Genomic DNA, 114,541 nt, shown 5'->3' on the forward strand with positions numbered 1-114,541 from the left:
TTTGATAAACCCCACTTGGTTGTGATGTATTATGTTTTTTATATACACTAATGGATTTTATTTTCTAATATTTTGTTAAAGATTTTGTATCTGTAGTCATGAAATGTTGGCCCGTATGTTCTTTTTTTCCTTTTTCTTTTAATGTTAGGGGTATTATGGGTGAGCCTCATACCATGATTTGAGAAGTATTCCCTTCTATGCTTTCTCAATAAGTCTATTTAAGATTGATAATTTTTTCTTAAATGTTTTATAATGTGTCACTGATCTCCGGGACAGAACTTTTATTTATTTGTAGGAATATTTTAAATATAAATTGCTTTTTTAATATATAAGGCAGATCAGGCTTCCTATTTTTTTTTTTTTTAAGATTTATTCACTTACAGGGGGCACCTGGGTGGCTCAGTCATTAGGCGTCTGCCTTCGGCTCAGGTCATGATCCCGGGATCCTGGGATCGAGCCCTGCATCGGGCTCCCTGCTCCATGGGATGCCTGCTTCTCCCTCTCCCACTCACCCTGCTTGTGTTCCCTCTCTCGCTGTGTCTCTGTCAAATAAATAAAATCTTTAAAAAAAAAAAATTTATTCACTTACAGAGAGAGTGCATCACGAGTTGGGGGTTGCGGAGAGGGCAAGAATATGAAGCAGATTCCCTGCTAAGTGCAGAGCCCCAGGTGGGCTTGATACCACGACCCACGAGATCATGACCGGAGTCAAAACCAAGAGCCAGTTGCTCAACTGCCTGAGCCACCCAGGCGCCCAAAGTTTCTTGAGTCAGTCTTGGTAAATTCTGTTTTTCAAGGAATTTGTTCATTTCACCTAAGTTGTAAAACTTAATTGTTTAACTCAGTCATAATATCTTTTCAAATGTCTGTAGAGTTGGGGCACCTGGGTGGCTCAGTCAGCTGAGCATCTGACTCTTGATTTCAGCTCAGGTCATGATCTCAGATCTAGCCCCTAGACGGGCTCTGCACTCAGTGGGGAGGGTGCTTGAGATTTTTTTTCCCTCTCCCTCTGCCCCTCCCCACCACCCCCTGCTCATGCTCTCCCTCTCTAAAATAAAATCTTTTTTAAAAAAGATTTTATTATTTGAGAGAGCACGAGAGCGAGCACACAAGCAGGGGGAGTAGCAGGCAGAGGGAGAGGGAGAATTAGGCTCCCCACTGAGCAGGGAGACCTACGGGGGTCTCGATCCCAGAACCCTGGGATCATGACCTGAGCCAAGGCAGACATTTAACTGACTGAGCCACCCAGGCACCCCTAAATAAAATCTTTAAAAAAAATGTCTATAGTTTATATTGATATTCCATCTTTCATTCCAGACCCTGGTAATTTGTGACTTTTCTTTCTTGATTGGTCCTAAGTGTTTATCAATTAAGTTTTCAAAGAACCAAATTTTGGCTTTGGTAAAATTTCTGGGTTTTTTTAAGATTTTATTTATTTGAGCGAGAGAATGATAGAGCCTAAGCAGGGTGGAGGGGCAGAGGGAGAGGGGAGAAGCAGATTCCCTGCTGAGCAGGGAGCCAATGCAGGGGGACCCCCAGGACCCCAAGATAATGACCTGAGCTGAAGGCAGATGCTTAACCGACTGAGCCACCCAGGTGTCCCCAGCTTACTTGGGTTTAATTGCTCATTTTTCCCCCTAGTTTTTCAGGTAGAAATTTAGATTTTAAGCCTTCTTCCTAAGCATTTAAAGCTAATTTTCCTCTAAGCACTGTTTTACCTACATCCCATGTTTTTAATTTGAACTTTGTCATTCAACTCAAACTATTTTCTAATTTCCTATGTGACTGAGTCGTAGGTTAAAAGTATGGTTGATTTTTCGGGGCACCTGGGTGGCTCAGTTGGTTAAGCAACTGCCTTTGGCTCAGGTCACAATCCCAGGGTCCTGGGATTGAGCCCCGTGTCGGGCTCCCCGCTCCTCGGGGAGCCTGCTTCTCCCTCTCCCTCTGCCTTTAGCTCCCCCTGCTTGAGCTGTCAAATAAATAAATAAATAAATCTTAAAAAAAAAAGTATAGTTGATTTTTAAATGTTATTTTCTACATATTGTACTATATTGACTTATATCTGATGTAATTCCTTGTGGTCAAGGCTCCAGTCATCTGTGAGACTTGTTTTATGACCCACCTTGTAGTCTGTCTTGGTGAAAGCTTCATGTACATCTGAAGAACTGTTGAGTAGTGTCCCATAAATTTCAGTTAAGTCAAGGTAGTAGTTGATCATTCAGATCACTTTTCCTACTGATTTAAAAAAATATATCCTATCAATTCCTGAAGGGTGTTAAAATATCAAACTGGTTGTGACCTTGTCTATTTCTACCTTTTAGTTTTTGCTGTATTTTTAAAGTTCTGCTAGGTATATAGACACAATTATTATTCCTTACTGATGTATTTCCCCCTTCCCCTAATCATCATGAAATGCTTAAGCTTAATATTCATCTTTTGTCTTAATCACTTCATGTTTAGTGTCTATCTTTTCCCATCTTCTTTCAAACTATTTGTATTTAGCAGGTCTCTTTTTCAGTTTGATGATCTGTCTTATAATTGGAGTATTTGGTATACTTACATATAATTATTGGTATTCTTAGATTTAGTGGATGTTGTTCCTGTCTTTTTTGGGTTTTTTTTGCACTTTTACTTAAATCTATTTGCTCTTGCTATTTGTTTCCTATTTTTCTTTTTTTTGTTACTCTTTTCCCAACTTTGGTTAACCAAATATTTCAGTGTTCCATATTTATTCTTGTAAGCATCTCTACCTATATGTCTTTGCATTGTTTTTTACTGGATATTGTAGGGATTATAACATCCATCTCTAATATAATCTAAGTATTAAACTACTTTTAAGATTTATGAACCTCCCAACAGTATAGTTTCATTTAGCCACATCCTCTGTAATACAACTCTAGATAACAAACAGGCCCTTTTAGGTAACTGAAAACTAGGTAGTATACTGATATGGTTTTCTATTTTTGCTCCTTAAGCCAGTACATAGCCTTTGGAGTATTCAAATTGCACAGAAACCAAGGAAATAGAAGTTTTACCAAAACACTTATTATTCAAATTTTTTGTTCAGAGATTCTAGGGGTGCCTGGCTGGCTCAGATGGAAGAGCATGCAACCCTCGAGGTCATGAGTTCGAGCCCCATGTTGGGTGTAGAGATTACTAAAAAATAAACTTGTCATTAATCTATGCATCCAATATCAGGAGACCATTAACTGACAGTGAATTGTGCAAACCTCTTCTGGTCCTTCCTTCTAATGTAAGAAGAAACTGGAGGGACATGTTTGAAACATTTTAATCATCACTGAAGTTTGTTCCATTTTCTCGCTGCTTTAGTCACTACCAAGATATTAACAATTCTGGAAATAATTTTAGAGACTTGCAGTTAAAGGGACCCAAACCCAATGACCTCAGCAATATAAAAGCCATTATCCCAGGTGTCTGAAATAGTCACAGTACTCTACTCTGTTGTTTAGAACATTTTAATTTCCTGACAGAGTGCAAACAGACTGGTGAAAGCTACCATTTACTTGGACCTACGTGCTACTGCTTCACATGCATGGTTTCACTGAGTCTTCACAACCCTGAAGCAAGCAAGAGCCCCATCTTCTAGCCGAGTAAGCAGGATAATTGTCTGGGAAATTGCTCGAACATACATCAGCACTTGTTTTCCAAAGGTATGTGTGTGGTTTAGGTCTTTCTAGAGCCACAGTCTGCACTCTTAAACATGGTCATACACTGTTTATGGCCGGAATGGGAACTCACAGGAACATCCTTCAATCTAGTTTTGTAATTAAAAGCAATGAGGAGAGGTTAAGGAAACCACTTGTATTCCATTCAGGAAACCTAAAAGTCTGATAAGAAGAAAACTGAAAAACTAAAAAGCAACTGTAAAAAAATAAAAAAGTTTTGTGTCATACTCAGAGGGGCAAAAAGACTAAGGCAACTAACTTAAAATACACATCAAGGGCATAACTATACAAGCAGAAAACCACCATCATTAATGAACCTGAGTTTCTGAGAGCTGACATTACATTCAGAGGAGTATTAAAAACATGGAGAAGTACATAATGTTTAATAAAAATTGGTTTTTATGTGTATGTTGAAGGGAAATCCACATAACACCTTGTTTCCCCTTAGTCAGCTATATCAAGTTCATGAGATTTCTTCCTCCAAAACAGTTCAATAGATTTATGTTAAAGACAACATGTGTATTGAAAGTAGCAATTTTATTTGAGTTAAAATTATTTACAAAAACCCAAAGACATACTTCATGAAACTGGTACAAACTATTTTTTTCCTGCCGTTGGCTTTTGCTCCAAAGATCACAGCTGAGAAATACTGTATAAAATAAAAATAGGATTGGATTCAGAAAAGTACTCTACTGTTCTAATTTCCAATTGGTAGTATTTACAGAAATATTTACAATGGAAAAAAAGGTTACTTTAAAACTTTAATTTGCAAGTCAGCCTCAAGTACCCTAAAATGCAGAGTTCTCCGAGGGTTAAAAACACACAAATGCACTGCAGCTGGTGAGGTGATTTCTCCCCCACCACCCCCCACCAAAGTCTGCATTTCTATCAGTGCTTGACAATTAGTTATTATTTAAAAAACAAAACAAAACAAAAAACTGTTAAACACTGAGGTAAATCAATTCTCAAATGATTACCAGTGTAACAGAAAAATGTAGTTCGCCCTGATTGTTCTCATCCAAACATTTTGTAATATTCTTTACCATCTGCCACAAGTCAGTTTTACCAAAAATCTGTTCCTTTTCCTAAATCCAATGATTAATAAATATCAATGCACTTTAAAATTATTAAACAAAATATACCTACTTCAGTTTTATGAATATCATTTATTGATATACTTTTAAAACAGTTTGCTAAGCTAGCTTTTATACTCAGGGCAAATAAAACCTCAATCTTTCCCAAGTTACACTGGCATAACTATGCTGTTAAAAGGTGATGGGTGGGGGTTGGGTGGGTAGGAGGAAGAAAACAATTTGCCTGGAATCAGTTACTTCCTTATAGATATCCCAACAATCTGCATTATCAAAAATAGGAAGACAATAGAAGGCAGCCACTGCATTTAAAAAACATTACAGCTGGCACTAATACAAGAGCCCCGATTTGTCACTTTATACAAGGAAATAACAAAGTCTAAATGAGTAACAATTAGACTTTCAGCTATTTTCCTCAATACACACCAAACTAATATTTTTATGGCTTCAAGTTTTACAAATCCAATGAAGAAACATGATATAACTACCTGAAAGGTATTTAAAAGTATTAATGAAAGAGATCTCTGGAAAGCCTGGATTCAGGCCCAATCACCAAAAAAAAGTTTAACCAGTGGTCTGAACAATAATTAACACAAGAAAGATTTGCAATGTTGTGAAATTAAATATATAAAATGTGTTTTGTGTGTTCCATGACTGTTTTCCAAACACACTGGTCTATGAACTAAGAATCTGAATGAAAAAAAGGATCTTCTCTGAACCAGCAATTTAAGGCTTTGCGTTTATGCATTTGATCCTGTCACTCTATAGAAGAATATACACATTATCTGGAAACATGAATTCCACATTGGTGTTTTAGCTTCCTTATATTTACTGTACTGAACATTAGAAAATATATCTAGAGAGTCCCCCCTCAAAACTTAATGTTTCAAGAGCCGCCTCTAGCATTAAGCTGAAACTACCCTGGGTTTGTCTATTTTGCTTCATCCTTTAACAGGGCACATCATCTTACATAATATTCCCTCAAACTGTTGTTGGTTTTCTTGTGTCTACAGCTATGATTCATCATGGTATGATAATATGGTCATGGTCTCAAAAGTGAAAAATAGTTCAACAACCCAAACCAAATCAAAAATAAAAAAATATACTATCAATCCCTTGTGTCTTTGGATTCCATCTAATTTTAAATATAGACAGTAGTTCAGGGAACAACAACGAAAAAAAATTCACAAAATTATTAAAAGCTTTATTTACGATTGGAATCATTCAACAAAAAAGCAAAAGCAAATGAGCCTGAAAAAGGAACTAAGCTGTTGTCTAGAATGTCCTCAAAACATTCGATACCTCAGTAGCTAAGCTGCCTCTGCACCTGGCTGGCATGACAACAGTGGCTCAACACACACAGCAGTTGCACTAACAGCAGCACAGATTCTCCCCTCACAACTTGCCCGGAATAAAGCAAGAGAACAGGGGAGACTATAAACTCTGCCAAAGTAAGTGTATTGAAATACTGCACGGAATTGTTAACAGCCTGAACCTTTTCCCTCATTTTTGATAGTTGCAGATTGATGTAGTAACTGTCATTTAGCAAATGCAGAATGCATGACGAAGAAATCAGGTGGCCTTAAAAATCCAAACATGAATGATACTGATGAATGTTCTTGGTATATCTTCAAGGACTTCTTTCATGACTTTTCTCTGTCTAAGAATAGCTCCAGCATTACCGAGCACCTGAAGCAAAGGTAAAGCAGCTAGCAATGTTCCAAGTACTCAATCACTCTGGAGATAGATTTCTGGCCTGTGGTTCCAACAGCACACTGAAGGGAGGCGGAGAGAGGAAGTAACAGTTAATACTGTTTTAACAAGCATCAAATCAAAGCTTAAATTTTTTAGCTTCACTAAACTGAACACTATGAATCAAAACACACTAATATTAAATTGTAGCTTTGATAACAGAATATCAATATATTTGGCCATAATAATTATCTTAAAAAGAACACAAGAGAATCCCTTTTTGCTTCTAGTCACGAGGGCCACATAGTATTTTCATTTCTACGGTCATTAATGCATCATATTTATGACCACAGAAGTTGCAACAGAAGCTACTTACAGTAAGATTCATGAAGCTCAGGAATTTTTTGAGCATCTCTGTCATTATTGAAAAGTCCCCTTCTGGCAGATATTCTCGCACAGTGGTCACATTGATCTGAGAAAAGAGATCAAAGAAATACTGGTCAGGTGGCAGAAAACCGGAGTTTGCACCCTGCACTGTGTTGCTGGTTTTGGCACATATCTTCTTCCAAACTTCTACGAGGTCTTTGAACTCCTTGTTTAACATGCCATTTCCTTTTCCACCCTCCTAAACTCTGTGTGTCTGTCCATTCCCTATCCCATCCCATCCTCAGAAAGGTAAAACTGGCAAAAGCTACACTTGTATCCATATTTACTTTTGTAAATATACAGAAAAATGCCTGAAAGAACAAAATGCACTGTTGAATGTGTGTGCGTTGGGGTGGGAAGCAGTGTCAAGAAAAGGAGGGGGAAACTGAGAATGTACCCAAGGTGCTTATGGAGTAACAAAAATCCTCATGTTCCTATGTAGGCCGGGAATTAACTAGATCTTTCCAAAGATAATCTAGTTTCATGAGAGAATGTCAGCAATGCCAGGAGAGAGCATTACTATGTATATATATAACCAATCTGCCACATGGAAAATATATAACTTGCTTAAAACCCTTTTCTATTTCAATGTATTTTTTCAATGTTTTAAAGATAATAATAAAAGGAAAGGCTCTTTTAAGTATGTTCACCTACATCAAAAAAGCACAAAAGAAAATCTGTCCTGAGTTTTAGGCCACAAGGCGGGAGGAGTTTCTGATTTTTGTTGCTAGGGGCAGGGAAAAAGACTACATATTATGCTTTTAAGAAATTTGCCACTGGTCCCCTCTTTCCCTTTTTATTTATTTTTTTGAGGTGGGGGAGAGAGAGAGAGAGAAAATCTTAATCAGGCTCCATGCCCAGCGTGGAGCCTGACCGGGGGTGGGGGTGAGTGGAGGGGGTGGGGGGTGGGGGCTTTGATCTGGATCAAGATCATGACCTGAGCCAAAATCAAGAGTAGAAGGCTCAACTGACTAAGCCACCCAAGCACCCCTCCCTCTCCCTTTTTTTAAAATTCTTGTCAGCGTACTTTTGCAATTACAAAGAAACAAAATAGTATGAATACAGTTTCAGAAAAGATCTAATAAACGTTACTAAAGTAATTATGCAATATCAATCACCCATATTCTAAGTGAGCCACGTTCCCACCAAAAGCCACTACCCATCCCCAGCTGTGAGGTGGAGTGCAAATTTACTCCTATTGAGTTAACACTGCAGCTAAAACACAGAGATTTTACAAAATGCTTAAAAAATATACTGAAGTGGTGAATGTTATAAGGGCAATCCTGATGGAAACTACAGAGCTAAAGGAAAGCTGGATTTAAGAATGTCTTTAGGGGCGCCTGGGTGGCTCAGTCGTTGAGCGTCTGCCTTCGGCTCAGGTCATGATCCCAGGGTCCTGGGATCGAGCCCCGCATCGGGCTCCCAGCTCAGCAGGGGAGCCTGCTTCTCCCTCTCCCACTCCCCCTGCTTGTGTTCCCTCTCACTGTCTCTCTGTCAAATAAATAAAATCTTAAAAAAAAAAAAAAAAAAGTCTTTAAAAAACAATTTCCAGGAAGGCAGCATGACAGCACGATGGTAGGAATATGGTGGCTATGAAGGCTGCTCGGTAGAAAAGTGCATTGCTATGATACAAAATCAACGATTAGACCCTCGGTTTTCAGTGAAACCCTCAATAATCAAACCCTTTTCTATCAATACTCTACAGAATGCAACATATAGTGCCTGGGGCATGGGAAGGACAGTCATAGCACGTGTTTTTAAACAGAGAACAGCAGGTACAAAAAGAAAAAATGAGAGGAGCTCTTTCGGAAAAGCATGCAACTCAATCTCAGATTTGTGAGTTCGAGCCCCACACTGGGTATAGAGATTACTTAAAAAAAAGAGAGAAAATGAGAAATGGCATGGCTTATTTGGGCAATTTAGAAAATACCCAACGGGTATGACAGATTTAGAAAAAGTAGAAGCAGTTTTAACAAGTTTTACTTGTAGCAGTAAACAAAGTGGTGATTCCCTAAATGATGGAAAGCCAAGAAGACTGGTAAGAGTAGTGATCAGATGTGCTCTTTGCGAAGTTAGCTGTGGTGGTCGTGTCCAAGATCTCAGGAATGGATTCAAGAGAGCAGGAAAGACAAAGACCAGTGAGGAGACTGACCACCGCAATGCACCAGATGCATGGTGTGCAATGGAAGAAGACCCAATCCCCTGGGCTTCCTAAGCATGCAGCCCTTTACCATAAAGCAGCATTTGGTACAACCACCTGCTTTCTCGTCTCTCTTCCACTTACACTATTCAGCAAACCAATTTCCTTTACAATTTATGTATCAACCAGTTTTTTGGGGTTAATAATGACCCCCCACCCCAAGGCAATAAAGACATCTAGAGTTCTACAAATTCACAACACTGCCCAGAACTTAAGGACCTTATGATCTCTTTAGAGAAGAGAGACAGGGGCACCTGGGTGGCTCAGTTGGTTAAGTGACTGCCTTCGGCTCAGGTCATGATCCCAGGGTCCTGGGATCGAGCCCCGCGTCGGGGTCCCTGCTCAGCCGAAAGCCTGCTTCTTCCTCTCCCACTCCCCCTGCTTGTGTTCCCTCTCATGCTGTCTCTCTCTCTCTGTCAATTAAATAAATAAAATCTTTAGAGAAGAGAGACATATGAATAGGAATTTATTTACATGAGAAAAATGGCCAAAGATAAATCACATGTGCTAGTATCATATGTTAATGTCTAGACCCATTATTTAAGAACATACCGAAACTAGGGTGTGTGCAAAATAGAATACCTAAAAATCATTAAATTTAAATAGTATGCCCATTCTTTCCCCTTTGCCCTTAAAATCTCTGAATTTAAGGAAATAAGGAAAAGGACTGAACTGAAAAGATTCCAGGAAAGGGTATAAAGATCCTGCAGGGCCTGCACAGCCATGATGAGAACTCTGGTCTTGTTCCTGAAAGCCGCGGTGCCAGTAAGGGCCCCAGTGGAGCAGACTACTGTAGTGAAGCTAACCCTTTCACTATAGAATAGACTTCCATTCTTGCCTCCTGAATGCCCTTGGTTCCTAAGGAAAAGAACTTTAAAGTTTTCATTTTAAAATCTGGCTCTTCCACTAAACCTTTCCCTAAGAAAGTCCTCCCAATGACCGTCCCAATAGCCAGAACTGTCCACTTCCGTGCTGACTCAGCCCCACCAACTGGACACTAATACTTCTACTTACATCATCATAATCTAAATCTTCACATAGTAATCCCATTTTCCTTGCCAGCAAGTGGTTCAAACAAAAGCCATGTGAGCCAATGCTGGCCAAGATAAGGGGAAGTCTACTTGGCGCAGTGAGTGTGGAGGGATCCTAGGGGGAAAGAGCACTGCTCTTAAAAAGAAACAGACAAGAAGCCACCTTCTTCTGTTGGACACTATTTAACTAGATGAGACATGCAGCCACAGACAGCATGGGGCCAGGAGGAGACCTAGTACAAGACAACATGCAGAGGACAGTAGGGTCTAAAGATAAATTTTCTGAGTCCTTGACAGTATCACTGAGACTACGCTTTTCCATCTTAAGCCAGCTGAGCACAGGTTTTGTATTATGCTTTTACTTCAACCAAAGCCATGTAAATCAATTCATCCATCAATCAAAAACTTTCTCATTAAACCCAATTACTCCTAATTTTAGAATGTACCTTTAAAAGTTTACCGAATAAAAAAAAATAAATTATAAAAAAGTTTACCAAATATTTGAAAGTTTGAACATGAGGGGGAAAATAAAGTAATACACAAGTTAATTAGGTAATGGTACAAAGTTGTCACAATGCAATCTTTTTAAGACACATAAAACAATACCGAACTCTTACTTACTGGACTCTCCTGGCAGAGACACCCAAGAAGTAGCGCTGTGTATGAGGCCACAATGCAATCCTCCATGTGTTTGCCAGCATGCTGAAGGGCTGAGAATATTTAAACACAAAACTGTTACAGTGTATTACCAAAACCAAAATAACAACAAAAAAACAACCCCACCCAGAACACCAACAATTCTGTTAGTTATCTTTTCTTCAGAACTCCTTAAACATTGATAGATGGTGCTAGGAAAATGGGATATCCACACAAATGAACAAAAAATTATGCAAATGAACGAGGGACCTTAATATAAGCACAAAAACCATAAAACTACTCTTAAACAAAAATAAAGGACTAAATCTTTATGACCTCGGGTTATGAAATGGCTTCTTAGATACCACACCAAAACCAAAAGTGACAAAATAGATAAACCGAACATCAAACAAACTTTTGTGTTTCAAAAGACACCATCAAGAAAGTGAAGAGGCAACGGAGATATGTAAATGAGCAATAAGCACGAAGCACGTGAAAACATGCTTGACACCATTTATTCAACGGGGAACCGCCAATCAAGTGACATATACCTTCACACCCACTAGGATGGCTAAAATAAAAAAGACAAATAACTATTTGTAAGGATTTGGAGAAACCAGAACCCTTAAACATGGCCAGTAGGAATGTAAAATGAAGCAGTCATTTTGGAAAAGAGTATGGTAGTTCCTTAAAATGTTAAACACTGAGTTAAATAATCCATCACTTTCACCCAAGAGAAGTGAAAATATATGTTCACATAAAAACTTGTACATGAATGCTATGTCACAGCAGCATCATTCATAAGAGCCACAGGTGGACACAACCCAAACATCCATCAACTGATAACTAGATAAACAAAGTGTGGTACATACCTACAATGGAATATTTGGCTATAAAAAGGAATTAAGTACTAGTAACATGTTACAACAGGAATGAACCTGGAAAACATTAGGCTAAGTGAAAGAAGCCAGTCACAAAGGGCTACATATTATTCCATTTACATGAAATGTCCAGAATAAGACAAATCCAGAGGCAGAATTAGTGGCTGCCACTGGCTAGGGAGGGGAGAACAGGGGGTAATGGCTGCTAAATGGGTATGGGGTTTCTTTTGGGGGTGATGAAAATGTTCTGAAATTACACAGTGGTGATGGTTGCACAAGCTTGTGAATGTACTGAAAACTACTCAATTGTTCACTTTTAAAGGGTGAATTTTACCTTGTTATGGACTGAACTATGGCCCCACCCCCTGCATATGCTGAACTCCTAACCCCCAGTACCTCAGGGTATGTCTACACTTAGACTGGATGTTTAATTAAAGAGGTAGTTTAAATGAGGTCACTGGGGTGGGGTCCTAATCTGTCTGCCATCCTCATAACAGGAGATCAGAACAAAGATATACATAGAGGGAAGACTATCTAAAAAGATAGGCAAAAGATGGCCACCTACAATCCAAGCTTGGAGAGACAAGCCTGAGACCAACCCTGACACGCTGATCCTCCAGAACTGTTGTTTAAGCCACTCACTGCTAGGAAGCCAGCAAAGAACCCCTATCTATGAGCACTGAAATACTAAAGCTTGGGGGCGCCTGGGTAGCTCAGTTGTTAAGCGTCTGCCTTCGGCTCAGGTCATGATCCCGGGATCCTGGGATCGAGCCCTGCATCAGGATCCTTGCTTAGCAGGAAACCTGCTTCTCCCTCCCACTCTCTCTGCTTGCGTTCCCTCTTTCTCGCGGTGTCTCCGTCAAATAAATAAAATCTTAAAAAAAAAAAAAATACTAAAGCTTGTCTGCACTGAACTCAAGAGGCCATAAAAGAATAGCAAGGGGCGCCTGAGTGGCTCAGTCGGTTAAGCGACTGCCTTTGGCTCGGGTCACGATCTCAGGGTCCTGGGATCGAGCCCTGCATCGGGCTCCCTGCTCAGTGGGAAGCCTGCTTCTCCCTTTCCCTCTGCTGCTCCCCCTTGCTTGTGTGCTTACTCTCGCTCTCTGTCAAATAAATAAGTAAAATCATTAAAAAAAAAAGAATAGCAAGATTATGACAACACATGAATTAAAGTTTCAGAGGGAGAAAACATTTTCAATTTGAATACATGACTTAAAATAAATGTACCTTTATTGAGGTCAAGTTCTTCATCGTCCTCCTCCTTCTTATGTTTCTCTTCTGTACCATCGGTCTTTTCAGTTGATACCCACTGTATTTCTCCACTTGTCTCTTGCCACTCTCCACTCTTATCATGCTGAGTGGTGGGAGCATCTTTGATCAATTCATCTGTTTTACTTTCTGCCAATTGGGCTGCTCGTTCTCGCTCAAGGAAAAGCTGATAAAAATTATTTTTGAAGATTATTAAAAGAACACCAAGCAACATGTATGTACCTAAATATAAGGTATGTTTGCTTTTAAAATCACTAACCCTAAGAAGCATGCTATCTGGTTAAAAGGGGTAAGTTAACAAGAAAAGCGTTTGCTCTACAACCAACTGAAGGCAAAAAGGAAAGTATAAATGCTGCTGGGATTCAATCAAGTAAACTAAGTGTATCTACTAATGATACAGGCATTCTGTTTGTAAGAATGCAAATCTTAACACTTGCCCTTAAATTGGATAATGACAGGATATTTCAAGCAAAAATTACAAACTTGATGTAAAAAAAATTTTTAAAGCCTGAGCAAACTAAATAAATTAAGAAAGAAAAGACACAAAATAAAACTACATAAATTGGGGAAAAGCAACATGGCCTCTTTAAAAAGAAATTTAAAGAGATAAACAAGGGATGCCTGAGTGGCTCAGTCGGTTAAGGGGCTGCCTTCGGCTTGGGTCATGATCCCAAGGTCCTGGGATTGACTCCCACATCAGGCTCCTTGCTCATCAGGGAGCCTGCTTCTCCCTCTGCCTGCCACTCCCCCTGCTTGTGCTCTCTCTCTGACAAGTAAGTAAATAAAATCTTAAAAAAAAAAAAAAATTCTCTCTCTCCCTCTGCCCCTCCCCGCCACCCACCCTGTCGGCTTGCTCTCTCTCTCATAGATAGGTAGATATTAAAAAAATAAAGAGATAAACAAGCACCAGTAAAAATAAAAAGCAAAAGGTCTCAAGAGGACTCACAACTGGACCTCAACTAATATTATTAACAATGGAAGAACACAGTGAAAACTAAGTCAAAAGGGAACCACTGGATTCCTTGCTTTCATGTACTTAATTTTCCTTGTGCTGGTACAGAGCTGAATGTATGGAAAGCATTTATTGATAGGATTTGGGAAAAACTCCAAGTTACTAAAAACAACTACCTGAAAATCAAATGCCAAGCAGACCTCAAAAGTTTGCTGAGCATAGCGAAGAGTGGTATATAAACTTTAATATCCTTAAGAAAATAAAATTTGAGCTTTATATAAAAGTGGTATTAAAATTTCTTAAAATTTCGGGATTCCCAAAACCCCTTTGTAGAATCTGTGAGGTCAAAATCATATTCATAATAATATTGACTTCTTTCATTCTCTCTTGAGTGTATACTGTTTTCCAGGATCTACATACTATGGGATTATGTTACTGCTCTGATGGCTAATGGAAGGAGTGTCTTTGTTTTATAATTTTCTCAGTTTTGATTTCAAATTCAGTAAATATCAATAGATTGAACACACATAAACAAAAATTCTCTGGAGTCCCTAATAATTTTTAATAGTGTAAAAGAACTCCTGAGTTCAAAGTATTTGAGAAGAGAATGATGGGGTCCTAGTTATGACTCAAGAAAAGATCAAGCTGTTGTGGGTTACTTCTTTCAAGGATTACTAGTTTCAAAAAGGCCAAAAGGATTAACAGGGTAGCAAAGGTTTCAGAAACAATAAAATGGACAGTTCATTACCAATTCTGAACATATGCAAATTGTCATTTAAGGAAAGAAATAACAAAGGTAGTTAGGAACCTATTAGATTGGAAAAAAAAGTTAAAAAACTGCAATGCCCACCATTGTCAAGAAACAAAAACTCACATGCAGTTTTTTGGGAGAAGTGTAAACTGAGGAGAGAGACTATGTTTACTGGCTGGGATCAGGTGACATCAATTTTTATTTTCATTTTTTAAAAGATTATTTAATCTCTACACTCAATGTGGGGTTTGAGCTCGTAACTCTGAGATCAAGAGCACATGCTCCTCCAACTGAGCCAGCCAGGTACCCCATAGAGATATCAATTTTATCTTTAGTTTTTTTAAAGATTTCTATTTTATTTATTTGTCAGAGAGAGAACGCACAAGCAGGGGGAGCAGCAGGGGGAACAGCAGGCAGAGGGAGAACCAGGCTCCCCACTGAGCAAGGAGCCCGATGCGGACTTGATCCCAGGACCCTGGGATCATGACCTGAGCTGAAGGCAGACACTCAACCAACTGAGCCACCTAGGTGTCCCTCAATTTTTATTTTTTAAATTATTATTTTTTTTTTAGTGTCCAATAATTTATCAGTTTCTTATAACATCCGACACATCAAATTTTAAATATACATACTCTGATACAATTCTTTTGTTTTTTTTTTAAGATTTTATTCATGTATTTGAGAGAGAGCACGAAGTGGGGGGAGCAGAGGGAGAAGGAGAAGCAGACTCTCCACTGGGCAGGGAGCCTGATGCTGGGGTCGATCCCAAGGCTCCGGGATCATGACCTGAGCCAAAGGCAGATGCTTTACTGACTGAGCCATGCAGGCACCCCGACACAATTCTTAAGCCAGGAAATTACTCCACAAACATACTATGAAAAGTATTCCCTCACCCCCAAAAAGGGGAAAAGTATGGCCCAATACTTAGGAACACAAAGTACTAGACACAGATCAGACCAGGAAGTAAATGCTTAAAGGACCTGAACTGCACGGGATTGGGGATGGGACTTGATTCCCAATTTGTTACCAATAATCTTTTGATTTATCAACAAATATGCCTGTTTCTCCTTTTCACTATCAATGCCTAACGAGTGATTATTACAGTTGAACTGTCAATGGAGTAAAGTACAGAAAGGTATAAATTCTAACCCAATGTACCTCTCAGTGAACTGATAAGGGTGAGAGACAGACAGACAGACACATACACACACACACACAAAGGGAGGAGGGAGGGAGAGAGGAGGAAGGTGCAACTGATGAAGAAGTTGGACAATGCAAAAAACTGAAGGTGTTAGCTTGTTTTGAAGTTGTTCCTTACCTGCACTAAAGCCTGAACGGCATGAATTTGTCCAGCTATCCTTAAACTATCATCTCCTTCTCCACTACAGAGGGAAGAATCAAAAGAACATGATGTTTCCATGTTGACAAGACAGTGCCGATTCCGAGCACTATACTCCACTAGATTTATCAGTAGACCTAAGCCCTACAAAAATTAAAACATGCTTATTACCACAGGTGGGAATTAAAAGCACATCAACACAATATACATAACTTCTGTTGGCAGCTAGAAACCTAATCAGTGTTCTACCACCCACTAAATGGTTAAAAACCAGTATGTAAGATAATGGTCTTCCCAATGATTTCACCACTTTTTAAAAATCACTACTTTTAGTTCTTACACTTTTAATTTTTACACAGAACCCTTCATAGCTCTCTTTTGTACAATAAGGTATGTTCACAAGGAATCCAGTGAAATCCACAATATATCAAATAGTTGGTTCTTAAACCCAAAACTAAGATGAAATTTTTTTCATCTCAATAGATCAAATACTCCTTCATGAAACAGTCACTCCAACTCACCAGCACTCGAATATCAAATCTCTGCTCCTGAGGTAGGTACTTTGGAACCTGAAGCACACAGTTCATTGCTGTGCCAATCAAGCCATCCTGTTCTCCCGTTTTGGTACTGCCCCACTCTGAAATAAGGAATGTTAACAATGTGAAAATTGTTATTGATTCTTCTATGTAACACTAATAACCAATATTCATTAACATTGATATTAAAAGTTAGAAATGTATAGCTATTTCTTTATTGAAATATATTTTTGACTGTACTATTTCCAAACCAAGCTACCAGGCTGGTCCTAAAAATACTACCCCTAAAAGTAGTTTACATCTATATGTGAGTAAGTGAATTACATGATGGCAATGAAAAAATCACTACATTAGAAAAGAAACAAGGGGAATTAACTTGTTTTTGCATGTAATATACAGGCTTTCAGTGAGAATACATGTAGAAAATATGACTTACCATTATCATTAGTTAAATTGAGCAATACCCCAATGATGGCCCTCATGCAGTCTTCTACTGCTTTGCCCACGTGGTTGGTTACATTCTGGTGAGGCAGAGGCTTACTGTCAGGTAAGCATATGCTGTTCTCAGCACGATTATACTGCTGAATCAATCCTTCACAATGCTGTAATGCTCTTAAGAGAAAACAAAATGTAGACTATTATGCTAAACAAAATTAATTATACTAAGAATTTCTACTTCCTTGGACCTTAATATTTTAAATGTCATAAATGCTGCCTAATTAATTTCTCTTTCTACTCCAGAAGTTATAATGTATTAACTATTTAATCATATACCAAGTGTGTCTAATACCACACTAAGTGCTAAATTTTATTTTGAGAAAACTTAGTTAATTTTGATTTTTCTAAGGAAAGTTAAAATTATAAACTCAATGCAGGAGTTTACATCTATACTACTTAAAGTTGTCTCCATTTTACCAATCTCTCCAATACAACAGACCTACCACCATCCCTCCCCAAACAAGGTAAAACCTTTAAGAGCTAACACTGGACATTTCTGAATTTCATTCAGATGTTCTTCATTTAGGTTGCAAGCTCTCAGCAGCTACAGAATATTATTTATGTTAGCAATGCATAATAAATAACCTTTTATAGATGGTATTAAATACTTCATAAACATTAGAGCAAACCATATTTTTTAACATGAGGTCATTTAAGTGACATGTATCCTGGCAGCCATATAAGGGTATCAGCTGCATCCCAAAGATTCTCAAGATGCTATCCAAAATAACAAGGAAATGTAATCCTTAAGTGAGTCTAGTATTTCTGAAGCCTCTCTTTAAATCACCAGGTCCATTAATTTAAAAAAAGTCTATGAGAGACAAAGTAAGCTGTCAGTTGATTCCTCATGTACTATATACACCATACAAAACCCTTGAAGAAAACTGCACTATATCTAATCCCTCTCTAGCCTCTCCTTAAAACATACCATATGGTTAGGAAGGTGTTCCTCATGTCTAATCTAAAATAATTTGTTGTTTAGATGTTTGAAGATGTTAGCCAGAACAACCATGCTGTTATTGTTAACTGCCTTCAGTAGTGCTGAGCTAAATCATGGTTTGGGTTGGTAAACGAGGGAAGAACAGCAGGGGTGTATCATTTTAATCTTTCAATATACTCTCTCTGCTTTTATCAGACATGATAACTGAAAAGTTCAAAAAGCCAGAGGAGTGATATTTCACAAACATCCAATTCTGACCTCTACTGCCACTTCTAAAACGTCTGATGGAAAATTCCTATTCACGATGAAAGAAATGAAAACTGTCATATTAAATACCTCCTTTTGGAAGACACTTGTCAGGGGTCATGAAGTATATAAGAGACATATTTATTTTATTATTTATTTTTTAAGATTTTATTTATTTGACAGAGAGAGACACAGCAAGAGAGGGAACACAAGCAGAGGGAGTAGGAGGGAGAAGCAGCCTTCCCGCCAAGTAGGGAGCCTGATGCGGGGCTCAATCCCAGGACCCTGGGATCATGACCTGAGCCGAAGGCAGATGCTTAATGACTGAGCCACCCAGGCGCCCCAAAGACATATTTATTTTAAAGAAATAAGTAGATTTAACTTGCAAGAATACTCTTTGGTAAGGGAGGATAAAACTTTGGTAACAACTAGAATACATGCCCTAAGGGCACTAAGTGTGATAGAAAATTTACAAATATAAGGCAAAAAAAGAGAGAGGAAACCTACGGATCTATTGGAAACTAAAGACGACCAGAAATTTGAGACTATTGGAAATCTGAATACTGACTGGACATATAATATTAAGCAATTAATAATTTATAGGGTATGAAAATAGTACTGTGGTTACATCTTTTTAAGAGCCCATTTTAAGAGATTATATATACTCAAGTATTTAATGGATTAAATTATATGAAATCTGTAATTTGCTTCAAAATAATATAGAAGGGTTATGAACAGGGTTACAGATGGAAACGAGACTGGCCATGGGTGATGATTATTCAAGCTGAATAGCATGTACATCAGGATTTATCATACTATTTTGTCTATTTTTGTCTATGTTTGAAATGTACCAAAATAAGAGATTAAAAAAACAGATGAACTTGAGTCAGGCTACAGTGTGCTTCTGATATTATTCCAAGGACTTTGGACATACATTCAAAGACAATAAGGAATCAAGAGATTTGGCATTTGGGATTATTTTTAAAAAGTTAAGCCCCTGTGGTATTGTGTTGAACAGGCTGGAGGCCAGAGAACTAGGGCAGAAATATCAAGAACTAGGATGGAGATACCAGAAAGAACCTATTGTACTAAGCTTGAACCAAGACTGGAGACAGAACTGGAAATTTTACATGAACTAAGGTGAAAGCATTAGCCTGATGTCATCCAAGTTGGGCAGAGAGTGTGAAATAGGGGGAGCTGCGTGGAGATCTGGAAAAATAGGTATGAAGGACAGAAGAGGATTAGAAAAAGATCATTTACAATAAAAATAAGGACTAATACTTAGTTTTTACCATATGCTAAGAATTGTTTAGGCCTTTATATATATGAACACCTTAATAGGTACTGTACATAATACATATGAGACATTTAAACATCATTTAAAATATTTTAAAATACAGGGGCGCCTGGGTGGCTCAGCTGTTAAGCGTCTGCCTTTGGCTCAGGTCGTGACCCCAGTGTCCTGGGATCGAGCCCCACATCGGGCTCCCTGCTCAGCGGGAAGCCTGCTTCTCTCTCTCCCTCTCCCACTCCCCCTGCTTGTGTTCCCTCTCTTGCTGTGTCTCTGTCAAAAAAATAAATAAAATCTTTAAAAAAAAGTCATTAAAAAAATATTTTAAAATACGTATTTTACATATACAAGTAATATTTAACAAACATATTTTTGAAAATGTATATAATTTAACACATATTAGCATATATATAAACTCTTTGTGTGACAACAACCTCAGGTAGGTAAATGCAATTACTACTCCCCTTCTGAAGAACTTGTAGCAAGTAAATGATTTGCCCAAGGTGACAGGGCTGAACAAGAGGCTGGGATCCACATTTAGTCATTCTGGCTCCAAAATGTGTACTCCTAACTTTTGTACTATACTGTACTGCTTCTGGTTCACAGAACTTGACAGAAGTATTTTATGAAGGAAGGTGATACAATCATATTTCATTTATGGTCAACTCAAATGCTTTAAATAAATAGCATGATAAATAAATAAATCTTTAAAAAATATATATTTTAGAAAGACAGCGAGAGAGCAAGCACACAGCAGGAGGGGCAGAGAGAGAGGGAGAGAGAAAATCTCAAGCAGACTTCCTACTGCGTGTGGAGCCCAACAATGGTGCTCTATCTCATGACCTTGAGCCGAAACCAAGAGTTGGATGCTTAACCACCTGCGCCTCCCATGCACCCCAATAAATAGCATGATATTTAAGAAGAACTTACTTAGCTGAAGAAACAATGAGTTGTGAATCTTTATATGCTATCAAATAGCTTTGATTCTCTGGATTATGCACTGTTACCTAAAAAGGGAAAAATTCGAAATAACTGTGGCAATCCATAGCTTTCATTCATTCACATACAACATATATCCCTTGTACTATTAAAGACAAAGATATGGAAGAATCAGCCCTTGTCATCTAAGGGAATAACCAACACGTTCCAGATTTAAAATACTAGAGCTATTCCTTTATTACAAAATTAAAACACTGTTATAATTGCTTGCTCATAAGTAACATATTCCGCACTACATATTCACTGTTACGAATTACCAATCACTCTGAATGTCAGAAAAGAGCGGTCTCTAACTTATAAACTAATAAAGTCCTAAGTGGATTCATTTAGAATAAAAAAATGCTATCTGTTTAATCTAGTGCACCTGAAGCACTCTAAAAGCTAGAAAGAACAATTTCGCCTGTTTCAGGAACTTCTCATTCACATTTCCCCAAAGAGGTTTCAAAAAGTACCTCACTAATCCAATCTGGTCAACACACAATCTACTCATTCTGAAATACACTGGCAACATAAATTGTAACCTACACTGAACTAGGTTAAAGAACAAATATACTCAGGGCATACACAGTTCAAGAGTATCCTTCTTCAAAGCCAATTACTACTATAAGCTGTGATTACAAACCATGTGACCCAAATAGCTAAATCAAGGAAATCCTTATTAATTAAAAAACAAAAACATGACAGCTCTTAACTATCATTTTCCACAAACAAGTTAATACATTTAAGAATTCCACGTTAAGGAAAGAACAATAACATTTTGAAATAAAAACAAACTTGACATGCAAGGTTTCCCAAAGAGTGACAATATACATATTCTTAAACTGGTTATTTAACTTGTTCATTAACACTGGCTGCTCAAAGAATGCATAACAATTTCAATTTGGATTAACAAAAGTAAAACTTTGGGGATATTTAATATAAAATATCTGACAGTCTCTCACACACAGTCATAATTAAATAACTTTCCCAACAAAGTTGTCCATACTTACACTTTCTAAAACTCGTAAACATCTCTCTGCTCCCCATAATGAGGCTACCAGTTTCTCTTCATCTTCATCTCTACTTAAATGATCCACACATTCTTTCACTAGGAGAAACGAAATGAATATAAAATTAGTAGGTCTCATCACCTCAATATTTATCCCCTTAACTAACAGTAAAAGCCATGTGTACACACATGAGTATGCTGAACCTCTCTGAATATTATTTATTCTAAGTTTTATAAAACTCTGCGGTGTTGAAATATATGAGCCTCTTACTGTGATTATTTCCATAATTCCCCAATATCAAAGTGCTAATGGCCTTTCCTTTAAAAGTTCAAGATTTCCAAGATGCTACTAAAATAGATCTTTTTAAATTGATGCAATAATTTTTTAAAGTATGTACACAGAATATTTTCTTCAGGTTAAAAATAACACATAAAATACTGCCCGTGTTTATGTCATACCTTTATCTACAATATGATCCAGACCACCCAAAAGCCGGAGTTCTTCTTTAAACCAGTCTCCTGCTCGTTTAGAAGTAAGGGACAGCAAGGTCTCCATAGCTAAATGCCCAGTCTAAAAATGAGAGGCACCATTAATAAATATTGACTCTTAGCAATAATTCTGAGGCAACACTTCTAGAGACTGTTTTCTAGAAAAGTTCACTGCATGCTACCAGCCCATAGTATTCTTTATAATACAGTAGGTGCTTTTATAAACAAAACTGAACTTTTAGTCTAAGTTGAAGAAACATTTTTTACCACCAGCTTGTTTTCACAGAGAAAATCCTTTATTAAAAGTAGTCTATCATTTGTCAAGTCAATAAAATAAATGGTGGTATGGCGGTACTGTTATTTCTTTGATACAGAGGCACAAAGAAAGGACTGTTGAATCAAAGTGCATATATATGAACTAGAAATCACTATACTGGATTAACTGACCACAAAGGCTGAAACACTTAACTCCAGGAGCAAAGTATGGGTATGTCAGTGGCCCCGAATTCTTAAAAGCACTAGTTATCACTTTACATTTTTGCCAAAGGGTAAAAAAAAGATACCTTATTCCTTTGGTTTGAATTTTTCTAACTATAGTAAACTTGTACATTTTTGCACATATTTATAAGCTAACTGTATTTCTCTAAAAGCGAGTTCCCTGTCAATTATTCTTTATTTTCCTTGCAAAGTTCCTTGTTTTTTTCTTATTATTCTGTATATTTTCTTATCTATTCTGAATAAAAACCCTGTTACTTTTAGGGTTTCAGATTCACCAGTATTGAACTTTATATGCAAGGCTGGCAACTTGGGGTCCACAGCATGGGACTATCATGACAAAATTATATGTAAATAATGACTGAGGACTACCACCACTAGAGAAAGCACAGAGCAGTGAAGGTCATAGGTACAACTGGACTAGAGTTTTTCTTTCTCTTGATTTGCCTTTATTATTTTTCTTTCTTACTGTGTTTCCTTTTAAAAGCACACGGACACCCTCCAGCAAAGAACAATCTGGTTCCTGTTGCAATAAGGAACATCAGCATAACAAAATTAGCAAAGCTGGTAAGACCTGGTTTTCTTTCCAAAGCTTTTTTCCTTTCAAAGATAAAAGTTTACATTAAGTCCTCCTGGCCTATTTAGAACTGAAGATGGATTAGATACTGAGAAGTGGAAAAAACAGAGTTTACTAGCAAAAATCTTATAGTATTACAGATTTAGAAGAGATCTAGACTATTTTTGTCTATTCCTTAAAAAAAAAAAAAAAAAGTTGATGTCCAAGCTGGACAAATAAAGAACTAGAAATCATCACTACAGAAAGATTCCATTTTGCCCAATTCTTATTCTAAGTCCCTGAAAAAGTAATTTAATGAGATCAATTCAGGTATATTAGCTCAAGACTCACAGTAGTAATAAAGCTGAAGCCTAATGAAGCTTTCCTTGTTAAAGAAGAAAGGGGATAGTAATTTGATGTTAATATAGCAAAAAATCCTAAGTTTGTATGCTAAAAAGGGACTTTAATTTGTCTCTTATTGGCATAAAAAGGACTGTCTGATGTTTTAGGCTATATTCATAAAACCTACTCACATAAGCTAGCAATTAATCATTAGTCAGAATACTAATGAGCAATTGTTAGCTCTCAGTTACATGAATTATATATGAAAACACTATAATATTTTAAATTATCTTCCCATAGCACATCAGGAATAGCAATGTATTTCAAGGAAGAAGTTAAGTAATTAATAAAAACCCAAAACTAATGTGTAGAGGGACAATCACTTTACAAAACAATGTGTAAGATTTAAAACAAATATAATATTCAAGACTAGGTGAACTTGGGAGGAAAAAGAGGCATCCCAAAATTAGCAACTGTGTTCTGGTTTTATTCATGTAAGTAAATTACTTAACATGACTTAAGAAAGTTACTATACTGTTATTTACCATCCTAATAAATTTAACAAACCATGGAGAAAATTCAATGAACAAGTGTATCATGTTATTTAATAGCAAATGCCTGGAAAGAATCTATAAATGTTGAACAACATGGGAAACCCCTGCAAAAAAGATATATTTATTCAATGATGCAGCAAATAAAAATTATCTCAAATTTATTCTTTCATATCATTAAAAAATCTGTATATGCTGCAAAAGTGTTAAAAGAAAATAAAAATTACAAATATATTTTAAACATAGTATACAAATAGTCTGGTGAGGTACAGGGATCTTTACCTACCACCTGAGCATACCAGCTATTTTTCCAACTTTAATAAGTACTGAATATATTCAATTCTGTATCTTGCCTTTTAATGTTAACCTGCTTTCCCCTGAAGCCCCACTTTACACAAATATCCTATTCTACCTTAATTAAACAGAGCAATACCCCTAAGTCATAGTTGGCCAGCACAAAGCATTCTGTAATTTTTGAGGCAAATGCTGCAGTCTTCAGTTTAGTAGGCAGTAGAAACAACGTTTATACTGTTTTGATGTTGAAAATATCTGAAAGTCAGATTATATATAAACAATCGTATTTTTTCAAAATGACAAGGCCAATTAATTATCTTCTACTGGCCTAGTAACCCGGTGGGGATATTACTGATTCTTTAAGTAAAAAAGCCAAAGGAAAGGAAAACTGGAATCAACCAGAAGCAACACAGTCACCTAAAACTTCAGGAGTTGTGCTGAACCTCAGAGTTACTACTGGCCATGACCCCAATATTACGACGGCCATTGCTCCAAGGAAGGCAGGTGCCTAGGAAACTTGAGTCTTGGGCCCTTGAAGAGTTAATCAGACACCTTGAGATACTCTAGAGTAAGTGAATACTCATTTAAATGGCCCTCGCAAATCCTCTAAATCTTTATTCCTGAAACCCACAGAGAATAACAATTCAAATTCCTAATAGCCTAAATATAGTTATTACACACACACACCCCCCACAAGAAAAAAGGACATACAAAATGCAATAGAAAATTTACTAGCAAACAAATTATCCAAACAAAATGTTTAATAGATGGACTAGTCTAGGAATTTCAGGCAGGGAACAGAATTATGCTCAGTGCTGAACCTTAGAAGAACCTGCCCAATTGCTGACCAAGAGGTTAAATGATTTCTCCAAAGTCACACACCTGCTGTGACTAATGTAAAACTTTCTGAAATCAATTTTCATTTTACACTGGAAGGAAGGAAGGAACCCACCGTTATATTTTCTAGATCAAGATGCTTGTTGTGTACAGTTTCACAGAGCCTTCGAATTTTTTCTTTGATTTTGTTCATGTCTTTTTCATTCAGTAGCTTAGCTGAAGAAGCATCTTGTTCCAGTTCTAAAAGTCGAATCATTAGATCTAGGCTAGCTCTATCAAGATCCATGTTCAAACGATCTCTACTCAGTATGTACATAAGGGCAGCTGTACAAAGGGACAGATTCTTCAAAAGACAAAAATAAAAGTTAATGTGAGCAATTGGTGACAATTCCAGTTAATAAGACTGTTTTGACATTTGTTCACATGTTGGAAGCCTTGATAATGTTTTATTCAGTGAAAACTGCCCCCCTTCGAATACTCTAGGAAAATATGCATTAAATAAAGCTCTGTTACTTAAAATTTTTCTTTTCTAGAGATGTTCCCCATATCAATGCTCCCAACCTAGATGAATGTGAGCAGAATTACGTATTTCTTTAGTTATTCTGTGCTAAGAGTTTAAAGAACATTTTTTCCAGCTATGCATATACACACACACATATATATAAAATCATATTTTACACTAAACTTCACTTTATTCTTGGGTGCCTGGGTGGCTCAGTCGTTAAGCGTCTGCCTTCGGCTCAGGTCATGATCCCAGGGTCCTGGGATCGAGCCCCACATCGGGCTCCCTGCTCGGCGGGAGGTCTGCTTCTCCCTCTCCCACTCCCCCTGCTTGTGTTCCCTCTCTCGCTGTGTCTCTCTGTCAAATAAATACATAAAATCTTTAAAAAAAAATTTTTTTTTAAATCTTCACTTTATTCTTTATGATAGTTGATAAAAGTTGAATTTCAATTTTAAATCAATAATGTAAATGTGTCTTAAAATCTGCATCAAACACAGCTATTTTTTTCTATAAAATAAACACGGCTGAGTTTGTGTCAAAAATATAAAGCTGGGATGCTCAAATAAACGTATTTAGATTCATTTCCTTAATCAATCAAGTCTGATTGAACCAATTTTTAAAAAACCATTAATACAGTGTGCTCTTAAAATCATTTAGATGGGGCGCCTGAGTGGCTCCGTTGGTTAAGCGTCTGATCCCACATTCCTAGGATGGAGTCCCACATCGGGCTCCCTGCTCAATGGGAAGTCTTGCTTCTCCCTCTACCCTTCCCTGCCCCTGCTCATATCTCTCTCGCTCAAATAAATAAACCTTAAAAAAAAAAAAAAAACCACTAAGATAAGATAGTTAGCATACTCCGCTTACAGTACTAAAATCCAGAGTACTGAGGTGATATATTTTAGGTAAGCATTATATAACAAAATGGTCTATGTTGGGATAATCCAACATTTGGAATATTTTGTACTTAACACACTTCAATGCACAGAAATATAAATAACATCTAAAGATCTTTTTTTTTTTACAAGATTTATTTATTTGAGAGAGAAAGAGAGAGAGAACTAGCGGGAGGAGAAGAAGGAGAAAGAATCTCAAGTGGACTCCGCGCTGAGTGCAGAGCAAAAACCAAGAGTTGGATGGTTAACTGACTGTACCACCCAGGTGCCCTTAAAGATTTAAACTCTGAATCCCCCAACGTAGAAAAATTTTAGACTACATGCCTAATTAAATGCTTACAAAGCAAATTATTTTTGGAAATTAGGATGTGACAGTACAGACCTTGGGAGATCCACTGCCCCCAAGAGCACACACTAATGCCTTGGTCCTCTGATAACTGTGTAACAAAGCAAATTAATTCTTAAGTCTCTTCTCTTCCCCCTCCTTGTTCTGTATCTGATACGACTTGGCAATGGAATTATCCTCACTCAGGGTTAAGTACACTGCTTTCAGTTTCGTAAGATTCACTATTAGGGGTGCCTGGGTATCTCAGTTGGTTAAGCATCTGCCTTCAGCTTGGGTCATGATCCCGGAGTCCTGGGATCGAGCCCCACATCGGGCTGCCTGCTCGGTGGGGAGTCTGTTTCTCCCTCTGCCCCTCACCCCACTCATGCTCTCTCTCAAATAAGTTAAAAAAAAAAATCTTAAAAAAAAAAAAAGATTCAGTATTAGACTGTGTCACCTAATCTGCATTTGGAACATAATTTCCTTGAACAAAAATATAATAACGTCACCTGAAAATACCACTATTGATAATGGTTAGTAATGACTTTTTTTCTAACTTCAAAAATGTTAAACCTTTTATTATAGATACAAGATTTTTAAAAGATTAGCGTCAGTCATAATGAAAATGAGAATTTCTTTCTTTTCACAATGGCTAGAACTAGATTCATTATCCAAACAAAATGTTTAAAAAAAAAAATCTTAATTTCAAACTGTTTTTCTCATGCTATTAATATCAAAGAGTAAAAAACGTTTTGTTTTGTTTTTTTAAAAGTAGGCTCCATGCCCAGCATGGAGCTCAACTTGGGGCTTGAACTCACAACCCTGAAATCAAGACCTGAGCTGAGATCAAGAGTCAGTTACTTAACCAACTGAGCACCCAGATGCCCCTAAAAGATTTTTTTCAGCACTTTATGATTAGAGGAAATCAATGCTCACATAATTAAACATCCAGTATGGTATGGTATGTTAGGTGTGGAGCTGATGTTTTATTTATTTTTTCTTTCCTGTAAAAGATTTTATTGATGGTATATGCATAAAAAATTGGGGGGGAAGAATACAGAAGAAATTATTGCCTTTTATTAAATGTACACTGAGGTGTTCATTATATACCTTTCTATACTATTTTGTTTTCAAACTGTTTTAAACTGTTTTTATTTTGTTTTGTTTTTTTTAATTTTATTTTGTTAGTTACCATACATTACATCATTAGTTTTTTGATATAGCGTTCCATGATTCATTGTTTGCGTATAACACCCAGTGCTACATGCAATATGTGCCCTCCTTAATACCCATCACCGGGCTAACCCATCCCCCCACCCCCCACCCCTCTAAAACCCTCAGTTTTCTCAGAGTCCATAGTCTCTCATGGTTCATCTCCCCCTCCGATTTCCCCCCCTTCATTTTTCCTGGAGCTGATGTTTTAATACTATAAACTGACAATAATATTAAGAGAAAAAAGTGTCATGAGAAAATAACCTTAAATAATATATTAAGCAAAAACTTCTGATATTAACCTCTCTATATATAGCAAATAAAATTCAACCCATAATTGGGAAATATTCATATATAAATATCCAATGTAGATAAATCTTTTTTTTTTTAAAGATTTTATTTATTTATTTGACAGAGAGAGACACAGCGAGAGAGGGAACAGAAGCAGGGGGAGTGGGAGAGGGAGAAGCAAAGCAGGCTTCCCGCTGAGCAGGGAGCCCGATGCGGGGCTCGATCCCAGGATCCTGGGATCATGACCTGAGCCGAAGACAGATGCTCAACGACTGAGCCACCCAGGCACCCCTAGATAAATCTTTTTAAAAAGATTTATTTATTTGAGAGAGAGCACAAGCATGTGAAGGGGGGGGGTGGGGAAGAACCTCAAGCAAACTCTCTGCTGAGTGCAAGCCCCACGTGGGGCTGGATCCCACGACCCTAAGATCATGATCTGAGCCGAAATCAAGAGTCAGGCACTTAACCGACTGAGTCACCCAGGTGCCCCCAAATAGACTGTTAATTTTTAAATAATGTTCCTAATCCCAGAAATTTAAGAATACCTGATGGTGCTGAGAATCATCCAAGGTTTTAAAGACCATTGCTACCATTCCGTGTGCTCTCAGGTGCATTCGAAAACTGGGCATGGCACATTTAGTAGCCAAGCTAATAACACTAGGAGAAAATAGACTAGGTTAGGGGGGACTGAAAATAGCTTGTGCATTAGTTTTTTGTTTGCACAATACCAAAACAAGGAAATGGGGAGGGGTGGGAGGGTGTCAACCCACTGCCCATATGGATCACAATATAAAACACATGGGCAAACCGAATTACTAAAAATACGTTGATGCATATTGATTAGTATAAATATAAATAACACACGATCGTCTTTGGTGTGTTCCTTACACTACTACTACGATTAAAAGCAAAAAGTCTCAGCTACCTTTCATAATGCTTCTGATACATGAAGACTACAGATAATATTTGATTGGATATATTCCAAATGACTGGATAATTCAATCAAATTAAGATAATTCAATCCACTATAGTATGCAAAAGATGATCCAAATCAAAACATGCTTAAATCAAACATTTATCACTTGTCTGAAATTTGGGGCTGAAAAAGAACTTAAAAGATTTGTTAGTATAATACTTCTTTTAAGCATCTGTAAAGTGAACCCTATACTATTCTAACAAGCTACAATCATCCAACTTTCCTTTGTTAATGTAGAATCAAATCCCTTATAATAAATCAACCATATTTTAACTTATTTACACTGGCTATAAACTATATTCATGATAACAAAATCAAGGTAAGAAAATGGTTGGCTCTATTTGGCTGGAAAATTTTAGTAAGATAGAGCATGCATACATTTATCAAATATAAAAATAAGATCTCACCTAAGGCAACGTGTGTTTAGAGGCTGAGTGCTCTTTAAGCCACTTAACAGGTATTCAATGTCATCAGTGAACTCTTGATTTTCACCAAATTCCACCACATCATTGAAGTGCTTCACATGCTGAACAACAGTATACAACTGCCAAGAAAAAATAAGTCCACTTCTTTTGTAACCATGAACTAGCATATTTAAATCTACGGGCTTGCTGTACTTCATTTAGAAGTGTATAAAAGAGTTCATTATATGGCAACTAGAAGAAAAGTTTTAAAAACACTGGTAATACTAGGAAAGGTAAGTTCGTGGATATCTGTTTAAGACATTAAAAGGCTAAATGTTACATACAAAAATCTATCCACGTGCAGTAAAACTGTATATGGCTGCTTACTTCTTTGTCTTCTTTTCTGCATTTCAGTGCAGTAACTATATCTTGGTAGGGCTGAGTAGGTATTGTCACAGTTTTTATCACTTTGGGTGGTGGTGCAGGAGCCTTAAAAACTCCATCATCTTTTTGATTTGGTTCCTTTGAAGACAGCCTCACCTATTAATAAAGGATTAAATTATTGTTCTAAATAAATATATAAAAATAGTAACAGCTCATCTACCTAGCAAATTTGGCTTAAAAAAAAAAAAAAGGTGGGAGGAGGCCTCTGAAAGGGCTACTTTAAAACTCTATGCACTACTAGGTAAGACTCACAAAAGAACCACTCAGGAATTCCTTCTGGTCTTTTTTAACCTCACATTTCACACACAACTTGTTATTTGTCTCCAAGACCATTAGAAGGAATAAAGAACCACAATTACACACATAAATAGCACTTATCAATAAAAAGCTAGAACGGGACAAGAAAACCACACAGATACACAAGAGAACTTTTAAAGTAAAGAATCTGTAATTTAGGGAATAAATAGCCATAATAAAAGTCTGGTATATAATTACTAATACACACAATGATGATCTTATACTAGTAAATGGAGTTTAATATATTCAACTTAATTAAGAACACAGGGAACTGTACATTATTAAAATATTTTAGAAAGATCTCTATCCCTAATTTTTTTGTTGTTATAAAGCATTCATTCCTTGACAGCGCCAGATGACTGAGGTGTTACCATTAACTTAGAAGGATTAATCTATGGTCCTCCCAGTTATTCTGAAGAAAATAATTTGATAATCTTTTTCAAATGTGTTTTGAATTGAAAGCTATTACTGGAATGCAGGAAAAAGTTCTCTGAATTAATTACTCAAATTAATTTCAAATTAACCACTCAAAGCTACTCTAAGATCTATGTAGGATATAATTTATAATATAGCTCTTAATAGCTAATACAAACTTCAAATATAAAATAATTTACCCTTAAAACACTAAGTACAATAATTCCATTAAGATGTGGGTCAGGAGTAAAAAGTGATCCAATATTTTTTAAGGCTTTTATCTATAAACTAGTAGAGCACCAGAATTTCGATAATCCTGTCCACAATCCTCACTTTTCCAATGAATTAAACTAAAGCCTCTCATTTTAGTGAGGAAGACCAAAATAAACTGTTAAAGATTTTCAAATTCTGAATAAAGATAGCAATGGCTTAAACAAAAATGAAATTAAAAAGTACAGTTCACTTACTGTGGCACTCTGAGGTTTTACTACTGGTGGCCCAGGTAGCTCTTCTGAGTCTGGATGGTTCCAATGTCTGGCATTATATACAGCTTTTGTAGGAGACTAAAGAAATGAGAAAAAGATCAATTGTTTCCTTCTTATTTTCCATCCTTATAAAATTGTCTCATTTAATAAAATAAAAATCACAAAGAATAACTTAAATACATAAACATGTGTCCTAGACAGAGCAGGAGAGAGAATACCTGGCTAGTATTCCCACTGTGCTCCCATGCCTGTGGAGTCACCGTGGTGTTCTGCCACAGAATCAAAAATTAGTGCTCTGGGCAACTATTACCAATCTGTACTAACTTAGTAATCAATACAGTTAATTCAACATATACTTTATTCCTCATACTACTGATTCAAGCTGCATATTCTTCCAACAATGGAAATAAGGCAGCTTATGAAAAGCAATAAAGGGCCATATATATTCAATTTTAAGTGAAACTGTTGGGGCCAGATGACTACCATTACTAAGAAATTTTCAAAGTTTTTAAAAAAGTAGTTATGGAATATATACCATATATTACACAACACAGGGGAATCTAAAGCAGTACTATGTAATAACATATATGATTCCTGCAGCAAAATGTATTCATATTCACATGAACTGGGATAAAGATGTAAAGTGCTCCACCTCAGTCAGGTCAGTCTGCTGACAAATCAACTTAATATAAATGTAATGAAAATAATTTTCAGTTTTGGGTGCCTCGGTGGCTCAGTCGGTTAAGCGTCTGCCTTCAGCTCAGGTCATGATCCCAGATCCTGAGATGGAGTCCCACGTTGGGCTCCCTGATCTCCCTCTCCCTCAGCTTTTCCCTCTCCTCCCCGCTTGTTCTAATAAATAAATAAAAATATTTTTAAAAAGATAAAAAGATGTATGGAGAGATGACTTAAAAAAATAATTTTCAGTTTTAACACTCTGAATTTCAGAATTGAGAATAAAGACCCATAAGCCCCTATAATCAAATCCAAAAAATTGAATCTGTATAAAAAGGGGGCACCTGGGTGGCTCAGTCATTAAGTGTCTGCCTTCGGCTCAGGTCACAATCCCATGGTCCTGGGATCGAGCCCCACATCGGGCTCCCTGCTCCGCGGGAAGCCTGCTTCTCCCTCTCTCACTCCCCCTGCTTGTGTTCCCTCTCTGGCTGTGTCTCTTGTCAAATAAATAAAATCTTTTTAAAAAAATCTGTATAAAAAGCACAAAAACCCTCACTTTCTTTTTTTAGAAGATTTTCTTTTTCTTTTTAATTTGACAGAGAGAGAGAGAGAGAGAGCACACAAGCAGGGGGACTGGAAGGCAGAGGCAGAGGGAGAAGTAGGCAGAGGCAGAGGGACTTGATCCCAGGACCCCGGGATCATGACCTGAGCTGAAGGCAGTTGCTTAACCAACTGAGCCACCCAGGCACCCCCGAAAACCTTCACTTTTTTTTTTAAAAAAGATTTTATTTACTTATTTGACAGAGAGAGAGAGAGAGCACAAGTAAGCAGAGTGGCAGGCAGAGGGAGAGGGAGAAGCAGGCTCTCTGCCAAGCAGGGAGCCGGACGTGGGGCTCGATCCCAGGACCTCAGGATCATGACCTGAGGCGAAGGCAGCCGCTTAACCGACTGAGCCACCCAGGCGCCCCCAAACCCTCACTTTCAAAAGGAGATTGAGACTGAGAACATTTTCCATCCTTTACAAAAGTCATGTTAAATTTTGTCCTTTAAGCTTCATATAAATGGTTTGATCTCCTTAGAGATTTTCTGCTTATAAGACTATAATAAACTTCACACTTTCAGTACTACATGCAAAAAGTAAGATTAAGAGTACAAGTGGGGAAACATACTTCAAGATAGGCCAAAAGTCTACACCAAAAAAGTAACCATCTTCCCTTACTAGCTGCAGTGAACTAACGTAACTGCAATTAAACATCAAAGTTATCTTTTTTCAAGTACTATCTTTAAAATAACCATGTTGTGACATCAAGAACACAGTCTAAGCTCCAAAAGAACTGGTTTAAGAAAAGATAAAGTTTAAATGGATTTGCATAGTAAATGTGTTAGAAAAATCTTAATACTAAAAGGAATCCTACTGTGAAAGTAGGAGCATAAGGTCTCTCACCTGTATTACGTATATAAATCCATTATTCTTATATACCAGGTTTGCATAAAGTGAGGATACATTGGTAATCTAAAGCAATTTATACACCCAGGAAATGACTTGATCAGGCCTCTTAAGGCACAACCACATAAAGCAGAATCAACATAAATTTTAAAACCTAGCTCCCTATTCCCTTCTGCTTTTCTCTCTCTAACATCAGCTATATAATCCATATGCCTGCTAGCTGTTAGATACCTCATTTAAGCAACTTCTAATACCCAAAGCACACTCATGAGCCCAGGAAGATCAAGGACATTTGGAAAGGTGCCTCAAAGCTCAAGTGCTTTATTTATTTTTAAAAAGCATTGATACAGGGTGCCTGGGTGGCTCAGTCAGTTAAGCATCTGCCTTCAGCTCAGGTCATGATCCCAGGGTCCTGGGAATGAGTCCCAGGTAAGGCTCCCTGCTCAGTGGGGAGTCTGCTTCTCCCTCTCTCTCTCTCCCTCTTCCCCACTCGTTCTCTCTCTCAAATAAAAATCTTTTAAAAAAATGAATAAAAAAATAAAAAAGCACTGATTGGGGGGAACACACACACACACACACACACACACAAAGCTGATGTCCAGTAATAATCTTCTGGATAATAATAAGGTTATCTGATTCCACGGGTAACAAAATAGCAGAGCAAGTCAAGGGTCTAAATTAAATAGACCCCCTTCCAGTTAACTGTGAGTGGCAATATAACTAACAATTAACAAAGCAGACTTACAAACCAGATGGTCTGTATTAAAATGCAGATAAACAGTGAGCTCTACTACTTGCTACTCAACATTTTATTCATCTGTAAAATGGGGTTAATAATAGTACCTACTACAAAGGGTTGTTGTGAGGATTAAATAAATATATGTAAAACACAGAAGAGTGCCTGAAAGAGTATGTGCTCTACAAGTATTAATTATTATGGGTAATACTACTAATAATAGTTATGTGTTGATGTGTAATTCTGAGTCTAGCATCTTCATAAGAAAACTAGAGTATGTGGTCTACCTATCTAACAGAGGACTGCAATAAACAAATGAAATAACTGACATGAAAACACACTATTAGCAAGTATTATTATTATAAAAATCAGACTAGGATACACTGTTCTAACTCATCTCAAAAGTCTTTGAACAAAATAATATCATTGATGACTACAGATGGAAAAATCCTCAATACTAGAAAACTGAATTCAATAGCACACTGAAAGGATATACACCATGACCAAGTGGGATTTATCACTGGGATGCAAGGATAATTCAATATGAAAACCAACCAATGTGATACATCACATTAACAGAATGGATAAAATTCTGTCCATCAAGACAACTGGTGCAGAAAAAGCATTTGACAAAATTCAACACCCTTTCATAATAAAAATACTCAACAAACTAGGAATACAAGGAGATTACCTAAACATAATAAAGGTCACATATTAAAAGCCCAGAACTAATATCATCCTCAACAGTGAAAAACTGAAAGCTTTTCCTTTAAGATCAGTAATAAGGCAATGATGGCCGCTCTCACAACTTCTATTTAACATAGTACTAGACATACCAACAAAAGCAATTAATCAAGAATAAGAAATAAAAGGTATCCAAAATGGAAAAGAAGTTAAAATTTTATCAGTTCACAGATGACATGATCGTGTATACAGAAAACTCAGAAGATTCCACCAAAAAAACCCCATTGGAATAAATATATTCACTGAAGTTGTATGATACAAAAATCAACATACAAAAGTCAATTGCATTTCTATACAACTAACAAAGAACAATCCAAAAAGAAAATGAAGAAAATCCCATTTACAGTAGCATCAAAAAAAAAAACAAAAAAGAAACCTTAAGAATAAACTTAACTAAGGAAGCAAAAGACTGTACACTGACAGGTACAAAACACTGCTAAAAAAAATTAGATACAAATAAATGGAAAGACATCTTGTGTTCATGGATTTTAAGGCTTAATACTGTTAAAATGGCCATATTACCCAACAGGATTTACAGGTTCAATGCAATTCCTATCAAAATCCCAATCGTATTCTTTTTTTTTTTAAAGATTTTATTTATTTATTTGACAGAGAGAGACACAATGAGAGAGGGAACACAAGCAGGGGAGTGGGAGAGGGAGAAGTAGGCCTCCCTTGGAGCACAGAGCCCGATCCCAGGATCCTGGGATCATGACCTGAGCCGAAGGCAGACTCTTAACGACTGAGCCACCCAGGCGCCCGCTGAATCGTATTCTTTACAGAAAAAGAAAAAATGAACCTAAAATTCATATGGAATCACAAAAGACATTGAATTGCCAAAACAATCTTCACAAAAAAACAAAAAAACTAGAGGCCTCACACTTCCTGGTTTCAAAACACATTATAGAGCAACAGTAATCAAAACAGTAGGGAACTGGGGCATAAAAGATATAGAGACCAATGGAACAAAACAGAGAGCCCAGAAATAAATCCACACATATATGGTCAAATGATCATCACCAAGAGTGCCAAAACTACAAAATGGGGATAGTCTCTTCAACACATGGTGCTGGGAAAACCAGGTATCACATGCAAAAGAATGAAATTGGACCATTATCTTACACCATACACAAAAATCAACTCAAAATGGATTAAAGATTTAAACATAAGACCTGAAAATGTAAAATTCCTTGAAGAAACCATGAGAGAAAAGTTATGTTAACGGTAGTCTTAGAAATGACTTCTTGCATATGACACCAAAAGCACAAGCAATAAATGCATACATAGACAAGTAGGACATCAAACTAAAAAGTTTCCTTCTGCACAGTAGAGGAAACAAGAGTAAAAAGGCAAACTACAAATGGGAGAAATATTTGCAAGCCATATACTTAATAAGGGGTCACTACCCAAAGTATATAAGGAACACCTACAATTCAATAGCAAAACAAAACAAAAAATGATTAATAGGCAAAGGACTTGAATAGAAATTTCTCCAAAGAAGACATACAAAGAGTCACAGGTATATGAAAAGATGCCTGACATCAGTAATTGTAAGTGAAATATAAGTCAAGGAGCCCCTGGGTGGGTCAGCAGGTTAAGCGTCTTTCAGTGCAGGTCATGATCCCAGGGTCCTAGGATCAGCTCCGCGTCTGGCGCCCTGTTCAGCAGAAAGTCTGCTTCTCCCTCTTCCTCTGACTCTCGCCCCTGCTTGTGCTCTCTCTCTCTCAAATGAATAAATAAAAAATCTTAAAAAAACAAGCAAGGGCGTCTGGGTGGCTCAGTTGGTTAAGCGACTGCCTTCGGCTCGGGTCATGATGCTGGAGTCCCAGGATCGAGTCCTGCATTGGGCTCCCTGCTCAGCGGGGAGTCTGCTTCTCCCTCTGACCCTCCCCCCCTCATGCTCTCTATCTCATTCTCTCTCTCAAATAAATAAATAAAATCTTTAAAAAAACAAGCAAAAAAAAGTGATGGGGTGCATGGATGGCTCAGTAGGTTAAGCCTCTGCCTTCGGCTCAGGTCACAATCCCAGGGTCCTGGGATCGAGCCCCACGTCGGGCTCTCTGTTCAACAGGGAGCCTGCTTCTCCCTCTGCCTACTGCTCCCCCTGCTTGTGCTCTGTCAAATAAATAAAATCTTACAAAAAAAAAAAAAGGGAAACTAAGTCAAAATCATAATGAAATATTACTTCACACCCATTAGAATGACCACTATCAAAAAGAACAGAAAATAACAAGTGTTGGCAAGGATACAGAAAAAGTGGAACTCATGTTACACTGCTGGTGGGAATTCAAATGGTGCAGCCACTATGGAAAACAGTATAGAGGTTCCTCAAAAAAGAACTATCCTATGACCCAGCAATTCTACTTCCGGGTATTCATCAAAAAAAAAAAAAAGAAAGAAATCAGGATCCTGAAGAAATTTGCACTCTCATGGTCACTGCAGTATTATTCACAACAGCCAAAAGATGGAAACAAACCTAACTATCAAAAGATGAATGGACAGGGGCACTTGGCTGGCTCTGTCAGTAAAGCATGTGACTCTTGATCTCAGGACTCTAAGTTCAAGCCCCCCACTGGGTGCAGAGATTACTTAAAAACAAAACAAAACAAAACAAAAACGGGCACCTGGCTCAGTGGGTTAAACGTCTGACTTTGGCTCAGGTCATGATCTCGGGGTCCTGGGATCAAGGCCCCCATCCGGCTCCCTGCTCAAGAAGGAGTCTGCTTCCATGTATCATATGACCTCACTGATATGAGGAATTCTTAATCTCAGGAAACAAACTGAGGGTTGCTGGAGTGGAGGGGGGGGGTGGGAGGGATGGGGTGACTGGGTGATAGACACTGGAGAGAGTATGTGCTCTGGTAAGCGCTGTGAATTGTGCAAGACTGTTGAATCTCAGATCTGTACCTCTGAAACAAATAATGCAATATATGTTAAGAAAAAAAAGAAGAAGAAGATAGCAGGAGGGGAAGAATGAAGGGGGGGAAATCGGAGGGGTAGACGAACCATGAAAGACGATGGACTCTGAAAAACAAACTGAGGGCTCTAGAGGGGAGGGGGGTGGGAGGATGGGTTAGCCTGGTGATGGGTATTAAAGAGGGCACGTTCTGCATGGAGCACTGGGTGTTATGCACAAACAATGAATCATGGAACACTACATCTAAAACTAATGATGTAAAGTATGGGGATTAACAGAACAATAAAAAAATTAAAAAAAAAAAAAAGGAGTCTGCTTCTCCCTCTGCCCCCCAACCCAGCTTGTGCTCACGCTATTTCTCAAATAAATAAATAAAATCTGTTTTAAAAATCATTCAGAAAGGGGCGCCTGGGTGGCTCAGTCATTAAGCATCTGCCTTCGGCTCAGGTCATGGTCTCAGGGTCCTGGGATTGAGCCCCGCATCAGGCTCCCTGCTCAGCGGGAGGCCCACTTCTCCCTCTCCCACCAGGCTCCCTGCTCAGCGGGAGGCCCACTTCTCCCTCTCCCACTCCCCGTTTGTGTTCCTGCTCTCACTGTGTCTCTGTCAAATAAATAAAATCTTTAAAAAAAAAAATCATTAAGAAAGATGAATGGATAAATCCATAAAAGAACGTATGATATATCCATACAATAAACTATTATTCTGCCATAAAATATAAGGAAATCCTATCATATGCTACAACATGTATAAACCTTTAGAATGTTATGCTAAATGAAGTAAACTAATCACAGGACTAATATAGCATGATTCCACTTATAGGAGAAACTCAAAAAGAGAAAGCAGGGTAGTTGTCAGGGGCTTGGGGGAGGGGGTAATAGGGGGCTGCTGCTATTCAATGCATACAAAAAATCATACAACAGGAAAAAGTTCTAGAGATGCGTTGTACAACATTGTGCTTACAGTTAACAATACTGTACTGTACACTTAGAAATTTCCTAAGAGGGGAGATTCCATGTTTTGTTTTTTACCACATTAAATTTTTTCAAAAAGCCCGTAAAGCCTAACAGTATACAGAATAACCGAATAACTTATGTTAAAAGGACATATTCAATGAACTCTGTTTACTCAGTTGAACAAAGCAATTTAGTAATACTGTTATTTTAAAAGGTTTTGATGTTTTACTATTTTAATGCTTATCTAAAAAAGTGGATCCAATTAGAACTTTTCCTTGATTATTACTTCAAATTCTACATGGTTAATATATGGTTTATTATAAGGAGGGGAGGAGATGAACATACATCCTACTATCTAAAAATTAAAATGAGGGGGACGCCTGGGTGGCTCAGTAGGTTAAGCGTCTGCCTTCGGCTCAGGTCATGATCCCAGAGTCCTGAGATCGAGTCCCACATCGGGCTCCTTGCTTGGCAGAGAGCCTGCTTCTCCCTCAACCTGCTCTGCCTGCCGCTCCCCCTGCTTGTGCTCTCTCTCTTAAAAAAAAATAAATAAAATCTTTAAAAAAAAAAAAAAAAATTAAAATGAGGGGCACCTGGGTGGCTCAGGTGTTAAGCGTCTGCCTTCGGCTCAGGTCATGATCCCAGGGTCCTGAAATCAAGCCCCACATCAGGCTCCCTGCTCTGCGGGAAGCCTGCTTCTCCCTCTCCCACTCCCCCTGCTTGTGTTCCCTCTCTCGCTGTGTCTCTCTCTGTCAAATAAATAAATAAAATCTTTAAAAGTAAATAAATAATAAAAATGAAAATGAAAAGTAACATCTGGATGTGGTGTGCACGCAGATACACAAGGGGCGGGGCTGGGTAAGAAGAATGACAATGACTGACTCTTGAGCTCTTTATAAACATCATTCCAAATTCCACATGCTTCTAAGTGAATTGTGTATGAAGACTATATAAAAAATACTGTGTCACATGCTAAGGTCACTTAGTGAAAGTGACTGTGTACAGTATCTGCAAATACACCATCTAGTAATCAACTTTCCATGGAAGATGAAAATCATCCTTATCATTCAGCAACCTAGCTAAGTTTTAACCAGGTCATTCTGATTGCACCATTACACTAGGCTTACCTTTAATCTTGTTAATTTTATTCTGGTTTAAAAAGGAGACATATCACATTAACCAAATCCCTTAATTTTTCTCAGTGCTAAAATATTTGTGTATTCTGTTTGCTCTAATGTAATCTAATGAGAAGAGTATTTAGAATAAAATAAGTAAGAAAGCCCCTTATAACAACATTCTAAAGATTTGGAATTATTTTAGCATATTTCAGTCCTAGTAATCTTAAACCAATTATTCTCTTCTATTCAATTCTCCAGGGGCATGACAAACAAGAAAAACCCCAAGTACAACACTCTATTACATGCCAGTAACAGACGTATGGAGCATTTATCCATGAGAGAGAACCCAGTTTCTATGAGAACAATGAATAAAAATTGGGTTTTTACAATTTTAATGCCAAGGCCATGCTTAACAGATTGGCTTATTGAATCACAATTATAAAACAGAGGAAAGAAGAATTCCTTCACCAAAAGCTAAGAAGAAATGACAATATTATGCTATCTTTCATTGAGCTGGCTCCTAAAAGGGAAAAAAAATTGGAATAACTGCTTTCAAGCCATACGAATTTTTTTAACAGTACCAAATTTATTTCTGAGTTTTAAAGAAGACTATGTACTAAATGAGGATAAATATAGTAAGCTGATTAGAATTCATCTAGCCTTACCCACACAAGGATATCATGAGAGCAGAATAGCACTCTTACCAGTAATTCAATCAGCATGTTCTACAACTAAATGAGTTCTTAAAGAAATTGTTAATGTGGCTACACTGAGACACAGGTTATTGCAGTGATGACAATGAGACCTGTAACATTTTCTGTTTGGCTCATGGAGTAGAGTGGAAGTAACAAGACTTTTCAGTATTAGAAACAATTAAGGATAATACTTTTAGATCACTTGCCAAATAGCAATCAGTGTACAATTTGATTTCTAGGGCGCTAAAGAAATTGGTTCCCAAAGAGTACAGGTGGAGAGTTTTTGAAGTATGTCCATATTCAAGTAGAGATCAAAGAAGCCCAACCAAAAGAACTCTGGACTGACAGTGACAACTGGATTGAACTAAAGTTCTTTTTAAAAGGGCTATTTTGAAGATTATGATTCTAACTTTGAAGGAACTATGGTGATAAGCAGTGGAAGGAATCACATGTAAAATTCCTTAAAAATTTATTGACTTAAAAAAAAGTTACGAAGAGGGGTGCCTGAGTGGCTCAGTCGTTAAGCATCTGCCTTCGGCTCAGGTCATGATCCCGGGGTCCTGGGATCAAGCCCTGCATCGGGCTCCCTGCTCTGCGGGAGGCCTGCCTTTCCCTCTCCCACTCCCCCTGCTCGTGTTCCCTTTCTCGCTGTGTCTCTGACAAATAAATAAATAAAATCTTTAAAAAAAAAAAAAAAAAAGGTTACAAAGTTTTTTTAAAAAGATGGGTAGTAGAAGTAGAGGGAGTTTGAGGGAAAAAGTTTTACCAAGATGAGGGTAACTTTTGGCTCTTTAGAACTTTCTTTTAATTATCTATATAATCTCAAATTGTCCCATCCTGTGACAAAAAAACCCTTAAATAAATTTTCATAATTTGTTAAATATTCAAATTATTAAATTATTTAAGGGAAAAATGCAGACATCCCTAAACTAAAATCAAGAATTTACTGCTAAGAACAAGACATTTAGAATAGGTTAATACAGAATAGGTTAATACAGAGCACTACACAGAGAATGTAATCCACAGGTACAAGAGAGAAAGAGCTGAAAATCTTTTCTGCCTGCTTTAATTAAACTCCACAAAAAACCTTTTAAAGAAATGGGCTGCTATTTTTATGAAAAAATTGTTAACTCCTTCCTACATGAAGAACAATGCATACTACCATTCAGCTGTTTGTGAGTATAACTTCAAAAGTATAATTGGTAGCAACAATTTTATAGAAGGCCATTGCCACATCAGAATTTGAAATAACAGGGCGCCTGGGTGGCTCAGTTGGTTAAGCAGCTGCCTTCGGCTCAGGTCATGATCCCAGGGTCCTGGGATCAAGCCCCGCATCGGGCTCCCTGCTCAGCAGAGAGCCTGCTTCTCCCTTTCCCTCTGCCTGACACTCTGCCTACTTGTGCTATTTCTCTGTCAAATAAATAAATAAATCTTTAAAAAAAAAAAAAGAATTTGAAATAACATAATTTGAGTATAAACTGTAAAATATCCAGATGATAAAGTATAAATTCAACACTTGGCACTTTATGAAAACTAATACAACTTTGCCTACAATTCAACTATTAAAAATACTAGAATATAGGGGCGCCTGGGTGGCTCAGTCGTTAAGCATCTGCCTTCGGCTCAGGTCATGATCCCAGGGTCCTGGGATCGAGCCGTGCATTGGGCTCCCTGCTCCGCGGGAAGCCTGCCTCTCCCTCTCCCACTCCCCCTGCTTGTGTTCCCTCTCTTGCTGTGTCTCTCTCTGTCAAATAAAATAAATAAAATCTTTAAAAAAAAAAAGAAAGAAAGAAAAGCTGTAAATATCTTGATACCCGTGGCTAGAGAATATTCATTTTCCCCTTCTTCTTCTATTAAGAATACGTAGCTGGACTAAGTCCTAGTCAATGATGTGTGAAGAGAAGCACAATATACCTCGTGGGTCCTGGCCTTCTAGGGATGGGTCGCTACCTCATCTTCCCGTTCATTCTATACTCTTTAATAGTGCAGACATGAGAGAACACTACCACAGAGGAAGCTGGACTCTGACAATACAGCAACTTGAAATCAGTCCAGAGATAAACAGACAAGGACTGGTAAGCCCGAGAAAAAGAAGCTACCTATTTAGAAACTTACTTGGAATTTCTTTTATATTAGCTAAGCCAAATCCTAAAACAAAAACATGTGAATAATCTGCAACTGAAATTAGGACCCAATAATTACAGAGATGTGAATATACAAAATTTTCCCAACACTGTATTTGTATATTTATATAACCTACACATACGTAACTACAATTTAAGGGACGTACAAAACATGTAAGAGAATGGAGGAAGAAAGAAACTAAGGAAAAAATACAATCTAAACTCAACTTAAAAAAAAATTACATTATGAGGATAAACCCACAGAGTGATTTCCAAGGATTATTACCAAATGAAAAAAAGCAAAGTACAAAAAAGCATACAGATGCTACCTTTTATATAAGAAGGAACAAAAGTAAGAAAATTTGTGCTTATTTTTAAAAAGGAAATATCGGTGCCTGGCTGGCTCAGTCAATAGAGCATGCAACTCTTGATCTCAGGGTTGTGAGTTCAAGCCCCACAATGGGTATGGAGCCTACTTTTAAAAAATACATATATACAGGGATGCCTGAGTGGCTCAAGTCGGTTAAGTGTCTGCCTTCGGCTCAGGTCATGTTCCCAGGGCCCTGGGATCGAGTCCCACATCAGGCTCCTTGCAGGGAGCCTGCTTCTCCCTTTGTCTGCCACTCCACCTGCTTGTGCTCACACTCTCTGACAAGTGAATAAATAAAATCTTTAAAAAAACCCCACACATACATACATACATAAAATAAAAAGGAAAAACAAGCAGGATAAAGCAGAAAAGAGTGAAGTTGGTTCCCCACAAAGGGTGGGTGATAGGCTGGAACATATCTCAATGAAGTGACTCTTCACTGAACTTTATGTATATTTGTGACTTTTGGAAGCATATTAATGTTGTAAATATGCAAAAAACAAATCAGTAAGAATGAAGGGGAAAAAAACCTAAAACTGAAAGCAAGTCAGAACAAATAAACCCATTCATAATTCAAATGAACAGCAAACACTGAAGACAAGACAGACAGACAGACAGACTAAGAGGCAGGCAGACAGAACCAATCTAAGCAACTTACGAACACAGTATTGCACCTGATACCCTCAGTGGGTAGCAGCATAGGGTGGAGCAAGTGCAGGATTGCAAAAACAAAAAAAATTAAACAAAATCCTGAACACATTAATTATAATAGAATGGACAAAGCAATTTTCTATTTTAGGTGTATTATAGGTTTGAGTAAATGTGTTGATGTTGCTAAAGTCAAGGTTAAGAGATAAGGCAAGAAAGAACCCTGCAGAGATAGTTTAGCATTAGAGATAGTGTGAACTCATGATTTCTAGAACAGGTATGTGCATATGCAGAAACCTATACGTGCATGTGATTCATATGCATATACATGCATGTTTCCTACTGCTATCTGCTAAAAGGGTCAAGAAGCAATTAGCACATCTAGTACCCAGATCCTGGTCTCTAAATACCATACCCCACAGAGAATGGGGACTCATCAGAGAACGGGCCCGATTCCAGGGCTAGAGCAGAGGTACAAGATGAACCTGGAACACTGTGTTCTGCCAGAAATACGGAAGTGCTCACAGAAAGCGGCATGTCATAGGTACAAGAGAGCCAGCATTAAGAGGCCAAATCAGGACAAATTAGCTCCAAAATAAGTAATGAATTATGAACCACTAAAAAAGAGTGAGAGGGACACCTAAGTGGTTTAGTCAGTTAAGCATCTGACTCTTGATTTTGGCTCAGGTCATGATCTCGGGGTTGTGGGATAGAGCCCTGCATTGGGCTCCGCGCTCAGCGCAGAGTCTGCTTGAGATTCTCTCCTCCCTCTGCCCCTCTCCCCACTTGTGCATGCTCTCTCTCCAATAAAAAAATAAAATCTTTAAAAGAGAGAGAGGGGGCACCTGGGTAGCTCAGTCATTAAGCGTCTGCCTTCGGCTCAGGTTGCAATCCCAGGGTCCTGGGATCGAGCCCCGCGTTGGGCTCACTGCTCAGCGGGAAGTCTGGTTCTCCCTCTCCCACTCCCCCCGCTTGTGTTCCCTCTCTCGCTGTCTCTCTCTGTCAAATAAATAAAATCTTAAAAAAAAGAGATTCATCAGTCCATACTGATAAAAGGAAAATTAAAAATGGGGAAAAGGGTGGGCTCATGCCTATAGCAGTGTTGAGAACTAACTGGTGAATGTGGAGGGAGTAGGAGAGATGGAAAATGATTATTTTGCAACCAGCACAGTAAACACTGGATCATGAAAGAATCATCCTGTATACTAAATCTAAGAGTATAATGTAATGAAAAATAGGGTATTTGAATAGTTTTAAAGTATCTCTTCAAAGACTGCTTTTTAGTTGCAAGGAAAAAAACAGTTATTACACTGTAGAGGAATAGACAAGCCCTTGACTGGATGATCATAATGAACATCCTCCAGATGTGATACACTGAGAAGACTACATCATCACTTACGCAGTATCCGCCCTAGAACGAGTAACTTGAATACAATCAAGAGAAACCTGAGACTAAACCAAAATGAGGTGCTTTTTTTTTAAAGGTAAGGGGATGTCAATGTTATAAAAGACAAGGATTATGGAAATATTCCAGGTAGAGGAGACTAAAGAGATACAATAGCTAAATAAAATACCTCACCCTAGACTGGATCCTGTACCAGAAGAGGAGAAAATGCTACAAAGGACATTACTGGGTCAAGTGACAAAACTGAAACAAGAGATTACGTAAAAATATTGGAACCATGTAAAATTTACTGCAGTTTGATTACCACAGATGGGAACCTGTAATTGACTAGGAAATACACACTGTATTTAAGGGTAAAAGGCTATGATATACATAACTTACCTTTAAATAGTCAGGAAAAAAAAAATCAAGAATGCATGTATATGGGTATACACGCACAAGAAGAGAATAAATGAAAAAAGATAATCAGGATAAGGAGTGTTCTTTGTATTATTTTATTTTTGCAACCCTTCTGTAATTTTGAAAATATTTCCAAATAAAAACTATCTTTAAAAATTTAAGTTCTTGGAGAGCCTGGCTGGCTCAGTCAGTTGGGTGTCTGCCTTTGGCTCAGGTCATGATCCCTGAGTCCTGGGATCGAGCCCTGAGTCCGGCTCTGCTCAGCTGGGAGTCTGCTCCTCCCTCTGACCCTACCCGTCTCGTCCTTTCTCTCACTCTCTCTCAAATAAATAAAATATTTAAAAAATAATTAAATAAAGATGAAAATTTAAGTTGTTTTAGAAAACTTATAAAACAGGGCGCCTGGGTGGCTCAGTTGGTTGGGCGACTGCCTTCGGCTCAGGTCATGATCCTGGAGTCCCGGGATTGAGTCCCACATCAGGCTCCCTGCTCAGCAGGGAGTCTGCTTCTCCCTCTGACCCTCCCCCCCCTCATGCTCTCTGTCTCTCATTCTCTCTCTCAAATAATCTTAAAAAAAAAAAAAAAAAAATTTAAAAGAAAACTTATAAAACAGAAAAGGTAGAAATCTTTTATCATTCTATCAGTTAATATTTTAATTTCCACGAAGCAACTATATCAAATGCAGACAAGATTAAAGAAAGTAAGAAACCAGGGTGCCTGGGTGGCTCAGTTGGTTAAGAAACTGCCTTTGGCTCAGGTCATGACCCCAGGGTCCCGGGATTGAGCTCCGCGTCAGGCTCCTGGCTCTATTCCTTACTGTTTCTTAACATAGTTTCCTGATTTATTTTCATCCTGGGTCTACCAAATTTCTATCTGTACACTTTCTCAAATGTTTTTTATATGGGCAACATAGAAATCCTAACTAAGCATAAATAGATACAATTGTATTTCAATTTAATAGGAAATTCCAGATCAAGTCAAGTTAAAAGTAAGGCAAGAAAACAAGAGACAGAAACAAGAATGGATCATTAGTTTCAGAGGCAATCCTTATATTAAGGAAAAAAAAGGGTATAGAACATAATGATTATCATAACACATATATGAATCTAGGGTTTCCGTTTCTGGATATGATGTTGTAACAGGGACCAATTTCACTTTTCCATCTGAAAATAACAAATTGTGGACAAAATCTATGAAACAGTTTTCAGAAAATGGACATCAGACAGCACAGCACAATGATCCCTGAGAACGCAAAAATATGAAGTCCTGCAATTGCCTGAGTTTCCAGGCAATGACACAGGAAGGAAGAATTCACAGTTCAACCAGTAGCAGTCTCTCTCACTGAGATGGAACCAGGAAGATGAAGGTGGCCAGTTTGTAGAGCACAGTACAGAGGAGAAAGCTGCTCAAAGTACTTTGGATATACAGAGAGTCCCCATCAAATATGTAGTGAGTAATGATGAGCGAATGTGTGAAAAAGTACCTGAGGCAAGGGAATGAACTTCCTCCAGAAGAGCAAGGAAACAATCCCTAGACCGTTCTTTCCCAGAGCTGCAAAAAGTTTATGTTCCCATTAGCCACAGTGGAAAACCTTGTAATTCAGGGGAATCAGGTGACCCTAAAGGCTCTCACCCACCTAAAATTTAAAAGCCTTGTAAGGATCAAATATAACTTCAATGCATCTCAGAATAAGTCAAATCTTTTAGGGAGGGCGCCTGGGTGGCTCAGTTGGTTGGGCAACTGCCTTCAGCTCAGGTCATGATCCTGGCGACCCGGGATCAAGTCACACCTCGGGCTCCCTGCCCTGAGGGAAGTCTGCTTCTCGCTCTGATCCTCCCCCCTCTCATGCTCTCAAATAAAGAAAATCGTTAAAACAAAAACAAATCTTATAGGGAAATATCCAAAACCCAACAAAGTATAAGTCTAGGATTCAATAAAAAATAGGCATACAAAGAAGCAGGAAAATATGACCCATAATAAGAAACAGACCCAGAAACAATACAGATGATAGAATTATCAGACAAGAACATTAAAATAACTGTAACTATATTCCACATATTTAAGGTAAAGGAAACACTGAATATGTTAAGCAGACAATAAAGATATAAAACAGACCTAAACTTTCAGAGATGAAAATTTTAATGGTTGGGATTAATAGCTGACTACACATTGTCAAACAACTTCAAAATGTAATAACAGAAACAATCCAATATGAAACAGAAAAAAACAAAACAAACAGACAAGACTATGGAGAACTTATGGCTACCAGAGGAGAGGTGGTGGGGGAATGCATGAAATAGGCAAGGGGGATTAAGAGTATACTCATCTCAATAAGCACTGAGTAATGTATAGAATTGTTGAATCACTGTACTGTACACCTGACATTAATATAACACTCTATGTTAGCTATAAGGGAATTAAAACTAAAAAAAAAAGAAAAAACACAGATTTTTGATTCATAAAAAAAATAAACAAACATGAAACTATCCCATTCTTGCTTGGAGGATCTAAGTTATTTTGAAGAGATACACAAGCTTCAAATAGAGTTTCTTGACACAACATCCCATAATTACTTTAACTTCATAGTTTCAAGCAAATTGGACCCCTGGGTCCACTTTGCAGCCCAAACCTTGATACTGATCCCTTTACACGTAACACCGCTTTGCTCTGAGCCTCTCAAAGACTGTTCCACTTAAATTTCACCCAAACTCCCTTATCCCCCCAAAATCCTACAAAAACTTTTCTTTGGTAAGATGCCCCATCACTCCTCTGGTGTGCAGTATGCTTTATTGCACTTAAGTCAATAAGCCTGTTTCTGTAAGACTATAGGTTTTACCGGTTCACTTTTGGCTGACTGAGGTAGGACAAGTGTAACTGGAATACCAAAAGGGAGACAGACAGAAGTATCTGAAGAATATTGGCTGAAATTTTTCCAAATTTGATAGGTTTACCAATCATTAAATATTAAATATATACTCAGTACTCAATAAAGATTCCTTGCTAAAAGATACTTCCAAGAATCCCAAAAATAAACATTTATGAACGCCTTCTATATCTCAGACACTGAGAATGTGAAGGTAAAAAAAAAAAAAAAAAAAAGGTCACCATCCTCAAAAAAATTATACATTTTATGTTAATTTGTGGTCATCTTTAGCATGAAGTCATCAGAGTATCAAGAAAACAAAGTCTGGGGCACTTAGGGGGCTCAGTTGGTTAGGCATCTGACTCTTGACTTCAGCTCATGTCATGATCTCAGGGTCGTGGGATGGAGACCTGCAGCAGACTCCATGCTCAGTGGGGAGTCTGCTTAAGATTCTCTCTCCCGGGGCGCCTGGGTGGCTCAGTCATTAAGCGTCTGCCTTCGGCTCAGGTCATGATCCCGGGATCCTGGGATCGAGCCCCACATCAGGCTCCCTGCATGGCGGGAAGCCTGCTTCTCCCTTTCCCACTCCCCCTGCTTGTGTTCCCTTTCTCGCTGTGTCTCTCTCTGTCAAATAAATTAATAAAATCTTAAAAAAAAAAAAAAAGATTCTCTCTCCCTCTGCTTGCCACCCCTGCCCTACACTCACATGCGTGCACGCACGCTCAACTCTCTAAAATAAATAAATCATTAAAAAAAAAAAAATTGAAAAGAAAGTCTAGTGAGTTTTCTGGATTTCTGAATCCTGATCAACTCTAAATAAAATGTATTACAAAATGGAAAAACAGGGGCCCCTGCGTGGCTCAGTGGGTTAAGCCTTTGGCTCAGGTCATGATCCTGGGGTCCTAGGACTGAGCCCTGCAGCAGGCTCCTTGCTCAGTGGGGAGTCTGCGTCTCCCTCTACTCCTTCCCCCTGCTCATGATCTCTCTCTCTCTCAAATAAATAAATTAAATATATACTTTAAAAAATGGAAAAACAAATTCCAAAAAATAAGCACCCTAATATACGCAGGTACACTGTTTGGCAAAGTGTCAAATATACGTCAAAGTTCTCAGCTCTTGATTAACCTATGCCTTCACTGCCTCATTTCAAACTTCATTTTCTGAGAAACAAATTAGAGAAAAATATTTTGAAATTTCAAACGTTAAAGGCACTTGAATGAAAGAAAATGAAAAAGATTAATAGTACTTTTATTCCTTATTAAAATCCTTCCAGGGGTCCCTAGGTGGCTCAGTTGGTTAAGCCTCTAGAGTCTTGATTTCTGCTCAGGTCATGATCTCAGGGTTGTGAGCTGGAGCCCTGTGCCAGGCTCTGCGCTCAGCAGGGAGTCTGCTTGAGATTCTCTCTCTCCCTCTCCCTTTGCCTCTCTCTACAGCTTGTACGCACACACCCTCTAATAAATCAATCCATCTTTTTTAAAAAAGATTTTATTTACTATTTTGTGGGGGGGAGAGATAAAGAGAGCAAGCGTGTACAAGCAGAGGATGGGGGGATGGAGAAGCAGACTCCCTGCTGAGCAGGGAGCCCAATGGGGGGCTGGATCCCAGGACCTCGAGATCATGACCTGAGCCAAAGGCAGATGCTTACCTGACTGAGCCACCCAGGAACCCCAATAAATAAATCTTTTAAAAAAAATCCTTTTAAAAAATCTTAAAAAATATATAAGAAAATACCTTCTAAAAATTAATCAAGAAAATAATTCACATTTTCCTAAGTCTTTACGTTATTCATAGCAACAATTTAAGTACATGATTTACTATTTCAGTTAAATTCTATCTATATAAAAAGATGACGAGGGGCTCCTGGATGGCTCAGTTGGTTGAGCACCTGACTTCGGCTCATGTTAGGATCTCGGGGTCCTGGGACTGAGCCCTACGTCTGGCTCTGCACTCAGCCGGGAGCTGGCTTGTCCCTCTCCCTCTCCCCCCACTTGTGTTCTCTCTCTCCTTCTCAAATAAAATCTTTAAAAAACAAAACAAAAGATGACAGATGCTTCTGCTTTGAAATAAACACACTTGAGGAAATAGTAAGACTACCCAAAAGTTTCCATAGGGGGGAAAACATTCTTCCTCACCAGACAGCCTTTTAAAGACACATTCTTTTTTTAATTCCCAGCACCTAGCACAGTGAAAACCAAGTAGTTCATGTTGCATAAAAACAGGGATGCCTGGATGGTTCAGTCAGTTAAGCATCTGCCTTCGGCTCAGGTCATGATCCCAGGGTCTTGGGATTGAGTCCCGCCCGCATCGGGCTCCTTGCTCAGCGAGGAGCCTGCTTCTCCCTCTCCCACTCCCCTTGCTTGTGCTCTCTCTGACAAATAAATAAAATCTTAAAAAAAACAAAAAATCACAAAGAAAAGCCAACTAAAACTGAGCCTCTTCCAAACCCTGGCTCAGCCAGACATGCTCAGCTTCAACAACTCTTTGGATCAGCAACCGAGGAGCTATAAATGGGTAGCTGTGGCTTTTTACTGGTACACTTTGGGCAGTTTCCCTCAATAGCAAACCAATGGCTAGAGTCTCTCCCTCTTTTTTTTTTTTTTTCAGGCTTCATATCCATCTTTATCTCAGGTTTCTAGTCCTAGAGATAGAGTAAATTTCACACTGCCATCTTGATAACTGGATCCCAGGATGGTCAGTGAATACCCAGACACAGAACAAAGGTAATCATGGGTAAAACAATTTGATGAAAAAATAAGCTACTTCATGAGAATGAGTTAACTGCTAAGGAAGGATACTGTGAAGGAACATCTGCTCTTGGGTAGGAGGTGGGATTACTTGTCCTTTAAAATCTTTTCAATTTTAAGATTGTTTTTAAGTTGACAACCCATATAATTCATTTTATGAAACAAAAAAAGTTTATAAAACTATAAAGTTATACTTTAAAACTGCAGCTTTATGTAATCTTAATAAATTACAACTAATATATAGCCATCATTTACACTGATAATCAAATTTTAATTCGATTACCCAGGAGCCCACTAGCCAGTGTCCTACTGAATGACAGAAAAGAAGAAAAAAAATAAAGTCCAGAATTTCCTTTGAGAGTCAGACAAAAGATAGTGCCAGATGGGCCCAACACTAAACTACAGGAAAATGATAAAAATGAAGATGTAAGTATTTGAGAATTGAAACAGAGATTGACAAATATGGTTAGCTTCATCAGTGACCCAGCAGCAGTCTTAACCAGCAAAATAAGATGGCCAAAGTCCCAGGTAAGATATAACCCTCCAAGCACTGAAGGTTAGTTAAGATGATTACATAGATAATACATTAAGAAAGAGCAGAAAGGCAGCAGCTAAATGGAAAGCTAGAAATCAAACAAAAAGCAGGGAAGGCAAAAAATAGATGGATCTAAGTCCATCAGCACATATATGACAACAACAAATAACAATGCAGGGAAACGATACCTAGCTATCAAAAATAGGATGGCACTTTTTACTTTTTTTTTTTTTTAAAAGACTTTATTTATTTGAGAGAGAGAGAGAAAGACTGAGAGAACGAGTGGGAGGAGGGACAGACGGAGAAGCAGTCACTCTGTGGAGCAGGGAGCCCGATGCGGGACTCAATCCCAGGACCCTGGGATCATGACGCAAGCTGAAAGCAGATGCTTAACACGAACTGAGCCACAGAGGTACACTAGGATGGCATTTTTTAAAAAGGCATCAAAATTTAAAAGAAAAGAAAAGAAAAGAGAAAGGCATCAAAATTGCCAAATGACCAATAAAACCATATAGAGAAACAGGCACTTAAATACAGATATGTTCCAACCTAATCCCTCAAACTCTAATTTTCTCCCTAGCAAGTTACAACTTTTCTAATCCTTTCAATTAGATTTTTTTTAAAAAAAGATTTTATTTATTTGAGAGAGAGTGAGAGAGAAAGTGCAGGGGGAACAGCAGAGGGAGAGGGAGAAGCAGACTCTCGGCTGAGCGTACAGCCCAACGTGGAGCTCCACCTCATGACCCTGAGATGATGACCAGAGCCAAAATCAAGAGTCAGGATGCTTAACCAACTGAGCCACCCAAGATGCCCTCAACTACATTCTTACCAGAAGTTTTTTTCACCCTTCTCATCGTTCTGCCACGTGTGTTCCCCTAGCCAATCCCCAATCCTGTTATGAACAACCCTTTTCTGTATCCCTGGTTACACACTGGGGAAGATTATTAGAGCAGCATGCTTAAAAAAGTTAGTATTTTCTAACATGGAGAGATTGGGAGAGGCAAGAGGGACCTCTTGGCTAGTTGCACTAGAACTGAGGACATGGCCTGCGTGGTCAGTAAACTGGTTATATACATGAGGATTGAAAAACTACATAAATATGTTGAGGATAATGGAAACCAGATCTCTCGTTGTCAGCAAAGTGAAAATGTGGAAAGGCTAGAATAAAACATGGTGTTGAACTTGAATTAGAGGTATCAGTGTGAATTCATGGTTCTAAATATAGATACAAAATAAGGGTGTGTGTGAGAGAGACAGATGCATATATTTACATGCTTCCTAGCTCTGTGAACTCAAGGCCTAGAAGCAATGACAATGCAGAATAAAGGACCATACCTCATCATCAGACCTTCATTTCTTTGCTTTTAAATTTTTTAAAGTTTTATTTATTCAAGTCATCTCTATGCCCAACGTGGGGCTCAAACTCAGGACCCTAGGATCAAGACCTGAGCTAAGATTAAGAGTCGGATGCCTATCCAAATCGGCAAAGAAGAAGTCAAACTCTCACTCTTTGCAGATGATATGATACTTTATGTGGAAAACCCAAAAGACTCCACCCCAAAACTGCTAGAACTCATACAGGAATTCAGTAAAGTGGCAGGATATAAAATCAATGCACAGAAGTCAGTGGCATTCCTATACACCAACAACAAGACAGAAGAAAGAGAAATTAAGGAGTCGATCCCATTTATAATTGCACCCAAAACCATAAGATACCTAGGCATAAATCTAACCAAAGAGGCAAAGGATCTGTACTCAGAAAACTATAAAATACTCATGAAAGAAATTGAGGAAGACACAAAGAAATGGAAAAATGTTCCATGCTCATGGATTGGAAGAACAAATATTGTGAAGATGCCAATGCTACCTAGAGCAACCTACACATTCAATGCAATCCCCATCAAAATACCATCCACTTTTTTCAAAGAAATGGAACAAATAATCCTAAAATTTGTATGGAACCAGAAAAGACCCCGAATAGCCAGAGGAATGTTGAAAAAGAAAAGCAAAGCTGGCGGCATCACAATTCCGGACTTCCAGCTCTATTACAAAGCTGTCGTCATCAAGACAGTATGGTACTGGCACAAAAACAGACACATAGATCAATGGAACAGAAAAGAGAGCCCAGAAATGGATCCTCAACTCTATGGTCAACTAATCTTTGACAAAGCAGGAAAGAATGTCCAATGGAAAAAAGACAGTCTCTTCAACAAATGGTGTTGGGAAAATTGGACAGCCACATGCAGAAGAATGAAACTGGACCATTTCCTTACACCACACACAAAAATAGACTCAAAATGGTTGAAAGACCTCAGTGTGAGACAGGAGTCCAACAAAATCCTAAAGGAGAACACAGGCAGCAACCTCTTCGACCTCAGCCGCAGCAACTTCTTCCTAGAAACAATAGCCAAAGGCAAGGGAAGCAAGGGCAAAAATGAACTATTGGGACTTCATCAAGATAAAAAGCTTTTGCAAAGCAAAGGAAATAGTCAACAAAACCAAAAGACAACCGACAGAATGGGAGAAGATATTTGCAAATGACATATCAGATAAAGGGCTAGTATCCAAAATCTATAAAGAACTTATCAAACTCAACACCCAAAGAACAAAGAATCCAATCAAGAAATGGGCAGAAGACATGAACAGACATTTTTCCAAAGAAGACATCTAAATGGCCTACAGACACATGAAAAAGTGCTCAATATCACTCGGCATCAGGGAAATCCAAATCAAAACCTCAATGAGATACCACCTCACACCAGTCAGAATGGCTAAAATTAACAAGTCAGGAAATGACAGATGTTGGCGGGGATGCGGAGAAAGGGGAACCCTCCTACATTGTTGGTGGGAATGCAAGCTGGTGCAGCCACTCTGGAAAACAGTATGGAGGTTCCTCAAAAAGTTGAAAATAGAGCTACCATACGATCCAGCAATTGCACTACTGGGTACTTACCCCAAAGATACAAAAGTAGGGATCCGAAAGGGTATGTGCACCCCAATGTTTATAGCAGCAATGTCCACAACAGCCAAACTGTGGAAAGAGCCAAGATGTCCGTCGACAGATGAATGGATAAAGAAGATGTGGTATATATATACAATGGAATATTATGCAGCCATCAAAAGGAATGAGATCTTGCCATTTGCAATGACGTGGATGGAACTGGAGGGTATTATGCTGAGCGAAATAAGTCAAACAGAGAAAGACATGTATCATATGACCTCACTGATATGAGGAATTCTTAATCTCAGGAAACAAACTGAAGGTTGCTGGAGTGGGGGGTGGGGTGGGAGGGATGGGGTGACTGGGTGATAAGACACTGGGGAGGGTATGTGCTCTGGTAAGCGCTGTGAATTGTGCAAGACTGTTGAATCTCAGATCTGTACCTCTGAAACAAATAATGCAATATATGTTAAGGAAAAAAAAAAAGAAGATAGCAGGAGGGGAAGAATGAAGGGGGGGAAATCGGGAGGGGTAGACGAACCATGAGAGACGATGGACTCTGAAAAACAAACTGAGGGTTCTAGAGGGGAGGGGGGTGGGAGGATGGGTTAGTCTGGTGATGGGTATTGAGGAGGGCACGTTCTGCATGGAGCACTGGGTGTTATGCACAAACAATGAATCATGGAACACTACATCTAAAACTAATGATGTAATGTATGGGGATTAACATAACAATAAAAAAATTTAAAAAAAAAGAGTCGGATGCCTAAAAAAAAAAAGTTGGATGCCTAACCAACTGAGCCACCCAGGCACCCCTACCAGACCTTTCTCTTTTTTTTTTTTTTTAAGATTTTATTTATTTATTTGACACAGAGAGACAGCTAGAGAGGGAACACAAGCACCAGGAGAGGAGAAGCAGGCTCCTGGCTGAGCAGGAAGCCCGTTGCAGGGCTCGATCCCAGGACCCTGGGATCATGACCTGAGCCAAAGGCAGATGCTTAACGACTGAGCCACCCAGGCGCCCCCAGACCTTTATTTCTGAATACCATTTTCCACTAAAAGAAAACAGGGGTCCTTAGATAAATGGTTGATTCCAGGGCTAAGAAGGTATATGATGAGTACTGAACATTTCAGTATGTCATTAAGTAAAGAAATCCAAGAATTGGACCCATCAAAAGGCAGTTTGAAGAAACATCCAAATGCCAAACCTAAAAATCCGGGCATTGAAAGAACGATAGTATTATCATTTAAATAACAGTAACAAACAATTGAATAAAACAGGAATCCATGTTCATACTGACATAAAGAAATGAATATATAAATACATAAATACACACAGTCTTAGAGAAAAAGATCTACCTTAAAGTAGAAGGCCAACTGCTAATAACTGTAGAAGGAATGATATAATTAGGAAAAAACATTCAACAACCATCATAGTAAAAAACTGATTTGGGCAAGAATGAATGTTAAAACTAGTGGGTGAAACTTTGATGAGGAGAGCTGAGGAAATTGACAGACACCAAGGGATCAGTTAACATCAACAGTAATGGTACAAAGTGGCAACTGTGTGCCACCTGATATTATGCAATGAGAACATAGCATCTCTTCTGTGGTATTTCCACCAAACACATATAATCTAAATCACAACACATATTGAGAGACAACTACAAAACGGTAGATCCTAACTCTGCAAAGATGTCAAAGCCATGGAAAGACCAGGAAAGACAGAGATGTTCCAGATCGAAGGAGAATAGAGACTTGTCACAACTAAAAACAACATGTGATTCTGGACTCGATCATGGGCTCTTTGGGAGGGAGGAGGGTATTTGTTATGCCATAAAGCCATTATTGAGGCAACTGGTAAAATCTGAATGGGATCTGGGGCCTAGACTGTATTACTTTATCAATGTCAAACCAATTTCCTGGTTTTGATGGGAATGCTGCAGCTACAGAGTAGAGTGCTCTTCTGTTTAGAAAGTACAGACTAAGATATTTAGGAGTAACGGGCATCAAATCTGCAACTTATTCTCAAGACACACACACACCAATGGGAGGAAGTCCACTTTGACCCCCACAAGACATCTGACAACGTCTGCAGACATTTTTGGTTGAAGCAACTGGTGGTGGGTTTTTTGTTTTGTTTGTTTGTTTGTTTTCGGGGAGGCGGAGGGCAGGTTCTACTAGCATCTAATGGGTAGAGGCCACATGTGTTGCTAAATATCCTCCAATTTACTAGGGCCAACCCCACAATAAAGATTTATTCAGTCCAAAATAACTACAGTATTGGGGCTAAGAAAGTCTAACAGGTAGGGAGGGAAACTCTTGCCACCACAAGCCATGGGCTATCTCTTCACCACGCGGAAATGAGGTCATTAGTGTCTTTAAATCTAATCAGATTAGAGAAGACCCAGATACTCCCACTGACCTATCAGCTTACATGAGGGTGTTTCTATTATAATGGAGAACTGGAACAACTGCTGAGAACATTTCCTACACCCACCTACTTACCCCCCCTTCTTTTTTCTCTGGAGATTTGGGGGTAACCTACATAAAAATTCCTTTGAGAATTGAGGTTATCTACTTTTTTTACACAGATAACACAAATCCTAATTTCTTATATATAAAACATCATTTCCATTATATTAATTTATACATACCACTTAAATGCTTAAAATTTTGATTTATTTCCTCTATTCCATTACACTCATCAAAACTCAATAGGTAAAATTTCTTTTTCTGTTTCTCAATGGCATTCTCCTTTTTAACAACTCTGAAGTAGTCTTTGTCTTGAAGGCAAATGGTTGACCTATTTCCTATGAGCTATTTTATGCTGCTTAAGTTCTTATTGCTCTCGTCCTGAGGTAGGTTTCTAAATTCTTTACCTAGATATTTTTATAAGGGTACATATCTTCCATGAGATCTAAAGCATTTTTTATTATTTTTATTGAAGTACAGTAACACTTGATCAAAGTTTCATTTTTGAAAATTACCAACCCACCTAAATATTAATAAGATATGTAAAGAAATTCTGACACAATCCCACTTAAAATAAAAAGGGTTTTGGCAAATATTTCAGTAGGAGGTTAAAAAGGAAATTAAAACACTGAAGTTCAACCTCTTCAGGGAATAAAATATTATTTAGGACTATTGTTTTAAGGCAGGGCTTTACCCATATTACATTTTTCAAATAAGTTCAATTTCACAGCTCTTTTGGTTTTATAAATTAGCAATCATTTTCTTAATTTTTCTCAGACATTATCCATCAACAGTAAATAGGTCTGCCTACTAAGTTATATGACCTGATTTACTTTAGGCCAGAGAGATTGCTTCATAATCGGGTCAAGTACCTATACACTGCTGCCTTCTAAACCACATTAGTAGCAAAGAAATGACTCCAATATTAAGTTTAAAACTAAGTTAAAAAAACTGAACACAAATGAATACAAATGGATGTAAATGAATATCAATTAACATAAGCATATAAGATAAAATTACTTAAAAATTTGTGAACACATTACTATGACTTCATCCTCAATGAAATAATCTAAAGACAAAAAGAACTGGAAAAATCTTAAACTTCACTCAGTGTACTTATTGTCCATAATAATATTGGTATGGGGACACCTGAGTGGCTCAGTCGGTTGGGCGTCTGCCTTCGGCTCGGGTCATGATCTCAGGGTCCTGGGATCGAGCCCCCACATCCGGCTCCCTGCTCAGCGGGGAGCTTTCTTCTCCCTCTCCCTCTACTGCTCCCCCTGCTCATACTCTCTCAAATAAATAAATTAAAAAAAAAAAAAGTTTAAAAAAAATAAAGGGTCTGCCTTCAGCTCAGGTCATGATCCCAGGGTCCTGGGATCCAGTCCCACACTGGGCTCCTTGCTCAGCGGGGAGCTGGCTTCTCCTTCTGCCTGCCACTCCCCCTGCTTATGCTCTCAATCTCTATCTCTCTGACAAATAAAATCTTTAAAATAATAATATTGGTATTACACTTTTATAAAAGTAATATGTACTACAGGATAAAGTAAACTAGTACAAAATTCTGTAATCTTAAATTTGAAATGGAACTATCAATATGAACGCACAGTTTATTTTTCGACATTTCATAGCTCTGTCCAACAAAAGAGCCTAGAAGAAACGAACACACCTAGCAGATCTCGGTTTCTAAAAACTATTCCCACCCAGAGAACCAAGGATCCTTGCATAAATGAATGGTTCCATGACTGAAACAGGTAAGTCATCTTTTGTGCAGAAAGCAAGGGAAATACTCAAAGTTGATGGGGTTGGGGCGCCTGGCTGGCTCAGATGGTGGAGCAAGCAACTCTTGATCTCAGGGTTGTGTTTAAGCCTCATGCCAGGTGTAGAGATTACTTAAAAAAATAAAATCTTACGAAAAAAAAGATGCTGCAGTTATACCAAAAGGACACAAGAGATACCTTGAAATAGCTCACACTGGCCCAATCTATTGTACATTTCTTTTTTTGAGAGAGAGAGAGAGAGAGAGAGAACGAGAACATGCATACGCGTGCACAGGGGTTGGGAAGAGGGGCAGAGGGAGCGAGAGAATCCCACACAGTTTCCACACCCAGTATGGAGCCCGACACAGGGCTCCATCTCATGACCCTGAGATCATGACCAGAACTGAAATCAAGAATCGGACCCCCAACTGAGCCACACAGGAGGTCTTATAAATACATTTAAAAAGTAAAAAATTAGGGACGCCTGGGTGGCTCAGTTGTTAAGCATCTGCCTTCAGCTCAGGTCATGATCCCAGGGTCCTGGGATCGAGCCCCACTTCGGGCTCCTTGCTCAGCAGGAAGCCTGCTTCTCCCTCTCCCACTCCCCCTTGCTTGTGTTCCCTCTTTGACTGTCTCTCTGTCAAATAAATAAAAATCTCAAAAAAAAAAAAAAGTAAAAATTATTGAGTCTATACTGTAGGAAAGAGAGAGAGGGAGAGAGAGTGCAAGGTGGTGGGGAAAGGCAAAAGAAAACTCTTTACAGAATTCCAGTTACTAAATATAGAAGAAATAGCAATTAGAAAACTCACCCTTCTGCAACTGTCAGTGTAATAAATGATGCAGGCAAAGATCAACAATGGATGCTAAAACGATGAAGTGAAACAGTAACAGGGAACAGGATATTCACATGGTGCCAAAGTAGCACTGAGAAGCTTACTTACTGAATTATGAAAGGAAAAATATGCCCTTATTGGAGAGCTGGTGATCACAACCTCCACTTGGTAGTCAAACAATATTAAGAGCAGAATAACCAGGTGTTATGTAGCTTCTAATGTAAAGCAACAGACACAATCATCACTTTGACTTATTCTTGCCAAAATATGTTTAACCTGAACCTAACCAAGCTTACAGACCTAATTTCCAGTGTTCTATGCCACTACACTAATTTTTTTTTTAAGATTTTATTTATTTATTTGACAGAGAGAGGGAGAGAGCTCGTGAGTGCAAGCAGGGCGAGAGGGAGAAGCTGGTAGCCTGAACTGGGGCTTGATCCCAATATCCTGGGATCATGACCTGAGCCAAAGGCAGACACTTAACCTAATTATCCACCCAGGCGCCCTATCGTTATACTACTTTAATACAGTAATTACCTAAAGGACATCATCAGGAAAAACTCGAATATTCTACAAGTATCATGGGCTCTTTAAAATAAAATCAGCGCGGGGGCGCCTGGGTGGCTCAGTCATTAAGCGTCTGCCTTCGGCTCAGGTCATGGTCTCAGGGTCCTGGGATCGAGCCCCACATCGGGCTCCCTGCTCGGCAGGAAGCCTGCTTCTCCCTCTCCCACTCCCCCTGCTTGTGTTCCTGCTCTCACTATCTCTCTCTGTCAAATAAATAAATAAAATCTTTAAAAAAAAAAAAAAAGTAAAATCAGTGCCAAAAGAATTTTTAAAAGACAAGGGGACTGTTCAAGACTTGAGATATAACAACTAAATGATTATGGTTTGGAAGAAAAATAAAAACACTAAAAGGCAATTCAGAGATAGTTGGGGTAAATGGAGTATGGACTAGACATCAGATAATATCAAAGAATTGCTGATGTTTTTAAGTACTATAAGCATATAACCACAGTTGGGTATGTATGCTTAAGAAATGTATGCTATCTTGGGGAACCGGGCTGGCTCAGTAGGTGGAGCATGGGACTCCTGATCTCGAGGTCATGAGTTTAAGTCCCACACTGGGTGTAGAGATTGCTTAAATATAAAATATTAAAAAAAAGAAAGAATGTTATCCATAACTCTACAACTGACCAACTAACTTTCAAATAAGACAGAAAAAAATTATATGAACGGTAGGGGGAAGAGATCATGTATATGCCATTAAATCAAAATATTAACTGGGAATCAATCTAGGTAGAGGGATATGCGTATTCATCGTACTTGTCTTTCACATCTTCTATATATTTTGACTTTTCATAATAAAAAGTTGAGAGGGAAGAAAATAAAGCAGAATGCTATAAATCAGCAGTTCTCAAAGTGTGTGCTAGGGACCCATGAACTCTTTCAACCATTTCACAATAATAAGATGTTATTTGCCTTTTTCACTGTGTTGTCATTTGTACAGATGATGCAAAAGCAATCAATAATGGATAAAGCTCCAAAGATACAAATGTAGTAATCCAAAGGGACACCTGCATCCCAATGTTTATAGCAGCAATGTCCACAACAGCCAAACTATGGAAAGAGCCCAGATGTCCACTGACAGATGAATGGATAAAGATATGGTATATATATATACAATGGAATATTTTGCAGCCATCAAAAAAAAAAAAAATGAAATCTTGCCATTTGCAACGATGTGGATGGAACTGGAGGGTATTACGCTAAGCAAAGTAAGTCAATCAGAGAAAGACAATTATCATATGGTCTCACTGATATGTGGAATTTGAGAAACAAGGCAGAGGATCATAGGGGAAGAGAGGAAAAAATGAAACAAGATGAAACCAGAGAGGGAGACAAACCGTAAGAGACTACTAATCTCAGGAAACAGAGGGTTGCTGGAGCGGAGGGGGGTGGAAGGGATGGGGTGGCTGGGTGATGGACACGGGGGAGGATATGTGTTGTGGTGAGCACTGTGTATTGTGTAAGACTGATGAATCACAGACCTATACCCGGAAACAAATAATACACTTTATCTTAATAATAATTTTAAAAAATTAATTAAAAAAAAAATAATGGATAAAGCTGTTGGTGACTTAGCATGAATCAAGATAGGGAGGTCCAAACTGTGTAAGTAGTCCTATTTTTTACTGCCATATACTTCACAGACAAAAAATAAACTGCCACTTTCATATAAGAAAAAGCCCTTGAAAAGGAGTAAAAATTACTCATCTTATTAAGTTACAACCATCAAATGCACTAATATTCTGTGTGACAAAAAAGTATGCATAAAACACTTCTTTTGCATACAAAGTACAGTGGTTATATCAAAGAAAAATATATAACTGCTCAAGTTGCAAACTGAACTACTCACTTTTTGTCTGGAACACCAATCTTTACTTGAAAGACTAACTGACAAACTATGCTTCTCATACAGACTTGGGTTTTAGGCAGACATTTTCTCAAAAAATGTACAAAGTGGGCCTATCACTGCCAGTCATTTTCCTTGAAGTATTTTCTGCCAATGAAAACTTTTGGGATGCCTGGGTGGCTCAGTCAGTTAAGTATCTGCCTTCGGCTCAGGTCATGATCCCGGGGTCCTGGGATTGAGTCCTGCATTGGGCTCCTTGCGCAGCTGGGAGCCTGCTTCTCCCTCTCCCACTCCCCCTGCTTGTGGACTCACTCTGTCAAATAAATAAAGTCTTAAAAATTAAATAAATAAATAAATAAGCTATTTGTGATTCTCAGTAAATTTTTAAAGATTGTAAAGTGATCCTGAGACCAAAGAAATTGGTAACTATTGCTCTGGAAATCAATATATGCCATACGCAATTTCATATACACCAAAAACCTCACCTAAGCACTAATGACTACAGTTATATAGTCCATACAACCTATATTCCACACGGCCCTGGCTCCTCGCCCCAGGGCAATCTTAAGTTCATTGAAATTAGCATTAAGCACTTTTTTTTTTTTTGGTGAGGGGTGGGCACATGGGGGTACAAAAGTACAGCACAATTACTTTGAAATGAGTCCCAATTAGATAAAAGAATAAAAATAAAATGAGGCTGTAAGACTTGGCCTTATTCATTCTTGGACATGCTTATTCTTTAGCTGTTTAAAAGTAGTTCCATCTGCTTTGGTGTTGACAACTTGTAACTACCTTTTATTTATTTATTTATTTATTTATTTATTTATTTATTTATTTATTTTAGATTTTATTTATTTATTTGAGAGAGAGAGAATGAGAGACAGAGAGCATGAGAGGGAGGAGGGTCAGAGGGAGAAGCAGACTCCCTGCCGAGCAGGGAGTCCGATGCGGGACTCGATCCCAAGACTCCAGGATCATGACCTGAGCCGAAGGCAGTCGCTTAACCAACTGAGCCACCCAGGCGCCCATTTATTTATTTTTTTAATATTTATTTATTTGTCAGAGAGAGAGCACAAGCAGGGGGAGCAGCAGGCAGAGGGAGAAACAGGCTCCCCACTGAGCAAGGAGCCCGACGTGGAGCTCGATCCCAGGACCCTGAGATCATGACCTGAGCTGAAGGCAGATGCTTAACCGACTGAGCCACCCAGCGTCCTGTAACTACCTTTTAATAACAAAATTATTTAACACATAACAAGTTATATAAGTAATTTTTTTAAAGATTTCTTTTTTTATCTGACATGTTGTGGGGGGAGAACAAGAACAAGCAGGGGGAACGGCGGGCAGAGGGAGAAGCAGGCTCCCTGCTGAGCAAGGAGCCTGATGTGGGGCTCAATCCCAGGACCCTGGGATCACGACCCGAGCAGAGGGAAGCCGCTTAACTGACTGAGCCACCCCAGTGCTCGTGAAGAGTTTTTTTTAATGAACAGGTAAAGTCAAGCAAATTATTCTGAATACCCTGCTGGACCATATTAAAATGACTTACATAATGTATACGAAGCTGGACCTTTAACTTATACCATATACAAAAATTAACTCAAAATGGATGGAAGACTTAAATGTAAGACCTAAAACTATAAAACCATTAGGAGAAAACATAAGAGAAAAGCCATATGACATCTGACTTGGCAAGGATTTTCTGGCAACAAAAGAAAAAAATTAGGACTTCACTGACATTAAAAACTTGTGAATCAAAGCACACTATCAAGAGAATGAAGAGACAAGTCACAGAATGAGGGATCTATGTGCAAATTATTTATCTAATAGGAAATTAATATCTAGAATATGTAAAGAACTCCTATAACTCAACAAAAGATAAACAACTCAACTCAAATATGCACAAAGGACTTGAATAGATATTTCTCTAAAAAAGATACACAAATGACCAATAAGTACAGAAAAAGTTGCTCGGCATCACTAGTCAGGGAAATGCAAATCAAACCACAATGAGATACCATTGCATACCCATTAGAAGAGCTATTAAAAAAAAAAAAAAAACACGGGCGCCTGGGTGGCTCAGCTTGTTAAGCTCCAACTTAATGTCAGCTGAGGTCTTGATCTCAGGGTCATGAGTTCAAGCCCTACGTTGGGCTCCACACAGGGCATGGGAGCTATTTAAAAAAAACAAAAACAGGGCACCTGGGTGGTTCAGTCAGTTAAGAGTCTGACTCTTAGTTTTGGCTCAGGTCATAATCTCAGGGTCCTGGAATGGAGCCCTGCATCAGGCTCGCCGCTCAGTGGGGAGTCCGCTTGTCTTACTCTTTCTGCTCCTTCCCGCACACACGTGTGTGCTTACTGTCTCTCTCAAATAAATACAGAAATCTTTAAAAACAAAACAAAAACAAGAACCGAAACAAAACAAACCGCAGAAAATAAGTGTCGGTGAGGACACGGAGAAAATGGAACCCTCGTGCATTGCTGGTGGAAATGTAAAATGGTTCAGTTAAGGTGGAAAAGAGTTTGACAGTTAAACAAAGACCTACCCTATGTCTCAAAACTTCTACTCTTAGTAGATATCCAAAAGTACTGAAAGCAGGGACTCAAATAGCCAAAAGGTGAAAACAACCCTAATGATGAATAAACAAAATGTGATATACACAAAGTGTCCTTCTAAAAGAAGACAAAGGGAAAGAGAAAGAAGGCCATGTACAGAGGCAGACACTGCAAGTTATGCAGCACAAGCCAAAGAACACCTGGAGCCACCAGAAACTGGAAGAGGCAAGAAAAGATTTCCCCCTAGAGGCTTTGAGAAAGCACAGCCTTCCCAACATCTTGACTTGGATTTCTGGAATGCAGAACTGTAACAGAATAAGTATGCTTTAAGTCAGCCAGTTTATGGCTTAAACTAATACAAACAGTAACTTTCAATATATTTATACCACCTAATAGAGGAGTTGTACCAGTGGATGGCAGAGTCTGGTCTTCTCATCAATAAAATACCCCTGAACAACAACAAATATAGTATATACACACAATGTAATGTTTTTCGGCCATAAAAAAGGAATGAAATTTTGGGTATGTGCCACAATACAGATGGAGCCTGACAATATTATTCTTAGTGAAATAAGCCAGACACAGATAGGTAAGTATTGTATGATTCCACTTATATGAGGTAACCAAAACAGGCAAATTCATAGAGACAAATAGAACAGTGTTTACCAGGAGTTGGGGCTGGGAGGACAAAGGGGGAGTTATTGTTCAAAGGGTGCAGAGTTTTTGCTGGAAATGATTAAATGTTTTGGATATAGATAATGGGATGGTTACAAAATACTGTGAATGTATTTAATGTTACTGAACTGTACATATAATAAAAATTATGTTAGGTATATTTTTGCACACTTCAAAAAAATGGTTACAATGCTTAAAAAATTGACTTACATCCTTTAAAAGAAAAATTTGTTAGCAATTTTCAAATAAAAAAGTTAGAGTTGCACCCTCCAATAAAAATAAGTAATACAAAGCACTGATAATGCTTTACTTACCCGTTTGGGACCACTAAAAATCTTTCTGGTGTTTTCTTTTGATTTATCTCCTTGTTTATTTGGGGGCTTCTTCACACTTTCAGGCACACCAGGCAAGTCCTCTGTAAAATCCAAGTTTTCTGAAATGGTAATCAAAACTAGCTAGCTTTCTAATACTTCAAATTATCTACGAAACAACCTATGAACATTTGGGGGTGTGGCATATTGTGGGGGAAAAGGTTAAAAGGAATAAAAGCACCACTCAGTTGACAAAATATTCCTAACAGTATAAAGTTTCATTTTGCCATTCTCACCCTCCTGCTTGCTCCCTACTCTAGGAGAGAATCAGAAACCTAGTTACTGTGTATGTGCTTCAGTTTTATTTTGTGTAAATGGCAAAATCAATTCTTTAGTAAAACAACTGTTGGGTATCTATGGACACTGATATTAGAATGGTCTAGTTTAAACACACACACACACACACAATCAGGTGGTATCCACCTTTAACATTTTTCTAGAACTTAAGTATACTGAATTATGCTGGCCTTCAAAGAATGTCTGCTTACATCTACAAAAACCACATTAAAAAAAACAAAACAAAAAGGAAAAAAAAAGACAGCTATTCATGGCAAAAGATAGAAAATGACCTAGTACAATGTAGCTCAATGATTTGTGAGTCTTCATACAAAAATAACCGAAGAATTAGATTAACTGCTAAATGGTTGTACTTTTTCTAGCCTAAATGAAAAAAGAAAAACAGGAAGGCTTTTTGCTAGCCCAACCCTTAAAAATATTTGCTATTTCATACATCATATGAAGACCCAAATTCCAACTTTGGCTATATCAATCAAATGGTCTCTAATTTTTAAATTTTATTTGGTATCAACAAGAATTTTTTGAAAGGGAGCCTAATGATTTCACATTTCAGTGCTTAAAAAGTTATGTTACCTCAAAATGTAAATTTCTGCCACAGATTTTGTATTGCTGATTAAGATAACTTGATATCAAGGTTAGTAGTAAGAGCTAAGTAAATTTCAGGGAGACAGGAGCTCAGGTTTTGTGCATCATTACTTATTATCCTCCAGAGAAAGCAACTGTAAAGCTATCTGCCCAGTCAGATCTCATGTGACTAGCAAGCCTGCTGCAAACTTCAATTCTCCAGAAGAGATTCCAGACAGCATTAGATGAATTCTGACAATACCCTTATTTTATTTATTTTTGCAGTGGGGAGTAAGGAGTGAGCCCTTAGGGACTATTCCCATATAATTCTAGTTTTGAAGAGTGACTCTAACCTAACAAAACTATTTTTAGGCCAAATATAATAAAATGGTCGGTAGTCTCAAGTATGACTTACAGTGTACAAGGGAATCTATATGTAAGAATACTACCAGAATTCTAATTCACCATAATGACATCTTGTATGACTTAATAGGACAAAAGCTTTATTTAGTAAGTAAACCGATACAGAAAAACTATGTATTTGGTTAAATATATATAAACATAGCCCCTGTATCCCAGAGGCTTTCACTTACTCTTCCTCACCCATCAATCAATCCACTTCACAAAGCCCTTGTCAGGTAATGACTTAATTATAGCAAAGCTAACCTACTTCTTTTGTTTGTCTCTCACAGTAGACTATCAACTTGAGACTTGAGAGCCTCTAGTCATTACTGGCCCTATAATCTAAGAGACAAATTAAATTTCACCGTTAAGAGTGAATAAATACTTAACTAGCCCTTTTCAATTTTATTAAATCAACTCAAAAAGATGATTTTTAAGATTAAGACTTAAACTTAAGATTTCTTGAGAATGCTTTAAACATTTGTTAGTTGATCAGTTTTGAGCCAACTACAAAGGCTTTTTATCAATTTTAATTTTCTAATTTTTCCCTCATTACAAACCATCTATTATCAGTGTAGTCCTAAATATCCAAAATCTACCCTAAGTCTCCACTGCATTTAGATTTTCAAAGTTGAAACATCAAGATGTCTAGTACCCCTATACACACAGACACTTAAAATTCTCAAGTGCTAACAGCAGAATTAAAACACAAATATGAAAAGACTCCAATCTATAAACTGATCCTTACAATGTGGAACTTAATTATTAACATTTAAAATGCTGTACCTCTGGATAATGTAATCTATGGTCCTACACAGTACTTCTATTAAAATTGAACATAACAAGTTAAAATTAAGTATCTAGGCAGAAACTAAGTATCCATTGATTTAAACCTGAAAAGCATTTACTTACAATTTTTTTTAAAGTCTTACCTGCATTATTAGCACTAGACTGACTGTCCTGGGAATTATCATTGCTTTCAGGAGGAGGCTGTAAGGAGGGGGATGGAGCTGTTTTAGTTCTTTTTTTGCTTGTCTTTCTTTCCACTTGACAGTCATCTTCATCATCATCTTCACTTTCACTGAGATCATCAAAGCCAAAATACTTAATTTTGTAATTAGAACTCCCAGAACCTCCTTCATCACCTCCTGTCTCATCATGATCTTCAAAACCAAAAAATTCAAGTTTAACATCCTTTTTAGATTTAGTATTACTAGGTCGAAATCTAGTAGTGGTCTTAGAAGTCGCAATATCTGCCTTTTTTCTTAGACGGCCAGCTTCTCCCAAATCTGCAGGGGTTGATGCAGTGAACTCATCCATGCTACGTTCCATAGTATCCTGTATGGTAACATTACAAACTGACAAGCAAGATGGATGTAAAACAGTGTAATCTCTAGTCCGTCCAACTGTCCCTCTGAAACTGGTCCCAGAACTTACACTGCCTTTCTTTGCCTGATTCAGGCCATCTTTATTTGATTCACTGTTTGCTTTGGCTAAGGCCTGACTGGTGCCGTCCATTAGCTTATCAAAATTTGATGCTCCTTGTGAGGATTTTGCTTTATTGGCCCTACAGTACGTCCTACAGTTGCTTGGCCTAAGAACACTTTGCACGATGTCTTCCTCAATGACTTCATTTATATTTTCCAACCGGTTTTTAAAATCCTCATCCTTCATCTCCAAAAGAGGATCACTATCCAAACTTAAAATACAATCTTCTGATCTGATATCTTCAAAATCATTATCCCATTCATACAAACCAGTTCTTACAGATCCCTTAATGGGAGATATTTCTGATGGAGATTCTGACCTTTTTCCAAGTTGGGAGTTCCAAGTATCATTTGTTTCCTTGATTTCATCAGCTTTGTATCCAGAAGCTACAGTTGTTTCTGCATTGGGTTTCTTAGTACTATCTTCAGCATTTTTGTAAATATGGTGACTATTCTTTTCATATTCTTCACTAAAATTCTCCATTTTATCTGTAAAAATTAAAAATAAGTCAAGGATAAAAAGATAAGTGACATCAATGTAAAAGTTAACAAATAACAGGAACATCTGGCTAATTAAGAATATAGAATCAATCTTAAAATCTTAAAATAACTACAGTAATGTTAAATAAATTAATGAATGTTTACATATTTGACATTTCCCCTTCCACCTTTTTTGTTTTTAAGTGGGGAGGAGAGGGAGAGAATCCTAAGCAGGCACTCCACACCCAGCCCGGGACCCTGCATTGGGCTCGATCTCATGACTCTGAGGATCGTGACCTGAGCCGAAATCAAGAGTCAGACGCTCAATTGACTGAGCCACCCAGGCTTTTTAACATAGAGCTCCCTCGACTTTTAGTAACCTCTCCCTAGTCATTCAAGTCCCTAAAAATTGTTAAAATTAATTCAAGAGATTTCAACAGTGTTAAGCAACTAGATCAATTCAGAATTAAATGACTCAGCCAAATCTTCTCAGAAATATTATTGGTTCTGCAAATAAAAATCCTTAAATTGAAATTTATTTAGTAGAATCGAAACAGTATAACACAGGGAGCGCCTGGGTGGCTCAGTCAGTTAAGCGTCTGCCTTCGGCTCAGATCATGATCCCAGGGTCCTAGAATCATGCTCCCCACCAGCTCCCTGCTCAGCGGGGAGTCTGCTTCTCCCTCTCCCTCTGCTTATGCACGCTCTCTCTCAAACAAATAAATTAAAACCTTAAAAAAAAATAAAGAGTATAACACAATAAATGACAACATTCTGGCAATGTATTTCTCTGGGGTAAGGCTGCCCATAAGGCATGCCAGCTAGGTCAAGAAACCTGTCTCAGGGTCAGGTTTCTTTTGCTATTTCTACTTTCCAATCTTTCTCCTAATCCTAAACACCATATAACTTCAAAGATTTTTTTTTCTTTTTTAACAGTGGCTCTGGTGCCTAAGTGGCTATAGTGGCTTATGCATAAGCATATCAGTGAGCAGCAAACCTCAAACTTCCTATCCATTTTGTACTTGGGGAATTCATTTTTACTATCTTTAATTTTTATCATCAGAAACATTTTTTGTTAACCTTTCTAAATGAGAGATGAAAATATGATTCAAATCGGTATTATGATTAATTCTCCCAGCACTTAGTGGTAGAAAAACTCTGGCAAAATGTTTATGCCAAACAATAAAAGTACTTAAAAAGTGCACTTACGTTTAAGAAAAGCCAATAACAGATCTCAACTAACAAGCCATTAAGTATAGGCAAAGGGATGATTATATAAATTCAATGCACAATTTTTAATGCTACCCAATGGGTTTAAACATAATTTAACTTGTTAGATTTATATTTACTTACCTTTAGAAGGCATCTAATACCTGTTTTATTCTTAGACTTTTCCCAACAGAAGGCAAGGAACTACAGTTTTCATTATCTCAGAAGTACCAATCGCTAATCCTAAAATACTGAAAAGCTAAAAATTAAAAGCTAACTCTGACATCTGATACCTTAAAAGGGATAGAAGCAAAACCAAGTCTAAAACCAAACCAGAAAAAATACCACCACTACTTTTACTAACAAGTGGAAAGAGCAGTGGTAGCAGAGTCTGGAGACTGCCCTGGCTAAACTAGCTCTTCAGAGCTCAGGCAAGACCCCTAACTTTGGGAGTTTCCCTGAGGGCTTCCATATCCCTCAAAGAGGAAAGCCACTGACCTAGATTACTTTACAGCATTACTGAAGGAAATATTTCCTAATAAATAGCTTATGGGAGTACTTAGTATGCTTAGCTACAACAAAGGTCTGTGAGATGTCATTAAATGTTGTATTACATGACTTTTTTTTTTCTTAAGAGAGGGAGGTGGGGGGTAGGTGGGACAGAGAGAGAGGGAGAGAGAGAATCCTAAGCAGGCTCCACACCCAGCGGGAGCCCTGGGCTCCACCTCAAAATACCAAGATCGCGACCTAAGCAGAAATTAAGAGTTGATGCTTCACCAACCGAGCCCCCCTGCACCCCACACATCACTTTCATAACTGCAGAGCATTCTGCTGTCTTAATGTCACAAAATTTATTTAGGCTGTTTCTAATTGTTTTATATAATAAATATCTTTCTGACTTAAAAAGTTTATGTGAACAGTGTTAGTATCCCTATTTTTAAAAACTACTTCAAGTTTCACTTTAATAAAAGTGAATGGGAGTAATAACTCCCATTTCTCCTACAATAAGAGAGAATACATGTTGTTACTATTCTCATAAATAAGCCATCTTTCAAATGCCTAACTTTGTTGTGAGCTTACCACGTAATCTATTTTAAGCGCAAAAAGTAATAAAGAGCCCTATGGAAAATATTCTCACTGAAAGTTATAAATTGGGGCACCTGGATGGCTCAGTTGGTTAAGCACCCAACTCTTGGTTTTGCCTCAGGTCAGGATCTCAGGGTCCTGGGATCAAGCCATGTGTCAAGCTCTGCACTCAGGGCAGAGTCTGCTTGTCCCCCACCCTCCCTGCTCGTGTTTTCTCTGTCTCTCTCTCTCTCAAATAATAAAACCTTTTTAAAAATAAATAAAAGCGGGCGCCTGGGTGGCTCAGTTGGTTAAGCGACTGCCTTCGGCTCAGGTCATGATCCTGGAGTCCCAGGATCGAGTCCCGCATCGGGCTCCCTGCTCGGCGGGGAGTCTGCTTCTCCCTCTCCCACTCCCCCCTCTTGTGCTCTCTCTCTCTCTCACTCTCTCTCTCAAATAAAAAAAAAATCTTTAAAAAAAAAAAAATAATAAAAAAATAAAAATAAAAATAAATAAAAGCTATAAGTTTCATTAGCAAGTATAATCTACTCATCTATTCAATTATACAACAAAAACAATCCTACAGATGAATATTAAAGTACATTATGTATTTTTAAATTTCTGAAATACATTACATAAATAAAAGCCAATGTAGGGCGCCTGGGTGGCTCAGTTGGTTAAGCGACTGCCTTCGGCTCAGGTCATGATCCTGGAGTCCCGGGATCGAGTCCCACATCGGGCTCTCTGCTCGGGAGGGAGTCTGCTTCTCCCTCTGACCCTCCTCCCTCTCATGCTCTCTGTCTCTCATTCTCTCTCTCTCAAATAAATAAATAAAATCTTTAAAAAAAAAAAAAAAAATAAATAAATAAATAAATAAAAGCCAATGTAACCAACAGAGCTCTGCCTAAGAAATGCTGTCCAAGTTCTTTACAACAGTATTCTAATATATAAAATAAACACTTTCCATAGTCCTTCAACTTTTAAGCTCTGCAACAAATATTTACAACTATACCTTCAGAAAAGAGAGCGAGGTTACCTTATCCTAAAATGCAGAACAATTGCTTTCAACTGCCCTCCTCCCTCAAATATCCCAGCTTCTCTGTCACATAAATCCATTTAGTATCTTAAAACATCAAGTAGTAAAGAAAAAGAGATAAATAGTTATTTTCTTCCAGAGAAGCTGAGCATTACTCTGTTTTAATCTAAATCAACTTACATCAACAGAAATGTATTCTTAGCTAAGTTTAGGAGTTAAGTGAATTGTGTGCCAACTCTGCCACTTTCTGGCTAAAATGAGGCCTTAAGAAGTTCAGGCCATATCTTCAGCAAAACAATGAACTAATAAGATCTTTCTGAAGGGTGAGTTGAACAGATAAAAGAAGGTAATATATTTAAGGATATTTTACAGGTTATACAGCATCACATGAATGCAAATTATCATAGCTATTACTACTTTGCCACAACATAGGACATATTTTTTAATAATCTTTTAGCAAGACTTTTCTTAGTGGGCTCTAATATGTAAGTTCATCAATACTCCCTTGTGTGTCCTGTGTCTACCAGCTTCATGCAAGGAATCCAAAACCACATTCTAAGGCCTACTGTTGCTCAAGCTAGAGGGTCAAGACTGGATGTGTAGAAAGTTCTCAATTCAAGACTTAGCCAGCACCATCTACTATCAGATACTTAATAAATGCCTTTTAACATCAATAGGTATTATTTTTAAAATGCATTCATTTAAGTAATCTCTACACCCAATGTGGGGCTCGAACTTATAACCCCGAGATCAAGAGTCATACACTCTTCCGACTGAGTCAGTCAGGCGCCCCAACATCACTAGATTTTAGCATCGCTAGATAATTACTCAATCTTTTATATGTTAGGTAGGTAAGGGAGAGAATTATCTTAAGAAAACTACATGGAATTTGAAAAGCAAACCAATAACTAGATATGTAAAAATTTGGCAAGCCATATTCTCTCCCTAGGCCTCATACTGCTTATCTAAAGCACAGTAAGCAACCTCACATAAAAGATTAATTAAATGCCCATTATTCCCTACAGGATTCTTACGTTTGAAAGGAAATGGACGATTCCCTTAAGAATAAAAACAAAGGCGCATGGGTGGCTCAGTCGTTAAGCATCTGCCTTCGGCTCAAGTCATGATCCCAAGGTCCTCGGATCGAGCCCCGCTTGGAGCCCCGCATCGGGCTCCCTACTGCATGGGAAGCCTGCTTCTCCCTCTCCCACTCCACCTGCTTGTGTTCCCTCTATCGCTGTGTCTCTCTTAGGAGTATACATAGTTTTATAAAGGAATAAATAGGTGGGATGATTTAAGGCTTCTGTGAGTATACTCTTTGAAGTATTTAAGAAGTTGGGAAGGTAAGTTTGACCAGAGATTCATGAATGGGTTTCATAGGTTCTTCATATTTTGTGAAACTGTATGAAAATGTGCATACATTTTCATACTATCGTATGTATAGTTCCAGCAAGTTTTCAAACTAAAAAATATTTTTATTGGTTTAAAGGACAAAGAGAAGGAGGAAAATATGCAGGACATCAGTGTATGTTGATTGTGGAATTTCAAGTATCTATGGGAAAGATGGATTATTCAATAAACGGTACTGGAACATATGGGGGAAATAAAGTTGATTTTTTTTTACCTCAAATATTAAAATATATTCTAGATTAAGACTTGAATATAGAAAATAAAACTAAACACATATTATAAAATATAAGAAAAATTTAAAAAATACATTACCCTGGAATGGGGAAGTTCTAAGCCCATAATCTATATTAATCTACATAAAATATAAAATTTCAGCATGTTAAGTTAAAGGAAACAATAAAATGTGAAAAACATAATTGCAACTAATATTACCAAAAATGGGGTCAATTTCCTTAATTTAAAAAGAACTCCTACAGAGGTGCCTGGGTGGCTCAGTCGGTTACGAGTACACCTTCTGCTCAGGTCATAATCCCACGGTCCTGGGATCAAGCCCCTGGGATCAAGCCCCGTGTCAGGCTCTCTGCTCAGCAGGGAGTCTGCTTGTCCCTCTCCCTCTGCCCTGCTCATGCTCTCTCACGCGCGCGCTCTCTCTCTCTCAAGTAAATAAATAAAAATCTTTAAATGATAAATTAAGGGGCGCCTGGGTGGCTCAGTTGGTTAAGTGAATGCCTTCGGCTCAGGTCATGATCCTGGAGTCCCGGAATTGAGTCCCGCATTGGGCTCCCTTCTCAGCAGGTAGTCTGCTTCTCCCTCTGACCCTCCCCCCTCTCATGTGTGCGCTCTCTCATTCTCTCTCTCTCAAATAAAAAATAATAAATAAATAAATAAAAAAGAACTCCTACACATCCAGATGAATTAGAGACCTAAATATGGAGAAAAATCAAAGTTTTTTTTTTAGAATACAGGAGTGTATCTTTATGACCTCGGGCAGGGAAAGTTTTCTTCACAAGATACAAACAGCATTAACCATAAGGGAAAAGTAATTTAATTTCATCAAAATTAAATCTGTCCATAAAACAACACTATTTAAGAGAACTACCAGACAAACCAGAGTGGAGGTTATTGACACTACATACATAATGCCTATAACTAATAAAAAGATGCCCAATAAAAAAATGATCAAGAAACTTGACCAGTCACTCAATAAGAAAGGATATTCAGGGGCAGCTGGGTGGCTCAGATGGTTAAGCGTCTGCCTTCAGCTCGAGTCGTGATCCCAGGGTCCTGGGATCAAGCCCCACATCAGGCTCCTGGCTCAGCGAGGAGCCTGCTGCTCCCTCTCTGTCTGCCTCTCCCCCTGCTTGTGCTCTCTCTTTCTGTGTCTCTGTGTCTCAAATGAATAAATAAAATATTTAAAAGAAAAAAAAAAAAGGATATTTAACAAGGGAGACTGTGTGGCCCTTTTTTTTAAAGATTTTATTTATTTGAGAGAGAAAGAATGAGAGACAGAGAGCATGAGAGGTAGGAGGGTCAGAGGGAGAAGCAGACTCCCCGCTGAGCCCGGAGCCCGATGCGGACTCGATCCTGGGACTCCAGGATCATGACCTGAGCCGAAGGCAGTCGCTTAACCAACTGAGCCACTCAGGCGCCCTGTGTGGCTCTTGATATTAGCTCAGGTCTTGATCTCAGGGTCATGAGTTCAAGCCTGGCGCATTGGGCTCCACACTGGGCGTGGAGCCTACTTAAGAGTCTCTCTCTCTCCCTCTGCCCCACGCCCACTTGAACACTCTCTAAATAAATAGATAATAGATAAATAGATAGATAGGGGCACCTGAGCGGCTCAGGGGTTGAGTGTCTAACTCTTGTTTTCGGCTCAGGTCATCATCTCATAGTTGTGGGACAGAGCCCTGAGCTAGCCTCCACACTCAGCGAGGAGTCTGCTTGGGATTCTCTCTCCCTCTCCCACTGCCTCTGCCCCTCCCGTTCATGTGCACGCACTCTCTCTCTCGCTCTCTCTCAATCTTTCAAATAAATGAATAAAAATAATCGAATATTAGCAATTCCACCTGGTTCAGCAAAACAGATGTATGTGTACCAACATCATTCCAAAACAATGAAATATAAATATTCATTAACAGGCCAGTCAATAAAGTGGTCTGCTTATACAAAGAAATACTTAAAAGCAACAAAAATAAAACTACATTTCTGTAGAAGCATATCTTAGTATAACCACTACAAAGGACAATTTGGTAATATCTTTTAAAATTAAAAATGTACAGGGCGCCTGGGTGGCTCAGTTGGTTGGGCGACTGCCTTCGGCTCAGGTCATCATCCTGGAGTCCCTGGATCGAGTCCCGCATCGGGCTCCCTGCTCGGCGGGGAGCCTGCTTCTCCCTCTGACCCTCCCCCATCTCATGTGCTCTCTCTCTCTCATTCTCTCTCTCTCAAATAAATAAATAAAATCTTTAAAAAAAAAAAAAAATGTACATGTCAAAGAAATGAACTTACCCTTGAACAAGCAGTTTTAATTTATAACCATTTACTCTATAAATAGTTATAAAATAAGTAATAAGAAACTCACTACAACTTTCCTGGTTTTTGCCTTCATAAACAATACGAACACCCATCAATAAAGAACTACTTAAATTATCATACAGCCACATATCTAAATAATATGTAACTCTTAAAAAAGAATGAGGCAGGGGCGCCTGGGTGGCTCAGTCGTTAAGCGTCTGCCTTCGGCTCAGGTCATGATCCCAGGGTCCTGGGATCGAGCCCCACATCGGGCTCCCTGCTCCAAGGGAAGCCTGCTTCTGCCTCTCCCACTCCTCCTGCTTGTGTTCCCTCTCTCACTGTGTCTCTGTCAAATAAGTAAAATCTTAAAAAAAAAAAAAAAAAAAGAATGAGGCAGCTCTACATTATGTACAGATACGGTTGCCCTGAGGGATGGGAATGATGGAAAAGACTTTCCTATCTCTTTAATTATATACTGTCTAAAAACAGTCTGTTCAAAAGCTTAAAACATAATAAAAACTAGCAAAGGTACATATTAAGTACCTTAAAGAATAACAACGGTACAGGGTGCCTGGGTGGCTCAGTTAGTTAAGCATCCGACTTTTGATCTCCACTCAGGTCAGGATCTCAAGGTCCTAAGATTGAGCCCACTGCTTAAGATTCTCTCTCCCCCCTGCCTCCCACAAAAAGAGTAACAATGGTACTGCAGTTACCTTTTTTGGAGTCCTTATCTTTTATTTTTTTTTAAAGATTTATTTACTCATTTTAGAGAGAGAGAGTGCAGGGGCGGGGGGGGGGGGCAAAGGGAGAAGGAGAGAGAAACTCAAGTGGACTGCATGCTGAGCCAGACACAGGGCTGGATCCCACTACCCCAAGATCGTGACCAGAGCCAAAACCAAGAGTCGGACACCCAACCGACTATGCCACTCAGGTGCCCCTGGAGTCCTTAATTTTTAAAGAATTATATTTATGGGGCGCCTGGGTGGCTCAGTCGTTAAGCGGCTGCCTTCGGCTCCAGTCATGATCCCAGGGTCCTGGGATCGAGCCCCGCGCATCGGGCTCCCTGCTCAGCAGGAAGTCTGCTTCTCCCTCTCCCATTCCCCCTGCTTGTGTTCTCTCTCTCACTGTCTCTGTCAAATAAATAAATCTTTAAAAAAAAAAATAAAGAATTATATTTATGTATGAAATACAATGTGTGGAATTTGCTTCAAAATAATCCATTATAAAAAGGGAGAAGACAGGGGTGCCTGGGTGGCTCAGTCATTAAGCGTCTGCCTTTGGCTCAGGTCATGATCCCGGGGTCCTGGGATCCAGCCTCACATTGGGCTCCCTGCTCGGCGAGAAGCCTGCTTCTCCCTCTCCCACTCCCCGTGCTTGTGTCCCTCTCTCGCTATGTCTCTGTCAAATAAATAAATAAAATCTTTAAAAAATAAAAATAAAATCTTAAAGAAAAAAAACAAAAAAATTAAAAAATAAAGTATTTGGGGCACCTGGGTGGCTCAGTTGCTTAAGGGTCCGACTCTTGATTTTGGCTCAGGTTATGATCTCAGGGTTCTAAGATAGAGCCCTGCATCCGGCTCCATGCTGGGCATGGAGCATGCTTGGGATTCTCTCCCTCCTTCTCCCTTTGCCCCTCCCCACACACACACACCTGCTCCACCTCTCCCTAAAAAAAAAAAAAAGTACACAATGTTACATGTTAATTACATCTCAATAAAGCAGAGAAAAAAGCAAAGTTGAACTATATTTAGACTTACTAAGCCCTCAGTATGTGTCCAGTACTGTTCTAAATACTTTCTACCTTTTAATTCATTTGATCTCAAAGCAACCATCTGAGGTAGGTACTATTACAAGTTCATAAGCCTTTATCCACAATTCCAACACCCAAAAAGCTCTCAAAAATTATGAAAAATTTTCTCATAACACATTCTGAAGCAAAACCTGACTTCACCTAAGTGAGGCTATTTATTTATCCTACTTAGGAATGTATTTTCTTTTTCTGAACACTGTCTTCGATTAGAATACCGCCTCAGACTCTGATGGGATATTAATGTAAAATATATCCACTTTCTATATTCCAAAATCATCCTAAATGCCAAGACAAATCTGGCCCCAAAGGTTTCAGATAAGGAAACGTGAACCTGTACCCCATTTTGCAGATGAAGTAAAACAGGTATGTTATTGGCTGATAGTCATACAGTTATTAAGTGGTATTTGAAAAATAAAGCAACTTAAAAAGGTAACAAAAATACTGAAAGCAACCGAAAAGTCTCACATCAACAAGGAACCATTTAAGGAATTTACAACACGAAGATATTGACATAACCATGCAGCAGTATTTTTTTTTTTTTTTTAAGTAGGCTCCATGCCCAGCACGGAGCCCAATGCGGGGCCTGAACTGATGACCCTGAGATCAAGACCTGAGATGAGATCAGGAGTCAGATGCTCGACCAACTGAGCCAACCAGGCGCCCCACCATGCAGTAGTATTTTAAATAAAAAAGGAAGGGAGGCCGGAAAGAACACTTTTATATACTACAATATAATTATCCCCCCATCACCACCCAAGATATATTAAGAGAAAGAGCAAGGTACAAAACAGCACATTAACATTTGTGGATTTAAATCACACAGATACATGCGTGCACGCGCGTAACTACTTGTGTTGACTGTATGTTGACTGTGTAGGACTGCATAGTATATGTCAGAAAGACTGAAACAAATAAATGGTCACTTCAGGGAGAACTGGGGTGACTGGGGAAAAGAGCTGGGAAGCTTTCAACCATTACCATGCACAATTAAGATTTTTTTATTTAAATTTTTAAAAAAGATGTACATATTCTAAAATGAAAAAGATTTAACCTCCCCTCCCCGCCCAAATAGTATTCTTTCAGCTAAGCCAAGTCCAAAGTTTGACAGGAGGATGAGGCCTCCCCCCGCAAAAAAGCCACACTGGTAGTGGGAAATTTGGCAACATCAACTGAAAATTTACATGTATAAGCCCTTTCAATCCACTTCTACAAACATCTTTTACCACTATACTGAGACATGATGCTCAAAAACACAAGTAGGGAGATGTTCAACATAGCAGTTATTTGTAACAGCAAAGGACTAAAACACTCAAAATATCCCCAACAAACTAATTTTAAAGTATGGTACATTCATACAATGGAAAACCATGAAACTGCTACAAAAAAACAAATAGATCTATAAATACTGGTAAGTGTACATCTTAGGGGAAAATCTTTAAGTGTTTTTTAAGGCACAATATGCTATATATATGCATGTATCATGTTCCCATTTGTGTGTGTGTATGTGTTTAAGAATACATAGGTGGCTCAGTCATTAAGCATCTGCCTTCGGCTCAGGTCATGATCCCAGGATCCTGGGATCAAGCCCCGCATCAGGCTCCCTGCTCTGCGGGAAGCCTGCTTCTCCCTCTTCTACTCCCCCTGCTTGTGTTTCCTCTCCCGCTGTGTCTCTCTGTCAAATAAATAAATAAAATCCTTAAAAAAAAAAAAAAAAGAATACATAGATTTATATGCTGTGCATATTGAAGACTGTGAAAAGCTATATAAGAAATTGTAAACAGGGGCGCCTGGGTGGCTCAGTCGTTAGACGTCTGCCTTTGGCTCAGGTCATGATCCCAGGGTCCTGGGATCGAGCCCCGCATCGGGCTCCCTGCTCCAAGGGAAGCCTGCTTCTCCCTCTCCCACTCCCCCGCTTGTGTTCCTGCTCTCACTAACTCTCTCTCTGTCAAATAAATAAATAAAATCTTTAAAAAAAAAAAAAGAAAAAGAAATTGTAAACAGCATTTGCTTCTGTGGAAGGGAATGGATTTTTTTTCACTGTCAACAAGAATATGTGGCTATTTATCAGAGGCACCTAAGAAGCCAAAGGAAAAATATGGCACTTCTTCAGTGGATCGATTTTACTCAAGATTTGAATGGTAAAAGGTACTTAAAAAAATAAAGAGCATTTTAACTGATCATTTAAGACATTTTTAATATTTTATAAACATACCTATCAAACACCAAATTTACATGTACTTTAAAACAGTAAAAAAAAAAAAAAAAAAGGCAGTAAATATAAAATAACTTCAAAAGTACTACTCAGCTGGGCCCACTACAAAGATACATCAAATCAACTCAACCTCCCCGCTTCCCCAATCAATAAACCTGTGTTAACTGTGACAACCTACCAGCAAGTCAAGGAGCTTATTTGCTACCGTGGCTCCTGCTCAAGCTGCCCATCTCTGTCCACCAGGAGACAGGAAATGTACTACATACCCCAGTCACTCTTCAACCAGTGGTCCTAACCTTCCAGGTGGCAATTAACTCTTCAAACTAAATATACAGACCCCCGAAGTTACACTAAAACCTTTCAAAAAATATATATAGGCACAACTGAGGTTTAATGAAATTCATTTCCAAATCCTCAATTCTACTCTGCTCCAAAAACTGATGTGCCAACCCACCTGGTTTAATCATTCTCCCACATTATGAATAATGGCATATTGCTCACCATCCCTAATCTTACTGTGATACATTGCTCCAATTCTGGCATAACCTATAAAGAAACAACGTGATAGATTACTGGCTTCTGTGCTTCCTACCTGAGTAACTGTAATATCTGGGCAACATCCCTTGTATGTCAGGTAGTTTCCAATTACTGCTTTCCAAATAGAAACTGGTGTAACAACTCTTCCCATTCTTATTTTTGTCAATATGGTTTCTCAACACTTACATGTATTAAAAAACAAGAACAGATTGATGCCAAAGCTTTTTCTTATTCTAGCAATGGTAGTCATACGCATGAATTGGAAAAAGCCCCACCTGTCATTAAGATGTACATTTCCAATAAATTTTGCCTTTGAAACGTATAGCATTCATATTTGATCAATTATGCACTAATAACCGTGCTCATAATAATCTAGAAGAATTTTTAAATACTTAGAGCATTATAATCACAGAAAATTCTTAGAAGTTTAAATTTAAATAGGTATACACATTTTTGTACAAAGAATTATGAAAAGGATGGCCATTAAAAGACTAAGCATAAATATGTTCATTAGGATAAAATTCTGAAGGGGAAGTGGAATAGAAATACAATTTCAAAAAGAAAAAGGAGTATTGTAAAATCTTCTGGCTGTTAAAGAACTTGTTCTTTTATTATTTTTTTTTAATGTATGAAAGTGAACAGTAAATAATTATGGCACTTGCAAGTAAGAAAGGGATTATGATAAAAGACAGGAGAGCAGTTATTGTGGGGGTGAAGGGACAGATGGAAGAGATTCTAGAATGGTTGCCAAAATTCTATTTCTTAATGTGGGTGTTGGTTATAAGGGTGTTGCTCTTATAAATAATTCATTGAACTAAACATTTTTATACATTATATTGTCTGGTTTTCTGTATCCATGTTTTATTTTACAATAAAAAGGTTAAAAAAAAAATCACTGACACTCAAGTTAAATGTGTTATTTTAAAATTATTTTATAGGAAATTATACCCTTTGAAAGCATTTAAATTTAAGATCAATGTTTTCATGACCAGCAATCCCACTCCTAGGTACTTACCCAAGAGTAATGAGGACATATGTCTAACAAAAACCTAAATGTGAATGTTTATAGCAGCTTCATTCATAATTGCCCCAAACTAAAAACAATCCAAATGTCCTTCAACTAATGAATGAATTACAGTACATATATAATAGACTACTACTCAGCAATTAAAAAGGAATGAACTACTGTTACATGGAATACTCTTTAAAACCATTATGCTAACTGAAAGAAGCCAGACTGATAAGGCTACATACCACATGATCCCATGTATATGACATTCTCGAAAAGATAAAAACCACAGAGACAGAAAACAGATCAGTGGATCCCAGGGGTTGGAAGTGAGAGAAGGGACTGACCAAAAAGGAGCATGAAGAAACTTTCGAGATAATAGAAATATTCTGTACCTTGATAATAATTACACAATCATGTGTGTTTCCATAGAACTTTACAGTTTTGTTTTAAGATATTACAACAGGTATTTTCCACTTGTCCTTCCAGATCCACTCTCCACCCTGATCTCAGCCCTCTCAGGCGGCTGATCTGTATATCAAGGTTTCCTTACTTCTTCCACTGGGTTCTACCCATGAGGAGCCCCAGCAGTACAAAGGAGGGAAAGAGGAAATTTAGGTTCAGGGTACGTTACCCCTCCAGCACTTTGCTTATTAAGCCCCTCAAAAGAAGGATACTGCTCCTCTTAAGGTGGCTTCCTCTCTATGGCTCAGATGATCTCTTGTCCCTGTGAAAATGGGTGATAATAGCTTCACTGCAGCTAACCAAGCCTACGACACCATCCTTTGTGCTTCCCCTAACATTCTCCCCACACCTTTGTAAACAGCTCCTTTATAAATATACTTTCCTGGCATTAGCCTAATTGGGGCATGCCACCTATTTCCAGTTGGGACCTTGACTGATAAATCAAGACTGGAACAAAAAAAATATACGGGGAGGGGTGCCTGGGTGGCTCAGTCAGTTAAGCATCCAGCTCTTGGTTTTGGCTCCAGTCATGATCTCATGGGTCCTGGGATGGAGCCCAGAGTCAGTCTCTGTGCTCAGCAGGGGGCCTGTGCTTGAAGGTTCTTTCCCTGGGCCCCTCCCCCCATGTGCACACGCATGTGCGCTGTCTCTCAATAAATCTTTTACACATATATATGGTTTTAAACTGCTATAGGAAAATTTGGTTTTAAAGCCACCATGCTTCTCATGTTTCTCTAGGTCAGGATCCAAAATGTAAACACATCTTGTGATCTACCTTCTCCTGAACTTCAATACTCAAAATGTATCTGTACTTCTTTCCAATCTCATAATCCAACAACTGAGCACCACCACCACCCAAACCCTTAAGTCTAAAGCACGCAGGTGATCAGGACACTCACATATACCTGGGGATTAATTCCCTCTACCACTTCCATGCCCTAGCTGAACCCTGACTACACGTGCCTGTTCTCCTGCAACCCCTTTAAGTATCTGAGAGTAGGATGCTTTGGGGTCACTGGTATGCTGGCTCTCCAGAGCCTGTTTATAAAACTATTATTACTCCACCCTCTTATAAAGGCCTATTCTTTTGAAGCTTGTGCCACTTAGCTAGTTACCCTCTAATCTTCCCCTTACCTGTCATCTAACAACCTCTTATTCTTCATTTAAGGGTTTTACACAGGATTTATAACTTACCCCTCATGCCAGTCTTGCTATCATGCTGAATTCCACCAAATCCCAATCTCCTGACCTCACGGTTCTTTAACCTTCTCCCATCCATAGTCTTCTACATTCCAGCTCAGACACCAATTCTCAGTTTCATGCAGAAATTAGTCCTGTCCTAGAACGCTTCACCTCTTAAATATTAAAATCAGATAACCCACTTCTCAATCACAACCTACCAACTATCCAACCTGTTCCAGTAACCCCATTCTTGACTTCTATTTAATAAGACTCTCAGGATACTGACCCTCTTCTCTCCTTTCTCGTACCCACCAGCCTTGTCCAGTTCCTAAATACTTTAAATTCTATAGTCCATCATTTCAGTCACTCTCTGGACAATACCCTAAATCCTTTCTTCTCTATCTGGTCATGCCACATCTTGTCAGACAAAAATGACAATCCAGGATAATCTAATTTTCCTATCCAATATTCTATATTCTGTGCAGGTTCTGGCTAACAGGACCTAATAAAGGTGGGGGGAGGGGCACTAACATAATGAGGTGAGTTAGAAACCATGAGTTTCTAATGATATAATCTTCACTAAGGCCTCATTAATGTCCAGAAATTCTCTCTACACAGCTCCTTCCTTCCATTTTCTGCAACACCAGTTTGAACCCTTTGTTTCTTCACTCTGGCCCTCACATTTCCTTGTCCTTCTTTCCCGCTTTCAGAGATAACCTCTTCTATCATTTCATGGGGGAAAAATGCTTTCCTCCATAAACTACCTTATCTTCCACCTCATCTTCCACCTCTCAGTAAGCTCACATTGTCATCCGTCATTCCTCCTCTCCAGAAAATTCGGCATCCCTTCTCCCAAGACCACTCTCCCCGCTATGCTTTGAAGCTTATGCTGCAAGGCTCTCCCATGCAATCAAACCTTCCGGAACCCCTCATCACCTTGTAACTTTTCAGAACCTCTCTCCTCCCCTTCAAACATCTTTAACAAGTTGTGTACACTCTTGCTACCCCTACCTTCACTATGTACTCACTACTCAGACTGTTCCACCCCAAGCTGCACACTCCAATGCCAGCTTTGCAGTCCTCGTTCTTGTTGATTTTGCAATAGCATTCCAATTCAGTTGATCCTTCATGAACACCTTTCTGCTGGCTTCTATAAAATAGCACTGACTCAATGTTCCTACTGATGCTCTAGCTACTCTTATTCAATTTCCTTATCTAGTTTCTCTTCTTCTTGTCTCCATCAAGTATTACAAGTTCTTCATAGCTCAGTGCTTTTTCCTCTTATATTCTCCTCAATGACTTCATCTAATCCTATAATTTCAAATAACATTTATTTATTCATTCATTCACTCACTCATTTATTTTAAGTAGGTTCCACACCCAGCATGGAGCCCAACACAAGGCTTGAACGCATGACCCTGAAATCAAGACCTGAGCTGAGACCAAGAGTCAGACCCTTAACTAAGCCACCCAGGCACCCCTCAAATAACATTTATATGCTGAATCTCAAATGTATTATCTCCAACCAAAAATTCTTATCTAAGTTCCATACCAGCATATCCTATCCCTCACAAATACCTCAAATCCAATGTGCACAAACCTGAACTGATGAACTTGCCCTCAAAATGTCCATTTATCTCAATGAATGACATTACCATTTGCTCAGGTGCTCACATTAAATACCTGAGAATCATTCTTAATGTCTCCATCTTCCTCACTTCCCATGCCACTAAGCTCTGCCACTTTTATCCTTGCTCAGTATAGCAGCCAGTCCCAAGTTAAATGTCAGCCCTGTCCCTACCCCTCATTCAGACCAGGTATTCAGCCTATTATACACTCTCATACGACCTTATATTTTTCTTTTCGTTTTTAAAAAGTTTATTTATTGGGGCACCTGGGTGGCTCAGATGGTTGAGTGTCTGCCTTTGGCTCAGGTCATGATCTCCAGGTCATGGAGTGGAGCCCCGCACGGGGCTCCCTGCTCAGCAAGGAGTCTGCTTCTCCCTCTGCCTCTCCCTCCCCTGCTCATGCTGTCTCTCTGTCTCAAATGAATAAATTTTTTTAAAAAATTAAAAATAAAAAGCTTATTTAATTTATTAGTCTCTACACCCAACATGGGTGGGCTTGAACTCAGCGCTCCAAGATCAAGAGTCACATGGCTCTTCTGACTGAGCGAGCCAGGCATCCCAGACCCTTCTATTTTTCTGTAATTTTCAGCACACTTCTTATTCTCTATTCAATCACTGTCTTGCCCACTAGAATGTGAATAAGATCTTGTTCACTGACATAAACGAGCACTCAGCATACAGAGGACACTGAAATAGCTGAATGGCTGGAAGGCAGGCATCCCCGAGACCTTCCTATGAACAAATTCATCCTCTTCTACCATCAGGGCTCTGGGAAAGTTGCGGACTGCTTCCTGGAGTCAGAGATTGGACCAGAAAAATATATGTATCGTCTGGCTCTAAATTCTAAAAATATGGCATACGGAAAATCTCTGAAAAGCACCAAGTATTATATAAAAATGTGTCGTCACTGTTTTAGAAGCAGTTACTTATTATTACCAGCAGAAATCAATACCTCCATTCCCAGAGGGCAGAGACTATGCTTATAGGTTCTATGTACTACTCTCCTATGGCTGGTATTCAACCTGGATCCAAGAAGAAACTTGTTAGTGGTCAACTACACTTTTGTTATTGCTCAGACCTTGAAAATAATCCTCCTTTTACTAAGAAAATATTTTACAAGAAATTAAAGTTCTGGAGCACCTGGCTGGCTCAGTCGGAAGAGCATGCAACTCTTAATATCAGAGTTGTGAGTTCAAGCCCCATGTTGGGTAAAGAGATTACTAGAAAAGTAAATAAATAGGGGCGCCTGGGTGGCTCAGTCGTTAAGCGTCTGCCTTCAGCTCAGGTCATGATCCCAGGGTCCTCGGATGGAGCCCCGCAACGGGCTCCCTGCTCGGCGGGAAGCCTGCTCCTCCCTCTCCCACTCCCCCTGCTTGTTCCTGCTCTCGCTGTCTGTCAAATAAACAAATAAAATCTCTCTCAAGAGAAATAAATAAATAAACTTAAAAAAGTTCTACTTTAGGACAAAATAAAATTACAATGTCTTTCAGAATTTGCATATTGCATTTCCATTTGTATATAACACAAAAAATTAAAAATAGAAGATACTTATTACTTATAAAAATAAGGTCAGTTTTATTCACTATTATAATTACTTAGACCACAATTCTTATTAAAAAGAAAATTATTTAAATAGCAACAGGAGGGAATCCATAATATGTTCCGATCAGTCATTTGCAACATCAAGATAAAACTGATTGTACAGTGACACTTATTTTTTTAAAGATTTATCTGAGAGAGAGAGAGTGCACGAGTTGGGGGGGGGGGGGGGAAAGAATCTCCAGCAGACTCCCCGCTGAGCAAGGAGCCAGATGCCGGGCTTGCTCTGAGCCAAAATCTAGAGCCACCCAGGTGCCCCAGTGACATGTTATTTTAAATGTAAGTCTTTAAATATGATAAAATTATGTTCATTCATGAAAATAACATTTTGGTTGTTTTTCAGATCTTCTACTAATAATTCAAATTATTCACTGACCTGTGCTTTACCCTCTATAAAATGGAAATAAAGCCTGGCTTATATAGTTGTGATTAAGGACAGACTGATATATTAAGGGCTCAAAATAAAGTAGGAGCTAAATAAATAACAGGTCTCTTATCTACTTCTCTTAAAAGAATTTTAGGTATGACTTAAATATATTCTAAACAAATACATTCAATACCTAAATGAAAGCTAAAAACTCTTGATGATACTATACTTTCAGAATTCTTTAATAATCCTCATTAATCACCTATACTTTATCCAGTAAGCAGATGAAAATCTCATCTCACTTCACAAGTTCCTGGCCTACTTTAAGCTTTCAGGAATAGAACAATGCATCCCTTTCTAAAAATCAGCTTTAGTTCCAAATCAAAGTTCTTAAATTCCTGACAATAACATCCCTCTAACACACAAACACTCGGTACAGCTTTAAGCAAATGGAAAAAATGTACTGGCTACAAAACCAGTCATGCAAATTAAGAGACTATGCAGTAGTTATCTCAATATTTGGCAGGATGTGTAGACTGAATCCCAGCTGGCTGGCAAGGAAAGTGTGCCAAGTAGAAATATAAGTCTTTACATACTTTATTCTAGAGTCCAGGTTAAAATCCTGTAGCAGAAAGCACAAAGATGGAAAATGGAAGTAGCCTCATACAAAGAGCAAGAGAAGCCTTCTTTTGCCCCTAATGCACACAGCCCTGGATTCAACACTTTAAAGAATATTCCAAGACCTCTTAGAAGGGCAAACCTTTAGATCCTCCTAAGGGCCATTTTAAGTGGCACACCTGTCTGAGAACTCACTTTAACAGCAATTACAACTTAAGTATTTGCAGATAAAATACAAGTCCTGAATCTAAATTAAAATAATCCAGGGAGGGGTGCCTGGGGCGCTCAGTTGGTTAAGCATCTGACTTTGGCTCGGGTTATCTCAGGGTCCTGAGATGGAGCCCCACATCGGGCTCCCTGCTCAGCGGGGAATCTGCTTCTCCCTCTTCCTCTCTCCCTCTGTTGCGTGTGTGCTCGCTCTCTCTCCCTAATAAATAAAATCTTTACAAAATAAAACATAGTAATAATCCAAGGAGGAGTACCCAGGTGGTTAGGTTGGTTAACTGACTCTTGATTTCAGCTTGAGTTATAATCTCAGGGTCATGAAATTAAGGCCCCAAGTCCCACATCTGGGCTCCGTGCTCAGCAGGGAGTCTGCTTCTCTCCCTCTCACCATGCACACACACTCTCTTTCCCTTGCTGCCCACCCTCCCAAATAAATACATAAATCTTCAAAATAATCCAGGGACTAGGGTGGCTCCGTCAGTTAAGCGTCTGCCTTTGGCTCAGGTCATGATCCCAGCGTCCTGGAATCGAGCCCCGCAGGGAGCCTGCTTCTCCCTCTCATTCCCGCTCATGCTCTCTCATGCTATCTCTGTCTCTCTCAAATAAATAAATAAAATCTTTAAAAATAATAATCATCATCATCCAGGATGGGAGGTGGAGAAAGTGTAGAGCAAATGGGGGCGGGGGTGCAGAGGAAGAGGGAGAAGTAGACTCCCCACTGAGCAGGGAGCCTGACAGGAGGCTCAATCCCAGGACCCTGCGATCATGACCTGAGCCGAAGGCAGACCCTTAACCGACTGAGCCACCCAGGTGCCCCTAAGTGTTTTGTTTTTTAAATGAAAAGTTAGGGACATTTTAGCAACTCAACCCTTCCTTCCAGTTCTCATTCACAGTTTGTAATCTTGCTTCTAATTCTCTTTCCCATCAAACATCTATTTGGAAAATGGTAACAATAATACATTTTATCATGACCTCATTCTGCATTTCCTCTCCAAATAAGCCACAGTTTTTAAAAGTGCTACCTGGTATAAAATATTATATATATGAAAGAATTTTAATAGTAGCTAAAAATTAACTACATATTCCCCTTTGGAGAAAGAGATGCACCTTAAACTTAATGCCAGGAGAAATGATACAGTAAATTTGAACTTGGATAAGCCCTTTTCACTGATGTGATATAATTCTACAGTGAAAATGGTCTGAATTCCACTGGAAGGATACTATGGAATTTAGCTAGTGCACTTTGAACAAACTTTACCACAAAATTTCTCAAAGGCTCTTGAATAAAGTGTGTAAAAATGACCTGCAAGGGAGTTCTGAGACATTAACACATACAGTTTTATCTTGAGTCCAAAATTTTATCGTTCTCAAAGGATCTTTAGTTCAAAAAAGGTTAGCAACCACTTTCGATTTATAAAGACCCCCTTTATAAAAAATTTAAGTTTGGGTTTCTAAACTTCAACTAAAACCAGAAGGCTTGCTCAAGGAGAGTAAAGGCGATGACAATCTGACAGACATAATGCGAGAAGTCTAGAAACAGGGAAATGCCCAAATGTTAAGAGGATAGGGGTAAAGAAAAGGACGGTTATAACATACACAAGTATTTCCAAAACTATAATCAACTTATAAACATACAGACCTATAAATGGTTTTTAAGAACTTAGAAGAAGACTACCATGAGAACTAAAAGCACTCCTTCAAAGATCTCTTCTTATCCTACAGGGGGCTGCCAGGGTTGCTGCAGCTCTGGGTGGTCAAGGGAAAAGAGAGAAAAAAAAAATATTCATAGTGCTGCCCCATGCCCTTTCCACTAAGGATACCTCATGAAGAAGGAAGAGGGACAAAATGTTCTCAAACATCTATTTATCTGTATTTTAGTACACATTTTCTCCTCACAAAACTATTATAATGGAGTCTGGGTTCCCACTCAGTCCACAGTTAGCAGCAGCAGTAGTACAATTTAGCTGTATCAGACTGGGAAGCTAATATCTCATTTCTACAGAAAACTGCTTCTAGTTCCCACCTAACAACTTCATATGGCAGTGTGGACAGATACAGATGTTAACATCAGCAAAACTATATAAGCAACTGCTGTCTACGTATATTTAATTTCTAAGTTTGTATTGTCCCTCTACCTAAACATTCATCCCATTACCCTCTGCCTGCCAGTGATGCCCTGTTCTCAAAAAGACAGCACTTGGGGAAGCTGTGTCTGCCTTCCTTGACCAGTTTCGCCATTTCCTCAGCCTCATCTTCCTTCCTCCAGGCTATGTACCCCACACTGTGGATTAACTATCGGAGGTGAAGACACAGCAGTAAGAACACTGGATAACTGAAGTGGAACAGCACTCCCACAGCCTATCACAGTGCAGGGCACACAGTATGTGCTCAACATGGTAAAAATTGATAAATAAATCTCATTCTAATTGTGCCACTAGCCACCCTTGGATAGTCACTTTACCTCTTTGAGCCTCATCTATAAAGTAAAGAGACCTGAGTTAGTTTATTTTGGTTCAACAGTCCTATGATTATGTTTTTAGGAGCTGATCTGGGAAACAGTTTTTAAGCTATTTTTTTAATGAAAGTTTATCCTAACCTTAAGTTTTGAACAATGCTTCAGAAGAAAATGTGGGCAAAGCATAAGGACAGCCAAATCAGAATTAACCGGGAGAATCAAGGGAATGACAGTAACAGCTGGCTCATCCTCTCATCCAAGGGTGAGAAAAAGAGTGAAAAATGTTCAGCATTTTTAGTAAAACTATGCAAGGCAAAGTCTTTTATTATACTGTTTGAGGCACTTATATTAAGCCGCAAGGACAAACTCCTCTTAAGAATTCAGTACTAGGGGCGCCTGGGTGGCTCAGTTGGTTAAGCGACTGCCTTCGGCTCAGGTCATGATCCTGGAGTACCGGGATCAGTCCCGCATCAGACTCCCTGCTCAGCGGGGAGTCTGCTTCTCCCTCTGACCCTCCCCCTTCTCATGTGCTCTCTCTCTCTATTCTCTCTCTCAAATAAAAAAAAAAAAAAATCTTAAAAAAAAAAAGAATTCAGTACTAGGAAGTTTTGTCTTTACTTCCTTTCAAAATATGAGATCTATATAACCTTTTGTATCACCAAACCTTGCCAGGAAGTTGAAATCTAAGGTCTGTTTTCAACCACAGTGCCATCCTTGTCCTACTGCTAATAAAGCAAGCATGCTATCTTTCCTGCTACCTCCAATCTCAGTTCTTTGGTCTTTTAATTAATTGCACTTTTACCAGTTACTGTAAGTCTCAAGTCTTTTACAAAAGGACTAGGGGTAAAACGGACAAAATATATTGTTTTTTGAATGAACTCTAGATGCCAGATTTACAAATTAACACTTTAAAAATACAACTGGTTTTGTGGATTAAAATCTATTAACACAAGTTGCTACCAGCACCAGACTCCAAACAAATCTCAGATTGCAATGAAGTTCAATTCTTCAAGGTTTCCACAATACCTCCTTAATCTTTCTAAACTAGTTTTGAAGGAAAGCCTAACACTCCTAAACTTAATCCTCATTGTAAATGCTCATCTCATTTCCATTATCATTAACAATACAAATCCTCCACAGTAACAGAAATGAGATCCTGTCATCCTAAGACAACAAAAAGAAATGTTTCTTGCTGGAAATGGAGTTAGGGATGTTGGAAAAACGATTCCCAAAATGTACCATGAGTAACAGCCTGGAAACATTAATATCCAAGTTGCTTAAGTAAAATTTCAACCCCCAATTGGTTTCTTTAAAGTTCTTAAGTCTTTTCTACAAAATTATCTATAGTCCCCATTAATCACAAATGCAGAAAGAAAACCCAAGAAGCATGGTATTTTAGAATTTAAAGCATGTAACTAAATGGCTTACACAAAGCTTTTCTGGCTCAGAATAAAAAAATTCAAAACCTTACCTGAAGTCATTAATTTAGCACAGCTACTTTTGCTTGCATCATCTTCTACGATACGGTTTGTGCTCTTTTCTTTCCCAACCAAAGTTTCTTCCAAATGTAAGCATTTATCAGATACAACACTGTCTTCACCCACTGCATGACTAATTTTGCTATTAGCTTCAAGTACAGAAGTGACCTCTTCCAGCTGAGCAGCTTCACTAGATTCTGAGTAAGAGGAACCCTTACCCTGGGCTAAATTCTTTGAAGAAACTGGTAGAGACTCATCATCACTATCAAATCCAAAAGGATCTCCAGTATTTTCTTCTTCCACTTTAGGTTTCTTCGGAATTTCTTGGATATCTGGTTTGAAATTGGGCCTCTTCTGCCCTAATTTAGCCATAAACGTGGTCTCTCCCCATTTTGTGCTAAGGGTGGTCCGTTTGTTGGAAAAGACTTCATCAAATTTTGAACTGCCATTTCCTCCTTTCCTACTGTATGTTTTCCCAAATCTGGATGTCATTTTGACACCTGTTTCATATTCTCTGTGGAAAAAAAAAATGTAAGTATATAATCACCAAATACTTAATAAATGTTAACACTGAATATAAAAAAAAGAAACAGGGAGTCTCCCCATGGGGCTTTTCAACATTCAAGATATAAACCTTTAAAAATGGTTAAATAAATATGGGGAGGGTGTATAAAGAAAGGGGCTCATTTTTTATTCTATAGATTTCCAGATCTCAATTTCCTTATTTCAATGAGTACATATTCACAAACTACTTACAAAGTAAGCAAGTATAATGACTAACCAACTTATCCCCAAAACCCAATTTAAGAGCGGAACATCAGTTTTTTTAAGTTTCAAATGAATCTATGCACTATTCTTATAAATATCAGTGTTACCTTAAAAAAATAATCTGAATAGGGTTATTACTCCTAATATAAAATCTTAAACACGAAATGTTATTTTTCAGGATCTCAGAAATATCAAATAACTGACTAAATCAGGTCTTTGAAACTTCAGAGCATTTATTCAAATGAAGGGAAAAAAGGGAAAAAAGTCAGAAAAATGGTACTATTTTCTCATGTATTAGAATCTACAGCTTTTAAAACAATCTTAAAGATTCTGATTCTTGGTCTAATGTAGTTTGAACTGTGACTTGAAAAATATTCCCTAGTTTGTCATCTCCTTATTCTATCTTCCTTGTCCCTATAGTGCTGTGCTCATTTGCTGAAGTTACGTTTTCTGAAGCTGGTGAACTCCAGCATATTAGACTGGTCTGCTGATTATTAAACGAAGCCACAGAAACATGTAACTTTATTTTCCTCTTTGCTTTATAAGAGATAAATGTACTCACCTGATGTGTCTACATAATAATAAATACCATGACAAAAAAATTCAGGACAGTAAATCAAGAGTAAAACGTTTTTAAAGCGAGTTACAGTCCTTTTTAAACACTATCAATTCCTATCCATTTCCTACACTTCAACCTTCTAAAGTTTAAATATCGCTATATTAAATACACCTTTAAAAAAAAGAACAATTGTCTAGGTTTTGAAAAGAAAATCTTCATACCTTGAAATTTAAAATACAACTGACTTCTACTTTTGAATACATTTTGGTCTATTCTTTAAACACATTTTTCCTTTACTAACTTAAATTCTTGCAACTTATATCACTATAAACTTAATTTTATATATATTCAGTAGAGGATTTTTCTCTCTCATATTTGGTTAGAAACCAATTCTAATTTGACAAAGTTAACTATCATACAGATCTTCATTAAGAGAAAATAGTGTGAAGACCTTTTAACATGACACAAAACCTTTTCCTGAGAGAGATCTATTTCCCGATCTACTGTCGATTTACGATTTACGCTAAAGAATCTTTGTCTTTCCTGTTACATACAGTCTAAACAAAACTAAGTATATTTGGTATCTGTAAGAACAACAGAATGAAGTCATTTCATTCCTCCAAGAATGTAAAGCCCTGATCTACAGACCTACATTTACATATACACCAACAAAGCTGGAACGTTTTGTATACAGTTCACGGTAGTAATCACCTAAAAATGTAGTAATCACCTAAAAACCAAAAATCTAGACTTGAGCTCCTTTGGACCCAGGAGGAAAATGGTCCTGGAACCACAAAGCATTCACTGTTGCAAGTTGAAAGTCTGCAGACAAACACTTGATATAAAGGAGTTAAATATATTAAGCGATAAGAAAATCACGCTTTTGTTAAGAGTCCGTATCTTTTGTAAATATATACTAAAATACTAATGAAATAACGTAAGCAATTCTCTAGCTTTAAAGGGTGTGGAACGGAAAGTGTGTAGATGAGAAACACTTAGTTAAGAATAAATAACTGTTGAATCTTAACGATTAATACATGGGTGCTCATTACGTAATATCCCCTACTTTTGACTTCCTTTAAAGTTTTCCATGTCTTTTTGGAAAAGTCACTAGACAGACAATTGTGATGGCATTATCTAAGCCTAGGGTGTAAAGTACGTATAAATTCAAGTAAGTGTGCAGACACAGTTGACATTATATTTTAAGTATATCTCAAATACACAGGCTGTCTTGCTCAGGCTTCAAACTCCAAAGACTTTCCTAACGAAAAAGGAAAGAATGATTCACAACTAAGTCTTTTTCGGTCGTGGGGCCCTTCCTTCTGCCTAAAGCCAGGTTGAATTTTCAGGAAAGTACGCTGGGATAAAAAGTCCTCACAGTTAACCCTCAACCAAGTGCAACGTCTTTAGGATCCCCAAGGGCTTAGAGGCTTCCACTAAGGAGTGAAAGCCGGAAAGGGCGAAGCTAACCACCCAGAAATCCTCACCTGGGGGCGGTCGGTGCACCCGGAGGTAGCGGGAGAGGCGGCCCCCTCCGACTGGAAGCTCACGCAACTTTTCTCCTCCCCACCCCCACCGCCAGGAACGGGATGTAGCTTCCGACGCCCCGGAAGCCTCTGCCACTGAATCCCCAAGGCAGTGTAAGGCCTCGGTGGAGGCCAGGGGCGGAGGAAAGACGGCGAAGGACTCAGGGCTGAAACCAACGCACTTGACCGCGCTTGGGGAGGGAAGTAAATCAGCAGCCGCCCGGAGGAACTCAGAAAAAGGAAAAATAAAAGAGGGAAAAGAGAGTTCTTCAGGTCGTTCCCCTGCCCAACTTCCCCAGAGGCTGTGTGGGTGAGACAGCAAGACTTCCAGACCCCTGCCTCCCCCACCCTCCCTCCGGGCCTAGGCAGCCGCCCGAGACCTCACTTACCCTCGGCGCCTGGCGGGTGCTTTGGCCTCGGGCCGCCTCCGCCTCTCCTGCTCCCAACGGCCCACGGACGGGCGCGGGAGCCCCGCGCGAGAGAACAGGGCCGGCTTGTGCGGTAAGAGAGGCAAGGGGCTCCGCCACCGTCAGAACCCGCGACTCCGCTCTGGGTAAATAGGAAACCCGGTGGAGGAGGGGGGGAGGAGCGGCGGCACCGCAACTTCCCTCCCCGCCTTGAGCGCCACCGGCGGGGCCCGGGCCTAGGCCTCCCTGGCCGCCGCCGCCGCCGGAGCCGGTACCGGAGCCCGCTACGTGCCCCCGCTAGGCCGCCGCCGCCTCCTGCGCCGCCGTTTCCGCCGGTGAATGGTCAGCGCTGGAGTTTGAACAGGGCCCTGAACCATCTCAACGCCATTTGCACTCCCGGCCCCCACCTCCTTCCTCCAACAGCCGCTCGCTCCGTCACTCCGCTTCCCACAGGCCCCGCGCGGCCGTCCGACCCCGCAGCCAATCGCGCGGCCGCTTACTCAAACCGCCGCGCAGGCGCCGCTCCCCGCATGCTCCGGCGCCCGCCATTGGCCCGGCCGCGGCGCCCGACGGGAGTTGTAGTCCGGGTCCGCGAGGTCGCTTTGCTCGGAACCGGGCGCGGGAGCGGGTGGCGGGAGGAGCGGTCGTGGCGGGCCTGACTCGCCTGGGCTCGGGAGCCAATTCCAGCTCCCGGCCCCGCCGGGAGACGCAGGTGCCGCGGGGGAGGGCCGGGGGGCGCAGTGCAGGCAGCTGTGTCAATCGTTTCCCCCCCAGGGACCGGCCGGTGTCTAGGGACGGTGGGTTGTGCAGCTGCGCCAGGCCTGCTCGGGCCACGGCCCGAGAGCGGGGAGGCGGGGAGCTCGCGCCTCGGAACCGCTCTCCAACCCGGCCTGGCGGGTGCTGGCCCGGCGCAGGTAACGACTGCGGGAACCGGGAAGCTCGGAGCGCTGGGCACCTAACGCGGCGAGTGACGTCCGTTCCAGCTTTAAATGCTCCCCTTCCGACCCCTCGGCCCGTACGTTCGTAGTTCTCGGCTCTGTCCCGCACCGGTTAAAAGTGACCCCGAGAATACTGGATGGTATTAAGGAATTATCGTTAACCTTCTTGGGTGTGATAACGGTAATGTGGTTATGTAAGAACTAAAAAAAAAAGACTAAAGTTTTGACGGGTAAAATGATTTCAAGTCTGGGATTTACTTGAAAAATAACTCATACAAATACCGGGGGAGGGAGAATAAAACAAACCAGCGGGGTGTTTTTCCACTGTTGCGTGATGCGTACACAAGGGCTTATTATTCCAGTCTCTCTAATGTTTCTGAAATTTTCCATAATGAAAAGTTTAGAGAAATGAACCAGTGATTGCCTCTGGGGAGGACAGGGAGGTGGGAGATAAGGGAGAAAAGTGTTATTTTACACTGTACACTCCTTTGTGCTGTTTGGGTTCTTCTTCCAGATCAATGTATTACCTATTCAGAAAGTTGGAAATTTGGGAGTTTCTGTCTTTTTTTAAAAGCTGCAGTGGGAAAACAGCGTTCTAAAAAGTAGTACAATCAGTTCGTGCTAAGAGAGGTGCATGATTCATCTGGCTTGGACAGCCCTGCTGTTCGGTGCATGATTAATGGAGATACACCTGGGAAATTAGAAAACTAATTGCTTCTAGTGAAAACCCCGCCCCTTCTTCCACAAAAGGATAATTTGCTTTGAATGCACCCAGAAGGTAACCAGATTTCTCCAATATATTCAGGAAACTCCGAATAAAGAAAAAATAGTTCAGAGATCATGCAGCCCTTCCCAATAGGAATTTAAGGTGGATTTTAGCATGGCTGACTTGTATTACTTTTGCAATACTCCTTGCAAAATTTATATTCTGACATTTACAATTTCCCAGATATCACAACAGTACTTTCTCTTGATTGTTTCTAAATAAATCAACTTTTGATAGCTTATGTGACTGGAAGTTATAACAGGTCTATGTATTCCACTGTGGGCAGTATGTGCATGACTTGTATTTGGGTCAGTTTTGTCTTTTTAAAAAAATCAGCATAGGATCTTATTTTATCAGTTTGTTTAGAGATTGCCAGCAGAGGTGCAAGCCGCACTTACCATAATTATTTAGATGACAGAGTGGTGGGTGCTAATTAAGGGGTAATTATCATCAGAGGCAAAGGCTAAGATCAAAAAGCCAAAAGTGGAGGAGAGACAATTGCAGGATCTTCCTGCAGAAGTGGTGCTGTGAACCCTCCTGGACCAAAGGATGTATTCTTTATGACCTGGCCTGGTAACTTGGCTGGGTCAGTGACTCCACATGAGGCTCAAATAGAAGAGTTAATTTTTTATAGAAAGAGACAATCCACAGCCCGTTTAGGGGCTTTTTGTGCAGTAGCTGTGTTATTGGAATTTGTTCAGTGTTAATTCTTGCTACTCAAAGAGTGATTCCAGGTCCGCAGCATGGCATAATCTGGAAGCTTATTGGGAATACAGAATGCCTGTCCCCAACTCCACTGAATCAGAATCTGCACTTTTAACAAGATTCCCCAGGTAACTGGCCCACACATTAAAGGTTGACAAGCCCTATTTTTTAAAGGATACCTATAAGTATACCTAAACTCTAATCTTTTTTGTTAAGATGGGGGAAGGGAGGGAGAGAACATTAAGAACCTATTATACATCAGGTATGATGCCAGGCTCTTCATTTGCATCCCTGCTTGTTATCCCTGTTTTACAGATGAGGAAATTGAGGGGTTGGCATTTGCTCAAGTTATGGTAACTAATGAGGAAATCAAACATTTTCTTTTTTTTTTTTTAAGATTGGTCAGCGAGAGAGAGAGCACACAAGCAGGGAGAGCAGCAGGCCGAGGGAGAAACAGGCTCCCCACTGAGCAAGGAGCCCCATGCAGGACTCAATCCCAGGACCCCAGGATCATGACCTGAGCTGAAAGCAGATGCTCAACCAAATGAGCCACCCAGACATCCCCATTTTCTTAAACACTGGATACCCATTATTACTTATAGACACTGTTGAATCTAATAGAAAATGGTACATGATTTGAAAAGGAGAAAATAGTGCATGTGTGTTTAATCTGTGGAAGCTAGTATATGAATCCCGAACAGAGCTGTGCCAGGGCTCTCTGCTCTCCTGAGCCTCACACTAAAGACTGCCTATTCTAGGGCCCCCTCCTGGAGGAAGTCCAGACTGGGCCTTCAGGCAGCTCCCCTCGGGTGGACTAATACTTCGCTTCAGCTGCAAAAAGAAAATCCTGCCAAGGAAACTAATCGAAGAATCTGTCCTGCCATCATTGGGTCTTTGTTCTAGCCCAGGCATGGGACTTGTCACAACTGGAGTTGCTAAATGGAGCTGTGTAATCTTTTTCTGATAATGGGTAGTAAAATGTATCCCAATTTACAGAATTCAGAGAACTAGAAGTCAGAAATTACCACATTGGTTACAGGAAATTTTTCCTTGTCTTAGGATGGGGAGTAAAATTATAAATCGTAAACTTGCACACTGTAGTGGTTGTGTTACAGGGCCCCTACAAGATGAGAGCCAAGCCCTGCCCTTACCTCCCTGACACTCCCCAACCCTTCTCTTTTCAATTAGTCTATTCCAACCCCCCACCCCAAGCCTATTTTATTTAAATTGTAATAATCAGGGCGCCTGGGTGGCTCAGTCGGCTAAGTGGCTGCCTTGGGCTCTGGTCATGATCTTGGAGTCCTGGGATTGAGCCCCCCCACGCCGGACTCCCTGCTCAGTGAGGAGCATACTTCTCCCTCTCCCTCTGCGCCTCTGCCTGCTTGTGCTCTCAAATAAATAAAAGTCTTTAAAAAGATAAAAATAAAAAATAAATTGTAACACCCTAGTCCAAAAATGCACATTATTTCTACTTAATTTTTCTTCAGGGCATTTATCTCATCTAATATATCACATATTTTTGTGTTTATGTTATATATTTTTCTTCCCTATGAGGGGAGGGATCATTGTTTCCTGCTAAAACCTTAGCACATAGAAGAGTGTGTAGCACATAGTAGGTGCTCAACAAATACTTGTTTAACTGCTCCCCATTTATTTCCCTCTTCCATGTAAGATTGTATCTTGAGAGAGACTTGAAACTGACAATAACTTCACATAACCTGTAGCACCAGGCTACAGGTGACTGGGTTTTCCCAAGGGGGGGGAGGAGTGCTTTCTGGAGTTACCTTTTGTTCTTGCTTTGGATAGGTTTTCACTCTGAGAATGGAGATGAATATTACTTTAATCACAATTACATTGTTTTCCAGCATAATTGGAATATGTTCTCTGGAGATTGTGACATCCTTTGGGGAATAACCTGCTGTCTAGGTAGTTGAAAGGCAAAGCAAGGAGAATTCCCTGGGGACATGTTGCCTAACAAGGACTGGTACCCAGCAACCTCTAAAAGTCTGGCTACCTGACCATCATCTCCAAGCAGCCATCTTTCCCCCTGGGGTCCTCACCCCTAATGCTCGCCGGTATCCTTCCTCCCCCCAACAAAAACCCTCCTGGGGCTTCCCATCACCAAGACTAAAATCCAAAATCCATCTTGTGGCCTATAAAGCCATGGGTGATTGGGCCCCCGATATTCCTATCCCTTCCCACCTTACCAAGCCTGCCTGGTCTACTGCTAGAACCTGCCAAACCAGCTCCTGCTTTAGGGCCTCTGTTCCCTCCACTAGTCCTGGAGATAAGCACCTGACTCACTCACTCACCTCCTAGGCTTCCACTCAGGTGTCTCCTCGGCAGCGCCTACCCTGACTGTGCTATTTTAGTTAAATCCCTCACCCTAACAGCCAAGCACTCCATATCCCCTTGCCCTGTTGTTTTTCTTCATGGTTGTCTTCATGTTTGTTTTACCTATTTGTTTATTATTTGTTTCCTTCCACTAGAGTATAAACTCTCCAAGGAAGGGACTGTTGACTTGTTCACTGCCAGATGCCCAGCACACCTAGAATAGGGCCTCACACACAGAAAGTATGCTGTAAACATCTGTTGACTAAATACCTCAGAAATGTGTTCAACTCTTCTATATCTTCAATAATTTTTTGTGTGTACTTGACCTATCAATAATAGCAAAAGGTACGCTGAAGCCTCCCACTCTAAGAGTCATTGTGTCAATTTCCTCCTGTAGTTCTATTTTCATTTTTATATTTTGAGGATATTTTATGGGGCACGTAGAAATTTAGAATTTTTTTTATAGCTTCCTGGTGGAATTGAAAGCTTTTTAAGTAATATGGAAGATCAATCACAAAATCGCCTGAATTTTCCATCCCTCCCTGTATGCACACCTTTTGTAATGTGACTTTTGCAGCTCCTCGCAGAATCTGGGCTGGCTTTATAACTTGGGTTGGCCCAAAGAACGTGGCAGAAGTGATACAGTTCTGAGCTTGAGTCTTATGAAAACTTGAATGCTTCCACATTCTCTCTTGGATCCCTGCCTCCACCAGGAGAACAGGCCTGGGCTAGCCTGCTGGAGGATGAGAAGCCACATGGAAAAAAGCTGAGGTCATCCTACACCAGTCACTAGCCACCAGACCCCAAACCATGCAAGCCAAGCCAGGATTAGCATACCCACCTACCTGACCTGCAGCTGCCCATAGATGCATGTGTGAGCCCACCTCGGGCCAGACCAACTGCCCAGATGACTTTAGACTCATGAGCAATAATAAATAGTTATTATGTTAAGCCTCGGCCTTTTGGAGTGGTTTGTTATACTGCATTATTGTGGCAATAGATAATTGATGGTTAATGCCTCCTCCTTTGGTTCTCAGCCTCAGAAAAGCTTTCCTGACTACCCAGGCAAACTAACTCAGCTTCCCAGTCTATGATACCACAGACTAACTAACCACTCTCTAAAATGATTTGTTTACTTCTTTGTTACGGGTTTCCCATACTAGACTGTCAACTATGTGAGGACAGAAACCTTGTCCATTTTGTTCCCTGCTGTATCCTCAGCACCCAGCACAGTACTGCTCTGTCCTCCTTCGTGTGTTCACTGAGCGCTGGAAATGTGGCTAGTCCAAGTGGAGATGTGCTGAAAATATAAAATGCACACTGAATTTCGTATTAAAAGGCTTAGTACACACACAATAAAAGAATAAAAGTATCTCAATTTTACACTGATTAAATGCTGAAATGATAATGTTTTGAATATATTAAGTAGAATATGTTATTAAAATTAATTTTATCTGTTTCTTTTTGCCTTTTTTAAAGTGGCTACTAGAAAAAGCAAGTTTGTGACCTTGATTATATTTCTATCAGACAATACTGATACAGAATTTCAGCAAATATTTATCAAAGGAAAAGATTTTTTAAAGGCTTACTGAGGGACGCTTGCGTGGCTCAATTGGTTAAGCATCTGCCTTTGGCTCAGGTCATGATCCCAGGGTCCTGGGATTGAATCCCACACTAACAGAAAGGAGCCAGTTTGAAAAGTCCATGTACCATATGATGTTCTGGAAAAGGCAACACTGTAGCAGTTGGTGGTTGCCAAGGACCTTAACAGGGAACAAGGGGGGAACAATGAATAGTGAAGTGCAGGGGAATTTTTAGGGAGATGAAATGATTCTGTCTGGGGGCGCCTGGGTGGCTCAGTCGTTAAGCATCTGCCTTCAGCTCAGGTCATGATCCCAGGATCCTGGGATCGAGCCCCGCATCAGGCTCCCTGCTTGGCCAGGAGCCTGCTTCTCCCTCTCCCACTCCCCCTGCTTGTGTTCCCTCTCTAGCTGTCTCTCTCTCTGTGTCAAATAAATAAAATAAAATCTTTAAAAAAAAAAAAGAAAGAAAGAAATGATTCTGTCTGATGCCATAATTGTGGGTACATGATATTATACATTTGTCAAAACCCGTAGAAGTGTACAAAGAGTGAAGCCTAACGTAAACTATGGACTTTAGTTAATGCATCATACTGGTTCATTGACTGTAGCAAATATACCACACTAATTCAAGACAATAATAATAAACTTGGGAAGGGAAGGGAAGTATATGAGAATTCTCTCTATTACATGCTCAATTTTTCTGTGAACCTAAAACTATGATTAAAAAAAAATCTATTTTTAAAAATGAATTCAGGGCGCCTGGGTGGCTCAGATGGTTGAGCGTCTGCCTTCGGCTCAGGTCATGATCCCGGGGTCCTGGGATCGAGTCCCGCATCGGGCTCTCTGCTCCTTGGGAGCCTGCTTCTCCCTCTGCCTCTCTCTCTCTCTGTCTCTCATGAATAAATAAATAAAATCTTTAAAAAAAAAAAAAAAAAATGAATTCACCCTTGCACAGCTACCAAAATGACTTAAAACATAAATTTAACAAACCACTTTCCTCTTTTAAAACGAGTTCCGTGACTCCCCACTGTCTACCAGTATAAGTTCACATCCACTGGGATTGGCTTTGGTGTTTGTAGTCGCTGCCACTTTACCTCGCCCCTGTTTCCAATTCACTTCTTCTCCAGCTATACCAGACAAGCCAATGGTCTTAGGCCTCCACTGCCTGACTCATGTAGCCCCCTCGACTTGGAAAGTCCTTCTCCCTCTCCACTTGTGGAACCCAGCAAGTCATACACCCTCCCATGTAGTCAATCATCCTCTATTCCTTGTTTCTATAAATTACAAATTAAAAGTAGGTACAGGGGCTCCTGGGTGGCTCAGTTGGCCAAGCATCTGCCTTCAGCTCAGGTCATGATTCCAGGGTCCTGGGATGGAGCCCCATATCAGGCTCCCGGCTCAGCCAGGAGCCTGCTTCTCCCTCTGCCTCTGCCCCTCCCCCCAGCTCGTGCCTGCACTCTCTCTCTCTCTCTCTCAAATAAATAAAATCTTTTAAAAAAATAAGTAAGGGGTGCCTGGGTGGCTCAGTCGTTAAGCGTCTGCCTTTGGCTCGGGTCAGGATCCCAGGGTCCTGGAATTGAGCCCCGCATCAGGCTCCCTGCTCCACGGGAGGCCTGCTTCTCCCTCTCCCACTCCCCCTGCTTGTGTTCCCTCTCTCACTGTGTCTCTCTCTCTCTGTCAAATAAATAAATAAAATCTTAAATAAACAAATAAATAAATAAATAAAAGTAGATACAGAAAACCGGGCATATGGAGGTTTGGTCATACTGGAGCTTTGTGCCTCTTTCTAAGTAAGTTTGGAAAATGGATATGGAAATGTTGAAAAAGAAGTCTGATAGCCACAGGCAGGCTAGGGATTGATATCCTTGAGACGGAAACAGTGGGAGCAGAACAAGGCTATTTAATGTCAGTGAAGATCTGCTTGGGCTCATCTCCCAGGCAAGAGGTGGTGGGATACCATGCTGGGAGCAAGATCCATCCCAGCAGTGAGGTGGTGTTAGCTGACTGCCTGCCTCCAGTGATAGGAGACAGGCCACTGGGCTGTCACCTGCTCTGAAAGCCAATCTGCCTCTGACTGCCGCTCACCCAAGCCAGGATGCCAGGGTGATTCAATTTCAGATATTTCACTTCCAGGCCAGATGACAGCGCGGCAGGGAGAGTTCCCTCTCTACCGTCATACAGTGGAGCCTCAGGAGAACGTGTGAGAAGGCTTCCGGGTGCTGAGTTTACAATGCAGATTTCCCCATGTCTCCTTTCCAGGAATGTTCTATTTCTTTCATTTTATTTTATTTTACTTTATTTTATTATTATTGTTTTTTAAGTAAGCTCCACGCTGGGGTCCAACACAGGGCTTGAATTCACAACCCTGAGATCCAGAGTCGGATGCTTAAACAACTGTGCCACCCAGGCATCCCAGGAATGTTCTACTTCTGATCACTTTGCCAATGGAAACTTAAGGAATACTGAACAAACATAAATGACTTGCCCAAGATCACTCAGGTACTTAACAGGTAACTGTTTTTATCCACAGGTCACAGGCATGAAGCATATGCTACCCTGGGTCTTTAACATCACACCAGGTAGAGGAACCCTATTCTTTTGCTGTCCTTTCCTGCCCGAGGTCTAGGCCCGCCTGGAGGAGTAAGGATCTGTTTGAGACCTCAGAGGTGTTTAGAGGAAGAGATCGGGTTGGAGTCAGAATGGTCTAGTACCTGCGGGAAGGTGTAACAAACCTGGGAGATCATGTATCTCTGAGCACTGAGGGTAGAGGGGCAGATGGGTGTTTACAACGTCAGGCTTATTTACCAATCGAAGGCCAAAGCACCTTGTCTTAACCAGGTGATGTACAATCTCTTCCCACCCTGTCCATTGGGTCCTCTGACAGCATCCAGGTGTTATCCAGAGGGGTGGTCCTCTACTATAAGCTGTTCCTCCTCCCTTCTCTGTGTCACTCATCTGGCCCAGGGGATCCACAACTGGCACTCAGGGCAGAGAAAATGCAGGAATTGGAATTTGTAAGAAATGCTTAGGAATAACCTGGGCTGGCATTTCTTCAGGTGACAACTCCAGGCTTTGGGTGGGTAGGAGGGCTCCTCAGTGAACCCCCACCCCTCTGTATACCCACCCAGGCTGCCCATAGTTTGGGCAATTGGGCAGCTCTTAAGATTCCCTGGGCTGAGGGGCCTCTCCCAGGAGAATGGGAAAGAATTCTTTCCTTTGTGTGACTTGCTTCATTATGTATGAGTGTTGCTGGCTCCCGTGGTTGAAAAATGATCATTCCTTTATTGGGTTTTCCCAGCTTGAGGCAAAAGCTTTTGGAAGACCAGGCTGTGCCTGGGAGGATTTAGTGGATTAAAGAATACTGAAGTTGGGGAATTGTGGGGACCTGGCTGTGTTCCAGGCCAACAATTCTGCCTCAGTCACCTCCATAGCCCCTCCCCAGCACCCACGGTTCCCGGGGCACGTGGAGTCAGACCTGCACAATTGGGACCCCAAATCCCGTGGGGGCACATGCTCCAATTTGCTCTCACCCTGCGAGGACGGGTGGCGAGTACATGATGTCCCCGTTCTAGAAAGGAGCAAGTCGATGGCTTGTATCATCACAGCTTACTCCATGTGAAGGGCTTGGAACAGTGGTGCATGGCAGAGTGTCAGCGCTCCCAAAGTGACCTCGGGTACTATTATCATCGCTAGCAGCTGGGCTGGGCAAGGAATCCGACTTGATAATATTTTGGCAAAAGCCCTGACGAACTATCGAATGTGGACAGGGAAACTCACGCCAAGACTTCTGAAAAGCACCCGCTATGACACCCCTCTGGGTCCTCCGCAGGCGCGGTAGCCGAGCGTGTTACACTCAAGCCTACCCGCCAGAGACACCCAACCTCGCGGTGGTCAGGGCTACCCGAGGACACCCGGAACCCTAGCGGCCGCTTGGCGGTGGAACTGAGGGCGGGGCTCCAGCGCAGCAGGACGACAGCGTAGGAGGACCTGGGCGGGGCCTGGGCTTGGCTCCGCCCGAGCGCGGCCCCGCTGGCTCTCCACCTGCGACCTGGATTTCTCACTGCCAGGCGGGGGCGGAAGGCAGCGCAGCCGGGGCCCTCAGCCTGGAGGGTGCAAATAAGGGTCTCTTCGTTGGGAAAACTTCTCCAAATCCTGGAATTGGTGCACAAAGCAGTCTTTTTAAAGCCAGTAGCCGGGGCTGTGTAATAATTTACCCGCGTTTGTCTACGCACACCTGCCTCTCTCTTTTAGACCGACCAATGTTTACCCTGTTCCCACCCAAGCCAAATGCCGGTTTGTTTATTAATCCCAGAGGTTTCAGCCGCCTTTCAATGAGACAGATCCCGGCCTAGAAGGAAGCTTCGAAACATTAACATTTCAAATGAAAGAGCTCGGGAGTTGTGGGGGTGGGGAGCAGCGCGGGGGCGGGTGCCTCCGGCAGCTTCTACCCGGGGCTCCACTTTGTCTGGGGGCGGGACCTGATATTTACAAGACAGAAGGCGCCGCTTGGGGCCGCCTTTGTTGTGCGGATGACCTCGCCCGCACTTCCAAGACTGATCGATGGCCCGGGGGCCAAGCGGGGCTGTCCGGCAGCGGCCCGGGGAGCGGATGTGGGGTGATGAGCAAAGGACCGTCCAGGAGCTGCCCCGGCCCAAGAGTGCGTGGGGGCTGCCTTCCCCTGAGCGCACCGGCTCTGCTGTCCCGCGCTTAGCTCTCGAGCCGTTGGGGACCCGCTAGCGGCGGCAGGATTGGCCCGTCCACCCCCGCCTGGGCTTTGATCTCTTTATCTGAGATTTCTGAGTCCAAAAGGGCTTAGCCGGCACTGCGCCTGCCCCAATGGTGTGGACACCTGGCGCCTCCACGCCTCCCGCCCGCTGAGTCCATCGGGGTGCGGCCTGTGAAGCTCCAGGAAGTAAGTGTGGGCGCGAACCCGCGGTCAGGAGCGGGCTCTGGGCGCCCAAGGCCGCCTGGTGGCGCGTCCCGAGCTGCGGTGCCCACCCAGTCACGCATCGCGCTACCCGGGCCTTTGCTGCCAGATGCACGATTTCCTGCACGTCTTTGCTGCGCTCACGTCTCCCGCGCTCACTTCTGCTTTGCTTTCTCCGTCTCGCTGAAGCGGATATACACAACAAACCTGAGGCTTCTGAGCCCGGAACCCCTTCCCCGCCCCCAGATTCCTTGGCTACCCCTAGCAGCACTCTACGATGAAGTAGTAATCGCACTTATAATTAGCTGTGCGCCGTTGGCTTCCCCAGGCCGTGGCTTCCCGCGGCCCATGGTCCAGGGTCCCGGGTCTTCCCTACAGAGTGAATGTTTGCAGGCAGTCTCCCATACTCACCTCAGGCTGTGCATCCTCTCCTCTGGAATCACAGAGATACCTCCCGGAGGACCCCTGGGATTGTGGAAAGGGAATTATGTGTCAGTTTTGGTAAAATGAGGGCAATTCATACCAGTCCCTCTCCCCCTCCCAAAAGGGTTTTAGGAGGCAGCTGTGAGTTAGGGGCCACGCCACTTCGGGCTCTTTTGATAAACTGCAAGGTCTGATCCCAGGCAGCTTCTCAGTTTTATCTCACTCTGCCCAGAAGCTGCAGTGGGTCTCCTGACTTTGCAGAGACTCCACAGTAGGGTCAACCTTTGAGAAAAAGATATGCTCTGTTAATTCTGTGCCCTGAAAAATGCACGCGATCTCCCAGTTTTGCACCCGGTTTCAGGCTCCAGGCTATGAAATTTGTCCAGGCCCAGGTTCAAGAGTCCTGTTCCAGAAGCTTCCCAGGCTCCAGTTACCTGCTTATTCTCCTTTCTCCTGCCAAGCTGGCTTACTTGTTATTCCCCAGCAGGTATCTGGGCTATGCAGCATTAGTGTTTTTGTTAGTGGTCAGCTGCTTACAGGAGTGCCTCCTATGAAGAACTTAAAGTTCTTTCCCCACACCTTCCACCCTCCACCGCAGCCAGAGGTCATCACCTCCCAACTGCTACAGCAACTGGTTGAACCTTCTGACCTGGAGCCTGCTGCTCCAGATTTTGTCTTGGTTGGGTTTGTCTCAGTCCCCATGACTGAGGGCCTTGACTTAGCTCTTTTCTGTACCCTCTCCATCCTTTTAGTCCAGCTCACTCCCAGAGTTTATCAGGTTGCATAGGTGACTTTAGGACCCATTTGACGACTTCACCTCCAAAATAATCTCTCAAATGCTGCTTAAGTGCTACCAAGAATGGTATAAAAATCCCCCCCACACCCCGCAGAAGGCACACAGAATAAATTCTTTTTTAAAAAAGTTTATTTATTTTTAATAATCCCTACACCCAATGTAGAGCTCGAACTCACCACCCCGAGATCTAGAGTCTCATGCTCTTCCAACTGAACCAGCCAGGCTCCCTGGCACACAGAGTAAATTCTTAAGCATCAGAAACTTTGCAGGATTCCTTTGCCTAGAACAAGCAGCAGGGCTGGAGAACTATTTCAAGCATTCCGAACTGAGGGCTCTGCAAATATTCTGTGGCCTGCTCTGAGCTCAGTGCAGTAGAACCACCAGCAGGTGCTGATGGAGGACTGCTGTTGGCCAGGCAGCAGGTTGGTTAGGGGTACCAAGAGCATGTCAGCCATGGCGTCTGCTCTCAAGCAGTACTTCCTGAGCTGCTCTCAAGGCTTGTTGTGTTTTCTCAGAGGGAGAGGGAGAAGCAGATTCCCTGCTGAGCAGGGAGCCTGATGTCGGGCTCGATCCCAGGACCCTGGGATCATGACCCCAGCCTAAGGCTGCCGCTTAACTGACTTAGCCACCCAGGTGCCCCTCTAACAGATTTTTTTATTTGGGTCTTTTTTTTTTTTTTTTGTAGTGTAGTAGGATATAAAAATTACACCTAGCTCTCAGATCTTGGTTTCAAATACCATTCTGCAATAAAAGGAACGAGGGACCCTTGGAGAAATGGGTGATTCTAAGACTGGGACAAGAAATGTGCAAGATAATGTAACCCAACCAACATGAGCTTGCCTCGTGGTGAGTCAGAAACTGCACCAGGTTGAGTTGTTACACCAAAAAACCCTTTTATTTGCAGCAAATAAGATCACATGGGGTGCCTGGGTGGCTCAGTCGTTAAGCGTCTGCCTTCAGCTCAGGTCCTGATCCCAGGGTCCTGGGATCGAGCCCCACATCCGGCTCCCTGCTCCGCAGGAAGCCTGCTTCTCCCTCTCCCACTCCCCCTGCTTGTGTTCCCTCTCTCGCTGTGTCTCTCTCTGTCAAATAAATAAATAAAATCTTCAAAAAAAAAAAACAGAAGATCACAGAGAATGACTTCCAAGGCCGTGACTTCCCGAGCAAGGGTGAGTGGATTCCTTTTATTTAGGGTTAGGATGAATATTTAGATAGGGAAGCCTTGTCATCTCATGTAGAGACAGACATAAGGTTGTGCATGCGTCTTAAGGAAACATGCTTCTATACACGGTGTATGTTATGCAAATGAGGCTTGTGCTCCTCCTTGGGTGGAGAGTTTAGTATTATAATGACGTAAAGGTAGTTGTCGGTCATTCTACAGGTCATTCCATGGTCCATCTGCACAAGTGTGAGTCAGGGGTTAAGTTCAAATTGGTCTGGGTTGTCTAGGGGTCTTGTCAAGGCAGTTGCTGTGGCTGGAGGGGCAGTTTCGCTTTCCATTTGCCTGAGTTAAGAGGTAAGCTAGAAAGAAGAGTTTGAGGGAAGATGTGAGACACGGGTCAGTGAATACAAGCAGGTGGGCAGTAAAGGTCAGGTCTTGGGGTCTAGCTGGTGACAATAAGCCTGGAGCATCTCGTAGTGCCGGTAAGTTAAGGAAGTACTGAAAAACAAACCCCCTCAATGCTGGGGGTGTCAAAGACACAGAAGCCGACTGAAAGAGCTCCTAATGGCTAAAACTGGAGCAATCTGAGCAATAAGAGTGGTATCGGGTTATAACCCCAAATATAAAGTAAATATCCATGAATCATACTGATATAAGTGATTGAAAAAATAAATAAATGGGAAAGAAGAAACAAATCTCCCATGCAGAAGAATTCCAAATAATGTATGTTGCTGGTGTGAATTAACTAAATCTTGCAATTCCTTTTGCATATGAGGCTGCTCCTGGGTTTTATGTTGTAATCTGACCTTTGGGCATCCTGGGTTTTATCTCTAATTCAGTATGTAGTTTTCAGTCTTGGCTGCAAGTTAGAATCTCTTCGGGAGCTGCTAAGGCCCAAATTAAATTGGACCCCATACCAATTACATCAAAATTTCTGGGCATGCAATCCAGAGATCCAGTGAGCCTGAAGATTCCCTCGGTGATTTCAGTGGGCAGCTAAGGTTGAGAGCCACAGTTCCAGTAGTGGGCCCAGAGCCACCACCAGTGGGATTGGCTTCCTTTTGCAGGAGACTGGCTCCAGAGTCTCTAAGGGGTCTTCAAGCACAAGCTGACTCCTCAGACACATGAGGCTGAGTGTGGTTAGGAGTACTGTAAACCTCACTGCACTTGTGAGAAGCCTGTTCTTCCCTTATCACTGCCTTAACTTTCACCTAAGAAACGGTGAGGCTGTGGTGCCCACGTGCTCAGTTGGTTGGTTAAGTGACCAACTCTTGGTTTCAGCTCGGGTCATGACCTCATGGGTAGTGAGATCAAGCCCAGCATTGGGCTCACACTCTGCAGTCTCTGCTTGAAGATTCCCTCCCTCTGCCCCTTCCCCAACTCTTATGCTTGCCTGTGTGTGCATGCACTCTCTTGTGCTCTTTCTCAAATCAATGAATGAATGAATGAATGAATGAATGAATAAATAAATAAATCTTTTTAAAGAAGTGGTGAGGCTAGGGCGCCTGGGTGGCTCAGTCGGTTGGGCGCCTGCCTTCTGCTTGGGTCGTGGTCCCGGGGTCCTGGGATTGAGTCCCTCACCGGGCTCCCTGCTCAGCGGGGAGCCTGCTTCTCCCTCTCCCTCTACCCCTCCCCCTGCTTGTACTCTCTCTCTCTGGCAAATAAGTAAATAAAATCTTTAAAAGATATGAATCCAACTGATACCGTAATTTATTAAAGTACTGCTCAAACTTTGGGTCTGGTTTTTGGCTCCCTCAGCCCTGTGGCTACAAGAGGTTAGCGATTCTTTTAGCATAATTATAGAAAGTCCCTGGGCTGTGTCTTAGATTAAGAATTTATAGCATTTCCTGGGGCGCCTGGGTGGCTCAGTCGTTAAGCGTCTGCCTTCGGCTCAGGTCATGATCCCAGGGTCCTGGGATCGAGCCCCGCATCGGGCTCCCTGCTCGGCGGGAGGCCTGCTTCTCCCTCTTCCACTCCCCCTGCTTGTATTCCCTCTCTCGCTGTGTCTCTCTCTGTCAAATAAATAAATAAAATCTTAAAAAAAAAAAAAAAAAAAAAGAATTTATAGCATTTCCTTCTTTCTCTTTCTTTCTTTTTAACCTTGAAACAACCTCAGACTTCCTTCTTCTCCCCACCCCAGAACCATTTGAGAGTAAGTTGCTGACATGATCATCCTATAATACTAAAGTGTAGGGGGCACCTGGGTGGCTCATTTACTTGAGCGGTTGAGTGTCTGCCTTTGACTTAGGTCATGATCCCAGGGTCCTGGGATCAAGTCCCACATTGGGCTCTCTGCTGGGCGGGGAGCCTGCTTTTCTCTCTCCCTCTGCCGCCGCTCTGTCTACTTGTGTGCTCTCTCTCTCTGTCAAACAAATAAAATCTTTAAAAAAAAAAAATAAAGTGCAGGCCTTCTCAATTGGGGTTCCTCAAGTGAATGACAGAAGAGAAGAAAATGATTTGAGGGACTATTTATTCCAATTCTCCCATGGATGGTACATAATTAGCAGCATTATGCTAAGGAGAGAGTTAATTCCTATTATATTTGGGGTGCCTTCAGATATTAGGGCTTACTTCTCTGATAGAACAGTAAGTGTGTATTTCCTACAAAGAATCAACCTACATCAGAATCAGGAAATTAGCATTACTACCATCTAATCCTCAGATCTCATTCAAGTTTTGCCAAATGTCCTTTAGAACATTACGATCCATTTCACACTGGCGATTTGCTTTTAGTTTTCATGTCTTTTTAATGCCCCTCACTCTGGAACAATTCTTCAGTGTTTCCTTAACTTTCATATCCTTGATACTTTGGAAGATCACAGTCCAGTTATTCTGTAGCCCCCAATTTTGGTTTGTCTGCTGTTTCCTCATGACGAGATGCAGGTTATCACAGAAGTTATACCGTGCATTTCTATTTGCATCCAATCAGGTGGTATATGATTTTGATTTGTCACATTACCGGTGATGTTCATTTTGACTGCTTCATGGTGCCTGTTTCTCCACTGTAAAGCACTGTTTTCCCTTTGAAATTATTAAGTATTCAGTGGATATTTTGAAACCCTGTAAATACCCCATTCCTCATCAATTTACTCATTTATTAATACTAGTACAGACTCATGCTTTCCTATTTTATTTCAATGGGATATATTTTCTTTTTTTTCTTTTTTAAAAGATTTTATTCATTTATTTGACAGAGAGAGAGACAGTGAGAGCAGGAACACAAGCAGGGGGAGTGGGAGAAGCAGAAGCAGGCTTCCCACTGAGCAGGGTGCCCGATGCGGGGCTCCATCCCTAGGACCCTGGGATCATGACCTGAGCCAAAGGCAGACGCTTAACCACTGAGCCACCCAGGCGCCCCGGGATATATTTTATTAATGTCATTTTTTTTTATTTTGGCTGGCTCAGATTGTCCCAGATTTGGTCAGTGGGAGCTCCCTCATGCTGGCTAATGTTCCAAACATTCCTGAGCAAGTCCTTGCTTTCTGGTTTAAAAAGGTGTTCTGGGCTCATCTTGTTTGTTCCCTGCTCTAAGTCTGGAATCTGCCATTTCTCTAAAGAACATTGGTTCCTTTTAGGAGAAATGGTATTCCTCGGTGCTATGTGTGCTCATTGCTATTAGGATTCTGCTCTTCCAGGTCCCCTGGACAACGATAGGAAATGCACACACAAACACACACCCTGTTTATTTAACCACCTTTCCATCTTGAAAGCCACAAGTTCACACTCATACCTACAGTTCCCAATCCAACATCACAGGATTTATGTTATTTTTCTCTCTTTCCATATTTGTAACTTACTCTTCTGGCTCTAATTGTCCTTAATATATTTACTTATGTGATCAATCCCCTGTATGCAAACCATCTTCCAGCACTACTCCCACCCCCACACAAGCACAGAAGCTTTCCTCAAACACACTTGGGCTCTAACTCCCCAGCCAGTCTTTCTCTCCCACATGAATGCCTTCTTCATCCTGCTCAGGCTCTGCCAGCCCATGCCACACTTCCCCTCTATGTATATGCCCTCCTCACCCTGCTCGGGGTCTGAGACACCCCCATCCCCAACCAGGCTGCCCCTCCATGTCTTCTGTAGTGGTTTAAAAATATATCTGCAGGGGCGCCTGGGTGACTCAGTCGTTAAGCGTCTGCCTTTGGCTCAGGTCATGATCCCAGGGTCCTGGGATCGGGCCCCGCATCGGGCTCCCTGCTCCACGGGAAGCCTGCTTCTCCCTCTCCCACTCCCCCTGCTTGTGTTCCCTCTCTCACTGTGTCTTTCTCTGTCAAATAAATAAATAAAATCTTTGAAAATATATATATGTATCTGCAAATTCCTTGATACTCTTCCCTTCAAAAGGTGTCACCTAATTCCCCTCTCCTTGATGATGGGTTGGATTTAGTGACTCACTTCTAATGAATAAAATATGATAGAAATGATGCCATAGGACTTTCTAAGCTAGTTCATTAGGAAAAGATAACTTCTTCCTGGCTCACTCTCCGGGATCACTGGCTCTCAGGGAAGCCAGTTGCCATGTTATAAGGACATTCAACAGTCCTATGGACAGAGTCATGTGTGGCTAGGCCCACAGAGAAAGAAATCAACTTGTTAGCACTGACTTCTCAGGCATGAAGTGAGCCACTACAGCTTCGGCCAAGACTTCAGATTATTTCAGCCCTCAGCCATCAAGTCCGCCAGGCTAGGCCTGAGACATCACAGAACAGAGACAAGCCTGCTATGCTCTGAATTCTCGACTCACAGAAACGGTGAGATAGTAAAAGATTATTGTTATACCCCACGAGGTTTGGGGGTAATTTCTAATGCAGCAAGAGATAACTAATACAATTTCTCTTTTTTTTTTTTTTTTTAAAGATTTTATTTATTTATTTGAGAGAGAGAGTGAGCACGAGGGGGGGGGAGCGGGAGAGGGAGAAGCAGACTCCCCACTGAGCAGGGAGCCCGATGCGGGACTCGATCCTGGGACTCCAGGATCATGACCTGAGCTGAAGGCAGTCGCCCAACCAACTGAGCCACCCAGGCGCCCGATAACTAATACAATTTCATTACCCTGCTCAGGTTGTGACGCCCTCACTGAGCTACCCCTCTGCAGTGCTGTCCTCACCCTCCTCGGGCTCTGACACCTACCCGAGGCCAACGTCCTACGTAATGCCCTCCTGGGGCAGCCCAGGTTCTGACTTACTGGGCCAGGCCATACTCCCCTATACAAACGCTCTCCGAACCTAAGTCAGTCACCAATACCCCACTCTGTGCCTCCAGTGCTCCTTCCACTCCAGGGACAAATGCCTTCCTTGCTCTGTCCTGCCTAGTGCCTTTAGGATTGAACTTTCCAGGAACGTAAGGGAAGAGATGAAAAGAGAAGAGTAAAAATAAACAGAAGTGGAAGAGGAATAAGAAACTAGGACCTTGTGCTTCTCAATCTCCTTCCTCAAAGTACCCAGAGTTCAAAGCAATGGCCTCACCCATAGTCCCTGAATTCCTTGTTTCCTCTATGATGTTTTCGGATGGCAGCCACTAGGACCCCCAGAGCCTTGCCTCAATGTGTGTTTCATTCCAGGCAACCCTAAACAATAGTTAAATCATTTATTTTGTCACCACATGCCATAACCTGCAAGTTCTCATCCCTAAATAATGACAGTTCGTTATCTATTGGTGCATAACAAATTACTCTACAACTTAGGATATTGAAACAACACATACTTATTATCTCACAGTGTCTGTGAGTCAGGGTCAGGGCACAGTGTACCTGCATCTTCTATGTCAGGGTCTCTCCCAAGACGGCAATCAAGGTATCAGTCAAAGTTGTGGTCTTATCCGAAGGTTGACTCAGGAGGGATCCATGTTCAAGCTCATTCACGTGGCTGTTGACAGGATTCAGTTCCTTATTAACTGTGGATCAGTTCCTTGCCATTTGGACCTCTCTAACATGTCAACCA

The 114,541-nt window shown here is 40.1% G+C and overlaps 1 protein-coding gene across 2 annotated transcripts; it reads right to left on the minus strand.

Moving 5' to 3' along the window:
* Positions 1-3,090: 3,090 nt before the first annotated feature.
* Positions 3,091-95,393, minus strand: WAPL (WAPL cohesin release factor). 2 transcript variants are annotated; one of them, XM_032423598.1, is made up of 19 exons: positions 94,945-95,393; positions 91,696-92,216; positions 67,849-68,892; positions 65,597-65,697; positions 31,242-31,337; positions 30,007-30,159; positions 29,623-29,759; positions 28,785-28,896; positions 25,132-25,359; positions 21,912-22,023; positions 21,454-21,551; positions 20,396-20,472; positions 16,927-17,102; positions 16,476-16,591; positions 15,934-16,098; positions 12,871-13,078; positions 10,748-10,836; positions 6,846-6,941; positions 3,091-6,552 (listed from the first exon to the last, which is right to left on the minus strand). In XM_032423598.1, the coding sequence occupies exons 2-19, from the start codon at positions 92,192-92,194 to the stop codon at positions 6,487-6,489; spliced, it is 3,573 nt and encodes a 1,190-aa protein (XP_032279489.1). In that variant the 5' UTR covers positions 92,195-92,216; positions 94,945-95,393; the 3' UTR covers positions 3,091-6,486. The 2 variants fall into 2 exon arrangements, with proteins under 2 accessions (XP_032279489.1, XP_032279488.1); XM_032423597.1 differs by having other exon boundaries at positions 65,597-65,715.
* Between the last annotated feature and the right edge of the window lie 19,148 nt (positions 95,394-114,541).

Source organism: Phoca vitulina, unplaced genomic scaffold (assembly GCF_004348235.1).
Source record: "Phoca vitulina isolate PV1807 unplaced genomic scaffold, GSC_HSeal_1.0 scaffold29, whole genome shotgun sequence".
NCBI classification, from domain to species: domain Eukaryota; kingdom Metazoa; phylum Chordata; class Mammalia; order Carnivora; family Phocidae; genus Phoca; species Phoca vitulina.

What these genes read in the sequence shown, in the direction of transcription:
- WAPL (XM_032423597.1), bottom strand. Translation starts at nt 92,194, where the DNA reads ATGACATCCAGATTTGGGAAAACATACAGTAGGAAAGGAGGAAATGGC. An exon ending in TTGATCTAGAAAATATAACG is followed by an intron (nt 22,024 to 25,131) that starts GTGGGTTCCTTC and finishes TCTCATTTTTAG; the next exon opens with ACTGGGCATTTAGCTATGGA. An exon ending in GTTTACGAGTTTTAGAAAGT is followed by an intron (nt 20,473 to 21,453) that starts GTAAGTATGGAC and finishes TTCCCTTTTTAG; the next exon opens with GTAACAGTGCATAATCCAGA.